Source organism: Myotis myotis, unplaced genomic scaffold (genome assembly GCF_014108235.1).
Source record: "Myotis myotis isolate mMyoMyo1 unplaced genomic scaffold, mMyoMyo1.p scaffold_m19_p_7, whole genome shotgun sequence".
Classification (NCBI taxonomy): Eukaryota; Metazoa; Chordata; class Mammalia; order Chiroptera; family Vespertilionidae; genus Myotis; species Myotis myotis.
Window position 1 is genome coordinate 55,470,286 of NW_023416379.1, and position 144,179 is coordinate 55,614,464.

Here is a 144,179-nt window from a genome sequence, read left to right on the forward strand (position 1 = left end):
GGATGCACAAGGCTCCTTCTGTTGCCTTTACTATCTCTTGGAGAGCTTGTTGGTACTCTTTTGGATAAATATTCATCCCAGCAGGGGACGCTTCAGGGAAATGTGGTGTTCTGGCATTAGTGGAACTGTGCAGTGTCTTTGGGAGATCCAGAGGAGAAAGCCAAGTCATCAGCTCCCTGAACTCTTCCCACCACAGCTTGAAGGTCACAGGAAACCTGCTCTCCATCTTAACAAACAAGATAAGGTAATGTCTGGTCATGTAAAGAACATGTAAGCAAAGATGACTTACTTTAGCAGAGCGGATACACAATTGGGTTGGTCTGACTTCACACCGTGGAATACTGAGTCAAGAACTAGACCCATATTTTTCACTAATTGCCTGGTGTTTCCCACTATAGCGCCCAGGTCATTTTGGGAGGCACAGCAAAATGTATACATCTTTCATTGTTCATTCTTTACTTACTAAGTTTTGTGTTTGTACAATGTGAAGGAAACTTTAACATGAGAGTCACTGTTTTGTGGAATAAAGCTTATAAATCTAGTGGATTGAGGCACCAAGTAGGTTAGCATTCATATTAAAATTTTTCTTTTGTGTGTGTTCAATATCTTCCAATTCAACATCTTTTGAATTTCAATTAATGAATGTAGAACTCGGGAGTTATACATTGAAGGAAAGCCAAGGTTTTACTTTATAGACAACTCAAGAGACCTCAGGTAGAGTGGAAGATGTTGTTTGTATCACTGAAACCCACAGAATCTGAAACTCATACGTAGGGTCTAGAGCAGTGTTCTGTATTATGTAGAAAGTGTGAGAAATGTAGAAAATATGAAAATGCAAATGAGCTGAAAACTTAATGTTAACCTTCTGCCCTGACAGAATTGTAGGTTTGACTATTTGTAATTTAGTCTCATGACTTCTGCTAACCCCCATCAATGTTTTCGTCTTTTCTCTCTGCTCCCTGAGCATTTTTTGCCATCTCTGTAATATCACTTACCACGCACTTTAGGGCAACTTCTCCACCTGCGTGCTGTTCTCCCTATTGCATTTTTTGCTTCCTCAAAGCAGGGCCTGGGTCTTTGCCAGCCCTTAACACAGAGCCAGGCCTCAGGAAGTGCTCGATAAATGTTTAGTGAGTGGAGCAGAGTAGTGTCTGCCCACACATAAATACATCCTCTTCCTTTCTCTCTCTCTTTGTTTTCTATTCTTCAGCCCTTCTGCTTGCCTGCTCTATAATGTCTGTTGCTTAAATTATTCCATCTGAATAACTGTTTGCAATAATCACTTTCCTTGCTGATCTTTGCCTGTTGTTTGTATTCCTTTTGAAATGTCAAGATTAGAGTTGGAGTAGACAAGTTTATAAAAATTTCTCCTTTTGCTTAATCACTGATTAAAATCTTCTCCTTTGGACTTCAATGTTTATTCTAATCACAATCTCATTGTTCTTTCTGTCCAATCAGAACCAAGACTAGCATATGACAAAACCTTATCTTCAGAATTCCATAGAGTATGTGGATTTTAATGCTTTTTATTATAGACTAGAGGCCTGGTGCATGAAATTCATGCACAGTGTTGGGGGTTGCTCAGCCCAGCCTGCACCCTCTTGCAATCTGGAACTGCTGGCTCCTAACCACTCCCCTGCCTGCCTGATCGCCCCTAACCACTCGCCTGCCTGCCTGATCACCCCTACCCCCTCTGCCTGCCTGCTTGATGCCCCTAACCACTCTGCCTGCCTGCCTGATCGCCCCTAACCACTTCTGCCTTGGCCCCCGCCATGGCAGCTTCATCCAGAAGGATGTCCAGAAGGTCATTCAGTTGTCTGGCATAATTAGCATATTATGCTTTTATTATTATAGATGTCACAGTGCACAGATGGTAAGTAGCTACTCTAGGCTGTAAAGCCAGTTCAGAGCAAAGCCTTTAAAGGCAGCAGACTTTATAATTCCCAGGTTAGTGGCTGGGGCCCTAAATTACCCGCTGATTATCCTTAGAAAGGTACAAGGAAGAGAGGGAAAGGAAGGAGGAGGAAGAAAAGGAAAGAAAAGGAAAGAAAAGAAAAGAAAAGAAAAGAAAAGAAAAGAAAACAGAAAGGAAAGAAAAGAAAAGAAGGCAGACCTGTATTCAGTATCTTGGTTTCAAAGTAATATCCGTTTTATCATCTTGTGCGATGTCTACCAAACCTGAGGCTGTGAAGAGGGAAAGATCTTATTTCTGGACTTTTTGAAACCGACAAAGGTGGATGTTTCATTTTTGGAGAGACTGGGAATTTTTGCTTCTGGAATCAGATGCTTCATACCATCAAGTTTTACAACCACATTATTTTTCTGTAAATATTAAATCATTATTTGTGAAATTATTAAATAGCACAATGCTATATTTTATATTTTTATATGATTAAAGAAAATGCTACAAGTTGACTATCAGTTTCCAATTTTTAAATTCTTAAAAGAAGTCTTAGCTGTAATTCTTGTTTTGATGTGCTAGCTGGATGAAATATTTTAATAGCCAACTTCATGTTTAAATATCTTTTCTTTTTCAAAAGCAAATTTATTCACTGGGCTCTCTATAGACAGTTAAATTACACATTATAATAAAATAGTTTTCTTTACATTTAGGGGAGAAAAGTGTCAGTGTTGACCGCATAGGTTTTTAACCATAAGATCGTTTGGGAATTTGCACTGTCACACTCATTTCAGCAAGGCATGCAAACTGTCTCTCAGGATTTTAAACACTCCTGGTTATGAAAACAAATTTTCATCTTTATTTTTCCAAGCTGTCTCCTTCCATATAGCACTTCAGAAAACTCACCATTACTGGTTTTATGGCCTGATTGCTTAAGAGTTAATTGGTTCAGCACCTGGACCGGAAGCTATTTTGGCAGAAACTCTGTTTTCTTCCAAGTTCTAGCCATAAAATTCTGGATAGTGAATTGTAACCAGGCACTCCTTTTTCACTACAGAGCACACAGAATATGAATGTGTTAGCTGAAGGAATGGCAGAGCACTCATTTGGAATACAGAAATAGTTTCTTGGTTATAACTTGGCATTAAAGGAGCACATTTCTTACTGGGTCTTGGATCTAATTTTTTGGTACTTATTTAAAACACATCAGTTAAACATATTTATACTTTCTTCACAAATTCTCCCTGAATATATTATCTAATACCATTAGGTAAGAGAAGGGCTTTAATCTATGTCTCTCTCTGATTTTGCTAAGTTGTTAAATTGGAGATGGGAGGGTGAGCAAATCGAACAGTATATTTAAAATAAAGCCTGAGAAGTTTCATACCTATGTTCTCAACATCTTAAGCCTTGTTGTCGTGTCTTTTATACAATCTTTTTATTAATTTATGATAGCAAAAAAATTTTTAAGATGATAGTGTTCACAGAACACTTCCCCCTACCTCCAGTCTACCAAGAGAAGTCTAATTGTTAGCCCAATAATTGGCATGGGAGGAGCTGCAGGGGTGCAGGAAGGGGACAGGAGAGGCATGAAGATTTAGTAAGTGTTATTGAGGACTATGAATTGGGATCCTCATTATGGTTTTCTAGAAATACAGCAAAAACGGAATTCCTTTTAAATTACTTTTGGCTATTGAACTGTATTTCTTGAATGTGTTACAGCTCCAAGACTGAACCATGTGGGGCCAAGTTTCATTAGTGTTACATGTTTGTTTTAACAAGACAACTTCCTACATGTACTTAGCTTTCCCATAATTTTTTGTCCACCCAAGGCCTTCTACTCTTGTTCTATAAGAAGAACACATCAGTGGCAGGTTGTATAGGAATTCTGCAGAGGTCCATGTGATTATCTTAGCTCCAATAGTAGCACTTGCTTTCCAAGTTTATATAAAAGAATATTTCTCTTCCTTTTGAAGTCCCCTTATACTGCTTAATTTTTAAATATTTTTAAAATTGATTTTTAGAGAGAGAAAGGGAGAGGGAAAGAGCAAACCATCAATCAGCTGCCTCTTGCATGTCCCCTATTGGGGATCAAGCCCATAATCCGGGAATGTGTCCTGACCAAGAATGGAACTGGCAACCTTTTGGTGCATGTTATGATGCCCAACGAACTGAGCCACACCAACCAGGTTCCCTTATGCTGTTTTCTAATCTCATTGCCTTCCCTTCCCTTTCATGGGGCAACATGATTGTAGGTTGTGTTTTTCAATCTTTGATTTTCTTTATAGTTTTATTACATTTTTTTGTTGCTAAACAATATACTTAATTTTACATACTTTAGAACTTTATATAAATAAATCATGTCATATATGTCCTTCTGTGACATGTTTTTTCTACTCAACATTATGTTCCTATATTTGTATGCTGCTCCTTGTAGCTGATATTTATTTACCTTCACTAATGTATAACATTCATTTATATGAATATACCATAATTTATTTATCATTCCTACTGTTTATGAGTTTCCCTGAGAAAGGGTACATGGGAGGTAAAAATTCTGACACTTTGCATGACTAAAAATGTATTTATCCTTATGTCTGATTGATATTTGACTGGGTATAGAATTTTAGGTTGGAAATAATTGTTTTCTCAGAATTTTGATGGCACTGCCATAATTGCTTCAATTTCTAGTGATGCTACAGATAATTCTGCTACCATGCAGTTTCTTCATCCTTTGTAGAAAACCTGCATTAACTGCTGAAAAGCTTTAAGATTCCCTTTGATCTCAGGGTTCACAATGGTGTTTTTGTGGGTTTATTTTCATCCATTGTGATGGGTACTTGTGCCGGGGTCCAACCCCAGCGGGTCCAGGGGTTCCCAAAAGCGTAGACGGAGTTGGCGAAGAAGGAATGACACAGAGACAGCGTTCAGTTGATCAGCAGCCTAGCCAGGATCTCTAGCCAGGATCTCCAGCCAAGTTCTGGTCTGGATCTCCAGCGAAGTTCTGCTCTGAATCTCCAGCCAGGTTCTGTGTCCATGTTCTCTTGCTAGGTTCTCCAGGTTCTCCAGCCAGGTTCTGTAGCCATGTTCCCTCGCTAGGTTCTCCAGCCAGGTTCTGTCCAGGTTCTCCAGCCAGGTTCAGTCACCAGGTTCTAGTCAGGTTCTCTTGCCAATTTCTGTAGTCAGGTTCAGTCCAGGATCTTTTGCCATGTTCTCTTGCTAGGTTCTGTCTCTAGGTTCTGAGGCCAGTTTCTGTCCAGGATCTTTTGCCATGTTCTCTCCAGCGAAGTTCTTCTGTCTCTAGAGAACGTTCTGTGTAGGTTCTGTGCCTAGGTTCTGTCTCTCTTGGTTCTGTGTTCTAAGTTCTGTGTCTTGCTGTCTTATTACATCTGTATTTATACCAGTTGATTCAATCCTATCAATCTCTATTACAAAGGTTAGGGCGTTTCTTATCTTCATTCCAGGGAGTAAAGATTATGTAGCATAAGCATGATTGTTCGTAAAGTGATTAATTACCCACCTGGCACTAGTTAAGAGGTTTTATTCCCTCCCTAACTTCAGGGGAAAATCCCTACCTGGGGAAACAACCTTTCTCAGAGACCTTGGTTAAAACACATAGTGCCAAGAAGGTGAGAAAACATATTAAGAACAGTATGCCATATATGCCAGGTCCCTTGAAACAGCAAGCATGGACCGGCTCCCGGCATACTTGGTGGGCTCTTGGAATTTGGAAACACAGCTTTCAGCTCTGGGAAACTCTGAACTGTTTGTTCACTGATTCCTTTACTTCTGTTTTCTCCTTCTGAAACCCTGTCATTTCGGTGCAGAATTTTCTAGGATAGTCTTCAGATTGTTTTCTTTCTTTTTTGCTATTTTTCACCTTTCAATATTTTATATATGTTTTGTGAAAATTTTCCTACAAGTCTTTTATTGAGGTTTGTCATTTATACTACTATGTTATTAAGTTCTAGGAGTTCTTTTCTTATTCTTTGAATGTTTCTTTTTAAATGTAGTGTCCTGTTCTTGTTTCAAAGCAGTGTTATCTTTTAATGATAATTATAATAGTACTAGGTGCAGGAATTTGTGCACCACTGGGGTCCCTTGGCCTGGACCCATTCTCTGACTTCTATTGAGGGGTCCCGAATTGCGAGAGGGCGCAGATCAGGCTGAGGGACCCCCTCCCCCCAGTGCACAATCAGGGCTGGGCAGGGACGCAGGGGGTTGGCCAGCCAGGGAGAGACCACAGGAGGGCTCCAGGGCATGTCCAGCCTGTCTGTCTCAGTCTGGATCAGTTGAACCCCAGCAGCAAGCTAACTTACCAGTTGGAGTGTCTGCCCCCTGGTGGTCAGTGCACGTCATAGCAAGCGGTTGAGTGGCCTTAGCATATCATTAGCATATTACGCTTTGATTGGTTGAACAGCCAACTGGTCAACCAGACACTGAGCATATTAGGCTTTTATTATGTAGGATTTTTCTTTCTTTTTTTGTTAATCCTCATGCTAGGATATTTTCTCCATTGATTTTTAGGGAGAGTGAAGGGAGGGAGGGGGAGAGAGAGAGAGAGAGAGAGAGAGAGAGAGAGAGAGAGAAAGAGAGAAACATTGATGTGAGAGAGACATTGATTGGGTGCCTCCTAAACATGCCCTGAGCAGGGCTAGGGATTGAACTTTCAACTCAGGTTTGTGCCCTTGACTGCGAATCGAACTGTGACCCTTTGGTGTGCAGGCCAATGCTCTAACCACTGGGAAACACCAAAATTCTCTAGGGCTATAATAGTATTTTTCTTCTCTCTCTCTAGTCTTTATTTCCTCCTAGTTGATTTTGTCCTGCTAATTTTAGGCTCTTACTTTAAAGTAAGTGGCCTTCCCCAGATGTTGGTTGATCTGTGTCTGCCTAGTCCAGGGGTGGGCAAACTTTTTGACTTGAGGGCCACAATGGGTTCTTAAAACTGGACTGGAGGGCCGGAACAAAAGCATGGATGGAGTGTTTGTGTGAACTAATATAAATTCAAAGTAAACATCATTACATAAAAGGGTATGGTCTTTTATTTTTTTAGTTTTATTCATTTCAAACAGGCCGGATCCGGCCCACGGGCCGTAGTTTGCCCATGGCTGGCTAGTCACATGTAAGAGTAGGGTCCTAAAAGGCCAATTGGAAACTTTGTGCTCATGAGTGGGTCTCATTGACAGACTTCATTTCAGGATGACTATTTGTGTTGTTTCCTTGGGGAGCCTGTTTTTTGTATCTTTAGGTCTTTTCTCTCAAGATGTTTAGATTCCCTACAGAAGAATATTTTAGTCTCTAGTCTAGAGCCTATATACCTGGTTCCCAGCATACTGGGAGGCAAGTAAATGAAGAGAGTAGGAAGTTTCAGCATTAAGTGTGTAAGATTTTGTTTAACCTTCCTGTTTTTATTCAGTATTATCTGCTCTTAATTGTGCCTAGTGTTTCTCAGTCAAGAATTTCTGTTTTACTTTCTCCATATAATAAAATTCTAGTCAACTGTTGACCTGAGAGTAGAGATGGGAACAAAGCACATTTTAAATGGACATTCAGCCAATCCTCCAGTTTTTGTCTCCCAACCCCCATGTCATTTTCCAGAAGTACCTGGTGTCTCCAATTATTGAGTCTTTTAGTTGTTCCAGTGTAAATTGGATTGAATTATATATTTCCCATCTGGCTTAGACCTTCCCAGGTCAATCACCTATCATGTCTCTGATTTCTAACTTACAGATTTTTGTTGATCTTACTTGTCATATTGCCTTTCCCCCTCTTTTTCCTCTACTTCCTCCTCCTCTCTCTCTCCTCCTTTTCTCCTCTTCCTCCTCCTTCTAGATTTAATGACAAATGAACCATTAAAAAGAAGGTTCCATAGAGGCGGGATGGGTACCTGTTTGTACCAGCCTTAAGAATATATCATCTCATACTGCTTTGGAGTTCTGGATTTAGAAGGTCAGATGGTAGTCAATATGGGTGATTTTGTTTCTTTAATTTTGATGATACTAATTAGAAAAAGAAAAAAGGAAGGGGAGGGGTAAATAAACCTATGGTTAACTTGAATCCTATAAATAAACAAAACTCAAATTTATTGTTGTGAGCAATATTTTTTAACATGAGCAGAAAAGAAAAATGAAACAAAGATTCTATCTTTGGCATTAGCATAAAGAATGGTATCCACTTTTTAGTTTTCAAATTAAAGAAGGAATTTTAAAGGAGGAAAGTGTCTCTAGAGTCAAAGGAACAGAACCTGCAGAATTTCAACGGAGGAGTGAGATGGGGTGGAAGGAGAGTAAACTCTATAGTTGAAAAGCAGTTCTGGATAAAAGAATAAGAAAATTCTCTAGGGATCAAATCAGCTCTGAGCCAAATTTTAATCTCTATTCTTTTCCAAGTTGAGAAGTTCCCTGTTGCACATGTGCCTTAGATGTTAGAATCAAAACCCTTTCTTTGCCTGCCAAATTGTTGCCTGCCTGATTTTAATGATCAAGCTCTAGAGAAGCTTCAGTTATGATGGTTTTAAAAGAAAAGATGGAAAACCAGTAAGGAGATTTGCTAAGCAATGAGTGAGTCAGGCAAGGAAAGTTATTTTAACCTAACAGTTGATAGAAAATAAACCGTACACCTATGTTTTTGGCTAGTTTACAGCTGGTGAAAGGGTCTGGAATATTGTTGAAACAATGGGAGGTGATGTGTTTGGAAGCCTATGAAGTGCATAAGGTACTCAAGGAACTTGGGGTATTTTTAATGAACATGATTTTCCCTGGTTTTTGCCAGGTGTGGAGATTTGGCCTTCACTTCCAGTTCATTCAGCGATCTGTGCCACCTTGGCAAACCAGGTAACAATACTATCTCTTGGATACTCCATGCTGTCTAGACACGATAAAAAAGGAAATACCCAGCAGTTCAGAATTTAGTACCTCAAATGGAAAATAGGGTTCAGAGAATCTTGAATTGGTGCCTTGTACTGTCACCTAACTCTGTAACTTTCTATGTGTTTTAGCCATGCTGCCCTATTGAGATTATCAGAAGCTTGAGGCACAAGTCATCCTTCATTCATGCGACTGTTGTTCATTGAGAAGCTATGACATTGTCATCACTTCGTTAGTATGGAAGAATTTGAAGATGACTAGTACAGTCAAGGAGCTTGGGCCATAATTTGTAGTGTTTTATCATTTATAAATAAACGTTCTTACCCATTAACTATTTGCTTGTTTAATCTTTAATAACAATCATGAAATACTATTGATCTTCATCATTTGTTGATTCCATATTTGCTAACTGCCTATTTGATAAATTATTTTTGGGCATCCCCCCCCCAAATCAACAATCTTGGTGCTTTCATAGACATGTTTGAGCTCAGAGCAGTACAAAATTTGAGTGTCCATCATGCTTATTTCCAGCTGAGGTCAAACAAGGCGACTTGGCCTCTCCTGCTGCCAGAGGGTCTGTTTCAAGGTCTAGTTAGTGCCATTCCGTTTGTATTTTTGTTGGTGGTTTTTATTTTTCAAATGACTCCCAAGTATAGTGCTGAAGTGCTGTCTAATGTTCCTAAATGCAAGAAGGCTGTGATATGTGATGCAACGTGCCTTATGAAGAAAACATAGATGTTAGATAAGATTTATTCAGGCATGAATTATAGCACTGTTGGCTATGAGTTCAATGTTCATGAATCAACATTATATATTAAATAAGGTATCTTTAAGCAGAAACACACATAAACCAAGGTATGTACTGATGGGTTGACAAAAATATTGTGACCAGAGATTTGCTGGAATCTAACTCTCTGCTTCCCTTAGGAACAGTAATTTAGTATTTGCTAATTCAGTGTTCATGGCGACTTTATGGAGCATAATTACCATAAATAACAAAAATTGACTGTGCATGTTACACTTATTCTCATTTTACAGATGGGGCAATGATTGAGTCTCAAACGAAGAAATAGCTTTTTAAAAAGTGTCATTTTTATAGTGGCATTGAGGCCCTAACCCTATCACTTGATCTAATGATCTAAATTTCCACCTAGCATGTGGCTAAATATCTTTGCATTCACCAAATGCATTGTCTACAGTAAACCTACAGATGCTGGTTAGATAAACCATGTGAAAACCTCTTGGGCTGGGAAAGGCCCAGCCTCAATTTCACATTTCTAAAGCTAAATATGAATATAAACCAGTTGAAACTAGACTCAGTTTCAATATTATTAAAAAGATTTAATATAATTAAATAGCATTTAAACTTTTATCATATATCATGTCATATTATCCTAACTTATTATATATATTATATATTAACTTATTATATAATCTGTACTATGTATAATATAGCTAAGTTGAAACATTATATATTATGGATTAGTTAAGTTTAAATATTATATATATTACATATCTATATATCTATACTATATCTAGCTAAGTTTCCATTTGAATCAATGAAAACCAAAAAAGGAAATAAATAGCCTCTGAAGATGTTTTTAATGAGACAGCTCTGCTTCTGAAAGTCACCATGTAGTTCTAATATGATATTTTACCTTCAAGCTTTGTATTCCTTTTGACACTTGACTAATTTCTTTAAGAACAAGCTGTACAAAGCCATAATATAATAAGGCCTGTGGTTTCCCAGGACACTAATGATTTCCAAAAGGCCAGATACTGTGATGTTTGCCATGTAGTTCAAAACAAAAGCATTGAGATCCTCAGCCTGGTGTCTGAAATGCTAAGGAACATAAGTTTATCTGGGCAGATGAAAGTAGATTCATGAGCTCCTATGAACTGTTTCCAGAATGCTTCCTTCTAAATGACTATGCACCAAAGTTGGTCAGTCTGATGCAAAATTCTCCTAGAAAAAAAGTTTGCTTGGTTTTCCTTATATACTGAGAGTGATCCAAGGGAATTTCTAGAATAAGAGACTTTTCCTTTAGAAACATGACTATCACTATTCACCCTTTCTCTATAATAGAAGTGTCAAGCAAATTCATGATTGACAATGACAGATCAAAACATACACGTGCAATTGGCGCCAGCGAGAGCTTTATATGGATCGCGCATATATGAGTCAACTTAACCTTTTATATGTATAGAACAAACTTGCTTAATTAGACCTGCTTTCTGATTTAGCTAAACTTTTCCCAGCACAGTGAAACACCCCAGCTTCTCTTTCAGAAAATTGTCAGCCACACAGCAGTAAATATCAACACGAAGCAGATTATTATTGTAGATCATACAGGGAGAACAGTGTTTGACTATATTCTGTGCAGTGGGAAAACCTGAAGTCATTTTCAAGGTCCACCATTTCTTACTTCTTTTTAGTTGGGTCAAGTTTCTAAGTTTTCTAAATCTCCATTTTCCAGGTAATGAAAAGAAAATTGGATTCCACTGAGTCTCCTATCTACCTACTTCAGGACTTCTGTGAGGATCAAATGAGATAAGGCATGGGAAAACGCTTCACAGACATCTGGTTAAAGTGTAAAATGTTTCCACCTGGCTATAAAGCAAGTCGTATTCCTGGGCTGAAGAAACAGCAAGTAGGCTAGTCACTAGTTGCTAGGGTAGAGGAAGCTAGGTATTGCTACGTGACGTCATTATCCGGCACCCACAGAGACACTTTCTGGGCTGGGCTGGGCTGTGGGCTGCATTTTGCACCTTGGGGTCTCAGCAGCATCGGCTGTGATTTGGTGGGCTATTGCTCCAGGTTGGTGGCGGGGCCTGTGTTCCACTTGGGGGAAGCCGAGTGTTGCTTTGTGGGCACCAGGTCCACGGTACCGTTTCTCTGTGTGTGTCTCGGCAGCTCCTCTGTTGAGAGTCTGCCCCCTGGTGGTCAGTAGGCATCATAGTGACTGGTCGGATGGTCAGACACTTAGCATATTAGCCTTTTATATATATAGATATCTAAGAGCAGCTGATGCCCATTAGATAATAACAGGAAAACAACCTGATTGACTTTCTTCACACTAACATATCAATTACTGGTAGTTACTTGTCTTCTACTTGTATGTTTTTAAAGGAGGATCAAACAAATATTTAATTAGCAGAATTTCAAAGAGTTTCAGAAAGTGAAATGATACTTTTAAGCAGAATTGGGGAGGAAGTAAGACTACTTTGGATAGGAGAAACACTTTGTGAGACATACCAGTCTGTCCTTCAGAGCAGACACTGAAGTCTTGCTTCTAAAACTGAGCAGGGGATGTGGTGTATCTTTCTGGCATGTCACTTTTCTTCATGGTAATTAATTTAAAATATGTAAACATTAAGACAAATGCAGTAGTATTAGTTATAGAATGCAGACTCATTTGGATAAAACATTAGACTTCAATTACCTTTCCTTGTTAGAATGGGTCACTTCAGGCTATGCTAGCAGACCCTCCTTGGGGGACCAGTTTGCAGCTTCTGCTCCCCTGGATCCTCACAGGGAATGTATGAGAAACACCATTCAGAACTTTTCCTGTGTTTCACAGTTTCTTTGTTACATGATCCCAAAGTTTCCCTAAAGGTTCCAAGTTTTCTCAAAAGATCGGGTGAGGAGGAGAGGACAGGAGGTAGATAACTTTTCCTCTAGTGTTTGTAAGTTGGTGACTAATTGTCAGTTGCATCCTATTATAGTTGAAAATTTCTGAAACAAAAGTAACAAGGTCTTCTCAACCCTCCAGCATCTCCCCCATTTCAATCAAGTCATCTCAAAGGGAATGTCATTAAAATAAGTAAAAGGTGGGGAGAATGTGATGTTATTATTGATAATACATTGGAAGTTTTTTTTCTTTGCGTGTGGGTTTGCAAAATGCTTTTTAAAAAAAAATTGTTTAAGGTATTACACATAGTAGTGAGGGAAGGTTTTTTGATGGATTAAAAATGCAAGGGAGAAAGAGAGCAAGAGATCAAGAGAGAAAGAGAGAGATTTGTTTATACCCCCCCCCCTTTTTTTTTTAACCCGGAAACATTAGATAACATAACAATTTTTCATAATATAAGAGAATTTCAAGGGCAAAACTGTTCTGGATATTAGAGTGAATTGTTAGATGAAGTTGTTTGACCTTTGACTAAAGTGTGTGGAATACAGGGCTGGTTTGTAAATGCCTTAAATATACTATGATCTTAACTCTAGTTTCAAAGAGAAGTGGGATTTGCTTCCTTTTTTCTCCCCTTCCTCTAAAAACAAAAATGATTGAATCTCTTAATCTAGGCTCAGTGTGAATTCAAACCTCACAGTGTAATCAAGAACAGGAAATTTGTTCATGTGGACATCTCTACAAGTCTTCTTTTTTCAGCATTAAAAACAGACCTGCTCTCAAAGAGCTAGAGTGGACCTTTATTAGGGCAGATATTTCCATTTTGCCTAAAGCCTATTTCTGTAGTACTGAGAAACTCAAAGAAGTGAGTGCACAGGTCATGGTTAATAAGGATAGAAAAGGTGAGAGTTAACTTACCTGTTTTGTACATTAGCAAACTCCGTTGTTTCTCATTATTTCCTTTACTCAGCCATTTGTCTCTAGTACTTCCTCTATATCAGGGCATTTGGTGGGGACAGGCTCAAGTAAGGAATGCATGAAATTCACAGCTCCCACAGGAAAACCCAGATTTAAAAATTGAGAGGAAAACCCAAGGTTTTGTGCACTAACCCATTGATTTTAGAGTCCCCTTAACAGTAGATTTTTTTCTCTTAAAATGAAATTTGCCCATTATACAATATCTACTAGTAGCTACCATACTTAGTTCACCATTAATGCCCAAACTAAAACTTGGGCATGTCTTGTGAAGACCTGAGTGCCTATTTTTAGGCAGTGTAATATTGGAAGTCTTCCTCTCTCTTCTGGAAAGATTATATAAATGAGTGAGGAGAGGAAGGGAAGGAAAAAGGGAGAAAGAGAGTAGTTTTGACTGATATATTATAAAACTCTTGCAGAAGAACAATCATAAAAAAACCTCAAAAATTATTTGTTCCACTGTTAAAATGCCTCACAATTTTCCAAATTTCATTTTCTCATTGTGTTCTTCAGGGAACTTGTGTTCTTGGAGAGGTAATTTTGCCATCTTGTCTTGCACTTCTTTGTTCGTCCAGAAACTTGAACACACAGGCTTTGAAATAAGGAAGGCAGCCTTTTAGAGACAGTATGGATGGTAGTACAAGCCCCTCAGAAATATTGCAGGTTCCATTCCAGACCACTGCAATCGAATGAGTTGTAATGTTTCTGCTGGTGAAGGGTCTTGCCTTCAATTTATAAAAAATATAACATTTGTGAAGTGTAATAAGATGAAGCACAACAAACCGTGGTATGCTTGTAATCGCAACTGGTTCATTCAGTTTGCACAATCTAAGCCCTAACAAACAACATCAGCAACAACACTCTTTTATGACTATAACTCAGTCACCATCAGCTTGTAATACCAACAAGGCTACAAGACTGGTGGTAGAAGTCATTGGCTAACTCAAAGTTATGGTGTTCTTTTTTTAAATGTATTTTTATTGATTTCAGAGAGGAAGGGAGAGGGAAAGAGAGATAAAAACATTAATGATGAGAGAGAATCATTGATCGGCTGCCTCCTGCATGTCCCACACTGGGGATCAAGCCCACAACCCAGGCATATGCCCTGACCAGGAATTGAACCATGACCTCCTGATTCATAAGTCGAGGCTCAACCACTGAGCCATGCCAGCTGGGCTGTGGTGTTCTTATAAAATTCTAGGTGCTGTCATCTCAAAAGGTCTCAAATGAATATGTGGGTTGCAATTGCCATCATATTGGGATATGTTGTTCCTGGAAAATGTTCATATTGAATCCTTAAAATAGAGAATTCACCAAAGTAATCTGAGGTACTCTGTGCCCTTTGAATCTGGCTATTGTTCCTTACCGAGGATTACTACCAAATCAGGACCACAACAAGTTACCAGAAGAAACTCCAGGTGGGACCCTGCAGATTTCCCCGTTCACCATCTTCTGACGAAGTTGCCTGATACTGTGAATGGACCCATTGTGAATGACAAGTGCCAGTCAGCATCACAAACATGCTCGCCCCTCTGTCAAGAAAAAGGAGAGGAACCAAATGAAGAGAAACTGCGTTAGGACCTGGAGGATGCTATAATCTCTCAGCAAGAGCATAAATTGCACAATTTCCTAGTTAGTGTCCCACTCTGTCTCATAGAGAAAAGAAGAATAGTTGAACTGAGATCATATTTTTTGAAACCAGCCATGGAGTTTGAGTCTCCCAACTCTGTGAAAGACTCGATGGGACTTGTATCTCTGGCTCTTTATGAGTGTCTGTTGAAGCCCCATGTCTGCAACAAAAATATGTGAAAAGTTTCTCAGAGGAGGATATAAATGTTGGCCACAAATTCCTAATGGTTCTGTTCAATAACTTGTAAAATTATGTCATGTTAATGTAATTTTGCATTTTCTGCTCAGGGCTAGACAAATTAAAATCCAAAAGTACATCCTAGAAGAACATTTCTGCAGGATTGCAAATGAGTTTTCATGGTGTCTTGTAAATGGTCGGTCCTAAAACAAAACAAATTTAGGACATTTCCATGGGTCCCAGACTCACCTCTCTCGATGTTCAGCTGAGGCCATGCGTATTAGCTATGTCTCTGAAGGTTTCCCTCACCCAGTGCAAGGCTAGGCTGCTTCCTTCTGCCTTAGTGCATTTGTGGTTCTGCTGACCCTTCTCCACACAGATAGCATTGACCACTGCCAGAAGCACCCTGCCCATTCTTTTTTTGCTGCCAGTGTAGTTCCTTTGCATTGTGCTGTTTGCAAAACGCATTTAGAATTGACCTTCCTCTGTGAGCTGACAATAAAGGAGGATTTACATGGTGTGTGTGCTCAAGTTGGGTCTCTTTCTCCACTTCCATATCCTGCCTTAAGTGTGAGTCATGTCTCCAATTCCATACAAAGCCCCCTTTTCCTGAGATTTGAATCGGACTCTTGGGTTCATTTTCTCTATTAAATTTATGTTCTGCCTGTTTCCTTGCTTCCACCCAAAGCCAGGAGATATATGACTGTTCAAGAAATGCCTTTCCAGGAGAGATTCTGGATTTCGGCTACAAGTGTGTGTGTGTGTGTGTGTGTGTGTGTGTGTGTGTGTGTGTGTGCCAGAGGGGTATTGCCTTTCCCAGTTACTTTGCCTGCCTGATGCTCAAAACCAGATTCTTTTTTAAACTTTGAGGGAGGTGGATAGTGGTGGGAAAAGGATATATAGATCTTTATTCTTTCGTGAACAGGAAAACTTCAGAAACTCGGTGCCAAGTTGCTAAGTGCTGAACCCACTGAGGAGATGAGAGGAATGGAAGGGGATGAAGTGAATGGTCTTGCCCACAAATGTCTCCCAGCCCCTCTGCTGGGTATATTCCACCTGCTCTCTTCTCCACCCTTCTCCAGCCTGCTTTCCGCCCCAAGGCTCACCTGCTTGGACTGCACTGATGGACTTCGGAAATTTCTGGCTTCCTATGGGCTCAGCCAATGGGGAGCCCCAGCAAGAGATTGGAGGGAAAGGAGAAGATGAATGGCTAGTCCTTGACCCTGTCTCAGTTAGAATGTCTTAGACTGGCTTTTCCCTTGATATAAGGTAACTTCTCTCAAAGCCGGTCTCCGTGACTCTACTTCTGGGTTCTGGGGCCCTCCTTCGCCCTTTGCCCCTGTGGGTCAGTTGTGGTGGCAGCTCTGTTGCTGGTAGCTCCAGGTTTCTGCATTATCCCTTGTGGTTCCCATTCATCCACTTAAGACTTTGTAATTAGTCTCTTCATAGAGGATTTTTCCTTGAACTGTCTTAATTTGAACACATCATCTGGTCTCTTAGGACCCTGGTTAAAATAACTCCTCTTTGAACTTACCAGCCAAATGACTTATTTGGTTAATAAGCTTTTCATTTACAAAGCAAATACAGTACATTCTGGTAAGGTGAAGCCTGTATTTGTACTAGATTATAAATAGGAAATCAGGTTTTAAGGAAATTGGGACTTTTAGCTTAGAGATTTCAAGGGGAAAAAAAAAAGGAAGGGAGGATTTTTGAAGAATGGGGGAAAAGGAGTGATGGGAAGGTAGAAAGGCAAAATGTGAACTACAGTGGTCCTGGCTCAGTTGGTTAGAACATTGTCCTACTGTCCCAAGGTTGTGGGTTCAATCTCCAGTCAGGGCACATACAAGAATCAACCAGTGAATGCATACATAAGTGGAACCTCTCTCTCTCTCTCTCCCTCTCTCTCTCTCAAAAGTCAATAAAATAAATGAACTACAGTGTTTACCCCAGCTCATCCCTGACCCCTATCTGTGGCATAATGACAGGGGATGGAGAGGGTTGTTGTTTCCCTACATAAAAGCTTTTCTCAGTAAGCATCGCTGTCTCCTGGACATATCCCATCAGAAGCATGTGTGCCGTGCCCCTTCAGCAAGCAGATCAAACAGCTTGTCCAAGCGCACAGTTAGGAACTAGCAAAGTTGGGGCTTCAACCCAGGGAGTCCATCTGCAGAGTCCAGGCTCCTCACCACCAAATGTAAGTCTTTAACAGTGAGTGGCCTTTTGTGCCCTTTATGTGTCCAGGTCACAAAATAAATGGAGAGACCATTACTTTGGTAGGAATCTTGGGGTTTCAAGCATTTCAACGTGTCTGGGCCAGAGAATTTGGAAACATATGAAAACTACAGAGACTTACAAGAAAGCAGAACAAAATCCACTTGGAATTTGTGACCAACATTCAAATGTTCCTCAGAGACGTTTTTATCATCTTGTAGTTGTGAGATTTCTTGTAAAGGGACCCAGGGAGGGAGCCAGAAACCACAGGGAATGATCAGCCCAGAGAAGACGTGTAAGAAAGTAATAATGACTTTCACACTCACCGTTAAGCGGGATTTTCACTCACTATCAACCACGTTTGTCACTGAATCAGACACCTAGAGCTGAAAAAACTCTTTATCCCACTAGTAATCCTCTAAGCCACTTAAACACTGGATTTAAATATTTTTCAGCTGGTTTCCAGCCAGCTTGTGCCAAAGCGGTTTTGAGGTGGAGGTAGTGGGTGTTAACATTCGAGCGAGCGGCACTTCTGAGCAGATTGCCTGCATCAACCTGAGGTCATGTTTTTAGATTGGGGCTTGGATTTAAGCAATGGAGCAGGGAGATCCTGCACATGGGGGGATGCCTGGGAAGTCTTTGCTCTGAAAACAAAGTGCTCATTTCCATGGTCAGTCAGTGGTTCTCAACCTTCTGGCGCTTTAAATACAGTTCCTCATGTTGTGACCCAACCATAAAATTATTCTCGTTGCTACTTCATAACTGTAATGTTGCTACTGTTATGAATTGTAATGTAAATATCTGATATGCAGGATGGTCTTAGGCAACCCCTGTGAAAGGGTCGTTCGACCGCAAAAGGGGTCGCGACCCACAGGTTGAGAACCTCTGGTCTAGGTGCTGCCTTGGCCGTTGGCATTATCTGCTGAAATCTTGCTGAAGTGAGTGAAGCACAGGTAGGTCTTTTCCAATTCCCAGGCGGCTCCCTGAATATTAATGCCGTGAAGAAGAAAACTAGGAATAAAGAGGCAGCTGGGTTCGACTGATACAGGCGATGGTTGAAAAGGTAATACGCACAGTGCATTTAGTCCCACAATTGTGAATTTGAGATTTAATTTTAACTGAAACCCGATGATACGCTAACTTGAAAATTTATTAGCTGTAACAGAAAGCAGCTCTTCCACTCCACTGAAATCTCTGACATGCTTTAAAGACAACAGCTGGTTTATTAATTTAGTCAACTTATGTGAAGTTTAATCATGCCTCAGCCCTCCAAAGGACCTTAAAACTAAAGGCACAAAAATAACGAACAAGCGCAGTGACTGTTGGTGTTTCCCTGAGTGCGTTTTTTGTGTTGAATGTCAGAATTGAGGCATACTTTGGTCTCCAAAAAAACAAAACAAAGAATCAGAAAAACCCAAACCTCACTGTATTCCAATTATGTTCACTCCCAGAAGTAAGGCATAAAAGTACTTGATCAAAGACCAACAAAATGAGGAGGCCTGTTAACTCAGTGTGTTTCTTTTTCATTTGTGAGCTTAATGGAAAAAATTTATCCTTTAACAAACTCTTCAAGTCTAGGCTGAAATGAGCAGAATCTAAAAGTGGCTAAAGAAGATGTGAGAGGAAAAGATTGTGGGTTACATCTGCTATCTTTTATTTCTTTTCTTTAAAAAATATTTTTATTGATTTCAGAGAGGAAGGGAGAGGGTGAGAGAGATAGAAACATCAATGATGAGAGAGAATCGTTGATCAGCTGCCTCCTGCATGCCCCCTACTGGGGATTGAGCCTGCAACCTGGGCATGTGCCCTTGACCGGAATCAAACCTGAGACCCTTCAGTCCGAAGGCCAACGCTCAATCCACTGAGCCAAACTGGCTAGGGCTTTTATTTATTTTCTTATCTACTTTTTTAACCATTAAAACTATATTCACTCTACTGTCTTTTTTCATATAATAAAATGTTAGTAATTTAGACTCTTTTAGATTAGACCTTGGAGCTTTCTGGACACAGTGATTCTGACAGCTTTTTTGCAGCCTTTATGAAGAAAAAGACTCATTAAAAGAATAAAGAGTGCAAACATGATTTCCAAGGGGAGTTTTAAAATGAATTAAGATTGAATCCTTTGCAGGCTTTCTCCATTAACAGTATGCATCTATGGACAACTGAATCTTGGGTAGCATTGGGCAATGAAATGACAATCTGCTGGCAGAACTTTGGCACATTAATGAATCACATGTTTTCTTCTTTAAAGCATCCTCATTGGACTTCTTGGATGACATTTTTTTATCATTGGTATAGTATTTTAGTACATGTTTCACACATTTTAAGCTTGAGCTCTGTGAATACAATGTTCTGCTTAAACTCTTAATGGCAGATGGATGACAAATGACTCATTAACATTTCTAGATAACTCAAAAGTCCATCCAAAAAAACCCAACACATAGTTATGAACTTCCTGTCAACCCCCCCCACATGTGTAGGTGCTGGCTCTGCCATGATGATGACAGGATAGTGTCCATGGGGGGAGACCCACCGCTGAAGCAGATTGACTCCACAGGGTGGGAAGTGGTCCCACTCGGAGAAAACCAAACCCACGAGAGTTTGTGATCAGGGCACCCACCACCTGGTGCGAGGATTGAGCGTGTCTGAGCTGGCTTCCTGGAGGGTGTAATGCTGGACCAGTTCTTCGAGAACTGGTCACTGTGTTCCTATCACATGCCTGCACTGCTGTGGGTTTGAGAGTGAAGTGAGTTGGCCACAAGATCACAGAGGCCTTAGATCCTCACAAATTCCCCACATTTTTAACATTGCAGCCAAGCGGCATCTTTGCTAAGATAGGTGATGCCTACGTGTGATTTCTTAAACTTGAGGTGGGAAAAGCGCTTTCTGCAACACCCTGTCCTCCTAACTGGCCAGATTGCATGCAGCTGTGAATCTGCAGGGATTATCACTCAGGGTTCCTAACCTGACACGGGAATTTGGTGATTTACTGACATGGACCAGACATCCACTCTGGGGCGGTATTTCTGATGAGCAAGCAGTTCAGGGGCTGCGTAGGCAGAGCCTCCTCACTGAGTGCTTAACTGCTCCTGAGAAAGACCCTCCAACTCCGTGGTATTACTCAATCCGAAGTCTGAAAGATTTACAAACAGGCAGACCAAAAAGTTCACCTCTAGCTGAGAACACGCTCATTCTTCTTAGCAGTAGTTGGATAAAGAGGGTCTATGAATAACTTGATAAAATATTCAGTAACAACATATTTTACAGTAGCAATTCTCGTAGGGGTGAGGATGCTTAGGAAAAGCAAGGTGAAGCATTGTTGTTATGTAAAATCACTTGATTTTGTGCTTCACATTCTTGGGTTCTTTTAGCCAGCTCTCTAGGAATGTTTTCTTTAGCCGATGCCTGGCATTTCATAACTTGTTATTTGCATTCCACTACAGTATTGTAAAGTTCCTTATTTTTGACAGTAGACCACGAGGAGACCAAATAGTATCTGCCCTTTTCATCCCAACATTCCCCTCAGTCAACTACCCACCATGCCCAACTGCCTTGGGAACGTGGTCCACTTTACTCATTTTCCCCCTCTGCCTCACTCTTCTAGGGTTGGAACCACAGTTCTACTTTTCTGTGCCTCAGTTTCCTCATCTGTAAAATGGTATAATATTAGTATCTACCTCATGAGGTTTTATATTGATTAAAAACATTAATATGAGTTAAGAGCATAGAGCTCACTGTAAGTGCTCCATTGCTATTGGTTATGTTATTATTGTAATTTGTGTGATTCTATTGATTTATTTATGCTTGCACACATTGTCTGTTTCTACAAAGCAAGGAGGTAGAACAGCTTTTGCAGATCATGACACTTTAGAGGAGTGTCATGATCTTTGGGGCACTTGTGGTTCAGCAGGAAAAAATTTGTCTACGGGCTCCACTTGGACAGCCAAGGCTCCTGGGAGGGCAGATGGAGAGAGAGGCCCACAGGCCCTTAAGACAAGGGCAGCCTAGGAAGCAATAGAACTTTGCTAGCGGGGATGTTGGTCTCTGTGAAAATCTCCCCCAGTGCGCATGGCTGACCTGGAAGGCCCTCAATAGGGTCCCTGTCGGGAAAGCTGTAACCACCAGTGAATAGCACAGCAAGATGGACCGCCAGTCTCCAGGGCCCCCTGAGGCCACTCTGGAAACCTTTAGTTGTAACAATGCAGGTTGTTTTCAGGGTTTTATTACTTCCATGAGAATTGCTCTGAATTTAGTTAGCAATTCTTGAGAAGCAACAAAAAAATGTTAAGCATAAGGAATTTTTCCCTCTCCAGATTATTTGGTCAGGCTGATTTGGAATAAAATAACATTTTGAGAGAAATCTCAAAATAGTTTCACTGACAAAAGAATGTGTATTTATGCCACATGTAAGTGCATTTATAAAATGCTGAATTCAGAGTTTTACTTGCACTCATACAACATTTAAAATGAGACATCACTTAAATTAATATACCACATGATAACTTAATATGATAAGAGATTCTGTGTGGGCATATAGTACAGTTTTATCTATGCTTCAACTATTAAGTTTCCACTACATTTTGAAATAATTATCTCTCTACCTGGGGAAAATGCCATAACTCTTAGCACTGCTTCCTGAGATCCTTTCGGCCTGTGTTTCAAAGAATTAAAGTCACTGTCAGCTGGATTAATGACATAGACATAGAAATTTATACTACCAACAGTTTTGAGATTGTTGTATTCATCCAAAAGAAAATTTCCAATCTTCAAGTCCTTCAATAAACCATTAACAGTGAAGGTTATATACTAACTAGAGGCCTGGTACATGAAATTCATGCACGGGGGGCGGGGGAGGGGAGCGGTGTCCCTCAGCCTAGCCTGCACCCTCTATAATCTGGGACCCCTCGGGGGATGTCTGACTGCCAGTTTAGGCCCGATCCCTGCGTGACTGCTGGCTCCTACCTGCTCGCCTGCCTGCCTGCCTGATTGCTCCTAACCACTTCTGCCTGCCAGTCTGATCACCCCTTAACCGCTCCCCTGCCAGCCTGATTGATGCCTAATTGCTCCCCTGCTGGCCTTGATCACCCCCAACTGCCCTCCCCTGCCAACCTGATGGCCCCCAACTGCCCTCCCCTGCCAGCCTGATCACCTCCAACTGCCCTCCCCTGCTGGCCTGATCACTCACAACTGCCCTCCCCTGCCACAACCTGCCCCCTCTGCTGGGCACCGCCTCCGCTGTGCATGTGGCCATCTTGTGGCGGCCATCTTGTGATGATGTGATGCGTGAGGGCGTGACAACCACCTAGGCTATTATTAGTATAGATATTAGTGTTTTATGTTTTAGAACATTGCAGCTGTATACTAAAGAAGACTTTTTTTTATTGACTTAAGCCTTAAAAGTGATAATAGATTAAATTTTTTAAGTTCCCAGAAAAAACACTAGTAAACAGGACAAAATTCTTTTAGCTTATTGTTCCTAGCTTTGACTTGACCCTGATAGGCTGCTCATTTGGAAATCATCTCATTTTAACATGGGGAACTTGTTGAGAAATGAATGATAAGCAGCCTTTATATGAATCATGAAGAAATTGACCAGACAAATGGAGTTTCACCTTTTCTAACCAAGCTACAGTTGGGAAAAATGCAGTTGAAGATCACTAACTGCCTTTGAGTGACCAGCCAGAGTCTTGTGTACATGCAGCACTGTTTTCTGGGTTGTCTCAGCAGCATGGGACTCGGGAGAAACCAGGCAGAGCAGGAGAAATTTGGCTGAAGTGGACGCACTCCTCGAGTATCTGAGAAGCCTCTCCTCAGGAGCCCGTGTGGAAGGAGTTAGGAGAACTGTTATCAAATATTGTAGAAGCACACTTTTTTTGGTCTTTTAAAGAATAAACTAATTGAAAAAAGAAAACAAAACTCTTCTAATATTTTCCCAGTCACCTAATTGTTTGATTGCTATAGCAGTGCAGAGTCCGCTACCCAAAGTCCCAAAGAAAGATATTGGACTTGCAGTAGCCTTGCAAGACTTCAGTGAGGGTGTGGCCAACACCAGATATCCCTGGTAATGCTTCCCAGGAGTGTCAAGGGAGTTCAATAACATAACAGAGCTGTGTGTTCACCACTGTGTACAAAGACAATGTGTGTAGTATTTTAACCAGAAACAACCGAAGAGAGGAGGTCAGGGCAGGGCTTAGAACAAATAGTTGAAATATGATAATCAGAAACAGAAGCACATTTTCTGATATAGTTTGTCTCCTTTCCTCCACCAAACATTTCCTCAGACTGTTTGCTCTCCGTCGCCTCTCCTCTCTTTGGTGTGCAGCTTTTTCAAGGGAGACGTGAGGAGGGGTGGGATGGCCACTCAGCCAACAGAGCGATGCTTGGGACCCACTCCCAGTGGGTTCTGCTGCCTTCTTACACTGTGGCCTTGCTGTGAGGAGGGCAGAGACTCCTGCTTCCTCTAGCCATGCTGTGTTCACACAGCCAAATGGTTTTGCATGATGATAAGTTTGACAGCCATTAAACAATTAAACAAGTCAGCAAATTGCTTAAAAAGTAACCAGTGATACCCTGGCTGGTGTGGCTCAGTTGGTTGGAGCATCATCCCTTGCACTGATGGGTTGTGAGTTTGATTCCCGGTCAGAGCACATACCCAGGTTGAGGGTTTGATCCTCAGTCAGGCACATACAGGAGGCAACCGATTGATGTTTCTTTCTCACACAGATGTTTTTCTCTCTCTCCCCTTCCCTTCCCTCTGGAATCAGTGAAAACATATCCTCAGGTGAGGATGAAAATAATAATAATAATGATAATAATAATCCTATCTAATAAAAGACAAAAAGGGTAATTAACTGTATCTCTGTTACTCTTCCCATTGCCTAATCAGGGTGATATGCAAATTAACTGCCAACAAAGATGGTGGCCGGCAGCCAAGGAGCTGAAGCGAGCAGGAGGCTTGCTTGCTCCAGTGATAAGGGAAGCCAAGGTTCCCCTCCTGCCGCGGCCAAGCTCTGAGCCCGAAAGCAACAATGTTTCAATTATAGAAGCTAAACAAACCCCAGATACCTGCTTTCAGCCGGCCAAGGCCTCAGAGCTGGGAGTGCCAGTGACGGGAACAATGTTTCAATTATAGAAGGTAAATAAATCCCAGAAAAAAAAAGAAAAGAAAAGAAAAAAAGGAGAGGCTGGGAGCTTTAGTCCCGGCCAGCCTGAAAATTGCCCTCAGCCCTTCACCCAGACTGGCCAGGCACCCAAGCGGGACCCCCACCCTGATCCGGGACACCCTTCAAGGCAAACCAGCCAGCTCCCACCTGTGCACCAGGCCTCTATCCTATATAGTAAAAGGGTAATATGCAAACTGACCCTAACAGCAGAAGGACTGGGAATGACTGGTCACTATGACACACACTGACCACCAGGGGGAAGACGCTCAATGCAGAAGCTGCCCTCTGGTGGTCAGTTGCTCCCACATGGGGGAGCTCTGCTCAGCCACAAGCCAGGCTGATGGCTGCCAGTACAGCGGTGGTGGTGGGAGCCTCTCCTGCCTCCTCAGCAGCACTAAGGATGTCTGACTGCAGCTTAGGTCTGCTCCCCACTGGCAAGTGGACATCCCCCGAGGGCTGCTGGGCTGCCAGAAGGATGTCTGACTGCCATCTTAGGCCCAATCCCCCAGGGAGCAGGCCTAAGCCAGCAGGTGGTCATCCCCGAGGTGTCCCAGACTGTGAGAGGGCACAGGCTGGGCTGAAGGATCCCCCCCGCCCTCGAGTGCACAAATTTTTGTACACCAGGCCTCTAGTAATAATAATAATAAATAAGTTTAAAAGAAAACAACAATTATGCAGGAGTTTGTTAGAAACCTTCACCCTGTACGATTGTTTGGGTGTGTATCTTCAGCATCTCTCCTATTTTAAGTCCCATTATTCTCATTCCTGGAGTATCTCCCATTTAAAGAGCCTGTATATCTTCCACTTTGTGTGCTATGGAAAGGGATCACTTCTCTAGGAATGCCAGGATGACCAGGAATGAAAAACTGTAGCACTAAGTTAGAGGATGACTTGAAGTCCCTTGCTAACCTCTGGAATTCCACTGAAAAAGGGAGTTTGTGGACAGTGATGTGGAATGAGCTATATATAGTTTAATGTATTAGGGATCTTGGGAATAACTAACTACAGTATGATCTTTTCCAAATCATAAGACTCCTTATAAAGCATTCAAAACATCTGGGTGGATGAGAGAGTAGGCACATTGTAAACCAGCTAACACTATAGGCTGGTCTCAGGAAGAGTTTCCCCCAAATCATTAAACCCACAGACATTCGCAGGAATCCCTCCCACATCCATCAGGGCCACATTCTCTTACTTAGATATATTTTGTTTGTAAAAAGATACAAAAATCTTCCTCCAAACTATAGTCACAATTTTCACATAAACACAGTTACTTATGAGCTCAGACTAAACACCAAGAAGGAGAAGAAGAGATGGTCAGCTGTTGCATCAACTCTATTCATATAAGGGTATGGGGGGGGGGAGGGGTGCTCATTTTCTCGTAATGGCTCACCCAGTGGCAAGCTCCTCAAGGATACTGACCTTCCTTTAGCTACACTTAGCTATGGACCCTGTGCTGAGCTCCCAATCAGTGATTGACATATCAAGGATTTTGTGACCTTGGGGTTTTTTGGTGGTCTTTTCTCTTTTGAAGGAATGAAAGGCATCGTGTATGATTTTGGTGTAAGGGACGATGCTCCAACCGACTGAATCACCGACCAGGTCTCTCTGCGTATGATTTTATACCAGCGCAGATGCCCCACAGTGGACAGGATCTACGTGCAGAATGTCCTCAGTCCCTTTTTACTAGTTTCTTTTGATCCCAGTCCTGCCCAGAGGTCGCCGCCATAGCTCCATCACCATGTAATATGAGTCATCTGTCTCTAGGGTTTTCTACAGCTGGGCAATGTTAGGGTGTTAAACTATTTGTTGGATCCAAGGTTGTGCTTTCTATGCTTTAGAACATGGGAGTCTCACTTGGCTTTCTTCTTGTTTATAACTTTGATGATTACCTAAGTCACTGGGGATATAAGTGATGTTCAGTGAAAGTTAACTAACAAAAACAGTCAAAACAGGCTCACTAAAGAAAAATGCACAAGACAAGGAGGATACAGCATATTAGAAATTTTGAAATGTAATCTTGTTGAAGTAAGATGTGAATAAAAAATTATATTCTTATATGCATCTAAAGCTGAATTTTTAGTAAGTCTGAATTCATAGTACCCTGAGATGAATTATAGTTTAGCAATTCATTAACTGTGATTTTGTAGACTTTTCTGACTCAGCTGTCAGCAAAGCTGATAATGTTTCATTTTAATTGTAAAGAACACATTAATTTAAAAAATAAGAAATGGGTCACATCTTAGAATGCATATCAGCCAAAAACAAAAGATGTAGTTGTTTCTGAAATAAAAATAATTAAATATAGAAAGAAATCCTATATGCCAATAAAATTAGCCACAATGTATTCTCGGAAAACTCATTAAAATTCCCCCTTAATTCTTCTTTTTATAGTTGTGAGTTTGACAGCATAAATTTCTCCCTTTGTTTTTAGTAGAAGCAGATAAAGAGGCATTTTATTTGAATAAGAAAACCAAATAGAAGTTTCAATGTGGTATTTTTTAATCTTGTTTCTTTGAATTCTTATCTATTGTGAAAATAAATTAATTTTAAGACACATTAATATGTTTAATTGGACCACACACACACACACACACACATTTCTGGACTAACAGATTGTCCAAGGCTGAAGATTATCACTGAATTCAAACCCTTTGAGCCTTCTCAGGGAATGTAGAGTGTAGGATAAGTAAGCTGTGCAAGAGGAAACATCCTTTTCCTGCTCCATGGCACATAATGGACAGGCATCAGTATTGGAGAAACACTTGCCTTTTCACCCCTGGGGGATGCAGTTCTTCTATCACTTTGGCAAAAGAGCCCCTGTTGGTTATTTTGCTCACTAAACATGCCCCTACTTCGTTGGTGTGAGGGGAGGTCTTCTCCAGATCATGGGAGATCTTCCTGAAGCAATGCAGGTGTGTGAAAATGTCTTCACTTCCTCTCCAGAACTGGTGGTGTCCTGTCCAGGTGCCTGGTGCTGGCGATGTAAGTATCCACTGCCGTATTCACTGTTGCAGGCATCCTCACTTGCACCATACTCTGCAGAGCAGATAGGTCCTGTAGTCCTAGAGGTGACATATGACCACTAACAGCTCCTGCTATTGATTCTGTGCAGACATTTCTAAAATCCCTGGATAATGCAAGTACCAACTCGTTCTCTCTTCCTCTGCCTTCTGTTTCTGTTCTGTGTACTCAGGCATTAACCTGATTATTAACCTAACCTGATGGCAATGAATGGCTTGAAGTTCCCTTGACATCCAGTCTCAGGCCTTGTACAGGATAAATATTTTTTTCCATACGGCAGAGGGTCACACCAAGTGTTAAGCAACTCATCAGGGGAAAAATCACCTAAATTAAAATGCAGGCCACCTGCGAATTTTTGTTGTTGTTGTTAATCGTATTTATATTTTAGAACTGAAAAATATTGAATAGACAGTACAAAGTTCCCATATGTCCACTCTCTTATACACAGTTTTTCCCATTACATCTTGCATTAATTTAGTACATTTGTTATAATTAATGAACAATGAATATTGGTACATTATCATTAAAGTACATAGTTTGCATTAAGTTTCATTCTTTATGTGGTATAGTTTTATGACTTTTCAAAAATTCATGATGTCATGAGCCCACCATACAACATCATATGGAATAATTTTACTGCCTTAAAAATATGTGTGTCATCTGTTCATCCATCCCTACCCTCTCCAAACTTTTAGCAACTATGCACTCTATAGAGTGATGCCTTTTCTCTAATGTCATATAGTTAGAAATATGAAATCTGTAGTTTTTATCAGACTGACTTTTTCTATTTAATAACATGCATTTAAGTTTCTTCCAGGTCTTTGTGTGGCTTGATAGTTAATTTCTTTTTAGTGCTGAATAATATTCTATTGTCTGATTGTACCATAATTTATTTATTCATTCACCTATTGAAGGACATCTTGGTTGCTTCCAAGTGTTGACAATTATGAATAAAGCTGTTCATGTGTAAGTTTTTGTGTGAACTTAAATTTTCAGCTCAATTGAGTAACTACCTAGGAGCAGGAATGTCGGATCTTATGGTAAGACTGTGCTTACCTTTGTCAGATTGCCAAACTGTCTTCCAAAGTGGCTGTACCATTTCTCATTCCCACCAGCAATGAATGAAAGTTCCTGATGTTCTATATCCTCACCAGCATTTGGTATTGCCCATTTTGTTGGATTGTAAGCATTATAATAAGTATGTAGTGGCATCTTATTGTTACTTTAATTTACAGTTCCTTAATAACATACAATGGAGCATATTTTCATGTTTATGTGTGTCATGTGTATATCGCTTTTGTGTGGAGGTCTTCAGATCTTTTGCCCATTGTTAATTGGGTTGTTTGTTGTCTTATTGCTGAGTTTTATGAGTACTTTGCATAGTTTGACTACAAGTCCTTTATCAGGTGTGTGCTTTGCAAATAATTTCCTCCAGAACTGCTTTTGTAGAGCTGGAAAGAGTGTTCTCTTCCTAAAAGACATTATGCTACATACATAGGTCAACGAAATGCAATTAGCTACCAACTTGTGGTAAGAGGTTTAAAAGTGCTGAGCATACATTAATGCCCGAAAACACATAACCTACCATACTGCTCTTTATTGTAGTTAAGCAATTATCTTTTAGAATCTTTTCTGAAAATATTCACTTTATGGTTAAGCTGACTTTAGCTCCAGTTAAGAATTGGTTATATTTTTACATCTTAAAAATCTTTAGTGTTAAAAGGATAAAGCTGACTATACACTTAGATTTCAAAGGGAAACTTGATATTCACTGTTTAAAGACCAAAGACTGTTTCTCATAATGATATTCTAAATAAAGAGTTGTGTGGTGCAAATCCTTGTTACCACTTTAAAGTGCTGCCTGCCTCCATCAGTGGCACCTCATGCTGGACACGACTCGTTACCTGGCTTAGGAAGATGGGGCTCCATGATGGCTCGGATCTCAGTCTGGACCAGAACTTCCAAGGCCTGTGCTTAGTTCTGCTCCTGCTGAGGCATCAGTAAGGGTTCCTCCTTTCTTACTCAAGGAAATCCTCAGAAATGTAGAAAGCTCTTGCTGAGAAACAGTGACTGACGCTTGAGTTTTTTTCTTTTAGTTAAGAGAAGCTTGCATTTTTTTGAATGAAGAAAACCAGTTTGTTTGTTTGGCTAGTCCAGTCAGTACTTGCCATTTTTCTTAGTTATCCTACCATAAACCTGCTTGGGAGATGATTAATTTTAATAAAATTTGGCTGATAATTACCCAAATAAAATTTGATGTTTGCTTTGTGGGGTGGTGGAAAAACATGACATCTTCAAAAAGTGAGTCACATTTTAGAAGGAAATAAATTTGAGGAAAGAATAGCATAAAGGCAAAGATGTACCCCTGGAAGGGTAAAAAAAGGTACTTGGTATATGCTTTGAAATCAGAGACTTTGTGAAATGAAGAAATCAGTTTTAATTATCACAACTTGATGTATATAAAAGTCTTTAAGTCATAGAGCTCAGGGTTATACTCTGTTGAAGTCTAAGCAGCTTGTCTTATTACATATTAGTGATTTTATTGTAGGAAGAAATGTAATTCAGTGATTTTCCAGCCATGAAGTATTAGTCAGAACAAGCTAGTTGCTATAATAAACAATTCTAGGTTCAATGGCTTAGCACAGTAAAAATTTACTTCTTGCTTATGTCATGGTATACTGTGGGCTGGAGGGAGGGTGTGGTGGGGTCTACTTTCTACACTCATTAATGTGATGGCTCATTCATTTAAAGGGTTTCCCCATCCCAAGGCCTTTGGAATTCTCTTCTGGAAACTCTGCATATAGCTTTCAATGAGAGACGAGAAGGTGAGAGGTTTTTTATGGGTTAGGCTTGGACGAGGTAAACATCTTTTCTGGCCCATGCTCTGTTGGCCAGTCATATAGCCCCACCTATTCTGTGAGAGAGGTTGGGAAAGGTAATCTCGCCATATGCCCAGAAGGAAAATAAAACAGGATTTAATGACTCAAAGTAGCCTCTGCCACTTATGACTACATCACAAAACAAAACAAAAACCAAAAAACTGTGTGAAGAAAAATATGAGAAGTGATGAGAACTCTCAAATAGAATGACATTTATAATTACATTGATTATTCAGCCTCTTTCTATACTTTTAGGAAGAACTGACTTTATAAACTTATTCTTGTGTTTCTGGAAGTAAAAAACCCAAATCTAACCCTTCCTCCTGAATACATGGTGTTACTAAATGAATGAATGAATAGAAAGAATTACATTGTTTCCAATATGATTTGACAGTGCTGATGAGTTGTGGGAGAAATTTATTTCATCCTCAAGGAATAAACATATAGATAATGTTTTATTTTTGTTTCATATTAACATCATTTCAAATTTTAATTACTTTGCAACAAATCTCCCCTAAATTTGGTGGCTTTAAAGAGTGACGATCATGCCATAATTCTTTCACAATTCAGAAATTTGGTAGTGGCTCAGCTGGGTGGTTCTGGTTCTGGATTGTCCCTGGTGTGATAGCAATTGGGTAGTGGCTGGACCCATAATCTCAGGATGCTGAAGCAGCTGGGATTAGAGAAAGACCATAGGGAGAGATGCTATCCATGCAAGCATAGTTATCTACTTAATGGCCTCTCTGCATCATCTAGTTTGAACTTCCTGTCAAAATGGTGGTATTAATCTGGCTGTTCACACAGATGCTGAAGTCTTCAAGAAATGTCTTTCTGCCTTGAAGTGTCCTTAGCTAGATTATTAAGTTCATTAGATACAACTTAAATTTTTTCTCTGTTTCTTCCAGTGACCATGTTACCAAACTTTCCACCAAAAGGTTCCAATTTCCTCCAGCTTCCAGTAATGTTTTCCTTACTTCCCTTTACGCTCTCACTGACCGTCTCATCAAGAACCTTTAGGCTTCTCCTAACGCTCTCGCCGAGGCCCCTTGGGCTTTTCACTCACAGCCTCCTTCTGGCTCTTCCACCTCCCACCCACCTCCCAGACCCAAAGCCAACGTCATGTGGTCCAGCTTTTTGTAACAGCGACACCTTACTCCAGGCACCAATATCTGTTTCATTTATATATCTCTGCATAATAAATAGCCACAACAGTTATTGGCTTCAAAGAACAATAATTCTGCTATTGGCTCTCACTGTTTCTGTAGACCAGGAATGTGGGAAGGTCTCAGATGGCCAGAAGGTCTGAATCAGAGTCTCCTGCAGTTGCACTCACATTACAGTGGAGCTGGAACCACAGTTGGCAACCTCAGCAGGCTATTCTGAGAATTAAGTGAGATGCTCATAAAGTGCTTAGTGCTGTGCTTGTCATGCCGTTAGTGTTCAAAATATATAGCTCTTATTTATTTGTGCATCTTTCATGAAACCTAGGTAATGTTTTGTATGTAATTCTCTTTAATGTTAACAAATAAAATAAGAAAATAATGGAGTTTTAGGAACCATATATTCCCCATTTTATTGTGAATTTCCAAGGATATTTTGGATTGAGTTTATTTGATCAGGGAAGAAAAAATTAGCTAATGAAAGATGGCACCAGACGAGGATATTACATTCCTGATACCCAGGTCTTCTTTCTTCCCTCTGTAAGCCTAACATCTACTTCTAACAAAGTGTAACTTGCTCTTGGTTTTATCAGGAACTTTATGTTGTGTCAGAACGAACTCATCCCACAGATTAGAACCTCCAATTCTCATCGTTTTCAATTCTGCCAACCAGTGGGTCCTCATCTGAAAAAAAAAGAAACTTTCTATGGATTTTTAAGATCGACCCTTCCTATGTTTGGTGGGATTGCTTTTTCATTACCTTAGAAGAATGGAATTCTATTGTGTCTACCCAGATCAAATTGTTAATTTTAAGGACAATCAAGAGGAGCTGAGAGATTTGGGAGGTTGAGGCAAGATGTCCCTTGAGTGCTGTCCCATGGTGCTGGGTGGTTCTTATTCACCCCTGCCTTCTGCTGATTGGATTTTTCCTTTTTATTGAATTTATTGGGATGACACTGGTTAACAAAATTATTCAGGCTTCAGGTGCACAGTTCTACAATACATCATCTGTACACTGTATTGTGTGCTCACCAACCCAAGTTGCAGATTGGATTTTGAGGTGGTGGTAGAGAGAGGAGAGAGACAGAGATACAGGACTTGTGATTGAAAAGCATAACAATGAACTTGACCTAGTGTTTACTTTTGGCATATGCTTGAAGGAAGAGAAGGAACAAAAACACTCTTAAAAATGCCACACACTTTAAAACCTGACATCTGACTAACCTATGGATTGCTATTATTGGGGATCAGCCCAAATTGACACCTTGAAAACATTCTGGGGTCAAGAAACTTCCAAAAACATTTCTTAAAGTCATTCTCTTGGCACCTCATAGACTCTTTTCAGAAAAGAAAATTTGCTCAGAGCAGCTTTTTTTGATTTTGAAGTCAGTTCTCGAATCTGAAAGCAGTTGCAGGCCCTGGGAGGCAGTTTTTCTTCTGGCTGGATTGCAGCATGCATTTTAACGTCCTGCTACATTGAAAAGGTGTAGGAGAAAGTCACAGATGCAACATTCACGAATGGTTTCCAGCCAGTGGAGAAGAAGTAGACTTCAGGAGAGTGGGAGGACTGAGCACGTCTCCGTGTTCACCATCTTGGTTTCTGTTCAGAAGCCCACCATGCCCACGCCATTCTTCTGGAACTCATTTTTCTTCTTTTGAGTGGGCATTCCTATAAAGAATGAAATGAGCTGAAAAAGTGTGCACTGTTTCAGAAATAAAATCAGGTTTGTATCTAGGTGTAAAAGGAGAGAATGAGGACTTGCACTTCGTTAAAAGTCGCCCCCTCCCCCCTGTTTTTCCACTTAGAGAATGCTAGCCTGAAAGGTAAGTGACAACAGCAAAACAACTGGAATAGTTGGTGATAAATCTTAGGCCCTAAAATTTACAAAATGGAAAAGAGAAAAGTTAATTTAGCAAATGTAAGAATTTGCTACTTATTACAGCTGTCAACATCTGGAACGTGCATCTCTTCGTGCTGTTTAGAAAGGCTCATAAGATACATGGAGATATTTTTCTAGCTGATAAATTTGAAATACTAGGGAATTGAGAATTTGCATTTGGTTTTAAAAATCATGTTTGCGTGCAATCTGATGTGAACTTAACTGGATTGTGAAGCTATTTCTTTCTTTCTTTTTTTTTTGCACTTGAGGACTCCTCATTCAGGCTTGCCCCCCCCCCCCCCTTCCCCGTTCTGTTGTTCAGCGGCTTTGTGCCTTTAGCAGAGAGTTCTGTGTTTTAGGGGTCAAACTTCTATTGTTTCCTCAGGCTACACATAGAAGGCATAGAGTGCTGGCAATTTCCAAGAAGGTATGGGGTACCTTCAAATAGGTCCCAAGGATCATGAAAAGTCCTAGAACTTTGAATTCTCAACCGTGAATCTGGAGAACAATGGCCTATAAATGGACGTATGTGTGAGCATTGGGCTGCCGCTCCTTGTTTCAGTCTTCCCAGAGTGGGCCACAGAGTGAAACACGAGCAGGGGGTTCTATTTGGGGGAGAACTTCTGAAAACTTATGAAAACACGTAAAGTTAATAATGCTGCTTATGGTGATCTGGGCCCTGCATGGATTGTGGGAAGGTTTGGACTTTGGTCTTAGGCTTCCCCCTTAACTGTGCCAAGGTGTTCTGCTTTTATGGCTTAAATCATGTCCTATCGTGTATAAGTTCTTACTTTTTACACACCTCTTGGCAAGAACATAGTTTATTTTAAGAGTTACTGGTTTGTAAGTGCAAGCTTAGTAGTTTTATAGGCTTTCTTTTTTTGAGGGGAGTGGGGGTATAATCCATGAATAAGGTGTAAATTTTTGGCCTTTTTGATCTACTAAACCCCTTCTCCATGAATCAAGGGCAAACAGTAACGAGAACACTCACCACAAACGAACAAGAATTTTCTTGGCCATAGGAATGTCAGAAAAGTTAGCCAAGGGAGGCTGATTTGCGGTGCAGAGCAATGTGGGCGATTCTGGCAGTTTGGGGTGATTCTGGCTTAGGTAGAACTACTTCACAATCACAGTCCACATGAGACCTGTGCGGATGCTCGTTTATTCAGCTTTCGGTTAAAATTAGAAAACCACAAAGTCATGTTATAACCATTTAGTGACATTCAAAGTTGCTCTGCGAAGTTAATGGAAAAGGTTGAAATTGAAAATTGTCAACTAGTTGACAGTTTCTACCCAGGGCCCTCAAGTTGTGCCATCAGAAAATATCTGCACAGAGAAGTCTATTCCTGTGAGACATGTCAGCATCCATTTTGGAGCCAGCTCCATAGACAGTAACCTGCCAGTCAGTGACAAAGCTAGTTTTTCTTATTACTTTGTAGGTTATAGGAAAATCAGCAATTTCTGAGTTGGAACAAAGCAGTGTGTGTGTGTGTGTGTGTGTGTGTGTGTGTGTGTGTGTTTGTGTGTGTGGCTCTAGGATGGAACAGTCTCCAATAGTATTTGATGTGAAGGACTCCTGAGTGCTCCTGTTGTATTGCACAATGAATGAGTGATGATGCTAAGGAAACAGGCTTCTAATACTTCTTATGTTCAGAGGATAAAAATTGTTGTTTCAAAACACTCCTGGGGTCTTATAGGTAAAGGACATGTTTACCTCTCTTTCTAAGGCTGCAGCAGAGTTAGGGCTGGCATGAGTGAATTCGGGGACCATTTGGCTTTAAAGTCATGGTCACTCTTGGTTTTCCAAACTGCCTGCTTCTCCACCATTTCAATCTTTGAATCACCTGCCTTAGGTGTATGCCTAGGAAAGGATGTCCTCCGACTCCAAAAATACAGAACTTTTACTGTGCATATTTTCTTATGTTTCATCAGAAATACAGTTCTTTCTCATGCAGTGTACGTAGTGCCAGAAACTAAAAACACTGTGCTTCCCACAGTGCGTGCATCCTGTCAATCAAACCCAAAGAACCACCTCAATAACCCGTAATTATCACTGACAGTATAGTTCACACCTAACGTGTAATCATCACAGACACTGGTTTAATAATTAGCCCCCTGACTAACCTGGGTGAGAAGTATAACAATGGAGAGGGGTGTGCCATCTAGGCCAGTTGCCAATGCTGTAGGCAAGTTGATCCACCCTTCGTTGGGCAGAGAGGAAGATTGCTCCTCGAGTTCCCCACTAATAAAACGTGCATCTGCAAGTGTTCAGATAGGTCATGACTAGTTCAGTGCCTAAAAAAAGTTATCTCTGGTTGTTCTTTGGGGAGAGAGCATTCCCACAATGCAGAGTTAATGCAGCAAATCACAGGATGTATGGCCAACTTGGAAGTGAGAATAAAAGCATCAGAGTTGTAAATGCTTGGTACCTTGAGAGTGACAAGTTAATTTTAAATGTGTAGACATCTTGGATGAGTGAGGCCCACAGTTTTCCCCAGAACCTTCTGTGGCTCAGAGTCCCTTCTAATGGTAGATAGACTCAGGTGGGAGTCATTTTGCCTTGGTGACCATCAGCATAGGGAGCACTGGCTGACAAAGAGGCTGTGGACAAAGGCTGTGGAGGTGAGTGGCCAGGTATACCTGACCCAGGAGTTCGAATTATTGTTACTCAGGGCTGCTTGTGACTGGGAACACATTCCTGCAGACTGGGGTCTGGTTTCCTGAGGGGCCTCCCTTTTCCATCGTTACCTCCTAGGCTGCTCCTTCCTCTAAATATAAATGGAATTCTTCACTCTCTTGCTCTGCCTCTCATTAATCTATCCTCCTATTCCATGTGTATTTGCTTAGCTACCACCTAGACCTGTGCTAGGCAGTAGGGACACAAAGATGACTGACAGGCCTCTGTCCTCAAGGAGTACATGTGGGGAACAGGATATGCAAACCAATAATGTCAACTCACAATAAAAGAAAAGCCATACAGGAGGCGTACCCTGAGGACTGTGGAGGCATAGCAGGGACATGACAACTTTTCCTGGGAGAGCTGTGGGGGTAGGTGGCTTGGTAGAAGAGTTAATGTATGAGACGGTTCATGAAGAAAAGTAGAAGTATGCCAGGCAGAGAAAGAGGAAAATTAAGGTGCTCATGTGGTAAAGTTTAGATTTTATTTATGTAGGCAACACAAATCCATTTTAAGTGGAAAAGAGACATGGTTAGACTATTAGAAAGGTAACTCTAGATAATTCTAGCAGTAGAGGGTACCTTGTAGGACTCTAAAACAAAGAGAGAATAAGGAGGAAGATGCAATAGTCTGATAGGTAAAGTGAGGGTTTGGAATAAGGTCATAGTCCTGGGTGTATATGAGAGGGTGAATAGAACATTTCTCAGAGGTGGAATTGACAGGTATTGGTGATGGGTGGGGTTGGGACTTCATGGCTTTTAATTTGTGCATTTGCATAGATGTTGTACTTATTTGTTCACTCAACAAATACTTATTAAGCACCTGACATGTATAACACATAAAGATAATTCAAATGAAATAACTCTCCTCAGGCCAGAAGTTCTTAATTTCAGCTGGGCATGAGTCATCAGGAAATTTTTAAAAATCCCAACACCCAGGCTGCACCTCAAACCAATTAAGTTCTCAGGGGAGGGGTGTGAGTAGGGGTGTAGGGGTGATATTGGAGGGGGGAATCCAACATTTGTAATTTTGAAAGTTCCCCAGGTGATTCCAAAGTGTAGTCAGGGCTTCAAGAAATCACAAGCTGGTTACTCAACATAATGCTGCAGAATGTGACAAGAGCTCCAACAGAAACCGGGACATGGTCCCTGGCAGCGGAGAGAAGGGCCATTTATCCTGCTCCCCAGCTCAGGATGGCCACCTTGGAGGAGGCCCTGCTTCAGCTGAGACTGGGAGAATGGGAGGGAGGATGTGTCCTGGAGTGAAGTTGGGTTGGGCATTCTACTCCAGGGAGCAGCTCCTGCAAAGGAGTGTGCTAATATACAGAGGAGTCGAGGAGGAGCATTGCAAGGCAAGGAGAAGGAAACAATGCATTCTGGTTTTGCAGGAATATGGGCCCATGGGACCTCCAGGTACAAATGTCAGTGCCAGTTGGAAATATGCATCAGGACTTTGGAAGAAGTGAGGTCTGGAGATACAGATTCAGGAGTCTCGGGTTGCTAGCTGAAGCCACGGGGGTGTATGAGATAACTCAGGAACATTGTGGGGAGCATGCACAGCCCTAAGAGCATGGGCACTGACTTGGGGGCCAGCCTCAGAAGAACTGTGCCCGGGAGCAGGAACAGGGAGGGGGTGCCTTTATCTTGGAAGAAGGTTTCCATTCTGCAGCCTTGTTCCTGTGAGTGGGTCCGGTCTGGCCCTTGGTAGACATGAGCAGTTACATAATTGTCATGTTCACAGAATGCTTGTTAATGGGGAAATCACCAGCAAAAGCCGTGGACTTATTACTATCATTTTCATTATGAAAAGAACACCATTTGTTCAGACAAAGTTTACCATTTTACAAGACACGAGGGGTGTTTCCCTTCCTTGCCTTTAGGGGCTCATAAATGTCAAGCCATAAGATATAAATATGTTCCTTAACCACCCGGTGAGGAAGTGGAAACCACTCAAAGATAAAGTATCTCTTTTCTTAAATCATTGTCTTCATTTTCAGTCTCTCTTTCCACAGGTAAGGAGTCTTTAGTTTACCGTTTGCAGAAATGAATTTGAAAGAGTAAGTGGAGGAGGAGACAGAATGGAGTTAAAAGGAAAGTGGTCTTTTTGAGTATAGGAGGTGCTCTTTTGATTAATTTAACATATATTTATTAAACAATGACTATTTGATCACTAGAGTATAAATTCCTTGGTGGCAGGGAAGCAATTTATGCTCCCTAGTCCAGCGTCCGGCACATAGTTTATGCTTAATAAATGTTAGTTACATAAATGAACACAGACACACACAAAATACAAGCTGGCCTGGTCTCTACTTTGACCAGAGAGGTAAAGTCAAATCTAATACAGAGCTTTCTCTCAAGCGTTTTACAGTTTAATGAGGATAAGGGAATAAGAAGTCCCCAGGTTGTTATAACACAAATTGGAGCATAATGAAATACTTGGGGTGGATATAAACTCACTTAGGGGGAGTCAGAGAATGGCAAGTGTATATTCGAGGGGTGGGCTTAGGGAGAAAAAAGTCAATAAATACACAATGTTTGAAGGAAATATTTATGATGGTCCTTAAAGATGATACTTAGACAAGTAGAAATACATCGGGAGGAAATATGCTAAATAGAGGCAAACTGCAGTATATTCAGAGACAAGTAGAACTTGAGGTGGAGAGGTAGTTAGGGGCCACTGGTTGTGGAAGACCTGCTGTCCCTGAACACAGTCTTCTACGGCTTGAGTGGGCAGCAGCCCCGAGCTCCTCTCTGTCCTACATAGGTAAAGGCATGTCCCACAGAGATGAGTCATCCAACCCCAAATGGAACAAAGAAGAAACCAGGGAACGTGCATAGTAAGCCCTTCACTTTCCCTCTAAAGTACCCTTTCTCCTTCCCCTGCCTGTCCCATGGAGCCCTAAGGAAAATGAGCCGGGCATTGGCTGGGGTCAGGAGGGAGGATGGAAGGTGAAGGCTGTGGGCTAACATGTACTTATCCCTGCCCTTTAATATTGTGATCGTCTCGCTTAGCTTTGCGTCTTCCGACAGAGTCTAACATATAAAAGAGCTTCAATAAATATTTGTTGAATGAGTGTATACTAATAAAGTTCAACACACTTTTATGTGTTACTTTTGGAGTCCCCCATGAAGCAATGAGGTTATAGAGGCCTTTGTTAGACAGAGACAGGGTTCCTTTCCGAGAAGTGAAAATGCTGAGAAGTTTGCGCCAAGTGCTTCGTGATGCTCCTGTGGCTCTGTGGGTGTGAGCCGGGCAGTATTCTGGCCTCAGTGTTCTTACTTATCCTGACAACCAAATCGGGTGATGATGAATTTACCACAGTCCACCTAAAAGCTTTAATTACATTTTCAAAAATCGCTATCATTTGCTCATCATCTCTTCAAAGCTGACTTTACCTTAAAAAATGATTTCAAATTTCCACTAGCAAACGAGGATTTCTTAATTTTTCAATGTTTTATCAGTGAATAGCTATAACTTCTCTTATATGTCATCAATTATGTTTTTTAGTAATAGTACTTAAATTATTTTGAACCTCTTGAAACTCAGGCATTTAGCTAGCTACTGAGTACCTTTTATTTATTGTTGTATACTTCATTCAACCAGAGTCTATTCATTGGAAGCCAGAAAGTGTAAAATATGAGTGTTTAAATATATATGTTGCCCAGCCGGCATGGCTCAGTGGTTGAGTGATGACCTATGAACCTGGAGGTCACTATTTGATTCCTGGTCATGGCACATGCCCAGGTTGTGGGCTCAATCCCCAGTTTGGGGCATGCAGAAGGCAGCCAATCAATGATTCTCTCTCATCATTGATATTTCTATGTCTCTCTCCCTCTGCATTCCTCTCTAAAATCAATACAAATATATATTTCAGAAAAGCACATATATGTTAAGCATATTGCTACCCTAAATACGGCCAGGCATATTCTGCTTAAATAGGATAACAAGCTGATTTGGGTACTTTGGAACTTTGAACACTGACACTAAAGGCCGTAACAAAGGAGTTCTTTCTTTGATCAGAGCAGCTCTAGGAGAGGGTTTCCACACTGGGCAACAGTGGGCCCTCGGCCGTGAGGACATGGGGACAGAGTGGGTAAGTCTGGGTAAGTCTCCTTCATGGTCCTCAGCCCTGGCCTCCCCCGGACTTCCCTGACGGATGGCACAGGCTGGAGGCCCGGGGGCATGTCTCCCACGGGAACACTGTAGTCACACGCTGCCAAACAGAAGACTCTCCAGGAATATGAAGGGAGCTGAGACCTGCCTCCTCCCTCCCACAACACCCTCCCGTCAAACGAAGCTGGGGAGGAAGCTTTGGCCTGGACTTGAGCGAGATTGTAATCCCCACTCTGATGTGGAGTTTGCTTTTCCTAGTCTGTGGAATATGATTTTATTTCTTTGAAAGCTTATAATGATTTTAAAGTCAGGTTGACCTCCCCAACTGTTGCAAATAATAACCCTTGTTAAAATTTAATAATAGATCAGATGAATTATTTATTCCTTTCATGAAAGAAAAGATGTACTCACAACTTTAGCTGAATTCTTCTTCTGTTTTTTTTGTGTTTTGTTTTTTTTTGGTATTGTCTGTAGAGAACGTTGAATGTTTCTTTCCAAAATTACCCTAGAATCAGAGTTAGAACCCATCTAAGGGAGGGGTAGCCCCACTTTTTGTGAGAAGCCAGGTGAATGGACCGGAACCCTTGGTCTCTAGGATTTGCCCCGTGAGGATCTGCTGATGCAATGTGCTTTATGGCACAGGGCACCTTTCAGACCTTGTGTTCCTGTTAATGCTATTCTGAGATAGAGATTTATTTGCAAATGTTTTTATTGGAATCTCCCGAGAGCCATCTGATAATTTAAAGAGTAACCAGCATTTCTGTGGTTATAAAACAAATGTCAGAATGTTTATTGGTTTATTTTCTTAGTGTTCTTTCTACTGTCTTTCCTAGCCCCGTTTCCCCCTTCATTCAGAAACAGAACTCAAAATCTCATAATTAAGTATTTATTACTAAATAGGAGAGGATCACCAGAAAACATACATCTTGAAAATGTCTCCCAAATCTGACCCATACCAGTTAAGTAATGTGGATGACAAATGGGCTCTTAACTCAGATTTCTTAGCAGTAAAGGACGCAGTACATCATTCCCGGAAGAAAGGTTTTGAGTCTAATTTTATATGGATGAGGCAACTGAGATTTGGGGAGATGAACTGGTTTGCCTAAGGTGACTAGAGATATAGCTGTTGAATTTTCTTTTGTGTTTTTCCTTCTGCTTCTCATTTTTCACCTAAGAATATTCTCTCTTCTGGTTCACAATGATTTCTGGTTCCCTTCCTCCCTACCACATGCCCAGAGGGATGTCCCTGCCCTTTCTTTGCAATCCCAGCCCCTTAGGAACCCCTCTTGTTCCATTTAGAGGTCATTGTGTCCCAATGTGCTGTTCTGCTGCTTTCTTAGTTAGTGACAGTCCATGTGGGTGTCACAGAAATGTCTGCTTCTCAAAATTACAGCGTCCCTTTTCTATCAAGAGGACTAAAGGCATTTTACAAAACCATTCAAATTTGGTTACATTGGTAATTATCGCAGTCACCGGCTCTCCTCATTGTTATATCGAACTACCACCCATTGATAAGTAAAATCTTCCACTCACTTCTGTTTGTCATTTATGGCAATAGCAGACTCGTTGAGGGGAAAGGTAACTTTTGAGCCTTCCTTAATCCTGCTCCTGAGTTTCTGGTGCTTTTTTCCCTCCTGGAGACTCAGCAGTGTTCTGGGTTTGGGGTTGTTGCTGTCGAGAGGACAGCCCGCGTGTTCATGTGACTGTCCCGCTCAGGCCGCGGTGCACATTTCAGTGACGAGGCCTACTGGCCTAAAACATCCATCTTCATTTGGGGGTTAGAACTTCTCTCTGGGATCGCGGCACATTTCTGAGCGTGTAATTCATGTTTACTGAGAGGGAAATGCTCCTCCCCCGGCGAGGCTCTGGACTGCATCCCTGTTAGCCGACACTTGCTGGCTTTAACCACGACGTGCCTGCCCTGAGATTCCTGGCGCGTCCTGGAGAGATGCTGAGAGCACGCCCAGGTGCCCACTGTGACTTTGCTTCTGAGAGCGTCATCCCCTCGGCCACAGGGGCTGCTTAAGGGAGGACTTGTGCTGCCTGCAGTCAAGGAGACACAGGGCGACCTTGCCTGGGCTCCTGGGAGACGCGAGGTGCTGTCCTCTTGCAGTGCGAGGAGAGGCAGGCCTGCGGCGGGTATCCTGCGACCATCTGGAGGCTGCATTTGGAGCAGTGCCCAGGAGGCAGCCCTGAAGGAGTGAGAAATTGGTCCTTGATGACATCGCCTGAACCTTGAATTGAGCTCGGCCTTCTCTGTTACACCTGCAATAAGTGATCTTTCCTTACAGTTTGAGCGGATCTTTGGTCACTTGCAGCCAGAGCCCTGTCTGATGACTCAGCATGGTAGTCAAGAAACTGTGTGTGTGTGTGTGTGTGTGTGTGTGTGTGTGTGTGTGTGTCTTTCTTTCTCTTTTTCAGAAATAGAAAAAAAAGATGAGGGACTCATCTTTTTTCCAGAAATTCCCATCAGGTTAAGATTTTATTTAAAATGACAGAATTAAGTTAGTGAATTTTTAATATTAAAATAGAAAAAACAGGAAAAAAGACTTCTAGGTACAAAGATCACTTAAGATCACAGTGAAAAGTCAGCTTTCATATATTTGTATCATTTAATTACTACAACCCACAGGCGATTTCAGGTCATTTCCTGAGTTTGACTCTATGTCAGTTATTAACTAATTTGGTACAAAATGGTGTATTAAATGGACTTTGTTTTAAATGTGGTTCATTCTTTGACCTTGGGCCAGTTTTTTCACTCAACATTTTAGGGACATTATTATGGAACAGTGCATGTGAAGTGCCTAGACAGGGGCCTGGAATAACGTAGGCGTCAAAAAGAAGTGTAGCTTCTATTTATTACCACTACTCCGCCTCTGGCCACCTGCTAGAAACCCAAGCATCCCTCCACGTGGTCCTGTTTTCACTTGTCCTACTCGGGAGCTGCCGCTGACCTCGATCTCTCTGTCTCTCTTTGGTCTCTCCTGATTATGTAGGATCTTAGTTGTCTTTCATATTGATTGTGACTACCCACAAAGTGGCCACTCCTGGAAATTCCGATTTCTCTTCACCAATGATCTCTGGGTTTCTGATTTTTATTATAAACAAGGAAGAACATAAAATATACAAGGTGTCCCCTAAAATGTATACACACTTTAACAGCTGATAACTCAATTTTGAAAATAAAATGCATTTTAATAAATACTGCCTTTAAAATTATTCAAAGTGTATGTTTACATTCTTTTGGGACACCCTATTGATATTTAAGGCAGAACTCAATGATGAAATAACAGAGACGGATGGATTGTGACTCTGCTCTGGGTCACAGGTACGCCCATAAGCCTCTAGGTCAGCGGTTCTCAACCTGTGGGTCGCGACCCCTTTGGCCGTCGAATGACCCTTTCATAGGGGTCGCCTAAGACCATCCTGCATATCAGATATTTACATTATGATTCATAACAGTAGCAACATTACAGTTATGAAGTAGCAACAAAAATAATTTTATGGTTGGGTCACAACATGAGGAACTGTATTTAAAGGGCCAGAAGGTTGAGAACCACTGCCTAGTTTTCTTTTGCTGGGCAGTACTAAAAAATCTGAAATCGTGCAATGGTTTAGTAATAGTATTGTATTGTAAGTTACCTCAAGGGTGGCAAATACAAGGTTGGGCCATCTCCCAACCTCCCATCAGCCTTGTTTCACCTGAGGCAGAGCTTGGTCTCAAAGTTCTTCTCAATCCAAAGCAGCCAGCAGGCACCGTTATGGGATGTTAGTGTCTGAGCTGAAAACTTTATTTCCCCCACCACCCTCCCACCCCACTTCATGCCTAAGTTTTTACAGTTTGAGATTTTATTATCGAAGTTGCTTGCATATTTTGAAGTATTTAAGTTTTTTTCTTTTAGTTCTCTCCATACTTTGGATTTTAATAGAAAGAGGGATTATTTGTACAGCCATAAAACTGGAAGTGTCTGGTCCCATGATTCAGGTTCCTATTTTAGTGGGAAGAAATGATCATTTGAGATTGCTTTCTATCTTAGTCCAACAGATGAGAACAGCAGAAACAAACAAACCATACAAAATAGGTTAAAAAAAGAAGAGAATCCTATATAATAAAAGCCTAATATGCTAAGTGTCTGGTTGACCAGTCGGCCGGTCAACCAATCAAAGCATAATATGCTAATGATATGCTAAGGCCGCTCAACTGCTCACTATGATGTGTACTGACCACCAGAGGACAGACAGTTGACCAGTCGCTATGACGTGCACTGACCACTAGGGGGCAAACGCTCCAACTGGTAGGTTAGCTTGCTGCTGGGGTCTGGCTGATCAGGATTGAGTGAGAGGGGCCGGACACGCCCTGGAACCCTCCAGTGGTCTCTCCCTGGCTGGCCAACCTCCCGCGTCCTTCCCTGGTCCTGATCATGCACTGGTGGGGTCTCTTGGCCTGGCCTGTGCCTTCTCACAATCCAGGACCCCTCAGGGGATGTCAAAGAGCCAGTTTTTGCCTGATCCTGCAGGCCAGGCCGAGAGACCCACTGGTGCACAAATTCTTGCACTGGGACTCTAGTATAAATATAAAGAAGCAATAGGGGCAGATAAGAAGCCAAGCAAAGACAATCAGGCAAGAGATGTCATAACCCCAAATCCTAGACTCAGTTTGGATTCATTAATAAACATGTATTGGAACACCTGTTCAGTGAAGCACTGGGATGTAGGGATGAGTAAGAATAGGTCTTGCCTTTGAGGAGCTCATAGCCTGGTTGGGAAGGCAGAACAAAGATCACAATCACCAGGCACTGTGACAAAGGCTGGAGTGTGTCTAGAGCTGAGTGAGACTGGGTGTCTGATTTGGCCTGCAGGACTGGGTGTCTGATTTGGCCTAATGATAGTAAGTCAAGGTACCCCTCCTGATGCTGTCTCACATCTCTTGTTTCATGGCCCAAAGATTGGGTATTAACGACTAAGTGAGTTGTTACTTGACTTGCTCTTGTCCTGTGTTCCTGACAAGTCTGAGGAACCAACTGTGATGAAAGTTCAAAAACATGGGCTCTGGAATCAGACAGTCCTAGCTTTGAATCCTGACCTGTTACTGACCTGTTGTGTGACCTTGGGGAGGTTAATGACCCCTCTGAGCTCTTGACTTAGTTGTTGTTGTGGCATTAAAATGGAGAATGTCTATGAAGTTCCTGGGGCACATGAGGTGACAATTAAATAAAATTTTACTATTATTGGTGAATTTTCGTGTGGTTATTATCAGGTCAATAATGTTGAACACTACTTGAACATTCGTATTTTTTTTAAAATACATTTTATTGATTTTTTACAGAGAGGAAGGGAGAGAGACAGAGAGTTAGAAACATCGATGAGAGAGAAACATCGATCAGCTGCCTCCCGCACATCTCCCACTGGGGATGTGCCCGCAACCCAGGTACATGCCCTTGACCAGAATCGAACCTGGGACCTCTCAGTCCACAGACCGACGCTCTATCCACTGAGCCAAACCGATTTCGGCTGAACATTCGTATTTTGTTTATCTACTCCAATGGGAAGTTTGTTTCACGTTGTAAAGAAAAAGAGGGACCCAACTTGGAACAGAGTCAAGGATTGAGGACTTTGGTGATGGCTGGGGGAGAATTCTGGATTTTGTGTGCAGGGTGGGGAGAGGAGGGCTGATGGAAGGAGAAGAACAGAGTTGAGAGTAGCAGAGGTCCAGAGAAGACTGACATGAGCATGGGGTTAAGGGATGAAGGAAATTGACATGGAGAAAAGTATGGCTCCTAAGTGTTCTCCAGAGGGCCAGAGAAAACTATCTTAGAGTTTGGGAACAGTTTTGTTGATGTGTTGACAGCAAAGGTTAGAGTGGCACTTCCCTTTGAAAATCCCAAGTGTGTAGAAAATGAGTTCTTGCCGAATATTTTAGTTTTAGTTTAACTTCTTTCTGCATAACCAAACTGTGTGTGTGTGTGTGTGTGTGTGTGTGTGTGTGTGTGTGTGTGTGTGATATGTTTGTTTTTTGGCTACATGGAATCAATTGTATCCTAAATTGGGGAAATCTGATAGGACAGAAGAAATGATGTAGCAGGGAGCAGATAACCAACAATAGTTTTATATTTGTTTTATGAACAAGCAGTAGACAAGGTTGGTTGATGGGGAAGGCAAGTGTGGCAGAGGTGGCTATAAGGCCATCTGTGTCCTTAGAATTTGACACCACCTCCCTCCTGGTGACAGCAATTTGGGGTTGGGTAAAAAATGTAGCAAATAATGATAGAAGCTCATAGAAAGCCACCCAGAACCTCAAAATTTACAAATAAGTGATGTGAGGAAGCATTGAGCAGGCACATTTTCACTTAAACAAACTTAAGCTATAAAAACACCAATTTACCAAACAAGTACATTAGATGGGACGATAAAAATACTTAGTTAACATCTCATCATCTGTTTTAATAAATAAATGTCTGATTTTGGTATTATTATCTTCTTTTTACAGGCTCAGAGGTTTTGAATAGCTTGCCCAAAGTCACCATCTGGTCAGTGACCAAGCTTGGACTAGAACCGGGTTTGAAACATACCAGAGAACAAACTCTCAACCACTGAGCTAGTCCACCATGAGAGATGATTCACTATAGTAATCTATATAATAAAAGCCTAAGCGGCCTTTATGGTGGAACGGCCAGAATGACCGGTCGCTATGATGTGCACTGACCACCAGGGGCAGATGCTCAAAGCAGGAGCTGCCCCCTGGTGGTCAGTGCGCTCTCACAGGGGGAGTGCCACTCAGCCAGTAGTTAGGCTCACCACTGGCAGCGCTAAGGAGCAGCGAGCCGGGCAGTAAGAAGCAAGGGGTCCCAACCTGCAAGAGGGTGCAGCTCAGGCTAAGGGACCCCAGCCCCGTGCATGAATTTTATGCACCAGGCCTCTAGTTGTTAAATAAACACACACACACACACACACACATACACCAGATTAGGAGCTGATAACTGAAATAAAATGAAAATTGTTTAAAGATCATATCTATTGTGTAGAATAAATGCTACACTTTCTAAAGTGTACTTTTTCATTGTGACATAAGGTTAAAGGGCTAATTTTAACTAGTCTTTCATATAGTCTTGTTGGTAAAACAACAATAACTCCCCAAATGAGTTTCTCTGTTGCTAAAATTCATTTGAACAACTCAGGTCATGGTGACTGTGTGACAGGGAATAAGCTAACACTTTCTCCTGGATGATGTCATTGATGGGAATGCCATTGCCAGGCACACTCACCGGGGGAAAGGTTAGATGTCCTGGGAGCAGATATGCTTGCAAAATGAAGAGTAGTTTGCTTGTGAGAGGGTGATTATGGTAACCCTCAAATGGTTTGTCATTGTGCAAAGTGTTAGAGCAGGGGTCCTCAAACTATGGCCCGCGGGCCACATGCAAATACAAATATTGTATTTGTTCCCGTTTTGTTTTTTTACTTCAAAATAAGATATGTGCAGTGTGCATAGGAATTTGTTTATAGTTTGTTTTTTTAACTATAGTCCGGCCCTCCAACGGTCTGAGGGACAGTGAACTGGCCCCTGTTTAAAAAGTTTGAGGACCCCTGTGTTAGAGGAAGCGGTGCATATTATAGGGGAGCAAGGAGAATTTTAAAAGGGGAGGACTGTGTCCTCTATAAATGATCTCTTTAAAACGCCTGTCTCAGCAGAGCAAAGTTTTCTTTAACAAGTAGATAAGTAGAGGAAAGGAGCAAATGCGCACCCTGGGTACTTCCTCAGTACTGAGTGTGCAGTACCTCTCATCCGTAAGTCTCTGAAGCGCTCGCAGCTCAGGGCAGTCAGTTCTGAGGAGCGGTGAGCTGGTGACAGCACATACCACTACCGGCTCATGGGGCACAGAAGGCAAGGGGGTGCGAGGCTGGAGTGAAAGACGGCGGCTGCTCTCTTTGCCTCTGGGCACAGCCTGGCTCTTGTGACCAGGTGGGCCAGAGCCACGGACAATGGCAGCGAGGGACCCGTTCTCAGGCTGAGATGCTAGCCCAGGGCTGATGAGGTGAAACACGGTACAAGGACCACCCTGTGTCCTCTGAGAACTCTGGCGGAAGCCTGGGGGCCTGTGCGCAGGGACTCGGGAGCAGCAACAGCAGATGCTGTCATACAGAAGCCGCCTTCCCGCCACATCTTCTCCCCAAGCTCCCCCCTCCCCAAGTGAGGGGCAAGCCACAAATATATGGAATCTTTAAGAACCTTATGTGCCCTTTGCCCCTCCGCTATGGTAATTCATAGAACATGTCAGCAGTTTAGTGTAGATATAAAAAAATCTTAAAACAACCCTTTTCATTGTTTGCTCTGCTTATATATTAATTCCTAACATATCACATGGTACGCATATGTGTGTATGCATATGTAGACACATATGAATATAAACATGTGATCTCATTTAATCCCCATAATTTTATAAAATAATAATATACATATATAATACATATTCACATAGCTACTAGCTTTATAAAGTAGTGCACCTATTTTATTAAAGAGGAAACTGGGACTCAGAGAAATGGGCTGGCAAACCTGAGGTGCTGGAGCTAATGAGATGCACAGTCCAGGGGAGAGCACAGGGCTTCCGACCGAGTCCAGGGTCCTTTTGAATCCCCCGACAGTTTTGACTCCATGTGAAGCCTACTGACTGCCCCAGGCGTGCTTGAGGCAGGACTTTCCTGGGGTCTCAGCCACCTGGTACAAGGCATCGAAATAAGAAAGGCCGAGTGCCACACAACACATGCAAAAAGCGCACTCCACACCCCTGGTGTCTGACTTCGCTGAGCTTGACTCCATTTTTATAGGACTTGGGCTCGCCTTCCACTGGCTGACCTTCCCCAGTGGGGGAGTTTAGTCAAGTGTTCAACAACATAGGGCGCCGTGTGGTGTGGTGGGAAGAGTGGGGAGTTTGCAGCTAACCTGGCCTGGGTTTGAATCCTGGCTCTAGTCTTATGTGACACTTATGAGTCTTGCAAATTACTTCTGTGTGAACTTGATTTCCTATCTGTGAAGTAAGGGTACATACATTACCTTTCAAAGTTGTGGTAAGGTGCTTGGTATGGTGGAAGGTGATTAGTTGGTGCTATTATTACTGTTACCAGAGGCACAAGGATCCAAGAAGTGGAGGGTGGAGTCCTGCAGAGCCATTGCCCAAGGCTCTCCATGACCAACTTTGGGAGGTCCAGGATGTCAAGGATCTGTGTGTTTCTCCTGTCCCTCCTCACCTGCAGCCTCTGGCTCTCTCTGCTCACCTTTCCATTTTGTTGACTGGGTTACTGGGGAGATGAAATAGCTGTGAGGCTCCAGAGAGGTTTTGCAGAGTCCCCCACTGCTGCAGGGCCTAAAACTGTGATCCAGAATGTGCCCGGCACCTGTGTGGGCATCCAGGGAACCTGGCTATCCCGGGAGGATCTGAACGGTGGCTTATGACACCACAGACCAGCGTCACTGCAGTAGAAACGGGACTTCCAGTCGCCCCTCCAGCTCTTGCGACTTCCCCTGGGGAACCAGCGTGGACACTGTCCTGGTGTACTGTGGCTGGCAGACAGCAGAGGGCACCTCTCGCATGGGCTGGGAATGCAAACAGACCGGAGAGCACAGAGATGTGAAGTAGCCCATCCCCAGCGGTGGCCACACTGACTGCTGCTCCCTCCACTTCTCTCCTAGTTTTAAACACTGCATTTGTCTCACCAGCGTTTGTTCCTGGCTCCACCACCTCCCTTGTCTGCTGGGGACAGCCCGTGGGTCTTTCACAACTTCTGAGTGAAGAGGGAGCTTTGGACTCGGAGGGGGCGGTTCGCCCAGAAAGCCTGGGGACGGCCTGCCTTCACTCCTCCAGGCCTTTGTTGAGAGAGGCCTTCCAGTCATGTGTGGATTTTTGGTTTATTAAATCTGATGAGCTCTATATTTCTGCCACATGTCACAGATCACCCACGTTGACTGAGCCTTGCCAGAGCGGGGCTGCTGTTAGCCTAAAAGAAGCCAGGTTTTTTAAGTTGGTGGGGGTAATTTTAGTTTGGTGCAATAAATTATATGGTTCTGCCTGATTTGCTTTGCTCTGCGCTGGGAGAACTCACCCTGGAACGTATCTTATAATGCGCATAGGGGCAGCAGAGCGGGAGTGAGGGGTGGGGGGAAGGAAGAGGGAATTAAGGTTTCTATAGTGAATGGGTTGTAGAGTAGATACTAGCATAGCCCCTGGCTTTTCTTTTCCATCCTCTTCCCCAACCCCGTCTTTCTTTTCGACTTTTATGCTTTCAAAACTTGGGGCTGGGTTTCTAAAACTCCAGGAAGAAATTTGGGGACTCAAGTTACCCAAGAAATAGGCTCTTTTGAAGTCCTTTTTGTTTTGTTTTGTTATGAGGCTGTTGAGCTTTGAAAGAGGATGTTGGAGGTGGGGCTTACCATTGGTTCACCCCCACCTTTAAGTGTGGTTAGTTTTCTGGGAAGATGAGCAGGGAACCATGTAGATAAGAAAATAAGGTTAAACCTTATCTTTCTCTTAATTAAATGGGGGAGTCAAATCATCTGGACTTTAGAGGCAGGGGACTAATATATAAACCATATCGTGAGAGAGTGCAGAAAGGGCTAACGTTGAAAATCTGTCAAATCCTGACTCAGCCCAGTTCCTAATCTCTTGAGGACTCACTTTGTTAATCTTTAAAAAATGGGAATAAAGTCCACCTCCTGGGACCATCGTGAGGTTAGGTGAGAAAATATGTATGAGTCCTACTGTGACATCCGGAGAAGTCAATAAGCCTTAATTTTTTTACTTTCAACACAGTTCCGAGGGCAGATTCAGGCTGCTGTCAGGGAATAAGATCCATTTGTCTTCTGTGACTTCTCTTTGAAAGGGCAGCACTGAGCAGTCAGACCAACAGTGTGACTTTCTGTTGAAAAGCCTACAGATCTAAGCAGGATTTTGCAGAGAAGCTAAGAATTACATGTGGAAGACACTACATTTATAAATGTGCCCTTCATTTATTTCCAAAACAAATACATTTAAATAAGCTCAAGATTTTATTTCTTATTCAGGATCATTGTGCATATAATTTCAGGTTTGGAGCTTTATAAATAAAATTAAAAAATTTTCAGTGAGATCTCAAAAGCATCAGGAAAATTCCTAAGTGAATAAAACACGCTTCTCCCCCCACCCCCAAGTTCAGAGAACTCTAAGATATATATTTTGTAAAAACTTGCTTCAAAAATCATACTAGTGAAAAAAATCTTAGCTGACCAGAGTAGTGAAAATGTCTTTCTCATTGTAACATTTACTTGCATTTGTACCCATGTGGGATCAAATGCAAGTTGAGTTGAAGGTGGCTGCATCAGAATGATGGAGGGAAATCTTGGGCTTTTTCCTCCACTATATATTATATGATTTGTTGAAAACTTGAACTCTGGTGAGATCATTGCTATCCAAATAAAAGTGAACTGACTTCCTTCACTGGCTTGTGTGTTGTGTTGTAGAGGGTATGCTCTCTGCTCTCTGGGTGGCACCTACACACCCATCTTAGGTTAAAACTAGTTCTTATAATTTCTGCTTCTTATAACTTTGTGGGGAAAAATATTGAGCAAGTTTTTTAAAAGTTGCTAGATAAAAAGAAGACTTATGATCCTTTGGCAACCAAAGGCTTGAGCTGGGAGGACTTGTTCATGACTGCATGAGGTTGCCCCGTTGCAGAAACCTCCCTTTTGCTTGCACCATGGTCCTCACTCTTGGCTTTCCAGCTGTTGCCACATACCCAATCCTTTACTCTTCCTGTTTCCTGCCTGGGCACAGCCTTTCTCTGTGGAACACTCAAACTTCCCAAGATGTGTTATTACAGAAAATTAGCTGATAATAGTGTGGATATCTGTTTCTCTCAGCTCTATCTTCTGATTCCCTGACTAAGCAAAATCTACTTTTCCCATCGAAACGTTTCCCAGAAATATTTTCTCCTCCCTTTGACTTGCCAAAATGCAAACTTTACTAAAGGGAATTATTCATGGAAAGGCTCTTGAATAGTAGATTTTGCTCTGTGGAATCACATGGAATTTACTAAATCTGGCTTTCTGTTGGTTTAGCCAATAGTAGGTGAGCAGAGGCTGGAGCAAGTCCTTCTCTGGCCTCCCCTGCTTGGCTGCACAGTCCTTTCCACCTTTGGCCATAGCTTTAGTCTGACAGCCCCTCTTCCACTAACATTGTTCTCTCCTCCTGCTGTGCAGGCAGAGGGATGACATCTCCCTTGCTGTGATTTCCTAATCACTGACCACGCCTCTCTAATGAGCCCCTCCATTTGCTGAGGCTTTTGAGTGCCATTATCCTGTCTCCTGCTGGGACTCTGATTGACACTGCAGGCTTTCTAGGTGCAAAACAACAACAACAACAACAACAACACTACACAACAGTATGCATGGAGGTGAGAGCAGGTGTAAGCTCTCTGACAAATTCAGTCAGACCAGAGGGAAAGGTTAAGTGAGAGGGGTTATCATACAAACCAAGTTTAAAGAAGATGGTAGAGGCTGGGTAGGAAAAGACATCAAATACAGAAATATATGGAAACCTCCTCTGAAAAGGAGAAGTCACAGGGGGTTGTTGGGTAAAGAAGTAATATGATAAAATAGTGTAGAAAAACATCCATCTGGCGGTTGGATATGGTATGGAATAGAGAGGAGAGACTATTAGTGAGAGAATCATTTGGGAAGCTCTGACAGAAATCCTGGAACTTGTTGAGGATGGGTCTTGGTCTGTCATGTAGAAAGCACCCTTGAGAACTTGAGGCCTGGCTCTCCAGACACCACCGAGTCTGAAGAGGTAACAGCACAGTACCAGCTGAGACTCCTAATAAACATACACATAGAAAATAATTATTGGCTTTTTGGGGTGACTGTGGGAGTTAGAGAACACCTTAGCAGCTGGTAATATACCTTTGCACAGTGAAAACGACTGAACAAATGACCCAAGGACTTTGTAGCAAGGAATATTTGAAAGGGGACATGCTTTCAGCTTAGTAATATGTTTTGTATTAGGGATCCAAATATTACATTTCTTACAGATGTTGGAAGAGCATCTGCATTTCCCTGATTGGTTTCTGGTGGCTGCAGCTGTGCCCCACTGTTAAGTTGACATCTGGGAGTCCCAAAACTTGGATAATGCAAGTGATGAAACTATGAGCAGAACTGGCTGGAGATTATGGGGACCTTTCAGAGGCGGTCTCGACTTTCCTGATAGAGATAGAGAGCAAGATCTCTAAGTAATAGTTGTTGCTCCTCCTCCATTTTTTGTGTGTGCATAGTGGACTTTAATATTGTATAGATTTAATTAAAAAAAACCCCATGATGCATAAGGATGCTAAGAGCAGGGTTTCTCAATAGTGGCACTATTGACATTTTTGATCAGATGATTCTTTGTAGTGGTGGCAGTGGGGGTGTCATATGTACTGTAGGAGTGTAGTAGCATCCTTGGACTCTACCCACTGGATGCCAGTAGCCCTCTACCCCTCCCTCCCAGTTGGGAAAAAACATCTCCAGACATTGTTAAATATTCCCTGGGAGAAAAATCATACTTGGTTGAGAACAACTGCTAAGAAAAAGCAATAACAAAATTTCTCTCTTTGATAAGCTAAAACAATTCTTTGCAAGTGACCAGTGAGTGATGCACATTTGCAAGCAACTGATACAGGTAAGAACTTTGGTGTGATTCAAATAAAATAGAAGAAAATTGACTGACCTTACCCACTCCAGCACGATGCTCTCACTGCTTAATCATCAGCTAAAGACAAAGGCAAGCAATACGTTTTCTAGCTATGTGGTGTAGTTTTAGAGTTGATTATCAACTGGGCCATCTATGACTATTTCACTTCAGTTTGGGACTTCCTTATTCACGTCACCATGGAGGCTACTGAATTACCTTACTGTTGTTTTATCATGTAGTCTTGGAGTGTGATTATTTATTTAGGTCAGGAAAAATGAATCCAGACTTCTCTATTCGGATAAGATTTTGGAGACTCTCCAGTAGCTAGAAATGACTACTAGGTCCTTCTAGATCAGGGGTGGGCAAACTTTTTGACTCGAGGGCCACAATGGGTTCTTAAACTGGACCGGAGGGCCGGAACAAAAGCATGGATGGAGTGTTTGTGTGAACTAATATAAATTCAAAGTAAACATCATTACATAAAAGGGTACGGTCTTTTTTTTTTTTAGTTTTATTCATTTCAAACGGGCCGGATCCGGCCCACGGGCCGTAGTTTGCCCACGGCTGCTCTAGATTAATGTTTGTCAACACTGGCTCACTAGTTGATTGTGCCTCATTTGTAGGTCATAAAATCATTAGTGGGCCATGATCAGTATTAAAAAAATTAAATGAACTAAAATTGAAAATATTAGATTGCATTACACAAAGTATGGGTAAATATTGAATTAAAAGGCTGTGATTTCTTACAATGAGTCATGGTGAAATTTTGCAAAACACTCCTGTATATGGATGATGAAAGAGAAGTACTGATGATTCATTACTGGCAAATCGTTTGGTTTGGAATCATTGGGTAGAATAACCTTTGGCTTAATTTAATCTATAATTCAACCACTTTGCTTTAGTGTATTTCAAAGCAAAGTGATAAAATATTTGACGATTATGAACAAGGCATCATATGATGGCAGTGGCTGTAAGGAGTTTAAAGAAGGACTATAACTCATGCCTTCAAAATTTAATAAATGCAAATTTCACATGCTGGCTCATGATGGCGATGAAGCTTTGCAAGTATTAGTTGACAAATGTGTAGAATATATATGGACTGTTGTATAACTTCAGAGATCTCCAAAGCCTGGATCGCTGGTGAAAACTGCATGAGGAAGAAAAGGCTAGGCTGTGCCTGAGCCCATAGCCAAAAGGAGACATGTGAACTTGTGCGGGAAGGGGAGCTGGGAGGGCAATTCAGGCTGGTGGTAGAATGCAGTGGGAGATAGTAAGTGGACTAGTTTGCCAGGGGATTTCTGTCTATGTAGTTTAGGATCAAACCTAAAGATGTGTAGGGGCCCAATCTGGAGGGAATTCCAAGGGGGTTGAATTTTATTCTTTTACAATTTTTTTTTTATTTTTTAATATATTTTATTGATTTTTTTTTTTAACAGAGAGGAAGGGAGAGGGATAGAGAGTTAGAAACATTGATGAGAGAGAAACATCGATCAGCTGCCTCTTGCACACCTCCCACTGGGGATGTGCCCACAACCAAGGTACATGCCCTTGACTGGAATCGAACCTGGGGCCCTTCAGTCTGCAGGCTGATGCTCTATCCACTGAGCCAAACCAGTTAGGGTGAATTTTATTCTTAGTCCATGCAAAATCATGGAAAGTTTTGGGACAGGAGATTCCAAAATGAGCAGGCTATTTAATTTATTCATTCACTGAACAATAGTTATCAATCACTTGTTATATAAAAAGAAGGAATGAGGCAAAAAGATGCATAATATGTGATTCTTTACACAAATTTCTTGAAGTCTAGAGAGAGAACTACACACACAAGTAGCCTCTGGGGGCAATACAGATAAAGGGCTACAAATAATCAGAGGAAGGAGAAATTGATTTTGCCTGATTCTTCGGGAATTAATTGTAAAGATGGGCAAATCAGAGGTAGTCAGAAAGAGGGATAAATAATTAATTGGGTTGGGCTGGAGCATAGGAATGTGAAAGAGAATGGTTGAGGATAAGACTGGTGAGTCTGATGGGGCCGCAAAGACGAGGACCCTGACCACCATTTGGCAGGCAGGGCCACCTGCCAAGACGTGTCAACCTGGAGAGGTGTAACCAGAGTTGCTCTTTAATGCGAGCAGTCCAGAGGTCATGTGCAGAAAGGATTAGGTCGGGAAACACTGGATTGCATAGCATTGAACTATGGACATCTCCTGCGCCTCATTCCTCCCATTCCTCATCATTCTAGGAAGCCCAGGGTGAGCCAGACTCTTGTGTACAAGCAACTGAGGACACCAGGTGAATGTCACCAAGTTAATAAGGACTAACCATGTTGGTCACTGCTAAGTGTATTGTTCATTGAATAAAAAGCAATACAAGAGGTTTGTGTGTGTGTGTGTGTGTGTGTGTGTGTGTGTGTGTGTTTGTGTGTGTAACGCTTTTGTCTTTGACCTATTTTTTTTAAATGTTGAAAAAAAAATCAATAAAAGGGCAACATTCAAACAGCTCCTAAAACATGACATCGAATCTCCACTTTATTTCTAGGGCTCACAGCTCTGGAAAGCAGCTTGTACAATACCAGATTTCTAGAGTCTTTGTATTTCCTTTCCTCTGCGGATCAATAAATTAAGTAACACGTCAATACCAAGATAGCAGATGAACATCTGTCAGGGAGAACTGGTCCTGGGGGCTTTGTGCTCTGGTATGGAAAGTGTTTGATCTTGGTGTGCCTTCATAAAAGATGGGAGAGAGTTTATTATCTTTTATGATCCTGACTTACTAACAATACTGACAGGGTGATTGTGTCTCGGCCTCTACTTGGAACTTAGGATGTTCTTATTGGCTTGTGCCTGTATGAAGCACAGAATTTGCTGGTGAAACATCAAAACAAGCTATAATCTGCCTCTGGCAACGGGATTCAGAACAGCTGCAGGGCTTTCTCCTATAGGGGGCTGGCAGGAAGAAGAAAAATGAAAGTACAGCAATCAATCTCGATAGCATTCTATATATTAATAATGTTTGCCAGCTCCAGACGTTGCCTAATCAATACCGGATGCAGGGCTTTGCAATGGTTTGTAATACATACTTGGTACGCCTTATCGAAACAGCCTGCACCCACAGCCTGGGGAAGGGGGTGTCCATAAATGCTCATACTGTGTGTCCTCTGGCAGGAAAGGATTGTAGGACCTGGAACATGATTAAAAAGAGATTAGATCTCTCACACTCAGCAAGATAATTCTTGATGTTTCCTAACAAGGACCGATTCCCAAAGAGGCTGGACAGCCACTGTTTTTCGTCCTCTTGTCTGTCTCACACTCCTTGTTGGTGATGATGTCCTCTGTGAATTTGAAGGGGGATTCTCCCGTGAGACCAGCAGAGAGGCCTGGTGCAGCCACCAGGGGGAGCCCCTGGGGAACAGCCCACAGGTTGCTGTGGGCCTCTGAGGCCCAGAAGAAAAACATTGATTTCATAGAGTTCTGGGATTAAAGATGATTGTAAACACTTGGGAGGCTCACCGAGTGCAGACATTTGTAAAAACAACAAAAGTATGAACAAAAGTCATCGAATGCCACTGATGGATGTTATTTAGCTTAAGTCTGAATGGCATGGGCGAAGAGCAGGGGTTTCCTCTTTGGAAGGTTTACTTGATGGAAGACAGGGGTGAGCCTGCCTCTCAGCTATTCTTGCAGCAGGAAGTAGAATGGAGCATAGATAGGAGTGCTATGAGAGAGGCATTTCAGTATTCATTTAAAAGCTCAGTATAGCCCTGGCCGGTTTGGCTCAGTGGATAGAGCATTGGCTTGTGGACTGAAGGGTCCTGGGTTCGATTCTGGTCAGAAGCACATGCCGGGGTTGCAGGCTCAATCCCCAGTGTGGGGCGTGCAAGAGGCGGCAGCCAATCGATGATTCTCTGTCATCGTTGATGTTTCTCTCTCTTTCCCTCTCCCTTCCTTTCTGAAATCAATAAAAAATATATTTTTAAAAAAGCTCAGTATAATAAGTGGATTGACTTAGCCGCAGTCAGCTGTCATCTTTTTCAGGCCCCTAAATCTATGAGTGTGTCCAAGTGTGCACTGATTTAAAAAAAACAAAACACATCAAATTAAGTCTACTCTGCAAGCAAAAACAAACAAAGCACAACTCTACCCCCAAACTTCAGCCCTTTTACTCACAAGTCCCCCTTCGCCTCGCCCCCACACAACATACTTTGGCAACATCATTTAAAGACCAAATCTGCTGAGAGGTTGCCAAGAAGTGTGTGTGCACACATGCATCTAACAAGCTGAAAACCAAAGCTGAGGTGGCAATTTGCTCATAAACCAGATAATTAAGGATGTGCCAAACTACCTGTGGGGGACCTGGATTTATCAGTGGTTTTTATTTACTGTTTAATAGTATAGCATGTTACATAAACCTTTAAGTAAAACAATTTGATTATTAAAAAAATAGCCTTTTCAAAGTCACAGCACCTCCCCTACAGAGTTCTAAAATCAGTGGAAAATGGGCAGCATCAATAAACACGGTGACTTATGTCAATAAATGTTCTGCCCACCCGGGTACCTTGTTATGCAAGAGGTACATGAGGGCCAAGTTTTATGCATGAAGATATTCGCTTGTTCTTCTTCGTCTAGGACTAGGGTTTTAGAAATGTGGAAGTCTTTACACATAAACTTGAGAACTTCTTTTTTTTCAATGTACCTACTTCAAGGGTTGTCCTTTCTACCCTATGTTTCTTGTTTAAATATTTTCCTATTTTTTAAGGTTTATTTTTGTTAATGGGACTTGAGCAGTGGTTCTGAAACTTGGCTGCACATTAGAATCATCTGGAGAAATTTAAAAAGTATTGATGCCTGGGTTTCAACCCTAGAGATTTTGATATAATTGGCCTAGGACTTGGTCCCACTATTAGTCTTTTTAATAAATATCCCAGCTTTCATGTGCACCGTGATGACCCGGGGCTCCTTGCAGCTCTGACTCCGTAGGTGGGTGTAGAGGGCCGGGTGTCTGCATTTTTAACAAGCTCCTAGGTGATGTTGCTGCTGCTGTCTGGACACACACATTGAGTAGTGAGCGGCGAGAGGAAGTGATTTTGGTATGGATTTTTTTTTTCTTTTTTCTGAAACAAGTAATCTTTGCATTATGAAGGTTGGTATGGGAGATAGAAGGTGGTGTGGCAGGTTCTTTCCACTGTTCTCATAAGTCTTGCACAGGGGGATTTCTGGGCCCACTGACCTTGATCTTGTCATGACTTTTAGTGTAGATACAACTTATTAAAAGGTAAGGTTTTCCTAAGGCAACAAGAAACTAATCTCAAATGCACCATGCTGAGGGTTCTTGTAGGCCCGCGGTCGGCAAACGGTTGCTCGCGAGCTGCATGCGGCTCTTTGGCCCCTTCAGTGTGGCCACGAAGTTTCAATTGCACTGTACGTGCGCGCCCGCACGTGGTATTTTGAGGAAGAGCCACACGCAAGGGGCCATGGTTTGCCAACCACTAGTGTAGGCTAAGGTGTGTTTCTAGGGATGGCTGGGGGCAGGAAAGAGAAGAGAACGCATGTGCTCTAACCTTGGTTGAACACTTACTATGTGCCAGGAGCTATGCCAAGTGCTTTGCACACACTGTGTTATTCAATCCGGGAAGGTGAGATTAGTGTTCCCTTTCCACAAGTGCGGAAACCAAGGCTAACGGGGAGAAGTTACATGATCAGGAAGAGAATTATATTTGGGGGATATGATGTCTCTGTGCTGCCCATCCATGTTTTCAGGGTTTCAACTGCACCCCTGCCCCCACCAGAGTACCCAGCTTGGGGAGCCCAGCTTGTCTTGTTTGGATGACCTAGTCGTCTCATTCTTTATCAAGACTATAAAGTCTTCTCTTTTGCTGGGTCACAGCTACTCTGATAAACAAAGTTATGTTCACATATTAATGGGTTTTGTTGGCTACTCTCATTGTCCCGTGACATAATTATTAAGTGTTTTCTCTTTTATCTTCATTTTAAAATGATAAAAGTTCTTCTGATTGAGTTTCCCTGTTTTCCTCGTGGCTCTTAAGTGATGCCAAAGTAACCAGTCCATTCATTAAGAAAACAAACCTGGCAAGTGGTGTGCTTGAGGTCCTGTGGAACAAGTAACTGCTTGACTGACAATGTTGTTTTCTTTCCTCCAGTTTAGCTGGCATCGGATGGACCCAACCACGGAATCTTAAGTACTTATTTTTAAAAACCTACCACTGACTTGAGTCCAATCAGGGTGGCTTTCACAGGGCACACAGTAACACCATTCATCACTGCTGGCTGGAAGGAGGACATGGAGCTGCAGGGGTTGGAGAGCCCGCAGTCTCCCGTGGGCCCTCCCCTCTCAGCCTGACTCTACACTTACCCCTGCTTCCTCCCTCCCATTCCCAGGGCTTCCCTTTGGGAGCAAGATGGGGATTTTCCTCTTCTTTTTCCCTATTGAAGCTTTGCAAAGCTTGGGGCACCCACCGTAGAGAGTGTTTGTGTTAGGGAGAGAGCCGTGGTTCTTACAGGACACATGAAACAGGTAGCAAGGACTTCAGCTGCCACTCCCCACGCTCCCCACCCGAAGCCGCTTCTCCCAACAGCTGCAACTGCTAAAACCATCTTGTTCTTTTGTTTTCCACACTTACAGAAAGGCCATCAGCCAAACTGTCGCCCCTGACCTTGTTTTATATTTCCAACGTGCATTTTATTAACTCCTTTCTCATATGGTACGTATGGCGCCTGCCACCAGATGACAAGGAGGCACATTTTGCCATTCTGATGGGAAGAGCAGCAGTGAGCAATGTTTGTAGCAAATATATCTCTTGTACGGGTCTGAGTTCCATTTGGGTAAGTGAGCTCCATGCATAGGTGATGAAAATAAATTCAAGCCCAGCAAGTCACTTCATTGAAAAACAAACACAAATAAATATAGCATTAGCCATTCTTAGAAGAAGAAGAAGTCATTTTTGACTGGAAGATAATCGGAGAGAAACTACAGGAGTATGCTCTCTTGTGGTGGAGAAGTTTTATTTTATTCTTCCACTTGGCAATCCACCTCGGCTAAATTAGGAAGAAGTTAAAGTACTGCACAGCCTTAAACAACGAATCCAAATAAAAATCCATCTTGCATCCACTTCCACTGATTTCCAACCATCCCGTTCTTCACAGAACAACAGCCGGGAAAATAATTTCTGTCTATGGAGGAATGATATACTGCCTCCTCCTTTTTTTTTTTTTCAAAACCAAAGTTAAACTTTTCCCCCCAGAGTGTGTGCCTGTGTGCAGGGGTGTCTATCTAATTGGCCACAAGAGGGAATTAAACTAAATAGAATCACTATCCACGGGGGCCTCTAAATATGCCTTTTTAATTTGAAAATTTTTGTGGGTTATAGTGTAATTCAAGCTTTTCAAGGTTTATTAGTGCATGGTTGTTGGCGGGGCTCGCAGAGCCCAAGCCTCCGCGGCCGATCGGCCTGCCGCTGCTCAGAGCAAGCAAAAGCCTTTCATCTGCCCGACGCAGGCAGTGACATAACCTTCACAAAGGGCCTCCCCCAATAAAACACATATTAATAAAAGTGACTGAAGGGAGTTGAAGTTGGTAATTTGTGCTGCTGACTTGACACTGTGTTCGTCATTCCCCGGCCGAGGAATTCTGACAATTCGCTGCTTAGCGGGAGGAGCAGCGCTGGCGATAGAGCCGTGGCTCCCATAGAAGTCCAGGCCCCGGGCTGCAGGCGTTCGCTGCAGTCGGAGTCAAAACACGCCACGCGGTGCAATTAATTGCTGCAAGAGGAAACGGACCAATGGCGCCTTCTGCTGTGAAACTGTTAATGGAGAACTTATGGAGAGAGAGCCAAGTCCTCCCATCCAAATTGGAATGTGAAAGAAATCTGTTGGAAGGTGATGACAGAAATGAAGTAAAACAGTTGTTTCCTGATCCGCGTGCCAGGTGTGTCTCATACTGTGATAAATAAGATCTGCGTCTTACACTCCAGAAATTGGGGAATATTACAAGCGTTTATTATGGTGAGGCACAAAGAAATGCACTTGAAATGCTTTGTTTCTCCTGGCACCAAACAGGGAGCAGTTATTGCACAATGCCTGGAGCTGCTAATTCCTTTGTTTAGGTTCAAGCCAACGTGGCCTATTAAAAGCTTAAATTCGATTTTATTGTTAAGGTATTTATTAACTGATTATGAAAAGACATTAAAGGACTCATAATGAAGCTGCTAAGTTGCTCCTTACCTTGATGAATTCTCTCCTTTTCTCACACAATGGAAACTGTCGCAGTGTAACTGTTCTCTCCCCGAGGGTTGTTTCAGCGCTCCCTCTGCTCCGGCCGGAGCCGAGGCGGCAGGGCTGCGGGTATGGTCGCCAGCGTGTCCTCCTGGCTTCAGCTGTGTGCCGCGCTTATTGGCACTTTGAAAGCATTGCCATGCTCCACCCGCGGTGTGTGAATGACTCCTGACGGGTTCCTGAAGTACCTTGCTGACTTCCTACCGGAGAGGAGGCTGTTGCTAACATGTTCGTGTGCACACGTGTGAGTGTGCACCTGGGAAAGGGCACCCGCGGACCTCTTACTTGTGCTTTGACTTTGGGTATGCGTGTTAAAATGACCACTGAACCGAAGTGACGTTTTCTTAAAGTTTTCAAGTATTGTGATGCATTTCATTGACCAGCTGTTGCTTTCTCTAGGAACGTCGAGAACACATATACAATATTTTCTTCTGAAAGTCAAAAGAAACATCTTATGAAATGTTATTGGAAATCCTGACCATAATTTTTTTTTTTGCTATATAAAATATAAATGTATAAAAATACATCTTTGTGGCAATGATACTTTCTTATTTAAACTGTTTTTAAAAAGTTTTTCAATAGCAATAATTAATCACTGAGTAAACCTCATTGGCTGAAATACTACCAATAATCAAAGCAGGGAATCATAATAACTTTGAAAACACAAAATATCTAGCTATTGTTAAATCATAATTTTATTAAAATCTTTGATTTCAGTACTACAACCCCTGCTACTGTTCTGTCATTTAAACCTGGTTTAAAAGACGAGGAAGCCTAATTCTTAAAGAGTCCCCTTAAGCATATTAAGAAAATTAAACATACTTAAGTTGAATTGCCTGAAAAATGATTATGACTTAAAAATTATAAAATATCAGCTACAGCTATGCTTCTCTCAAGGATCAGCTATACTTTTTGTACTCATGTGTGTCATCAGGAATTTATAGAATTAGTACTACAATTTTGAAAAAAGAGCTCACTCATTTTAAAAAGTAATATAAGTAGGAGCCAATTTGAAGAAATTTAAACTTTGTGTTGTTTGACTTTGTAAAATGTTGAGTTACTTTAGTGAGCATTTATCATAATTTCAAAATATTTTAAAAAGAAATGCTCACTAAAAATAATGCCCTTTCCCCGCACAGTAGTCTCAGTGAGTCTCAGCAGTCTCAAAATAAGGGTTGTTGTTTACCGATTAAAGTTGTTTTGGTTATTTCATAAATATGTTACTTGAGAGACAAATCACTATTTTTGACATATAGAGAGTTTCTTTTACTAGTTTCTCATAACAAAATTTTAAATGGTATTCTTCATGCAATGCATGTTTAGGTAAAATGAGAATTCTTTTATATGAATTATTGTCATTGGAATTAATTTACCAATTATTTTTCTTCATTAATAAAAACATAAATATAGGATTTTATAGTTACCATGCATCTTGAAAATGTAAGAGTAGCCTATCTATTTCAAAGTCTCTCAATACAGTATTTCACTCATTCATTCATTCATTCATTCTTCACTCACTCATTTGACAAAAATTAAGTATCTTTTAGATCCTAAGAACTAACAGCAGTAAAAGCACAGTCCTTGTTCTTGAAAATCTCAGCTGAATTGAGAACTGGATGAAAAAAGAGGCCTGGGAAAAACATGATCCAACTATCCCTTTTATTTTAGTATTTTAAATTCACTTTCAATTATTCATTGACATGCAATATTATATTACTTTCAGGTATAAAACAGAGTGATTAGACATTTATATATCTTACAAAGTGATCACCCCCAACTACCCATTTTAATTCTTCATACTTTGAGTGGGGAATCAGGAAAATACTCTACAAATAATTCAGATTTGACTGTGGATAAAACCATCAGATAAAACTAGGCTATTCAATAGTCTCCTCTCCCATCCCACGGATGAGTCTCTAGGCCTTTCTTTCCTGTCTTTGTCGATGGACCCTTTTCCAGCTCTCACCCCACAAGTGCCATGTACAATACATCCACAGCCCGCAGCCTTGTCCGATTGTTCCTGATGTCCAAGCAAGGTCAAATCACAGCCTCTCTGTCTCTAGACGGTTTGCTTTGGACAGAAGAGAACACAGTTCCCACTGAGGGGTGTATATATTTCTCTAACCTTCCCTACTAGATCAGTGTTGTGTTCCGGGCTTAAGGAGGCTTTTAAGCAAAGTAGGCAGCTGAAGAACAACTCCTACTTCCCTTCAGAAAATACCCCCAGTCCTGGGGGTCTGAATGGGAAGAATGACCTGGCCATGAAGAAGCTGTCTCTTTATGAGAGCACCACCCCCCTCACTGCCCAAAGCCAACAGAATTTGCCAGGCAAATATCATCTGGTGCCGGCTGCAGCCAGCACACCTCCCACTGCCTGAGTCAAGGCCTGTTGGCAGCTACAGAAGTGAGGTGTCGCTGACTGACGCGTAATTATGGCGGACAGAAAAATGTAGACGTGTTAGCAAAGTCAATATTATGGAGACCTCTGCCTTTCTCAAATATTGTAACTAAAAGATATTTCTAGGGTATAGCCAATTACATTCTCTATTTTTATGACCAGTCACAAATGTATTTTTTATTAGCTGGTGTGTTCAATGTTTTGAATGCATAGCCCTTATTTCAATCTCATTTTCATTTGTGGTAAGTGCAAAAGGATTTTTGCTGGCTTGAAACAGCGAAGCTGCTCTCTTTTAACTGAGCGGCAGGGCCTGTGGCACTGAGAGTTTATTCCACAGCCTTCTGTGACTCTTGCCTGTAAATTAGTCTGTGAAGTGGTGTTTATTGCTGTACCGGGAGGTTAAGACAGCCTAATTATATGTTTGTGCAGGAGAAAACACCATGCCCCACCGTGAGCAATTATCCTGTCCCCTCTCAGGGTTTAATCTAGCTCCAGCTAAGAAGAATGAGGAGATGGCCTGTCTTCACCACAAACCTAGCTACCACGCATTTTCAGTGTTAATTAGAAATTTTGTTCACTGGAAGAGCGACTTCTTAGCAGAACTCAGCCTTCAGCCAAGTGGAGGGCATCTGGTAAGGCGACTTGAGGTGTCTGTGGATTAGGTGTCTAATTCCACTCACGGGACAGCACGCAGGTGGGACTGTTGCCATACTCTCAACTTCACTGCATGATGACATTTTCCCTCTTTTATACGTTTAAAGCTCTATATAGCAGTAGAGACTGTTAGGGTACTGGGGTCTGTGTATTTTTTTTTTTTTCTTCTAAGAAATGAAAATCTCACTTATCCTTCGGGACTTTTTCTTATGTTAAGAAGGATGCAGCGAATGAAAACCAGAACAAGATCAACAGGTCAATGTCTTTAAAGTTGGTCATAAAAATGTATCACAACAAAAAATCCGTAGCGTAGGAATGGCTGCCGAAATACCTGTCTTTGTTCTTGGACACTTCTCTGTCACAGGGCAGCATACTTCTGTTTCTTTTCAAAAGCATTTGGCTCATATTTTTCATATACAGGCACATGCTGAAGTCTTACAATGCATAGCTTCAATTTCCTCTTTGGAAAATAAAAGATGCCCTTCATGTCTTCTCGCACTCAACTAGAAATGCTCATTGTCATTGAAACGAGCTGAGGGAAGAACCAGTTTTCTAAGAAACAGCATCTCCAGCGTGGTCCGATCGGCTCTGAAATGATGGGCTGCCTCTAGGGAAATAGATTTCTCATTACTAGCAAATTTCCAAGCTATCACTCAGTTTTTCCCCTCCTTATTCCATTTCTACGAGCTTTGTTTCTAAGATGAAATAACATCTCTTTTCTGTCTTTCCATTACTCACCCCCCTCCCCCTTTTAGTTCTCAACTTTCTTTGATTCTTAAACAAGACTTAAGTAAGACCCTTTCCGTATTCGCTAACCCTTCTGGGCTCTTCGTTAGCGTAACTTAGTTCCTCTCTTCTGTGCCAGAGCTTGTTTACTCACCGTGCTGGAGGCAGAGGCACGGGAAGCTGGGAAGCAGTAAGGAGAGGAGGTTGAATGCTTTCCCACTCCATTTACTTTAAGAACCTGAAACCTCTGGCCACGCTGTAGAGCAGCCAAGCACTCCAGGGTGATTTTTTGATGGTCTAGTCTCTCTTTCCCTCCTTCCTGCTCTCTTCCCTGCCTGACAAGGGAGAACGAAGGGGGTGGGTGGAAGCTGGCAGAACTGTTTCTAGTGTCTTCCTTATATTTAACTTATTTTGAAAAACTGATCAAAAGACCATGCATGTATAAGCATAACCAACGGACATAAGACACTGGGGGGTAGGGGAGGCCAGGGGATTGTCAAGGGCGGGGGGAAAAAAGGAGACAAGGAGACATATGTAATACCCTTTGTAATACTTTAAGCAATAAAACTAAAAAAAAAAAAAAAAAAAAAAAAAAAAAAAGACCATGCATGTAGCTAGTGGAATCATATCAGGACCCCCTAACCAGTCTCCTCCTCCTCTGTGATGTAGCAGTGATCTCTTTCCACCTGAAAACCATTGATATTTTGGCTGGCCTATCCTATTGCAAGCTCATGCATTTAATAACAATTTGTTGAGCATCTACTATGTGCCAGGCCTTATTCACATACATGCTGCTGACTTCTCAGGCTTTTTAGTGCTCTGCTAGAGCATATCTTTGCTTTTTTGACATACTAAAATCCCGGCCCCATATGAATAAAATGTGTTTGAAACAAACAGTTTTAATCTCATAAAGCAGCATGCTGTTTTGTTTTTTTTTTAAATATATATTTTATTGATTTTTTACAGAGAGGAAGGGAGAGGGATAGAGAATTAGAAACATCGATGAGAGAGAAACACGAGAAACATCGGTCAGCTGCCTCCTGCACACTTCCCACTGGGGATGTGCCCGCAACTAAGGTACATGCCCTTGACCGGAATCGAACCTGGGACCCTTGAGTCCGCAGGCCGACGCTCTATCCATTGAGCCAAACCGGTTAGGGTGAGCATGCTGTTTTAACCCTTCACTTGCCAGAGTGAGATAGAGGCTGACTTCCCTAGAAGTGTGTTGCTGTGATAAGGAATCTGATGCATGGCAATCTGGTGGGGTGCTGGGTGCAGGGGGCAGTGCTGTGGCAGGAGCCCACAGAGCGTTCTGTGTCTCTTTAAACCATGACTTTCTTTGATGTACATTCTGCTTTCACCTCCTCCTTATATCAGGGAGCCACATGAAAATGACAGGAGAATTTTTTTTTTCCAGTGGGAATATCTTTATTTTCTGATTAATATATTCGAAAGGAGCTGCTTTGAGTTTGGGAACTCAGAATTTAGTCTGACTGCAGAAAGTACAGGTTTAGCCTCTGTGCTGTATCTCCTCTCTGAAGACTAGAGAGTTTAAAACCTGAAGTCCAAGGCCACACACATGGTTAGTGGCAGATTGGGGCTAGGACACAGGGTTCCTGAGTTCCACTTTAGCACTGAAGCCACACAGCCCACGGGGTGACCGGACATCTAGCCCCGGGCCCCCTCTATCAAATCAGTCACCATCTCCTAGCCTTGACTTTGTTCAATGGTCAATATCTTTAGAAAGTTTTCAAAAGAATTCCAAGAAAATTTTTCTCCAAGTCTGCTTGAAAACAAAGAAACCTTGAGATAAAATTCTATAGGCACTGTATTCAATTCTTACTCAGTGCAAATTCTTAGCTTCATTCCTGCTTAACGTTAAATTTTAGTTTTTCCAGGTTTCTTGGTGTTAAGACTGAATTAAAAACCAGCTGACTCTGTCTTACATCGTGCAGGTACTATGCTGATGCTGGAGTCAAGGAGAGAGAGTTAGCATGGCAGTCTTCTGCTGAGAGGTGGGTGGAACACGAGCATGGCAGCTTCAGACCTCAAGAATTTCCAGGAAATCAGCCCTGGGAAAGGAGAGTGCTTCCCTATAGGGTGACCCATTGGACTGGAGTAAAGACTTGAGGCCTGGCTTTGGGAGGCAGGTAAGGAGGGTATGAGAGATGCCACCACAGGTATTGTGGAGAGGACATTGTGGGCAGAGAAACCCGGACTCTGAATACTAGGTGTGTGGTTCGGGGGCAGCTTTTTTCTTTTTTCCTTTCTGAGCTCGTTTTCACATCTTTAAAATGGGCACGGTAGTGCTCACACAGTGAGCAACGACTAGAGAAGGAAGGGATAGACTATGTATAATGCACAACACTGTGCCTGGGATGCTTGCTTCATGCCCTTTCCCCTTTGTTCTCCCAAGCAGGTGGCAAGCTTACTGATCCCCTCCAGCCATGATGCCTAAGACATGTGCTTGACCGGTGATTTTCACACTGCAGTGTGCAACTCATTAGTGAGCTGAAAAATTAACTTAGTGTTCGTGACCGCGGTAGGCTGAATAATGCCCCTCCCCCAAAGATGCCCACATACTAATCCCCAGAGCTTGTGAATATGTTACTTTACTTGGCAAAAGGGATTTTGCAGATGTGATTTAGGATCTTCAGATAGAGTGATTATCCTGGATTATCCAGTATAATCACAAGTGTCCTTGGAAGAGGGAGGCAAGAGGATCAAAGGAGAAGTAGGAGACATGACAGCAGAAGCAAGAAGCTATGTGAGGAAAGGGCCACGAATCAAGGAATGAAGGAGGACCTCTGCAAGCTGGAAAAGGCCAGGGAATGGATTCTCCCCTCAGAGCCTCCAGAGACAACCAGCCCTGCTGAGGCCTGACCTTAGCCCAGTGACACTTGATTTTGGAATTCTAATCTTCAGACCTGTAAGATGCTAAAGTTATATGATTTGGAGCCACTAAAATTTTGACCATTTGTTACGGCAGCCACAAGAAACTAGTATAATGGCCAATATATTTTAACAAATGAAGTGGAATAGTAAATGCAAGTACAGTTCAGTTTGTGTGTGTATACATACCCACAGACATGTGTACATAGCCGTGTATGCACTGGATTACCATGGTGGTACATATTATTTCTTACTGTGGCTTGTAGTCAAAAGAGAGTGAAGGCCACTGGCCAGGCAACCGCTGCCTCTCTGGGTGTTGCTGGATCGACACCTCTTGCTCCTCTGGGCTGTGCTAATAGCTCGGGGAATCCTTGCTCTCAAGAGAGGCTGAATTGGCAAGACCATCTTGCCTTTCCGAAACCTTAATTATTCTTCACAGCCAAAGCCAAATCAAAGTCTGGCTTACAGGAGACGTATGGAGAAAGTGCTGATTTGGGCTGGAGAGCAACATATGAGCTCATCTACAAATCAGGTTGTGTCTGACAGCGTTCCACATTAAAGTGGGGAATGGTGTTCCTGCCGCTGACGTGAGCCAAATGTGAGGTAAACTGAGGTACGGTGGGAATCAGCTGCAGCTGCAGGAGCTATATACATAAGCATTTGGCACATGTTAGGTATGTTGCTGATAGAGTCTTGCAGGAACTAGACTAAAAAAAATATTAGGACCAATAGTAACTGGATTTTGTATTTGCAGGTGCGGTCTGTGAACTCAGAATGAGTTCTCTTCAAAATGCAGACAGGCCTTTCCTTGAAACAAAAATGTAACTCCTGAGTGTGGAGTAAATCTAAACCCAATGACGGCAATGGCCAGCTAGCCGAGTCCTTAATGACAGACTTTCAACATCAAACTCAATTTTAGGGCAAGTTTTGTCAATGACACCTCCTATGTCTTAGCATCCAGAGGTGGGCAAGACTTTCCAATAACAACGTCTCCTGCTGGGATGTGGAGAGTGGGCCCCCGTCCCACCAGAACTTGTAAAGTATCAAGGGAACCTCTGTCATTCTGCCTTAATGAAGACGCGTAATGGCTTCTGCTCGACGCCCTCTCATACACATTATTTCCCTTCACTCTACTAAACCAGATTTATTTTCATGTTCCTGGTCATCTCTTTTAAAAAATTTTTAAATGGGTTTTTAATGTTTAATTTTATGTTTTTATTGATTCTGGAGAGAGAGGAAGAGAAAGGGAGAGAGAGAGAGAGAAACATCCATGTGAGAGAGGAACATCGATCAGCTGCCTCCTGCCTGCCCTCCATGGGGACAACCTGGGCATATGCCCCAGCTGGGAATCAAACTGGTGACCCTCTGGTGCATGGGACAATGCTCAACCAACCAAACCACACTGCCCTGAGGTTGAAGCCACTGAAGTCTGCTTGTCTGTCCTGTGGCAAGCACAGGGCTGGAATGTCGCACCAGTGCCACGGGGGAACAAATATTCCAGTGCTGGGCTAGAAAAGGGACCAATACCATGTGCTGAAATTTAATAACAAACAGTTTTTAATTTGTGTTATAAAATGAATAACATAATTACTGAATGATGGCACTTTGCTTGAGAGCAGTTAATAATGAAAATAATAGGCCACAATAACACATAAAAGATTAAAAAATGATACCAATAACAACCTATGCTTGCTGAGTGCTGTCAATTTTCAAGCACTCTTACATGCTTGCAAGTATTCCCCCAATGCCTGTGGGAAAGACCAGGCATGATCAAAAAGTAAATACAGTCTGAGATTCTAGAGTTAGAGGTGTCCAGATGAGAAATGAGACCCACTGCACTCTGCACTGACCACCCAACAAGTACCTCATCATGTCTAATTCTGGGTGTCAGATGTGAAGAAGGGCATCGTTAAGAAGAAAGTCTGAGGCGAGTTATTTGAAGAGTGGCTTTGGTTGAAGAAACAGGACTGCCCTAGCCTGGAGGCAGGTGGCTCAGTAGCTGGCTTCCCTTACTTGAACCAGAAGAAAGTGGAGGAAGGAGGCCACAGGATAGAAGACAAGGTGAGGAGGACTCTTGGCTTTCTAAGGAACAGAGCTGTGTGGCTGTAGCAGGTGCCACCACATGAAACACTGAGTATTCTGGTGTGACAGAGATTCAAATTGAGGTTGAACGTCCATTATATAAAAGATATGCTATCCTATATAATAAAAGGGTAATGTGCAAATTGACCCTAATGGCAGAACCACCGTGAATGACCGGTTGCTATGATGCACACTGACCACCAGGGGGCAGACACTCAATGCAGGAGCTGCCCCCCCTAGTGGTCAGTGCGCTCCCACAAGGGGAGCTCAGCTCAGCCACAAGCTGGGCTGATGGCTGTGAGCGCAGTGGTGGTGGCGGGAGCCTCTCCTGCCTCCTCAGCAGTGCTAAGGATATCCGACTGTGGCTTAGGCTCCTGGGCTGCCAGAGAGATGTCTGACGGCCAGCTTAGGCCTGATCCCCTGGGGAGCGGGCCTAAGCCAGCAGGTGGACATCCCCCTAAGGGTCCCAGACTGTGAGAGAGTGCAGGCCGGGCTGAGGGACCCCCCAGAGTGCACAAATTTTCGTGCACCAGGCCTCTAGTATACTATAAGATCACAAAATTAAATGGGAGGATATGATCGATCGATCGATCTATCTATCATCATCATCATCTATCTATCTATCATCCATCTATCATCATCATCATCGGTGTTACTTCTATGATGCTTCATGGATTTCACAACACTCATCAACATAATTTTAATTTATGTAGGTTTTTTCAACCCTACAAATCCTTAATGCTAAGTTTTCTGTGGATGATGACGCTGAAATTCCCTGCCCTCCTCTTGCCCCTCTTTCTTTTCCCCTGAGGAGGAAAGCATGTGGACCAGTCTTTCTAGTGTTCAGAGAAGAGCATAATCATGAAGTCAGGCTGAGGGGGATTCCTTCCTGATGATCTCAGCATAATCAAAGGAGCCATTATGACAGCAATTATGCTTCTAAGTCATTTACTCTTTGTCTTTGTTCCACAATTCAATCCTGCAACTGCTTAGAATGGGACTTCCTAGAGCTTTTGCCTGAAAATATTGAGAAAAACGCATGCTTCTCCTCTTAGGAAATTTCCCACCCCTGGCATCTTGTGTAATGAGCATTCTACGATCACTGTAAATTTATTGGAAAATGTGTGGGGGCCAAACAAGTCATTGAGGTACTATTATGCACTCCTCACGGTTAGCGGCAACCAGAGTTGGTGCTAGTCATTAGCGGTTTGCTTTCACATTCATTTTCTGCCTTTCCTGCTCTGCCCTGTGCTGTGAGGGGCAGGCTGCTGAACACTGCCTTTCTAGGGCTCTCTGGACAACTGACGGCTCTCTGTTTCAGCTGATGAGAGTCATTGGAGGGTGACCCGGAGGCAGGAAGAAGGACAAGTCAGGGCATTTACTCCCTCTCGCTGTGGTTCAGGTGACCTCTGAAGCGCCGATTCTGTTCTCTATGCTTCCAGCTCCTTGACAGACCTCCTCCGTGGTGTCAGATCCCCCTGAGCGGCCTCCCTGTGCTGCTGCTTTTTGCTGGAAGCCCTCACTGCCTTTCCTGGGCCCCTGCAGCCTCAGGCTGTTGTGGCTCCTTGTTTTGGTACCGACCAGGCTCTCTCACCATATGCTGTTAGGCTTTTCAGTTCTCCCAATGCCTCAATCCTGATATTAAATCCTCCCTACAAACTGTCTAACCTGGGCTCTAACATCCTGCCTGGACCCTGACCAATGCAATGTCTAACCAAGGTTGGTCACACACACTTTTGGTGTTTAATGCCAAGAAACAGAAAATTTTGGCTTACAAGTTATAAGATTATTTTCATGGAGGGGCATTCCTTTTTTTTCTGTGAATTTATATACATATATAAATTTAAAAGCCATTTTTATTAAGTAAACTTTTCCATTTCAATTGGAGATCAATATACATCAATTTCTGTTCTGATACTATAACCTGTACCTTCAGCATATAGGATTCTGTTTACAAATTTAAATTGTTGGCAACAATAAAAATATTTTGTTTCTTTTAAAATGTAGAGTTTATGAAAGTGAGTTTTAAAAATATTTCTCTTTTTAGTTTTGTTTTTCAATTACAGTTTTCATTCAGTACTTCTGTGTTAGTTCCAGGAGTACAGCCCAGCACATAGACATTCATATAGGTTGCAAAGTATTCCCTCCAATAATTCAAGTGCCCACCTGGCATTATATATAGTGATTACAATGTTGTTAACTATACTCCCTATGCTTTATCTTACATCCCCCTGACTATTTTGTAACTACTAATTGGTACTTCTTTATATATATAGAATTTTTTACAGAGAGGAAGGGAGAGGGATAAAGAGTCAGAAACATCGATGAGAGAGAAACATCGATTCAGCTGCCTCCTGCACACTCCCTACTGGGGATGTGCCTGTAACCAAGGTACATGCCCTTGACTGGAATCGAACCTGGGACCCTTCAGTCTGCAGGCCGACGCTCTATTTGCCAGGAGCCGGTCCATCCTTGCTGTTTCAAAGGACCTGGCATATATGGCATACTGTTCTTAAAATGTTTGCTCACCTTCTTGGCACTATGTGTTTTAACCAAGGTCTCCTCTCTGAGAAAGGTTGTTTCCCCAGGTAGGAATTTTCCCCTGAAGTTAGGGAGGGAATAAAACCCCTCAACTAAGTGCCAGGCGGGTAATTAATCACTTTAACTACGAACAATCATGCTTAAGCTACATAATCCTTACTCCCTGGAATGGAGATAAGAAACGCCCTAACCTTTGTAATAGAGATTGATAGGATTGAATCAACTGGTATAAATACAGATGTAACAAGACAGCAACACACAGAACTTAGAAGACAGAACCTACACAGAACCTAGAGACAGAAGAACTTCGCTGGAGAGAACATGGCAAAAGATCTTGGACTGAACCTGACTACAGAAATTGGCAAGAGAACCTGACTAGAACCTGGTGACTGAACCTGGCTGGAGAACCTGGACAGAACCTGGCTGGAGAACCTAGCGAGGGAACATGACTACAGAACCTGGCTGGAGAACCTGGAGAACCTAGCAAGAGAACATGGACACAGAACCTGGCTGGAGATCCTAACCAGAACTTCGCTGGAGTGCCTGACCAGAACTTGGCTAGAGATCCTGGCTAGGCTCCTGATCAACTGAACGCTGTCTCCATGTCATTCCTTCTTCGCCGACTCCGTCTACACCTTTGGGGACCCCTGGACCCGCTGGGGTTGGACCCCGGCACTATTTACTGAACCAAACCGGTTAGGGCTAATTGGTACTCTTAATTCATCACCTTTTTTTTAGCCCCATGGAGGAGCATCCTATGGAGATGTCAGGCTGGATCCTGAGAAGGAGGGGCCCTGGATCTTCCCGGGATCCATGGATGATAAAGGATTTTATCTATTATGGAACCAAGAAATGTCAGATATGAAAACCTAACTCAAGTGGCTCAAATCAAATAGGACTGTACTTTTTTACATCACAAGTGTGGAAGATGGCAATGGCTGCTCCTTGTTCAACAGCTTCACAATGTGAGGGCTTTGGGTTGGCATCTGTGTGGTCCTCCAAGGAAGAGAGTTCGCTCCCTAGTGCACAGAAGGCTGTGCAGCTGCATCCATCTTGAGGTTCAAAGCACCAAGCAGGAAGGCAGGACAGGGGAGGTGCTGACGCTAGCTGCATCGTTTACTTTTTATGAGGGAAGTAAAACACCAAAGCAGATTCTTTCTTCTGTCCCTTTGGCCACAACTGTGTCACAAAGTCACCCCTCACTACAAGGGACGTGAGGAAAGTGCAGAACAGGGTCTGTTAGTGGCCTTGAGGATGGGAAGCTGCTGCTCAAAGTGGTATAGATGCTTCCTCTCTTGTTTTCATTGTGTCCCACGATTTAGCTCTCAATTCTAGGGCTCTTGTATGTAAACTCTAATTATATATTTGAATGAGTGAACAAGTCAACATTTATTTTCAGTATTATTTCTTTTCTTAGGCAAATGTCAACAGTAAAGAATCTCTTCAGAACCTTTTACTAATAGCACAGCTATTTAAGAAACAACAGCTATTATTTTTCCCTCTAAAACAATAGGAAGCAATTTGTCCCAGGGAAGTCTGCTTTCCTGTGGTAGTGAGAGCTCATGGGACCTGGGCGGAGGGGTTTGAAAGTCTTCCTCCAAGATAACCAACTATCCACATGGAAGAAAGGTCTAGCTGAGGCAGGAAGCCAAGTTCTGCTTGGCATGGAAGCCTACCATTTGGGTGGAAGCATCAATAAGAAGTTGTACCTACCTAGTAATGCAAGATGTTTATGAAAAGTAAGCATATATTAAGCCAAAGAAACCAATAATTAAAATGAATCGAAAATTGATTTCCATGTCCTCCTCACAGTCCTTTTAAATTGATTTCCATGTCCTCCTCACAGTCCTCCCCTGTCCTGCCTTCCTGCTTGGTGCTTTGAACCTCAAGATGGATGCAGCTGCACAGCCTTCTGTGCACTAGGGAGCGAACTCTCTTCCTTGGAGGACCACACAGATGCCAACCCAAAGCCCTCACATTGTGAAGCTGTTGGACAAGGAGCAGCCATTGCCATCTTCCACACTTTTAACTCCTCTATGAGCAGCTTCGAACCAAGTGCAACAATGGGTGCCAGATGCAGTTTCTTGGTGAACGTGGCCCATCTGCTGTGGAAAGAGGAGAACAGTGAACTTTATAAAATGTAGTTCTTGTTTGAAGTTCTTACTACAGGGAAACTTTGAAAAAACAAAAACCAAAACCAAATAGCTTAACAATCACAATGGGGGGAAAAAATCAATACCTTCTACATTTTGTATCCAATGTGAGCAATTAGAGATATTTGTGCTTAAAACATCAAATGTAGAGGTCTTTTGGTTTTAAATCCTTAGAGCTGTTACACTAGTACCACTGTGGGGTCCTCGCCACAGAACTCTAACGAGATGGCAGAGTGTGGGGACAGAGAATGAGAGTCCCTGGGGTCTTTCTGGAGAATTGATGTTGTTGATGGAAAAGAAGACCCTGCTAAGGACTGGGCCTGAGATGATCACGTTATGCCAAGACCTGTTTTCTGAGCTCTGTTTGGTAATTACATTGCCCCAAATAAAAATTTGTAGAGATGTATGGGTACAAGGCAGGCAACCCGAATGAGGGAAGTGGGCCAGTCAGGTCCAGGAGATGAGTAGGCTGTTAGGGATGGTGGGAATGGGAAACATATTCTCTGTTCAGGGCAGACACCTTCAGCCATTGTGGCCAAGCAGGGGAGGGGCCGGGCTCACTATTGCCAGACCTTCTGACTTTTTTTTTTCAAGGTGTAGACAATCTGCAAAGTATCTCCATTGTAAAAGATTAACTAAATAATAAATTAAAAAAGTATCCTGTGACCCGCATGAAATACTGATGTCTGCTTTAGGAGAACTCCATATTGTTCACCATAAGTTTTTCCTAGCAAAACAAAAACTGTAGGCTCACGTCAAAACTGAAACTCTAGATTTCATGTAATTAGTAAGATGGGGTTTGCCGGATTTTCTCCATTCTCTTTTAGTTCTAAGAACATTCTCTTTCTGTTTCCTCAAGTCACAAACATCTGTTTATGGCCATTCCGCTAATTGGGCCCCATTGAGTGTTCTAATGAGGGCAGAGAGAGCAAGCAAGTGGATTTAATGCCCACTGAAATGCATGTTTCTAATTGTGCATTCAGTGAAGGTGGAAAGGTTAAAGTAATGATCTGCTCTGGAGAGTTCTGGCCAAGAGAGAGAGGGCTTTGTTGTTTCACATTCCATCTTTGTTATTGTCACTGAGATGTGTACTTATTTCCACCATGGCATTGATTGCCAAGAGGCTCTGCTATTACATTTCATTATCATGCCATTTCTGAAGGAGGGGAGTCTGTTCTTAGTAAGCAATGACAGTGTGCAGGCAACCATAATCACCCCTCTCTCTGCTGCACTCCCCAACATCTTGTATACAGCTGTGAACGGCTGTATTAGTGCCAATTAATCTGGGGTAGGTTTACTGAAGGAGGGGGTGCTGTACTGTACAAAAGGATCGTCCCTGAGTTTTCCAAGTGAGGTTTCTAGAGAAGGAATGGTAACTGAAAGCACACAGATGAGGAGGCTGTTGTTTTTATGTTTCGACAGGGGATTGACATCTCTAGCCTGTTCCCGGCATCCTGCATTCCCAAGTAAGCATGGCGGCAGGTTCCAAATCAAAGGGCTGGATCTAGCAGGGGTGGGCAAACTTTTTGACTCGAGGGCCACAATGGGTTCTTAAACTGGACCAGAGGGCCGGAACAAAAGCATGGATGGAGTGTTTGTGTGAACTAATATAAATTCAAAGTAAACATCATTACATAAAAGGGTACGGTCTTTTTTTTCAATAGTTTTATTCATTTCCCCGCAGGCCGTAGTTTGCCCACGGCTGAGAGTCTCCAATCCAAGGGATTAGGGCTCCTGCCCTGTGGTTGTTTGAAGACGCTGCGAAGGCCTGCTTTGGTTGAGCCCCGCTCAGTTAATTTAGTGCCATTGGCAATGAAGGTGGGCTGACATTTTGGAAATGAGTTGTTTCCTTTGCGAGACTAAAATGTTTGATCCCTGGGGGCACACAGGGTGTGGTAGGAAAAAACTTTTATTTTCAATGTTGATGAACATTTTACATTTTCAAATTGTCACAAAATAAACAAAATCATGATTTCTGTTCCAGAATTCAAAGTTCTGACTTACTAGTTAAAGAAGAATTTTCCCCATTATGCCCGTTTTCTGCCACCCTCACCTATCACATTGTGTCTCTTTAAAGTTAACACTTTGAAGATTAAGTATCTCATTTAGATGGCTTGGGTTAAAATATAATTTAAAGCTTGACAGTTGACTATATTTTAAAATATTAGAAAAATGAGATGGAATTCCAAACTCCTAACCTTGGCTGCCACAGGGCCCAGTCTAACGCCACAGCACTGTCACTATCTTTGTCCCTCCTCTTCGCTTTCAGCCACATGGTCTTCTTTTAGTTTCTTAACCTTTTAATCTTGTTTCTGCCTCTGAGGTTTGGTGCATTCTCTCCCAAAGTGCTCTCATTCCAAATCTGTGCTTACAGGTTTCCTCTTACTGCTCAGTATCAGCTTAAATGTAACTTCTCCAGAGAAGCTTCCTCTGACCATTTTACTGATGAACATTCCACCTCCATACCTTCTAATATCTACATCTAAGCACATTAATTTTTTCACACTTATAACAAAAACTAACTTTGTTAGTTTTTCTGTCTTCCCCAGTAGACTGTGAGATTTCATAAGAATTAAAATTCTCTTATTCCCTGAATCTCTAGTACTTGGATCCTAGTAGGTCCTGCATAAAATCATTCCGTTTTAATTGTTTCATTTTGAATTCCTGAATATCTATCTTCTACGCCATATTAGCTAGAGGACTCCTGTACCAAGTCAATAGTTAACAGGTGGATTTGACTATTGATTAGTGCCTTCACCCTGGTATCCTAGAAATAGAGATGAGGCAAAGCTTAGCTAATGCTTTATTGCAGGTGAAGAGTAAACGGAAATGAGACAGGAAAGGAGAGAAAGCAAATACAAAGTACGTTAGCAAAACAGGCCACAAGAGCACACATCCTGTACATTTCTAGATAGACTCCTTGGAAATACTCTACCCTGGAAGAGTCCTTCAAGTGCAGGAAAAGGACTAGTCTGCTGGTTCTTTCTGTCTTTTGTGTCTCATTGGTAAACACTGCTCCACAGGGTTATGCTCCCCAACCCTTCTGGGTTGCATTACTCAGCCCTTCTGGGCATCTGCTGGGAGGTCAAACTCATTGCCCAATAGAACAGTACTTGGTCTGGGCCTAGATGTGGTGGGAGGAGCCAGAATCTCCATAGGTCTGGATGGGATTGGGTTTGGACATGAGGCTCCACATTTCTAGGTGGGTGCAATGGAGCTATGCCCAAGCTGGTCCTCATCTTAAGAGAGTTTGAAATAACCAGTAGAATTTAGAGATGAGGTGGACAGCTGGGATTCTGCATTGAGTAACTGGTCAAGGACTTGGAAAGCAGGTAAAAATGAACAAATCTGTAAAAGCACCTGAAGTGGATCCAGTGCAACCTCCTTCTCAGTTCCTGAGCTCTTGTGATTTTACTTTATTTATTTTTTAAAAATTACAAAATGGACTTTTATTATATACTAGAGGCCTGGTGCACAAAAATTTGTGCACTGGGGGGGGGGGGGGTTATCCCTCAGCCCGGCCTGTGCCATCTCACAGCCTGGGACCCTTCAGGGGATGACCACCTGCTGGCTTAGGCCTGCTCCCTGGGGGATTGGGCCTAAGCTGGCAACTAGACATCCCTCTGGCAGCCCGGCAGCCCTCAGGGGATGTCCACTTGCCAGCGGGGAGCAGAACTAAGCTGCAGTTGGACATCCTTAGCGCTGCTGAGGAGGCAGGAGAGGCTCCCACCACCACCACTGTACTGGCAGCCATCAGCCTGGCTAGTGGCTGAGCAGAGCTCCCCCATGTGGAAGCGCACTGACCACCAGAGAGCAGCTCCTGCATTGAGCGTCTGCCCCCTGGTGGTCTGTGTGTGTCATAGTGACCAGTCATTCCCAGTCTTTCTGCTGTTAGGGTCAGTTTGCATATTACCCTTTTACTATATAGAATTGAGGCCTGGTGCACAGTTGGGGGCCGGCTGGTTTACCCTAAAGGGTGTCCCGGATCATGGTGGGGGTCCCGCTTGGGTGCCTGGCCAGCCTGGATGAGGGGATGATGGCTGTTTGCAGCTGGTCATACCCCCTTCAGGGTGGGGGTCCCCATTGGGGTGCCCAGGCAGCCTGGATGAGGGGCTCATGGCTGTTTTCAGGCTGGCCGGTGACTGAAGTTCCCAGCCTCTCCTTTTTATCTTTTTTTTTATTCTGGGATTTATTTACCTTCTATAATTGAAACTTTGTTGCCATCACTGGAGCTGAGAGCCGGCTCTAGCTCTAGGCCACGGCCTGCTGAAAGCAGGTATCTGGGGTTTGTTTAGCTTCTATAATTGAAACTTTGTTGCTTTTGGAGCTCAGAGCTGGGCTATGGCAGGCGGGGAACCTTGGCTTTCTCCATCACTGGAGCAAGCAAGCCTCCTGCTCGCTTCAGCTGCGTGGCTGCCGGCCGCCATCTTGGTTGGGTTAATTTGCATATCGTGCTGATTAGCCAATGGGAGGTATAGTAAAGGTATGGTCAATTACCATGTTTGTCTATTATTAGATAGGACTAGAGGCCTGGTGCACAAAATTCGTGCATGGGGTGGGGGTGTCCCTCAGCCCAGCCTGCACCCTCTCCAATCTGGGACCCCCTCGGGGGATGTCCGACTGCACAATCAGAACTGCTGGCTCCTAACTGCTTGCCTGCCTGCCAGCCTGATCGCCCCTAACCACTCCCCTGCCAGCCTGATTGATGCCTAACTGCTCCTCTGTTGGCCTGATCGCCTCCAACTGCCCTCCCCTGCAGGCCTGGTCACCCCCAACTGCCTTCCCCTGCTGGTCATCTGTGGCGGCCATCTTGTTTTGGCCATCTTGTGACGACATGAGAGTGGCCATCTTGTGGCAGCCATTTTGTGATGATGTGAGGGCATCGCGTGAGGACACAAGAACCACCTAGGCTTTTATTAGTATAGATTAGTTATCCAAAGCAATTCCTCCAGATAGTCCTAGAGAAAAGTGAGGTTTCAATTAAGTAAGTCCTAGATATCTAGCTCTCCAAGATCTTGTGGTATTGACTATTTATAAAACACTCTCTATGAGCTCTTACTCTCCACATATCTCTGATTAAAAAGAGGACTCTTCATATTATATAAGGAATAATATGGATCATCAGATCTCAATATAAGAGTCAAACAAACAAAAACCCAACAAAGAACAAAAACCAACACTGAATTAAAAATTGTTGATTAACTTTTCTAGTGGCAAATCAAAGTGTATCATTTGTAAACAATTCAGAGAATAATGGAGCACTTGTGATTTCAGACAATTCCATGGCACTGGGGCCTGAGTTATTTTATTGGAATTCCACACTTTTTGAGTTAAGCTCCCACTGATGAAGTCTTGGAAACATTTCTGCATTCAGCTTATACTGACACCTATTTTTGAATATCTGGGTATATTTATATGAAAGACAGTTATGCAAAAAGTAAAGGCAAATGAAATATATTTTCTACAAAGCAAAGCTTAGTAAGCTGAAGTCCACAGCCTCTCAGATCTCTCTTACGTACACACCCATTGCTATCTGCTTCCTGGCTTGAGCAGCTGTGCACTCAGTGTACCTACATATTAATTGGCCTGGTGTCTTTCAGCTCAGAGACCTTCTGTTTTATGTTCTCTGGAGGATAAACTTTTGTTTTTTTTCTACGGTAAGAAGTAGCAGTCACCTTGCTGGCTCTTGGTATTATAGTAGTATTTGGAAATCTCAGGCAGACTGTCAATCAATACTCCTGTTGTTAGCTCTACCTTCACCTCTATTTCCAAAAGTCCTGGGTGCTGCCAACTTCTGAGCCAGTTGGTGATTTTATGACATAAATCTTGTTTCTTCTTGCTTTTCTCTACTGCTGATTAGTAGTTAGTTTTATTGGGTCTCCTAAGTCTGTTGCACTCAATCATTTGCTTTCTGGTATCCAGATTTTGGTTGCTTCTATTTTCTCTATTCCCCTGGTATTGTGGGCTATGACTAAAAATTCTCTTTGCTGTCATTCTAGTAGAGCTTTTGGAGGGAACCAAGATAATACAATAAGCTGCCATCCTTAACCAGAAGTAAATACACAAAACCCTTGATCTTCACATTTCTCTGAAATTCCCTTGAAGTATTTTAAGTGAAACCAGATTGATTCCAGTATCCATTAAATTCTTCAAATGATAAGTTTCTTCTATTTAACTTCATAATTAAAATTTTAATGTTCTACAATTTATAAATTTCCTCTGTAAATGTGGGGATTACTGTGGGAAATACAATACATTGACCAAATTATAGATTGAAGTTAGTGAGAACACAGCAAGAAAAGCCATATATCTTGTGCCTGGTAGCATTTTTGCGGTAGAAACAGTAAAGGTTTGGATCTCTATCTTGCCTATTCTACTTAGTAGCAGAATAAAACTTAATATATTTGAGGCCACTGTAAAATAGGTATAATAAACTAATACTACATTTAACTGAAGGCAAGACTGAGTAGGGGATGGTTGTAGAGTAGCCACCAATATTTGGCACATGTCTAGTCACAGCAGAAATTAGTTCTCTTGCCTGGTACCAGAGGGAAGTGGTAAGAAGAGGGGCGGTGAAATATTATGGGGCTAGGACAGTGATGGCGAACCTTTTGAGCTCGGCGTGTCAGCATTTTGAAAAACCCTAATTTAACTCTGGTGCCGTGTCACATATAGAAATTTTTTGCTATTTGCAACCATAGTAAAACAAAGATTTATATTTTTGATATTTATTTTATATATTTAAATGCCATTTAACAAAGAAAAATCAACCAAAAAAGTGAGTTCGCATGTCACCTCTGACATGCGTGTCATAGGTTCTCCATCACTGGGCTAGGAGGTGCTTCCCATTCCTAAGGCCCTCAACTAATTTTTGGGACCCATATTTCTGTAGCACTGACGCGTTTTCTGTTATAGTAAAGAACTCAGGAGAAGGATTAACAGGAGTGGCAATGGTGGGACATCCAAAGTAAAAACCTGCAGTTTCTAAAGCAGTGGTTCTCATCCTTGGCTGCACATTAGAATCACCTGGGAATCTTTTTAAAATCCTGATTTCCGGGCCTCATCCTCCGGAAATTCTGTTTCTTTGTTACTAATGTTGTGGCCCCACCCCATCACAAAGAAACAGAATTTCCGGAGGATGGGGCCCAGAAATCAGGATTTTAAAAAGATTCCCAGGTGATTCTAATGTGCAGCCAAGGTTGAGAACCACTGTAAATTAACCTTACTATCAAGGAGAAAACCTGTTCACCTTTATTGATCCAGGGGTGATTATCCAGGTAAGGGCGTGTATGGTTTTCTTCTCCTTTGATCTCCTCCTGTTGCCTGACTCAGTCCTCTCATAGAGGAATGGCAAGATGAGTAAAAGAAGATGAAACTTGAACCAGTCTTCTCAGATACTGGTTAGCAGCATTGGTGAAAGTTTGATAAAGGAGAAGGCAAATGAATTTTCTTGACCATCAATAGAATTAAATTATTCCTGCTGTTCCTAATCTCTGTTAATAGGAATAATTTTGAGTTGGCTGCATGTCAGTTTAGAGCAGTGGTTCTCAACCTTCTGACCCTTTAAATACAGTTCCTCATGTTGTGACCCAACCATAAAATTATTTTTGTTTCTACTTCATAACTGTAATGTTGCTACTGTTATGAATCATAATGTAAATATCTGATATGCAGGATGGTCTTAGGCGACCCCTGTGAAAGGGTCGTTCGACCGCCAAAGGGGTTGTGACCCACAGGTTGAGAACTGCTGATTTAGAGGAATGATATATAATTTAAATAAATTATCTACATCTGGAAGTTTCTGTTTCTTTTTAAAAAAACTTGCCCTAACTGGTTCGGCTCAGTGGATAGAGCATCAGCTTTCAGACTCAAGGGTCCCAGGTTCGATTCCGGTCAAGGGCATGTACCTTGGTTGCGGGCACATCCCCAGTAGGGAGTGTGCAGGAGGCAGCTGATCGATGTTTCTAACTCTCTATCCCTCTCCCTTCCTCTCTGTAAAAAAATCAATAAAATATATTTTAAAAAAAAACAAAAAACTTGAGGGCTGAGTTAAATAGTTGGATGACTTTCAAAATGTTGAATTTGTCACATTTTAGTGGCCATTAATTGAGAAGCAGAAAGAGCAGCAAAGGGAAGGTAGTTACCCAGGGAGAGAAACTATTTTAAAAAGTTGTCAAAGTAAGAGTATAACTCTGCCCAGGTAAGAAGGAGTTTGGGTTACGCTCTGTGGTGTAAGGAAGGCTACAGCTTGTCCTCTGTCATCATCTAGAATTCTAATTACAGTCCTCAGTTGGATCCACCCTGTGTAAGTATTTCTATAGAAATCACTGGAGGGGTTTCTTTACTTGGAGATTTAAGAATGTAGCACAGAGGTTTGAAAATGATTGAAACTTTACTGCTGAGCAAGCTCTGCATCTTACAAAACAAACGTTCACTTATGAGAAAATATACTGAACAAACCAATACTGATATGCAGTGGTGTGTCAGATATTATTTCCAATTTCTCATCCCTAAGCTATCACCATAACCTTTAGTCAGGTGTGGTTAGGGGAATGGTCCATGCTTGGGTTTGTCCAAACCATCCTTTTATTTCATCATCTTATTCTGATCATTTCTGATCTTCAGTGTCCCATGATGCTCTGCCTTTTTTTGAACAGTCACATCCTTGTAATAAGATGGATGTCTGAATTGTGGCAAGTCTTATTGTCACTGCTGCTGTTGTTCAGAACTCATGCTTTTAAAATGTTATCACTAGCTGTATTTCTATAATGACTACAATTGCTGTTTCTAATTTGCTCACACAGGACACAAACCTACAGGGCTGGGACTTAAAGAGTGACCTTACACCTTCACCACAGTGCTCTCAGCCCTCCTCAGACTATTGACTGTCTCTAGGCTCTGTTCCTATACTCTGCACATGCCTAGAGATGGTAGGAGTTTCATAGAGAGCCACAACTTTTTCAACACACACACATACACACATTTTGCTGAACTTTCTACTGTCTGGAAATTTCTTTCCCACTTTGGTGTAGTCATTGACTGAAGTATATCTTTTGAGCTATACCTTAAAACATTTTTTAATTATGGAACCACAGGGTTCACTATTTAACTGTTTGGGATCTATTCTGTGTGGCCACAAGACCAGATAATAGCTTTATATACTATAGTATACAACAATTTACAAATTTTATTGTGAAATACCTATAATAATAAAAGGGTAATATGCTAATTACACCAGACGTCTTCTGGACGTCATTCCAGACATCCTTCCTGATGAAGCCGGGGCCAGAGGGAAGCCAGCATGAGTCCCAGGTGCCTGCCGGTGGCCAGAGAAGTGAAGCCTGGGTCCCGGGTGCTGGAGGGAAGCCAGTGCTGTAGGGAAGCCAGTGCCAGCAGCAGGGGGAAGGAAGGCCTACTCTTACATACATTTTCGTGCATAGGGCCTCTAGTGTAATAAATAAAAGAGTATACATAAGCTATGTGTACAATCTGAAGAAGACTAATACTAGTAACATGAACACTCATTTATCTACCACCTAGCTCAAGAAATACAATATTGTTAGTCGTTTTAAAACCTTCTGTCTCTCTCTGATCCCATTTTCCTCTCTGCAATATTTGCTCATAATATCAGTTTGAATTATGAGCAAATAATTCCCATGATTTTATTTATATTTTTAACACATATCTCCAAACAATGTATTGTTTAACTTTTAAATAAATGGAATTCTAATGTATGAATTCTCCTGTGAGTTGTTTTTCCACTCAGTCTTATATTGTTATCATTCATATTGCACATAGCTACAGTTTGTTCATTTTCATTGCTGTATACGATTCCACTTTAGGAATATACAATAATTTACTCACTTTACTACTGATTGATAGACATTTGTGGATTGCTTTTTTTTTTTTTTATTCTGACAATCAGTGATGCTCTTCACATATGTCTTATGATAAAACTTTGAGAAGAATTCCTGGCTCATTAGGTACATATGCATGTTCAGATTTCCTATGTAACCCTTTTTTTTCAAAGAGCTTGTAACAATTTACCCTCCACCAATAGTGTATTAGGTCTTCATTGCTTCATATTTCTGCCAATACTTAGTATGGTCAGAGTACTTAATTTTTCATGACCTAGTAAGTGTGAAATAATATACCATTGTTTTATGTTGTATTTCTGGATTACTCAGTGAGGTAAAAGCCATTTCACACATTTGGATTTCCTCTTTTAAAGTCCTTTGCTCATTTTTCTATTGATTGGACTGTCTTTTATTAATGATTTATAGAAGTTCTTTATGTATTCTGGGTAAAGTTCTTTGCTGTTCATAAAAGTTAGAAATATCTTTTTCTACGCTGTTACTTGCTTTATAAGCTCCCTTAGAGTGTCTTATAATGAACTACTTTCTTGATTTTAATGTAATCAAAAGATAAATTCTTTACGATTGGTGCTTTTTTAATCTTAAAAATTCTATCATATGTAAAGTCATAAAGAATCTCCTTCTAAAAACTTTTATTTTTTTTACCTAAAATTATCTAGCATATTATCTTCTAAAATCTTTATAGTCAGCTCAGGGTCCAGGAGTGTGAGTGAACAAATCCTCAGATGGTTCCAGGTCTGTACTGCAAGGTCGCTCCCAGCTTCAAGTCTTCCCAGCTAAGGCTCGACACATCATGAAGCAGAGACAGGCCTTTTTTCCTCTTCTGAATTCTGACCCATGGAATATGGGCCAAAATAAAATGATTGCTATTTTAGACCCTTAAATTTGGTGTTTTGTTATATAACAACTAGAGGCTGGGTGCACAAAAATTTGTGCACTCAGTGGGGTCCTTCAACCCAGCCTGTGCCCTCTTGCAGTCTAGGACCCGAGGGGGGATGAACACCTGCTGGCTTAGGCCTGCTCCCCGGGGGATTGGGCCTAAGCTGGCAGTCAGACATCCCTCTGGCAGCCCAGGAGCCCTCAGGGGATGTCCACTTGCCAGTGGGGAGCAGGCCTAAGCTGCAGTCAAACATCCTTAGTGCTGCTGAGGAGGCGGGAGAGGCTCCCACCACCACCACTGTGCTGGCAACTGTCAGCCTGGCTTGTGACTGAGAAGAGCTCCCCCTGTGGGAGCCCACTCACCACCAGGGGGGCAGCTCCTGTATTGAGCGTCTGCCCCCTGGTGGTCAGTGTGTGTTATAGTGACCAGTCATTACCAGTCTTTCTGCTATTAGGGTCAATTTGCAATTACCTTTTTATTATATAGGATAAAGGCCTGGTGCATGGGTGGGGGCCAGCTGGTTTTCCCTGAAGGGTGTCCTGGATCAGGGTGGAGGTCCTGCTGGGGTGCCTGGCAAGCCTGGGTGAGGGGCTGATGGCCGTTTTCAGACTGGCCACACCCCCTTCAGGGTGGGGGGTCCCCACTGGAGTGCCTGGCCAGTCTGGGTGAGGGGCTGATGGATGTTTTCAGGCTGGCCATGACCCCCAGCCACCCAAGTTCCCAGTGGAGGCTGGCTGGAAGCAGGTATCTGGGATTTATTTATCTTCTATAATTGAAACTTTGTTGCCTTGAGTGGAGCACACAGAAGGCCAGGGCAGGTGGGAAGCTTGGCTTCCTCCATCGCTGGGGCAACCAAGCCTCCTGCTTGCTCCAGCTCCGTGGCTGCTGGCCGCCATCTTGGTTGGGTTAATTTGCATATAGTCGCTCTGACTGGCTGGTGGGCGTGGCTTGGGGCATAATAAAGGTATGGTCAATTAGCATCATTGTCTTTTATTAGTGTAGATAATAAAAAGTAATAGAGATTTCTTTAATTTCTGAAATTGTATAATTTTTCAGTAAAGGTCTTATAAATGTTCATTAGATTGAACATGAAGTATTTAATACTATTAGATGTTATTGTAAACAACATTTATTTGCTTATTTACTGATGTATTTTTATTGATTATGAAATACATTATTATATTTCATTTTCTAACAACTTGTAATTGAATTGATTTTTAGAGTTTAATAAGTGCAACCTTATTAAACTCTCTTATTAATTTAAAAGAATATTTGTACACATTTTTGAATTTCTTACATTTACTATTCTCATAAAATGTAAAAAATATATAATATATGTTTCTTGCAATATTGTTCTGGCTAGGACCTCCAATATAATGGCAATTAGAAGCAGTGATCACCAGCAGCCTTGCAAGAGGCCAGTGTTTCGTGATAGGTTTGTTGTGGGTTTAGGAAATTTTTATTTTTAGTTTAATAGGATTTTTATTAAATATTTAAAAAATTAATGCATATTCTGCATGTACTGAAATAAGTGTGTGTTTTCTATACATTTCTGGGTTTGGTTTTCAGATGTTTTATTTTCAACTATTTGGCTTTCTTGTTCTGTCTTTGGTTTTGGAATCAATGCTGTACTAGTTTTATAAAATAAATAGGAAAATATTTTCTCTTTTCCTGTTCCCTGAAAGAGTTTGTAAAAATGGAAATGACTTGTTCTTTCAGCACTTGGTAAAAATCATGTTTAAAATAATCTGGTCCTGGTGTTTTCTTTTGCATGGAAGGTTTATAACTATAGACTCAATTTCGTTAATCACTAGAGGACAAGTCAGGATTTCTAAATTTTTTAAAATTACTGTGTTAATCTATTATAATAAAAGCATAATATGCTAATTAGAGCAGCCAACCTTCTGGATGACCTTCTGGAAAAAGCTGGGGCTGTGAGGGAAGCCTGGGTCCCGGGTGCCAGAGGGAAGCTGGTGCCAGCAGCCGGGGGAAGGAAGACCTACTCTTGCACAAATTTCATGCACTAGGCTTCTAATACATATATATTTAAAGGAAAGTTTCCTTTTTACCACATTTTAAGTAGTCTGTTTACTACAGATTCTTTGAAATTTGTTTTTAATTTTTGCTTTATGACCTAACACTTGTTTAATTTTTATATATTGGCAACATTTATTCATAATATTTTTTTATTGTCTGTTTAATATATGCTATGAACATGGAATTGCAATCTTCTTAGTTCTTAATGCTTTTTATTTGTACCTTCTCAATATTGTTCTTGATAAATCTTGTACAAGCTGTATTCATTTTACTAGACTTAACAAAAAAGCCAACTTTTAATTCTGTTGATTTTCTCTAATGTGTCTTTTTTATTTTTCATTAATTTCTGTTCTTATATTTATTTTATTTTGAGGGGTTTGTTTGGTTTTGTTTTTCTCTTCTCTGGCCTTTTAAGTTGGATGTGTGGGTCAGTTATCTTCCATCTTCTTTCTTTTTTAATACAAATGTAGAAGGCTTAAGTCTCTTTTCAAATATTATTTGTAGATGCCCCCAAAAAGTTTGATAAGAAGTGTTTTTTATGATCATTCGCTTTTAAGTATTTTAAAATTTTGTTGATCTATATATTATTTAGAAGCATGTTTTCTAATTTCTTAATGCATGTGTGTTTTAAGTTACTTTTTCTTTTTCATTTCTAACCTAATTGTGTTGTCATAAAATGTGGTTATCAGGCTATAGAATCTCTGAAATTCATTGAGCATTTAGGCCTACTACTTGATTCATTTTTGTGTTTTCTGTGTGCTTGAAAAGAATGTGTATTTCTCAGTTGTGATTGCCATTTCCTACATGTGTCTATTGGTTCCAGGATAGTATTTGTGTGGCTTACTCATTGCATTGTCTTACCAGATGTTCAGTATGTTTCTAATGCCCTTCAATCGAGCGCTCTGGTTTGACCTCTATGCCTGCTTGAAGGTACATTCCTCCTGGGCAGACCTTCCTTTGCCTCTGTTTGTCACCTGAGGCCATTTTAAATGACATCTTAGATTTAGAGGTTTTTTGTTTGCTTGCCTTTTGACCACATAGGTGGAATAATTTTAGGTCCTTATATCCAGTATTTAGTGAATGTGGCTTAAGGTTAGGCGTTCCCAGTGGAAAGGTAGAGAAAGGTATATATACGTATTGGCTCGCTCCCTGGGTGGGTTTCATACTACTTCACCCCTGGGAAAACGGCTCCCAAGAGATTCTGGCTTTTGAGTTGGTGTCTGTGACCTGAATCCTGCCCTGCTCAGAGCACTAACCGTTGGCATTTATTTCCCAGGGAAACGCTGGCTCCAGCGTTCACTTACCCCTGAGGATGTGCTTGCTTATCGTTTCTGACATCTAAGGAATTCCCTTACTCTGTGGCCAACTCATCCAGGCATTAAATTCATGATTTTATATTTTAACTGGCATTTTTACTTGTGCAATACTTGGAGGGATTTCCACATTGCTAGAAAGATGTGTATAATGTAATTTGGGAACCAAAAAAAAAGTTAGAAAGTTAGAGCAATCCAGCACCAAACTACGATTTCAGGTGAAAGTGGCTCTGGGTTTAATTTTTCAGCGGGCTCTTCTGGAGCACAGAAGGAAATAGTGCAGTTAAAAGGATGAACGTAAAAAGAAGTACAGAGCATGGAAGAGTTCTTGTTATAATCCTTTTACTATCTGCCAAGCCAGTGCAAAAGTTTCTACTTCCTCTCTTTGAGTTTGTGTAGCTATAATGATATGCATATTGCTACTTCCCAGATTTGCAAAGCTTTAGTAAGGAAACATACATAAATACTTTACATGGGATTGTCTATAGAGGAAACACTCAAGTTGACTCTGAGCGTCTTAATAGGACCTTGACAGATGCTTCCCAATATTTGCCTAACTTGCCGTAGTCGGCAAACTGCGGCTCGTGAGCCACATGGCTCTTTGGCCCCTTGAGTGTGGCTCTTCCTAAGCCTTAGGAGTACCCTAATTTAGTTAATAACAATGTACCTACCTATATATTTAAGTTTAAAAAATTTGGCTCTCAAAAGAAATTTCAATCGTTGTACTGTTGATATTTGGCTCTGTTGACTAATGAGTTTGCAGACCACTGGTAGAGACACAGGCAATGCCCCATGCATGTGACAGTCTCAAAGTGAGGACTTTAATTAAATCTAACAGAATGATGAAAGGCAATTCTAAGGGAAACATTGCAACGGGTGCCCTTTAAACAGGGGTCTCAAAGAATTCCCACAAAGTTCCAAGGGCCATGAACTCACAATATCTCAAAACTCTTCAGGTCAGATAGAGTTGAGGCATCAGCCTGTTTCTTTCTCAACTGGGCCGCTCCTTTGTAACTGTGGTAAATGTGGGACACTTCCTTGGATTACAGAATCAAGGATAAAATGTCCCAACTCACTGCCCGCATTCTTATTTGATTTTTCTCATGTGTAATTTTTCTTACAGAGTGGGGCTGGGGCTTCATTGCCGAAAGGCAGAAAATGACTTAGGGTCATTTGGGTACACAGGCTGGGAATCCCCGAGCGCCTTAGTATCAGGCGAAATGTAGAAGCTTCAACTTGGCTCACTCTGGGTGAGTGCAGATTGTCTTTGACATTTACTGAACGAGGACATTCTTGCCACAGGAATGAAGTGTTTTCCAGTTTATTTTAAACTGAGAACTCTCAATTCACTGTGATAGTTGGTTTGGCAGAGTTAGTTGCCATTAAAACCTTCCCCCTCTTGAATGAAACTGAAAATGACTCTGAGCCCAGGGAAGAAGGAAAAGTTGACGAAGTAACTAACCCCTGGGCACTGCCGCCCTATGAGTCACAGCCGAGGAAAGACATCAAGGGCTTCTGTCTCTGCACGTCTCAGAGGCTATGGATGATGCAGGGAACGGACTCCAACTGGTCACCTGGTCACACCCACGTTGTACTCTCTGGCTCTTGGACTGCTGCTCATGTTCCTTAACTGAGGCTACAGAAAAAACTGTCTTCAGCATATACCACTCTCAGATCCTTTACAATATGTACACACAAGTATAGTGAAAAGGGCAATGAAACAAAAAGATAAAGTGAGGCATTTTCACCAATGGTTAGAAAAATTTGAAGCAAAGAATGAAAGAATAGTGTAGGTCAAATGAATTTCACGGGGAAAGGCAAAGTTCATTAAAGGAACCTATTATGGTTTTGGCTGCATTTCTTTTTGCTTCTGGGCATGTTAGAGGGAATTAATAAGCTTATAATGTACACCATACAATATTAGGCTCTTACCAAGGCTTGTCATTTAAATAGCTTACATTAAAATGAGATCTAGAGAATACTTGCAGTTACATCTATTGTTTCACTATAAACATCATAATTACTCCTATGATATATTTGACTAGAACTCTGGCCATAAAAGACCTAATTCTTAGATTATTAAGGGTCCATGTTACCCTTCCCCATCAAGGACACCTAGCAGGCCCTATATCAAGCATTTTGGTCCTCTGAAATGAGATAAATTTTTTCTAGAGCATAATAAATACTTAACAAAGTTTAGCTCTCCATGGAATTGAATTTGATTCTAAACTTCAAGTTAAACATTAACTATATTTGTTTAAATCCTTATTGTTGAAAGTATTACATAAATCCCCCCCCCCTCCCCACCCAACCCTCCTATTGATTGATCAAAATTAGCTGTAATCTATGTAAAAACTAGAGAAAGATTTGTTTCCGTTTTAGGCATAGTTTACCCCATTAGGCAAGGATTACTATCCTGAGGCCATGAATCCCCTGAAATGTGCAAACTTTTGTCTACGAGAAGTGTGTGTGTGAGGGAGAGGGGAGAAAGGTGGGATTTGTTGATGTCTTTTTTTTTTTTTTTTTCTGGGGCAAAGGTCTGCCGCTCTCATCAGATTCTCAAAAAGGTCCACGTTTGAGGGCCTCTGCACAAAGCTAAGGGTACTTTCTCAGATGACCTATAAGATCCTTCATTTTACAGATGGAAGCAGATTTTGTTATATTTCTGACAGCCTTTTCTAATAACCTTTATCACTAAAAATCATAGTGTTTGAGAAATTAAAATGCGGCATTCTGTTTGTGTTTAAGAAAGAAGTGTTCAAAACAGCTTTTGGGAGTTCCCCAGGATCTAACAATATTCTGTAACTATGGCCTGTGTTCCTGAGACATTAATAATCAAAATATATGGCTCTATCTGACTTGACATATTAGGGCTTATAATTTGGTTGTTCGATTTTACTTTGTCATTTGCCAAGAGTTCACATTCATAGCTCTTCAACAGTTTCTAAAATTATGCAATTCAATTATGAGGGGATTGGAACTTTAGGATAGCGTTCAAGTAATCACACTCCCTCTTTTTCTCTCCCTCCTTCCCTCCTTCCTTCTTTGTTTCCTCCCCTTTCTTCTTTTTTGTTTTATTCTTTTTACCTGTTTTAGTATTCTAAAAGTGAATATGTTTTGCAAAGAACCTTGTGCAATATTATAAATAACAGTAACAGCAATAACAATAAAGCTTGACTACCGAAGAGGTTTCTCTTACTTATTGTTCATGATTTATTTCTTTAAGAAAAAATTTTAAAAACCTCCTACCTCATTAAGTAGGGCAAAAGAGCTATCCTCATTAAACCAACATCTGATCTACTGTAGTTCTGACTTTCATTACAAAGCATTAATAACTTGTCATTTGTACAAATACTTTGACTAGTATAGGGTTCCTGATTGACTGCAGGGCCGTAATTCAATCACCAGCCTCTACTGACATCGCGATCCCCAGGGGTGCAGCTTGAGGCTTTAGGAACGGCAGCTAAGTCCCCAGCCTGAATTACAGCTCCGTTATTCAACCTGGAGCCATGGTTTGTTATTTATAGTACATAGAAAAAGAGTGTGGACTTTTAGAAAGAGGAAAACAATAAATCAAACTAACAAGATGACCAGCTCTAATATTAAAATGTAAAACTCTATGATGTAGAGGTAGAAAGATTAATGAGCACATGACGTAGGGTTATTAAAGGTGTGATGGGCAGAAGAGGGAATGGATTATGAGGAAATTAAATGAAGTATTTCACTGGAAGGCAATCAAGTTCCATGGAAGTTTTTAAATGACCAGCTAATAGAGTTGGTCTTATTACCATAGTGACCTAACCCAAACCCACAAAACTTTCTCTAACACCTTTTTTCTTAAAATGCCAAGTCTTACTGTGACATTCAATCACAATGGCGTGCAAACACTATTAATAGTTACAGTGTTGCTACTGATGTTTTCTTGCAGTTATTGCTCTCCTGGGATGGGTAGTCATGACATTTGGGAAGGCCTGAAACAACAGAATAATAAAGTGATGGTTTTTAAGAATGACCACCAAGTAATAAATTTACCATTCAGAGATATTAATATGGGTTTGAGGAATGAGAAAAAAAACCATGTTTTTCTGATGGTTTTGCTTGAGATAGTATACCAATTAGGATATTTATGAGTTAACATCAGAGGATCCCAGATTATTGGCTCCTGTTTCTGTGTAACAGAATCAGTTGCTAAAACCAATTCCTCAGCACACACCCTTTAACCTTGGCTGTGGTGTTTTTGCAATCCATTTACCTGATCCCTCTTTCCCCTCTCCTTCATCATCCCCTCAATACTTTAAGCCTCATTTCCTGTCTAGCAGTTAATAAAAGAAAAATGTCACCCTATAACCTTACCCAGGCCACCCTCCCTTTCCTTCACATTTATAGGTCTTTGTCTTACAGCTGGTTATTTCCCCTTTGTTTAATGTTTGTCAGCCTGTCAAACCCAGCAAGTCCAAATGTTCAGAAATCTGCAAGCTGACACTCGAGATACCAGTTGAGGTGTCATTTGTTTAAGTTCGGATTCTTGAGGCATTATCAGTGGAACCATTGTGAAAAATGGAAAGGTAGGCGAATTTGGTAAACACAAAACAAATCAAAACCCAAACAACCAAAACACCCAGCCAGATATGGTTTATAAGTTTGTTTCAGAGCATAAGAACCTCCCTAGTGCTCCAGCAGGTCCCGCAGGTCCACCCCCTCTTCTGCATTCACTGTGGCTCCACCCCCTGGGTGCCTTCTGTTTCTTCAGTCACTTGCATGGGGCCTAAGAGGACCCTGATGCTCTGTTAAATTTCCCTCCAGAAATGCATGGGAGTAAAATTTCAGGAACCATTTAATATAGTTATTTATAGAGAAACAAACATTTTCAAAGTTGTTCCCTTAAAGGTTGGTCTCACTCCTGAGCAACTGGAGCCTTACAGTATTAAAAAAAAAAACTCTTTACAGGACTTAGTTGCTAGTATTAGTTGTTTGAGAAGTGACATGCAACAACACATTTTAAAACACTACATTGTTACTTAGAATATATAATATTTTTACCTCTCTTGAGGGAAGAGATGATCCCAAAATTGTAGGACTGAAGGAGACCTAACTTCGGTGTCTGCACTAGTTTGCTAGGGCAGCCATAACAAAGTATCACAGACTATTTCCTCATAGCTGTGGAGGCTAGACGTCCAAGAGAAGGAGCTGGCAGGTTTGGTTTTTCCTGAGCCCCCTTTCCTTGGATTGTAGATGGCTGCCTTTTTGTGTGTCCTCACATGGTCTTTTCTCTGTCTAGGTCCTACTCTCCTTTTATAAGGATACCAGGCAACTTGGATTAGGGCCATCCTAAGGACCTCATCCTATATAATAAAGAGGTAATATGCAAATTGACCCTCACTCCATCATGCCATCTCAAGGTGGCGGCGCCCACAGTGGGGGCAGGGCCGGCTGCTCCGTGTGCCTGCCGCCGCAGTTCCCACAGCCCCATGGGGGAGGTGGGAGGCCTGGCGGTTCCCTTGCTGGGCCTGCCGCTGGAGTTCCCTCAGCCCCACTGGGGGGCAGCAGGTTCCAGAGTTCTCTCATGTTTTTGTTGTTTTTATATCATGTTTTTGTTATTTTCATATCATGTCTTTGTTGTTGTATCATTTTGTTATTGTTTATTTATTAATAAATTCATATATTATTTTCATATACATTTTACTCATTTCCTTTCATCTCTGACACTTCTATTATAGAGAAAGGGCAAATAGCAATATTAAAATATTTCCTCTAATTAATTCCCTTTTAATGTGCATGGATTTCATGTACCAGGCCACTAGTTTTAATATAATTACCTCTTTAAAAGCCCTATCTCCAAATATAGTCATATTCTGAGGTACCAGGGTTTAGGACTTCAACACATGAGTTTGAGGAAGGAACACAACTCAGTCCATTAACAGTATTATGGTTTCTTTGCTTTGAACAAGGAGAAACTGAGACCCAGAAAGATAAATTGTCCAAAGTCACACAGCTAATTATTGGCATATCTGATATCAGGATTGAAGCCCAGATGTTGTAATTATTAGTGTCTACTTGGCCAATGTTTAAACAGATAAACAAAAAAAGAAGTTAATAGAGAAGACTATGAAGTCCCAGCATTTGGCAAATAGTAGGCACTTAATAAATATTTATTGAAAGATTTACAGCCTCTCCTTAATTAGAAATAAGAACTTTGAAATAAGGACTTAAATTAGAAATAAGGATTTTGGTGGCTTTTTAAATGTGTGTGGAGATGACAAATACATAAAGAAATACACATAGAACAGACTGGCCTAGAACTATGCATAAGGAATCATACTTTGTGTCCCAACTCTACAGCTCTACTACTTTCCCTTTATCTTCATTTTATTTGCCTCCAAACCCACACACTGATGGGGGCAGAGAGTTGAGTTGGTTGAGGGGCTACAAAAATAGGGAGCTGCCGGGAAAGCTCAATATTCCCAGTAGCAGGTGAACAGGCAAAGATGCTCTTGCAGACGAACCCCTTTTCCAACACTAGGCTCCAATGACTCTCCCAGTAACAGATGCAGACTTTTTAGGTCTGCCTCTCTAGTAGGAGTGGGAGCTCAACAATAGCAGCTGCTAAGATCTTGGCACTTGACACAGATATAGAATATGAATGAACAAAAGGAAAGAATGAGCAAAAGAATAGTCATCAAGCACTGAGTTACGGCATCCATCTAAAACTAAAGGTTAAAACAATTCCTCATAGAAACCCCTGGTTTCTATCAAGGCTTTGACCACAGACACAGAAACTACTCAGAAGACAAGATACAAATGCTGCTTACCACTGAACTGGGAAAAGGACCTCATGGATTATTTTGCTAACCACTTTGTGCTTCACCTGTATTTTGCACCATAGAAATGTCTTTTCTATGGCCTACTCATTAGTTATGTCATACAACAGTTTAAGCATTTATTGGATCACCTGTGTATGTGTGGATCTACTTATTTTATTTTTCTTAAATATATTATCCTCTAAGTGGGATTGCATGATATTCTGTGTGAGTTCTAGCACATTATTACTAGGCACATCACAAACGTATTTGGGAAAATTTATATAAACTCCTATAGAGGATGTAAGTTGGACACCAGTCTACTTCCTTTTTTGGCTCTGCTGTCTTCTCTGATCTCCCTCTCTGTATCTTTTATTTAATTTTACTCACTAGAAATAATAACTATATTTTTTTGCTAGTGTTCAGAAATGATTAAAAACTGGAGATTTCCTGGGAGGGAGTCTGGAAAAAATGGGTGTGAATTATGAAAACCAAAGTGGTAATTTTGATAATAGTTATGATACTCTGTTAAAAGTTAAGTCTTCTTTATGGTGATAACTTTAGTATCTATTCTCAGTTCTCATCACAAAGAAAAAAATTGTAACCGTATATGATGATGGATGTTAACTAACTTTATTGTGGTGATCATTTAACAATAAATACTAATATTGAATCATCTTGTTATATACCTGAAACTAATATGATATTGCTAGAAGCCCGGTGCACAAAATTCGTTTGGAGGGGGGGCATCCCTCAGCCCAGCCTGCACCCTCTCCCAGTCTGGGAGCCCTCGGGGGATGTCTGACTGACAGCTAAGGCCTGCTCCCCCCAGCCATCAGTGGGACATCCTTTGTGCTGCCGTGGAGGCAGGGGAGGCTCCTGCCAGTGCCGCTGTGCTCATGCTTGCCAGCCATGAGCCCAGCTCAGGGCTTTGGGCTGAGTGGTGCTCCCCTGTGGGAGCACACTGACCATCAGGGGGCAGCTCCTATGTTGAGCATCTGCCTCCTGGTGGTCAGTGACCGTCAGAGCAACTGGTTGTTCTGCCGTTCAGTTGATTTGCATATTAGCCTTTTATTATATTGGATATGCCAATTATATGTAAACTAAACAATGGAAAATAATGTGTTGGTGAGGATGTGGAGAAATTGTAACCTTTGTATATTATTGGTGGGAACATAAAATGGCGAAGTCACTGTGAAAAAAACAAAAAGCAAAACAAAATAATTAAGTCTTCTAAACATATTCTGATATACCTCCTTTCCTATTTATTTAGGAAAATCATTCTTTTCCTTTCTTTCCATGCCATTGAATAACTCTTGTGGTTAGCGACTTTCAGATTTTATAAATAAAATGGAACTTTAAGCTATTAAAAAGAGGTGTCAATGGACAACTGAAGGGCAAGAAGCTTCTGCCGAGAGACACATCAACACATTATTAACAAGCCCACACTGAGCTCTTTCTCCTGTGTGGACTGTGCAGGATAATGCCACCACCTACCTCCTCCTCCACTCCTTCCCTCTTGTCCTCTTCCCCCGCACTCCTCCTCTTCTGAGGCACCTTCTGTTGTAAACGTGTAAGCTCTGGAGACACTGAGAGAGCAGTAAAGGGCTTGCCTAGATTTCCAAATGGTGCTCCAAGGAGGTGGACTTAAGGTAACCATAATGCTATGCACAGAGATATTTTGGAAAACAACGCAAGAGAAAAGTAAAACCATAAGATTTATATCTTTTAAATACAGAAAAATGGAGTTCTGACTCAAGTCATTCAAATCCTCGTGGGCTACTTTCAAGCTAAGCTACCACGATTTATTTAATGCTTCGCTTTGGGACACAGCAGATCCCCTTTCTTCTCCTCTGAGTCTGGGTGAGTCTGAAGTTGGTAGTGAAAGGGAATGCTGAATATTGTACACAAGGAGTTGGGTAGGAATGCCGAGAGGTGCACACATGAGTTTTGTTGAGAGCTAAGGAGTAACCTCTCCTACCCTCCCTATTCTCTTAAAATTGTCTGGAGTGTGTATGCTCATACTCCCTAAATTTAAATATCCCAGGACCCAAGTGAAACAAATCACTCTCCCACCTAGTGGATTTGTTGACTCTCAGAAAGGTAGAGACAGCCAGTCTGGAGAGCAGGTGATAGCAATAATTTGTATATATCCCACCAACAGTTATTTCTCTCCTAGGAACAACTTAGTATCGTTCAGTTTCATGTTAAATAATCCACTGTCTTGAACTGTACTCTTATTGTTTCTCTGATATTGCTCTTGCTTCTCCCATAAATTCCAAACTCTAATGTCAGGATCAAGACATATGAATCTCTTCTCCTAAAGCATCAAACCTCTCCCTCAGTAACTATGATTTGATTGATTGATGAAAGAGAAGGAACAAATGATTTGACAGACTAGTTAAGAAACAGAGAGCCCTAACCGGTTTGGCTTAGTGGATAGAGCATCGGCCTGTGAACTCAAGGGTACCAGGTTCGATTCCGGTCAAGGACATGTACCTTGGTTGCACACTCCCAGTGGGGAGTGTGCAGGAGGCAGCTGATCGATGTTTCTCTCTGATCGATGTTTCTAACTCTCTATTCCTCTCCCTTCCTCTCTGTAAAAAATCAATAGAATATATTTTTTAAAAAAAGAAACAGAAAAAACTTAGGGAGATTCCTAACATTTGGAAATGTCAGAGTCTGAGTATGCTTTCACATTATACAGATGTGGATCTGTTTACAGAATCTCAAGGCATTCACAGGAACCCCAAGGACTGCCTCAAAAGCTGTTTCTATAGGAGAGACATGAGCAATCATGGTACCTCAAAGTAGACAATGACATGAAAATGCTTGTAGGGCCATGTCTCCAGTCTTCAGGTGAATGGGCTTTACCTATCTGCAATTAAGAGCCAATGATGCCCAACATGAATTGACTGAAAGTATCAGAAATATTTGACATGCCTCATGTAATCATCATGATGGTTCTATATGGAAGGTACTAGGATCCCGTCTCAGGGATGAGGAAATTGAGCTTTAGAAAGCTGAAGGAATTTGTGGAGGCCATATGGCTCAGCGGTGATGAACTTTTACCTGTTTAACCCAGAGGCCTGAATCCTTCATCAACCATAAGTACTGCTCCTGAAGTGCAGTTTGTTGCTTTTGTTATTTTTGTTAAGGCAAGAAATGCATTTTAAAAACTAAGGAAAATGACGCATCCCTGGAAAAATATTTTGAAGAATTTAATAAGAAGTAACCCCCCCTTAAAAGCCTTTTATTGCTAGAGAAATGTTTGTGTGGTAGAGTAAAAATAATTTGAGGAATAAATTGAAGGAAGAAACTGTTCTATGGAATAGTAAAGTCCTTTATTTCTTTAAAAATAAATTTCTTAAAAACAAAATAAAATGCCAGAAAGGAATTTCTGAAGGAGTGGTTTTGTTTTGCTTCTTCAGACATGAATTATGTCAAAAGATTACATGCTGTATATGTTTTATATTCAACAATGTCTGTGTGCACATTCTAAATACAAAACTAAGACAAGGGCAGTTATTCCCAACAATACGAATAGTAAATTCCTACTGACAGTGGAAAAACCGTCTTTGTCGGGAAATTTACTTTGAATATATTTTTTAAATTTTTAGTCACTTAGTGTGCTATTAGGTATGTTTTTTTCCCTCCACATTTCTATTTTCAGACTCAGTCTGGGAAGTTATTAGAACTTATAATCTAGAAGACATGGCCATACAAACATTTTCATGTCATTGTTTACTTTGGGGTACCATGATTGCTCATAACTATTACAGAAACAGCTTTCCCCCAATACCTTATTATGCATATTCTTTTTACCTGCAGTTAGGGAAAAGACACATTTCCTGACTATTACTACCTTTGTGGACAAAATTCACACATATCCGATGTGTTAGTATATCCACTAATACACATAGTATGTGTGAATTTGATAGGAAAAATATATCACATCATAAGCAGAAATTTTTTAGAATAGACTTTTGAAGCTGTTTACTCTAATTTTACAATTATTAGTAGGAATCAACAGAATGGAATGGTAGAAAGACCAAGATCTTAAGAATCAGACATCTCTGGAATCTAATTTTCAGCTGTGTCCTTAGGTAAATTATGAGACTCTGAGCCTTAATTTTCTCACTGTATGATAAATATTTTTCTGAATTTAAATGAGATAATACATGCCAAGTGCCTGGCTCTTGGTGGGCACATAATATTTTTAGTTTCTTTTGTTTCCATCAAGCTTACTTCCTATTCAAAAATAGAATTCTGGTGAACTATAAAGGCACCTGGGAACAAGGTTCAGAACTCATTGCTAAGAGGAGACAAGATGGCGGCAGAATAGGCAGACACATCCCAAGGCTTGTCCTGGAGCAAATAGAATGAGCAGTTGCAACAAATAACATCCACCCCGAATTGGCGAAGTATACTCAGCTGGTGAGACAGTTTGCAGCCGGGAAGGGCAGAGTTCCCCTGGAAAGGTAAAAACCAGGGATCTGGGCAGGAAAGTTTGCCAGATCTCTGAGCCCAGAGGGTCAGAGGGAAACCATGCGGAACCTAGCCGCATCCCTTGGGACAGGCAAAGCCTCTGACTGGGGAAAGGACATCCTCAGGACTGTTGGCGCCGGGGGATTTGAGATCTGGGTTCCATAATTAAGGAAGTCTGAGCCCAGAGAAGGCAGCCTGAAGCACTGACCAGACCATGCAGTGCGGTAAGAGAGGAGCTTACAGAGACTCAGTCTCCCCCGTTTCTGCAGCCGTAGTTTGTTTGTTTGTTTTCACTGAACCCTGTTCATAGGATATTTTGGATACAGACACTCACCTGTGCTGAGGAGTGGGAGAAGGTGCAGATGAGTGGAATCTGGGGAGAGGCTGGGGAGAGAAGGGGGTCCAAAAGTGGTGGCAGCAAGTTGAGTGCTGAGTCACGCCTGAGCACAGGACCCGGGCAGCCATTTTCTCCTGAGGATATAACTCCTCCCTCCCTCCAGTCCCCAGGCAAGGAATACAGCCACACCCAGATTCCACCCTGAATGATACGAAGGATTAAACAAATCTGATTAGTCCCTGGGAGTTAACAGGGCCTGGCCTATAGAGGGGCCTTCAGTCCCATCAACAACAACAACAACAACAACAACAACAACAAAAATCACAGACATTCCAGAAAACTGGGATCTTAAACCAGCCAAAGGAATGACATTTCAATTTTTCATTTTTATTTTGTTATTATTTTGTTCACTCTTTTTTTTGTTTGTTGCTCTTTTTTTTCTTTTTTCTTTATTCTCCTTTTTTGTTTGTTGCTTTATTTTCTACTTCTTTTCACATTATTTTCTCATCATTCAATTTTATTTTATTTTTACTTGTTATTTTCTATTTTTATACCATTTATTAAATTAAATTTTTTTGTAAATATATTATTTTGTCCCCCTTCTGTCTCTTCTAATCCACTCATCCCTTTTCTATTTCCTCTATACTGAAGTGAGGTCCTCCCCATATTTATCCAATTCTTACCATTATTTCCTATATATCAGCTCAGCCTCTACAGATTCTGCCCCCACCCTCTTTACTGGGTGTTTGGTGTTTGTATTTGTTTGGTTTATCTATTGGTTCTGTGGTGTCCTCTCTCTCTCTCTCTCTCTCTTTCTCTCTCTCTATTTATATATATATATATATATATATATATATATATATATATATATATTCTCCTTTTTCTTTTCTCTCCTATCTTTTTTTTTCTTTCTCTCTCTTAGATATTATTTGTGCTCTCTTTTCTCTCCCCTAATTCTCTTCTCAGGTGGTCACTTTATTGGGGTTATTGGTGTCATGAGTACATTCATGCTTTGTTCCCTTTGGGTCATGTCTTGTTAAGGTGAATTTTATCCTGCTTGGCTAAAGTGCTAGAGAGCAAGCCACATAACCAGACACCTGGAGAGGAAATTTCATTAAGGAATGGGTCAATTACACCCTAGACCCAGCTACAGAGGCAGGAAGAAGGTGGCAGCGAGGGTGCAAAAGAGGAGTGTGTGGTTGTGTGTGGTGAGTGTGTGTGTGTGTGTGTGTGTGTGTGTGTGTGTGTGTGTGTGAATGAGGCACAGTTAGACCCCGCAGGACCTTCGGGGGCAGGCTAACCGGGCTAGCCTAACTAGGCAGCCTCTGTTACCATTGCAAACAGTACAGGAGGTCAGCTCTTCTTCAGAGGCCTCGCCTTTTCAAAGAGGAGAGTTGATGTAACTGAGAGCCCAGCTTCACCTCCACCCAGGGTGCCCTCAGGTAACACCTGGGACTCTACAGCCACCCCTGCCAGGGACCTGAAACCTCGGCTGTTGTCCCACGGTCACTGAGTCTCCAGCCACTCCAGGCGCAGGTTCCTGTGAGTTCTGAAGCATGCTCCCCTCTGACCAGCCCAATGCTTTAGTCCAGGGCACTGCAACCATATGAGCAGCAGACACGTGAGCAGCACGCTCCTGTCCAAGGAGCATCAGCCCTGTGAGCAGCCTGCCCCAGGCCTAAGAGCAGCAGCCTCATGTGGCCTGCCCCTGTCCAAGGAGCAGCAGCTGTGTGAGTGGCTGCTTCCTCGTCCGAGGAGCAGCAACCACGTGAGCTGTCCGACCCCTCCGAGGAGCAGCAGCCGCATGAGGAGTCTGCCTACATCTGAAGAGCGGCAGAATTGTGCAGCACGCCCCCATCTAAGGAGCAGCAGCTGTGCACAGCCCACATCCTGCACCAGTCCAAGGAGCAGCAGCCACACGAGCAGACTGCCCACGTCCGAGGAGAGGCAGCCCTGCGCAGCACACACCGTTCCGAGGAGCAGAGCCACACACAGCTTGCACCTGTCCGAGGAGCAGCAGCCGGGTGAGTGGCCTGTCCCCATCTGAGGAGGAGCAGCCATGCGTGCAGCTCACTCCCGTCTGAAGAGCAGCAGCCGCACAAGCAACCCACCCCCGTCCGAGGAGCAGCAGACTTGCAACCAAACTGTCCAAGTCCAAGGAATAGTAGCCCCACAAGAAGCCCACCACATTAGAGGAACAACAGCAGTGTGCATCCAGCCCCCATCAAGGATCAGCAGCCATGTGAGCTGTCCACCCTAGTTCAAGGAGTAGCAGCTGTATGTGTAGCCCGCCCCCATCAAAGAAACACCAGCCTCGTGATCAGCATACCCTCTGTCTGAGGAACAGCAGCTGTGTGAAAAGCCTCCCCCCACCAGCCAGAGGAGCCACCACAGTTGTGAACAGCACTCACCAGAGGAGTTTTTGCCAACTGAGAAGCAGCTGTTACTACAACTGCCCGAGGAGCAACTGCAGCCCAAGGAGCCACTGCCACCCAAGGAGCAGCCCCTGAATGACTCAACATCTAGATCTGTCAGTGAGATCAAACATGGGTAGACAAAGAAACCCCCAAAGGAAAGAAAAGGAGGACTCACCAGAAAAGCAGCTAAGTGAAACAGAGGCATGCAACATGTCAGAAAAAGAATTCAGATTAAGGGTCCTAGAGTGCATAAACTGGATGGATGAAAAAATCAAAAACTTATGCAAAAATCAAGAAGAAATGGATGAAAAAAATCAATAACTTATGTAAGAATCAAGAAGAAATGAAGAGTTATAGAGCTGCAATAAAAAACACCATTGAAAGTTTCAACAGTAGACTAGGAGAAGCAGAGGAACAAATTAGAGAATTAGAACACAGGGAAGCAAAACACAACCAAACTGAACTGCAATTGGAGGAAAAAATTAAAAGACAGGAGGAGAGCCTAAGGGAGTTATGGGACAACATGAAAACAAAACAACATACGAATAATAAGGGTGCCAGAACAACAGGAAGAGGAACAAGGGTTACAAAACCTACTTGAAGAAATAATATCAGAAAACTTTCCTGAGGTGGGGAAGAAAAAAGTCACACAAGCACAGACAGTCCCATACAAGGTGAACCCGAAAAGACCCACAACAAGACACATCATAATTACCATGGAAACTGTTCAGGACAAAGAGAGAATCTTACAGGCTGCAAGAGAGAGACAGAAAGCTACATACAAGGGATCTCCCATTAGATTATCAAATGATTTCTCAACAGAAACACATCAGGCCAGAAAATAATGGATGGAAATTTACAAAGTGATGCAAAGCAAGGGACTGAATCTAAGAATACTCTATCCAGCAAGGCTATCATTCAAAATTGAAGGGGAAATAAGAAGCTTCACAGACAAAAAAAGGGAGTTTATCACAACCAAGCCAGCAATGCAAGAACTGTTAAAGGAACTGGTGTAAAAAGAAGACATAAAAAGCTAAGAAAGAAGACAGGTACAAAAATATAAATGGATACAAACAAGTACCTTTCAATAATAACTTTAAACGTAAATGGACTAAATGCTCCAATGAAAAGACATTGAGTGGTTGAATGGATAAATAAACATGACCCATATATTTGCTGTCTACAAGAGACCCACCTCAGAATAAGGGACTCACACAGACTGAAAGTGAAGGGATGGGAAATTATCTTTCAGGCAAATGGAAATGAAAAAAAAAGCTGGGGTAGCAATACTTATATCTGACAAAATAGACCTCAAAGTGAAGGCCATAACAAGAGATAAGGAAGGCCACTTCATAATACTAAAGGGATCAATACAACAAGAGGATATAACCCTGATAAACATATATGCACCCAATGCAGGAGCACCCAAATACATAAGAAAACTCCTGGAAGATATCAAGGGAGAGATCAACAACAATACAATCATAGTAGGGGACTTTAATACACCACTGACATCACTGGATAAATCCTCTAAACAAAAAATCAGCAAAGAAACAGTAATTCTAAATGACTCACTAGATCAGATGGACTTAATTGACATCTTCAGAACATTTCACCCCAAAGCCGCAGAATATACATTCTTCTCAAGTGCCCATGGGACATTTTCAAAAATAGACCACATACTGGGTCACAAGCAAAGTCTCCCCAAATTCAAGAAGATTGAAATCATACCAAGCATCTTCTCAGACCACAATGGCATAATATTAGAAATAAACTACAATAAAAACAACGCCAAATACTCAAACACTTGGAAGCTGAATAGCATGTTATTAAATATTGATTGGGTTACAAATGAGATCAAAGAAGAAATTTAAAACATCCTGGAAACTAATGACAATGAAAACACAACAATCCAAAACCTATGCTACACAATGAAAGCAGTCCTGAGAGGGAAGTTTATAACCCTACAGGCCTACCTCAAAAAACAAGAAAAAATGGTAGTAAATCATCTAACTCTACATCTCAAAGAATTAGAAAGAGAGCAACAAGAAAAGCCCAGAGTGAGCAGAAGGAAGGAGATAATAAAGATTAGAGCAGAAATAAATGACATAGAGACCAAAAAAACAATACAGAAAATCAATGAAACCAAGAGCTGGTCCTTTGAAAGGATAAACAAAATTGATAAACCTCTAGCCAGGCTCACCAAGAAGCAAAGAGAGAAGACCCAAATAAACAAAATCAGAAATGATAGAGGTGAAATAACAACAGACCCCACAGAAATACAAATGAGTGTTAAAAAATACTTTGGACAACTCTACTCCAACAAACTAGACAACCTGGAGGAAATGGACATATTCCTAGAAAAATACAACATTCCAAAACTCAATCAGGAAGAATCTAAAAATCTCAATAAACCAATAACTATGGAAGAAATTGAAGCAGTCATCAAAAAGCTTCCAGCAAACAAAAGCCCTGGGCCAGATGGCTTCACAGGGGAGTTTTACCTTTCAAAGAAGAACTAAAACCTATCCTCCTCAGACTATTCAAAAAAATTCAAGAGGAAGGAACACTTCCAAGCTCATTCTATGAAGCCAGCATCACCCTAATACGAAAACTAGGTAAAGACAACACAATGACAGAGAATTACAGGCCAATATCCCTCATGAACATAGATGCCAAATTCCTCAACAAAATCTTAGCAAATAGGATCCAGCAGTACATCAGAAAGATCATACACCATGATCAAGTAGGATTTACCCAGGGATACAAGGATGGTACAATATCTGAAAATCAATAAACATGATACATCGCATAAACAAATTGAAAGAAAAAACCACATAGTCGTATAAATTGATGCAGAAAAAGCATTTGACAAAATCCAACACCCATTTCTGATAAAAACTCTCAGCAAGGTGGGAATAGTAGGATCATACCTCAACATAATAAAAGCCATATATGACAAACCCACAGCCAACATCATACTCAATGGACAAACACTAAAACCATTTCCCCTAAGAACAGGAACAATACAGGGATGCCCACTCTCACAACTCCTGTTTGACATAGTGCTGGAAGTATTAGCCATTGCAATTAGACAAGAAGAATAAGTAAAGGCATCCAAATTGGAAAAGAATAAGTAAAACTGTCCTTATTTGCAGATGACATGATATTATACATAAAAAACCCTAAACACTCCATCAAAAAACTATTAGACTTAATAAATGAATTTGGCAATGTAGTAGGATACAAAATTAATGCCAAGAAATCTATGGTATTTCTATACACCAATAGTGAACTTACAGAAAGAGAGACTAAAAAAGCAATCCCATTTACCATCGCACCAAAAAATTAAAATACCTAGGAATAAACTTAACTAAAGAGGTAAAAGACCTCTATTCAGAAAACTACAGGACGTTGAAAAAAAGTGATAGAAGAAGACATAAACAGATGGAAGAACATACATGTTCTTGGATTGGCAGAATCAACATCATTAAAATGTCCATACTACCCAAAGCAATCTATAAATTCAATGCACTTCCCATTAAAATACCAATGGCATATTTCACAGACATAGAACAAACTCTCCAAAAATTCATCTGGAATAAAAAAAGACCCCGAATAGCTGCAGCGATCCTGAGAAAGAAGAACAAAGTAGGCGGGATCTCAATACGAGATATCAAGCTGTATTATAAAGCCACTGTTCTCAAAACTGCCTGGTATTGGCACAAGAACTGACATGTAGATAAATGGAATAGAATAGAGAGCCCAGAAACCAACCTGAACCAGTATGCTCAATTAATATTTGACAAAGGAGGCAAGAACATACAATGGAGTCAAGAAAGTCTCTTCAAGATTCTCTTCAAGAAAGTCTCTTCAAGAAAATTGGACAGATACATGCAAAAAAATGAAACTAGACCACCAACTTACACCATGCACAAAAATAAACTCAAAATGGATAAAAGACTTAAATGTAAGACAGGAAACCATAAAAATACTAGAGGAATCCAAAGGCAACAAAATCTCAGACATATACCGAAGCAATTTCTTCACCGACTCATCTCCTAGGGCATTGGAAACTAAAGAGAAAATAAACCAATGAGACTAAATCAAAATAAAAAGCTTCTGCACAGCAAAAGAAACCATCAACAAAACTACAAGAAAGCCCACTACATGGGAGAACATATTTGCCAATGCTATCACTGATAAGGGTTTAACCTCCAACATTTATAGGGAACTCATACAACTTAACAAAAGGAAGATAAACAATCCAATCAAAAAATGAGCAAAGGACCTAAATAGACACTTTTCAAAAGAGGACATTCAGAAAGCCAAGAGACATATGAAAACATGCTCAAAGTCACTAATCATCTGAGAAATGCAAATCAAAGCAACAATGAGGTACCATCTCACACCTGTCAGAATGGCTATCATCAACAAATCAACAAACGACAAGTGCTGGAGAGGATGTGGAGAAAAAGGAACACTCATACACTGCTGGTGGGAAAGCAGACTGGTGTAGCCACTATGGAAGACAGTATGGAGTTTCCTCAAAAAGTTAAAAATGGAACTCCCATTTGACCCAGTGATCCCACTGCTAGGAATATATACCAAGAAAACAGAAACACTAATCAGAAAGGATATATGCACCCCTATGTTCATAGCAGCACAATTCACCATAGCTAAGATCTGGAAACAGCCTAAGTGCCCATCAGCAGATGAATCGATTAGAAAACAGTGGTACATCTACACGATGGAATACTATGCTGCTATAAAAAAGAAGGAACTCTTACCATTTGCAACAGCGTGGATGGAACTGGAGGGCATTATGCTAAGTGAAATAAGCCAGTTAATGAAAGAAAAATACAACATGATCTCACTCTTTTATGGATAATAAAGACCATTATAAGCTGTCTCTATCTAGTTCTGTTGATTTTAATCTTGTCTAGGTTAATCTCTGTGTTCCATTATAAGGGTGTCGCCCCGGACAACTGGCCCACGCTGCGTGCCCAGCCCCCGAGTCAGCGCAGCCAGCACCGGGAGCTGGGTGAAATGCTGCTGCAGAACCTGAAGGTGCAGGAGGAGTCGCCCTTCGGAGTGGGGGCCCTCACTCACCTGCTGCTCTCCGGGAGTCCTGAGGACCGTGTGGCCTGTGCGCTGACCTTGCCCTTCATTTGCCAGAAGCCCTCTCTGTGGCGCCGGCTACTTCTGGAACAGGGCGGCCTCCGACTCCTCCTCTCCGCGCTGATGCGGCCCGCCCTGCTCCCGCTCTTCCTCTTCTTTGCTGCAGACTCCCTTTCCTGCCTCCACGGCCTGGTGTCTCCCACTGTGAGCCCCGCCCAGCCACCTGCAAGCCCCTGGGACATAGACCCGTCCTCCCCTTGCCACTATGAACCTCTGCTGGGCCCAGCTCCCAGCCCAGCCCCGGACCTGCACTTCCTCCTGGACTCTGGCCTGCGGCTCCCCGCCCAGCGAGCTGCCTCATCTACTGCCTCCGCTTTCTTCCAGGCCCTGCTGGCTGACAGCTTTGCTGAAGCCCAGATGGACCTGGTACCTCTTCGAGACCTATTACCCAGCGCAGCCTGGCCTGTCATGCATCACCTGCATGGCTGCCGGGGCTGTGGAGCAGCCCTGGGGCCCATTCCCCCGCCAGGCCAGCCCCTGCTGGGCTCAGAGGCAGAGGAGGCACTGGAGGCTGCTGACCGTTTCCTGCTGCCTGGGCTGGAGGAGGAACTGGAAGAGGCTGTGGGCCTATCCACCCGGGATCCCAAGGTGGCCCAGAGTCAGTGGGTGAGGTATTCGGCCTGGGCCGGCCTAGGCTGGCTGCCCACTGTGCACGCTGGATCCTGGGGCCGGAGCAGTGCCCACGGAAGCGGGCTCTGGCCTTAGTGGGGCTGTCGGAGGCAGCAGGCGAGGGAGCAGGTCCCCTGACTGAGGCTTTACTGGCTGTGGTGATGGGAGTTGAAGTGGGGAGCAGGGGTCCCAACCTAGACTCTTGATATCCCCTCGAGGGGACCCAAGAATGAATTGGCTAGAAGAAGGCCTCCCTTGGAGTGGCACAGGGAGGAGGCTAAGCAGGAGTCACCACTGAGGACCGACGAGAGGATGGAACTGGGCCCCAGGACGATGGACTGCAGACTCAGGAGTGAGAAGCCAAGACCGAGGTCTGGGCATGGGGACTACGAGATGGAGAAGAGCCCAGCTTTCTGGGGTTGGGATTAAAACATTGGAGTTGGATATTTAACTACACTATCGAGAACTATCTATGGCACCATGATTCTTATTATATTTTTTCTGAACTAGTTTAAAACAAGGATTGTACCCTACTCTACCCTTGTTAGTCTCGTTTTAAGCATTTACTCCATCTACAACAGCATTGTATACCTCCATTCCACATCCAAAAAGGTGTGCACTGTAAGAAGTTAACATTTTAAATAAAAATGACAGCCCTGTCAAAAAAAAGGAGAAAGTTCAAGAACCTTCTGTACTAAACACAATTTGCAAAGTTTTGTTATTTTTTTCTGTGTTTAGAATGCTGAAATATTTTTGAAGTTAAATAAAAAGTGTTACATTTAAAAAAAATAAAAAAACTTATTGCTATTACTTAATAGATTCATTGGTTATTCATACTAATCTGAACCCACCCATATCCCTGTGAAATGCTGTTGGGTCCTTTGGAGGATGGCCTTAGTATGGCAGTGACAACTCAGGGAACTGGAAATAAGCCAACAGTCATAAATCACAAAGCCTTTTACAATTTAAACATGATGGAAACTATATGCCATTTTGGGGGTGATCTGAAAAGCACATGCTTTGGAGTCATTTTGATGGATTAAGTATTTTCCCTGAATCATCTAGTTTAGAAGATTAAAACTTGATTATAAAATACCCAAATGTTTTTAGATGTAGAAATAGTTGAGCATAAATCAAATACTACAGGTTCATGAGAAAATAATCAAGAGACCAAGTGATGTGGTATTCTTTTAGGTCTGATATTGGAACTAAGAAACATTACAATAGTTTATTGTTCATAGAATAATATATTCTTTCAGAATTGTTTTGGAATGCAGGCACTACCCAGAGTTGATTGGTGCTTGGCAACACACCAAAATAATCCCAATGATGAAGGAAAGTTATGAGAATGTAAACTTTCCCCCCAATACCTTATGTCTCATTGACTTCAAATCCAGATAGAAGTGGTTTTGTAACTTTTCTATGGTTGGAAGGCATTCCAGGATAGAAGCTCTCTGTCAGAAAAAGTTACCAGATTGTCCAGATCAGTGAGGCTTAACTTTTAGGATCACAGATTCCTTTAAACAAATTTTGTGGAAACACTTAAGATCTCCATCTATATATATAAAATCCTAAGCGACTCTTTGGCCATTTGACCAGTAGCTATGACGTGCACTGACCACCAGGGGGCATATACTCAATACACAGGCATGGAAACATGGAACACTGATGAATCTCAGAGGGAAGGGGGGAAAGGGGATGGTAGGAAGAGATTAACCAAAGATCTTATATGCATACTAGAGGCCTGGTGCACAGATTCATGCACCAATGGGGTCCCTTGGCCTGGCCTGTGGGCATCGGGCTGAAACCAGCTCTCTGACATCCCCTGATAGGTCCCGGATTGTGAGAGGGTGCAGGCCAGGCTGAGGGATCCCACCGGTGCACGAATCCATGCACCAGGCCTCTCATAATAATATGAAACATCCCAAACTGGCTAGAAGGTGCCATTATAGGTTCTTGGTAGTTATAACCAATCCCAGTGGGACTTGTGATGTGATGGGAGAAATCCTAACTCTTGTACCCTAGCAGTTCTTTCTCTTATTCTCTTCAACAGCTGCTCCTTAATTTTTGCATTGAAGTAAGAGATGTCTCCTTATGATTATGTTTTTATTAATTATCATGCCACTTAGATGGGTTAGTAAGATGACTCTTTGTTCTCCAGTTGTGGATGAGAAAATTATTGGCTAGAGCAATTAAGTGGTTTAGTCAAGGAGGGGAAGAACAGAATTAAATCCCATGTACCTAGACTATTCTTTAGATCCCAACCTCCTTGCTGAGGCCAAATTAGGACACGATTTGACATGGTTTCTGGAGACCACAGAGACTCCAGGGGATCTAGTCTTCTCCCTTCCCATGTGGACCAGCCAGTGAGAAAGTAGCAGCATCATATGACCCTGCTAGCTATCAAAGACCAACCTCTTTTCCGTTGCCTTTTAAGGAGTACTTGGTGTTTTCTCTCTTTATAAGCTTCACTTAGGTTTTGGTTATGGGGGGCTTATTAGAATAATTTTATTGATGCTTTAACACATTTTCTTAGCTGGAAGCTAGTTTAGGAGCTAGTTTGAGAAGCTTGTAAATCAGAACTGCAAGGATTGGTCTTTCCCTAACAAATTCTGACTGATTGGCTTCCTAATGTTACATTAATTTTTGTCATTTTCCTGGTAGACTTTCCTTCCCTGACAAATCCAAGCCCTGTTATCTTGAAGAAGAATAATAAATTGGAAAATAGAACATATGGAAAATAATTGTTTGCAGCACAGCCTTTTAAAGTCTTCAAGCCCTGAGGCATAGTCTACGTGCATGAGGGTGCCCTGATCCACTGTCAGACATCTAGTACCTTGAGGGCAGGGAATGTGCCAGGATGTGCAAGAGCTCCCATGGCCAGGACAGCATGGCTTGCAGGAGTGGGGTGCTTCACCCTCCCTTCCCAAGTCTGGAGACCCATAATGTAATTTTTCTTAAGTAACTTATTTATTTTAGAATAGTTTTAGATTTACAGAATAATTACCAAGGTAGTGCAAAGAGTTCTCATATATTTCACACCCAGCTATTCCTTTTCTTCATATATTACACTTGTGATCATTAATGGTCCAAGACTGATACTGTATTATTATTTTTTTAAAACATATTTTATTGATTTTTTACAGAAAGGGAGAGGGATAGAGAGTTAGAAACATCGATGAGCGAGAAACGTCAATCAGCTGCCTCCTGCACACCCCCTACTGGGGATGTGCCCACAACCAAGGTACATGCCCTTGACTGGAATCGAACCTGGGACCCTTCAGTCCGCAGGCTGATGCTCTATCCACTGAGCCAAACTGATCAGGGCTGATACAGTATTATTAATATTAACTAAAATCCACAGTTATTTAAATTTCCTTAGTTTTCCCCTAATGTCCCTTTTCTGTTCCAAGATCCCACCCAGGATACCACATTACATTGGCTCATCATGTATATCTCCTTAGGCTCCTCTTGGCTATGGCAACTTTTCAGATTTTCCTTGTTTTCTATGACCTGGATAGTTTTGATGAGTACTAATGAGATATTCTGTAGAATGTTCCTCAGCTGGGATGTGTTCCTCATGATTAGATTGGGGTTGTGGGTTTTGGAGAGGGAGACCACAGAAGTAAAATGCCATCCTTATCATGTCATATCGAGGGTACTTATAACCAGCATCACTGTTGATGTGACCTTGATCACCTACCTGGCTGAGGTCATGTTTGTCAGGTTTCTCCACTAGAAAGTCACTTTTATTCCCTTTTCTGTGCTATACTCTCTGGAAGGAAGTCATTCTGTGCAGCCCACACTTAAGTGGGAAATTGATTGTATATCTCCTTGAGAGTAGAATATCTACACAAATTATTTGGAATTCCTCTGCATGGGATATTGGATTTGTCTTTTCTTTCTCAATTATTTATATATTCAGTCATTATACTAGTAAGAACTTATGGATATTTACTTTTGACTTGGAGTAATCCTATCTAATAAAAGACAAAAAGGGTAATTAACCGTACCTCCACTACACTTCCCATGGGCTAATCAGAGAGATATGCAAATTAACTGCCAACCAAGATGGCAGCTGGCAGCCACGCAGCTGAAGTAAGCAGGAGGCTTGCTTGCTCCAGTGATGGAGGAAGCCAAGCTTTCCCACCTGCCGCGGACGGCTCTAAGCTCCACTCTAAGTAACAATGTTGCAATTATAGAAGCTAAACAAACCCCAGATACCTGCTTTCAGCCAGCCCCGGCCTCAGAGCTGGGAGCACCAGTGACAGCAACAGAGTTTCAATTATAGAAGGTAAATAAATCCCAGAATAAAAAAGAAAAAAAAGGAGAGGCTGGGAGCTTCAGTTGCAGGCCAGCCTGAAAACGGCCCTCAGGCCCTCACCCAGACTGGCCAGGCACCCCAGTGGGGAGTCCCACCCTGATCCGGGACACCCTTCAGGGCAAACTAGCCGCCCCCACCTGTGCACCAGACCTCTATCCTATATAGTAAAAGGGTAATATGCAAACTGACCCTAACAGCAGAAGGACTGGGAATGACTGGTCACTATGACACACACTGACCACCAGGGGGCAGACGCTCAATGCAGGAGCTGCCCTCTGGTGGTCAGTCACTCCCACATGGGGGAGCTCTGTTCAGCCACAAGCCAGGCTGATGGCTGCCAGTATAGCGGTGGTGGTGGGAGCCTCTCCTGCCTCCTCAGCAGCGCTAAGGATGTCCAACTGCAGCTTAGGTCTGCTCCCCGCTGGCAAGTGGACATCCCCTGAGGGCTGCCGGGCTGCCAGAGGGATGTCTGGTTGCCAGCTTAGGCCCAATCCCTTGGGTAGCAAGCCTAAGCCATCAGGTGGTCATCCTCTGAAGGGTCCCAGACTGCGAGAGAGCACAGGCCGGGCTGAGGGACCCTCCCCCCCCTCGAGTGCACAAATTTTTTTTAAAATATATTTTATTGATTTTTTACAGAGAGGAAGGGAGAGAGATAGAGAGTTAGAAACATCGATGACAGAGAAACATCGATCAGCTGCCTCTTGCACACCCCCTCCTGAGGATGTGCCCGCAATCAAGGTACATGCCCTTGACTGGAATTGAACCTGGGACCCTTCAGTCCACAGGCTGACGCTTTATCCACTGAGCCAAACCGGTTAGGGCCTGAGTGCACAAATTTTTGTGCACCAGGTCTCTAGTAATGTAATAATACTTTATCTTTTTTTTTGCTCAATTTTTTTCCAGCTTTGGTCATTGGGGGCTCTTTCAGTTGGTTCCTATATTCCTTCAACACAGCCTCATTATTATGGATTAATTTTTTTTAGCCTTTCCTTACTTTCTAGCACTACAAGATGTTCCAGGCTCATACTGCACATTTCCTGCCCCAGTCTTGGATTCAGCCATTTCTCCAAAGGTCCTGGGTTCCTTTTACTAGAGAATGATATTAGAAACCAGGATCTGGGTGCTAGGTATGCTGGTTGCTTCTACCATGTCATTGTTTCTAGGCTTTGTCAGCTGGAGGAGCAGGGATATATATGTCTGTGTAAACCAACTCATGTATATAGACATACCTATAGATATTACTATAGGTAACCATCTATAGCTATAATAAGCTAAACATGAGTTTACACCGATGTCTCTAACTCTAGAGACTGGAGACTTAATTTTTACATATGCTAGTGGGTTGTCTGGTTTACTCTGAAAAGTTTTCACCTTCTCCTAGTTTTAACTCAGAGACTGCTGGGGAAGCAGACAGCCAAGAAAGAATCAGAACTGTGGATGCTTAAGGCCAACATGGGAAACAATAGTGGAAGGAAGATAGAGGTCACCACAGCTGGTAGAGATAGAAGAAATATCAACTTGAACAGCATCACTTTCTGTGTGTCTCTGGTGTGTATGCAACAGTTTTATCATTCTCAGTGTAGCCACATAGACAGAAATGCCAAAAAAAAAAAAAAAGGGTAAGGACTACCACAGATTAGGACAGTTTAGAAGTCTGGGGTCCCTTAGAGAAACAAAATCTGCTATACCTGAAACTTGGCAGGCACCACTGATCAGGACAGTGGCCCTGGTCACCAAGAAAAGATGTGACATGTTCACTCTGTTTATCATGGCTAGAGGCATGTAATACATTTTAGCAGGATTCCCACTAAAATAGTTAAAAACAGTTTTGGTGCTTAAAGCACTGTTAGGTTTAAGTTTGCTTCTTTAGAATTTATGTTTGTTATGGACCCAGATTGCTAAATCCAAGCCTTCCTACTGAGATTTCTTAGAAGCCCCAATTTTGTAAAACATAATAATAATAATAATAATAATAAGCTGCTTAAAAGGGGATTTGAATTTAATGAATTTCTGGACAAGGTCTTCTGAAGTCCCCTTAAGCTGCTGTGTTACCCTGAGAGGCTTTGCCTTGGCCCTTGGCCCATGGCAGCCAGAACTCCCCTGTTCCCAGGCCTGGGGAAGTCTGTTGCTCATTGAAGCCCAAGGAAGCTGCTTCCAGCCAGGCAGTGGGTCTGAATACCTTGCACCCCAAAGGTTTCTTCAGGGATCAGAGCAGTGTGCCGTCCACCTCAGCCGCTTAGGCCCTTGCCCTCCTTTCTTTCTAAACAGTCAGGTTTGGGGGCAACAATACTGAGAGGCTGAGGGAGAACACAGGACAGGTGCTCTCTTTACTTCTTTCTCCTTCTCCTCCCCCTCCTCCCTGACCCTTCTTCCTTCCACCCCTCTCTCACTTGTTCAACAATATGCTGGCAGCCTTACCAGGTGCAGGCACAGTGCTGGCCCTGAGCACAAGCAGCTGCCAAAGGAGGCGTGGCTTCTGATATCTCTGAAAACAGACATTACACAACATGCCCACTTACTCAGTGATTCAATTGCAGTGTGTTAGGTGCTGGCAGAGTGGGATTGCGCCTCTTTGGTGGAGGTGGGATGAGCCTTCCTAGCTGGTGGAGGTCTGAGGGATTTGGGCGCTCACTTCTCATTGCTACAGCTGACATCACTCATCGGTCAGGGCCTGTGCCGAGCACTTTGCTTGTGCTGTCCCATCTCGTCCATATCTCACCTACTATTCCTATCCTCATTTTACAGATGAGGATCCTGAGATTCAAAAAGGCTAAGTCACTTGCCCAAGGATACAGACCAGTTGAGTGAATGTGTTAGGAGTTGCCCCGGAGGTCAATCTGGATCCAGAACCTGTGCTAATTACCACATAGTAAGTGCCCTGCCTGCCTCCTTGTTTGGCTGTTTTCACAAAGTGAAAGTGGGGCAAGTGATCAAATAATGAGTAAAGGTGTTCTCATGATCAACAGTAAAATCATTGCTCCACTCATTTCACCAGCACAGTATTTAAAAGGATGACCGAAGATTTCTCTTTATGAACCCCACAGGTAAACGATGGTCCTTGTCTGGGTCTTTCAGGGATGGATTTGAATGAAGCAGTCTTGCCTGTCCTAGCCACTCACAGTTACTGTGCCACAGAGAATGTTCATTGACTATATGTGGCAATGCTTGTATTTTGATTAATTCCGTTTCCTTAAGACCTTTGAAACCTCCTCTCCATCCCTGCTGTCATTGCCTTTTCTTTTTTTCCTGACTCATTATCTCTTCTTTAGACCATTGCAATGGAATCTTAGTTGGTTTTTCTGCTCACCTCTTTTCAATCTATTTTTGTATCTATTGCTTCTTCTGCTTAAAACCCGTTAGTGAATCCCCATTGTTGATGGAATAGAAACCAGCATAGCTACTCATGGCCTGCTAAGACCTGCTCTTCCTCCCTCCTCAGTTTCATGTCCACCATACTTTGTTCTTCAACCCCCACCCCTATTACCTAGCCATTCTCCGAAGGGCTCCATTGAATACTCACCTCCAACATTTCACCTGCTGACCCTCTGCCTTTGCTGTTAACCTGATTGATCTTTTACTCACTCATCAGTTCATGGCTCTGGTGCTCCCTGCTTTCTCCTTCGTTGCTCATCCCTTCCTCTGTGGACTGTTGAATGTAGAACATACCTCTATTGTTGTATTCATCACAATGCTTTGCAGCAGTCAGCAAACTTTTTCTGTAAAGCGCCAGAGAGTCAATATGTTTGGCTTTGTGTCAAAGACCCTGTGGTCAGATCTGAGGTTGTAATTGGACAACTGCCATAGACACCATATAAACAAATGGGTGTGTCTATGCTCCTATAAATGTTACAGATAGTACAGGCAATGGCTGGATTTACCCCATGGGCTGTAGTTTGCTGACCCCTGATGTATTCAAATCAAGTAGTTTACTTGTCCCCTTTCTCACTAGCCTGTGAGTTCCCTAAAGGAGAGAGTTGGTCTTATCCATCTTTCTATTTCTCAGCATTTAATCTGGGCCTGACACATAATAGCTGCTTAATAATGAGTGCTGAACAAATAAATATGCTAATGAATTAATATCAAGTTGGGAACAAAGCATTTAATGGCATCAAAAAGAACTTTGACTGAGTGAATCATGATGAAAATAGAAACAAATCAAATCTGCACAGTGGAGAATACATCTCTTTTGTACATGTCAGAGGACTCAGAATAGCACCTGTGATATGATCTGGATCAGTATGATTAGAAAGCTTTGCTCCTTCCACTTATTGTCAGGCTGCCAAGAATGAAAGAAGCCTGAGTCCTTGGGCAAGTGGGAACAGTTATCCACAATCCAAATCTCTAAATAAATAGTGTTAAAGCCCAGGCAGACTGTTATTAAATGTAGATTCTGCTTCATATCTACCACTTTCTATAGAGGAATTCTTAGTCACTGAAGGGGTTTGCTCAAGGAGACCTTAGGGTTAGGTGTACAGCCATCAGCCTTTTTGCAATTTAGGATTGAAGCTTGTATAGCCCAGGATTTACTGACACTACAAGGGTCTTTAGTAATTCAGACTAAGGTTCTTTATGGATGATCAATGTCTTGTGGTGAGAAAATTTATAGGCTTTCTAAGTCAGATCTTCCTTCTAAGTCAATTACTGAAAAATCCATTTACTGTGGGCATCCCATTCCTTCACAAAGCCAGATAATGGAGAAATTGGTAAACTACCTAAGCAAAGCCAGTCACCACATATTGGGTGTCTAAGATAATGTTTTTTAAAAGAACTTTTCAATGTTACAGACATCTTATTGAGCCAAGGCAAAGGCACAAATAGTTATTTAAAAGAAAGTTATTTTCAATTGAATTTATTGGGTTGATATTAAAATTAACCCCCAAGAGTTATCTTGAGGGTAGTATTTTGGTATTAAATTTTGATTTGGTGGGAGAGAGAAAAACCAAGGGCACACAGTACATTTATAAATTTTTTCCTTATGTAAAATGGAACAGAAGAACACAGAACGAACACTTTGATTGGAAATGGGAACAAATGGCCTGTACCTAACTGAATTGGATTGATTTTCCTTCTTACTGAATACTTTCCTCTATTTTGTTCCATTTCAGTTTGCTTTGCAATAGCAAGTCTGACTTCTCCCATAAAATTTCACATGATGAAGAAAATAAAAGCAGAGAGCCATTTTTGTAAGAATCCAAAAACAGTGTGATAATCCTAGCCCGCTGTTAGGTATCCTATAATATTTTCAGTCCAAACGTGCAGATTTCCAAAATTCCATAAACCCATAAAAACAGGTAGCAGATATTTACCCTTTCAATTGCACTCAACAGAGATTTGCTGCGTATCTCCTTCATGGCTCCAGGTAACATGCCATAAACTAGGAATACAATGAAGACTGAACTTTTCTAGGAGCCCACAATCTGGTTGGGAAGTTTTCTGGTTATCTATTATTGAGTAACAAACTACCCCAGACTTAGTGACATAAAACAATTATCATTTTGTTTGCAGATTCTGTGTCTCAGAAACTCAAACAGGACAGTGGAGTTGGTTTATTTCTGCTCCACAGAATTTGGGAACTCAGCTGGGAAGCCTCCGGTGGCCGGGAGGGACATGAATGGCTGGGCTGGAATCACCTGACAGTTTCCTTCCTCCTGTGACCGGTACCTGAATTGAGATAACTTGAAGTTTGGGTTCGCTGGGACATTGATGGGAACATCTACATGTGACGTTTCCATGTGGCTTCAGTTTCTTCCATCATGGCTCCGGGGCTGGAAAGGAGCAGCCGAGAGGGTATATTCAAAGAGAGCTTTTCAAGAGACCAAGATAGAAGCTGAAAGAGCTCTTTCGAACTAACCTGGAAGTCATGCAGTGTTACTTCTTCATTCTGTGGCTGAAAGTAAGTAGCTATGGTCGCTCCAAATTCAAGGGGTGAGGAATTAGACCCTACCTTTTGAAGGTAGAATAACAGAGCACATAAGAAAAGCACGGGGGATGTGTTGCAATAGTCTTTGAAAAATCTAATCTGCTGCAGGGAATTATACATGTACACAATATTAAATGTTTCAGTTACCTATTACTGGGAACAATCCATTCCATAACTGATGGCCTTGGAACAGCAATTATCTGTTATCCACTGAGTGGTTCTGTGTCACATGTGTTGAATGGGGTCACTCATGTGACTGTATTTAACTAGAAACTCAGAAGGCCCAAGATGGCTTCACTCCTGAGTGGTGCCTCAGATGGGGTGGCCATGCATGGTTGGGGCCCCTTGGTTATCCCCCACATTGTCTTTTGTCATACAGTGGCCTAGTCCAAGCTTCTTATATGAGGTCTGTGTTCTTCTAAGGCCTAGAACTGACACAGGTTGATTACTTCCACTGGATTCTGTTTAAGTCACAAGGCCAGCCAGAATTCAAGGAATGGGAGATACACTGGAGGAGTGGCATGTGCATACAGGGATGGGGGACATTATTGTTGATCATTTTGGATATAATTTACCACATTAGAGGTATCACAAAAGTGCTCTAAAATTTCAGATGAAGGATCAGACAGTTTTGCCAGGTTGTTTCTGAAGGTTTCTGTGTCAGGCCATGGGGAGGCGTGGTTTCAGGACCAGGCATGGTTGGTAATGGCTTTTCTAGTGAAGATGTGACATTTGAAATGTGAGTATTCAAGGTAGACAATTTGTGGAAGCATTATAGGCAAAGGACATTGCCTGCGCAAGGACAAGGAGCCTGCAATGTGCATGGGGAATAGAGGCAGGTGCAGTGCAGCTACAGCATCGTGTATATTGGGGGTGGGCGTGTGGTGCAGTTGGGGTAGAAGGATCAGTGTACACTCAGGCATGTTTATGAAGGACTTTCTGGGTCCTGCCGAGGTTTGGTACTCATTATATTAGAAGATAAACAGAGTTTTTAAAAGGTAGAATTGTAAAAGATAAACTCAAGGGAGGGATATTAGATGTAGGGAGAACATTTGTGATGATATCATGCAGCTCAAATGAGCTCCAATGAAGATTTGCACCATATACAAAATGGAGAGAAACCTCTGTGGGGCAAGATACAGAAAAGGCAGAGAAATTAGACAAATAGGGCCAGTGTATATATAAGCTGAGGGCTATTGGGAAAGTAATCTGCCATTATCCTCTTTTATATATTACTATTCTGGAATTCTGCCATTACACTAGTATATTGTATTAAGACTTTAGTCCCCAAAGCAGACCCTAGTGTCCATGACTGTATCAGAACAATTTTTTGAAACAAAAAACCAAAGGAGTGTACAACTGGTATGGAGCTTTTGGAACTGATGCCTTGAGTGTACTGACATTAAGAAAGGTATAGTGGATCTAACAATACTAGAGGAGTTTTACTCCTATACTAGAGGCCCAATACATGAAAATTTGTAGGCCTTCCCCTGGCTGTTGACACCGGCTTCCTTCAGGCACCTGGGACCTGGGCAGCTTCCCTCCTCCACCTGCCTGCAGGCACCCAGGACCTGGACTGGATTCATCAGGAAGGACTTCTGGAATTACTTCCGGAAGACGTCCAGTCTAATTAGCATATTACCCTTTTATTATTATAGATAGGCGCAAACTTCTTACCACTGTAGAGGTGTTTACAGTAGAATGGACTACCTTGACATAAGTGTTGTCTACTCCTATGCAAAAAATATCTGCATTTTGTGGCATCTCAGACCATAGACTTGTCTGCACTTACCACTTATTAACTTGGGCAATCACTTATCACTAACAAGAAAGTTGTTCCAAAAGATTGAGCCCAGAAGAGATAGTAGGTGACCTTCTAGAGAAGGAGAGTGTCATGCTCAATAGTTGGAACCCAAAGTTTTGTGGGGGGTTTTTGCTTATTCAAATTTTGACATTTGAAGAGTGTGCTTATTCTCATTGTGCATTTGTTCCCGTTCCATGTGGTTTATTTTTTTTATTTTTATTTTTTTAAATATATGTTATTGATTTTTTACAGAGAGGAAGGGAGAGAGATAGAGAGTTAGAAACATTGATGAGAGAGAAACATCGATCAGCTGCCTCCTGCACATCTCCTACTGGGGATGTGCCTGCAACCCAGGTACATGCCCTTGACCGAAATCGAACCTGGGACTTTTCAGTCCGCAGGTCAACGCTCTATCCACTGAGCCAAACTGGTTTCGGCAATGTGGTTTATTTTTAACATCCATAAACTGTCAGGCCCTTTGCCACTGAAATTAATCTCCAACAACTACTCTATGGGAGGTATTTTGGTCATGAGGGAATGTGTTTCCAATTGCTGCCTTTCCTGATAGCATCATCAGGCGTAAGGAAGAGACCTAGGATCTGAGTGCCACAGTGAATTAGATCAAGGCACTCTGGGGTAGTATTTAGACAGACACTTTGGATTCCAAGTCTTGTCTTAATAAGGTAAATATCTCTCTAGGTATGCCTGAATTTCATCTATAGTAAACTTTCTGTTGTTTGTCAGAATTCTATTAGCTGGTCCTGGCATACGATTGCAGCACAATGACATTTCCTGCTAACTATGTTGAGTATAAGGTCCAGAAATATCTTGAAGAAACTTTAGCTGACTCATCAAAGAAAGGTTATTTTCTTTTTAGAGTACTCAGTAGTAAGTGTATTTTATTATAGTCTAAATTGCTAATTCATATATGGAACGTATGATAACTCTCTATTCACCAGAGCACCTCCCTCTGCAACCAGGCGGGATAACTAATAATTTATGATAAATTCTTTGAAACTCAAATTCTTTAACGTTTTCTCTTAGCCTACTTGCCTTTTTTTTTTTTTTGGACCATGTTTTTGTTCAATTCTATGCATAACACTCTCAGTGACGTAAATGGTAAAAAATTATCCACAGTTTATCTAAAACTCAAACAGTTGTTGTCTTTACATTTTTATTAATATATATTATTAATGTTTTCAACACAATTTTGCTGCTGGGGTGAGTGTTTGCTTGTGTGTGTGTGTGGATTGTATGTACACATGCACACACACATAATTCTTCTCAGAGGCAGTTGTTGGCAGATAGAAAAATGATCTGAGAAGCAGATATATGATCTCATTTTTTTTCCCTGGGTAGTTTGCAATTTGGATTTAGGCTCAAAGGATTAAGTGTTTTAGCCTGTGATGATTTTACAGATGCCAATTGCCTAGAACTTCTAATCTATACCGTTAAGCTATTTAGTAATTTCTAATTATAGAAATTATAGAGGCTATTGTGATCTCATTCTACTACGATGGAAAGCAGTGTGCTGCTTATATTTTTGAAACACCACCAGAGCCTATAAAACACTTAATACTTGCTTTAAACAGTTTGTTCCTCAACAGGAATATTTGGAAAGCAATAGTGGCTGGATTTCCCTTTTTTGGCATTGGCTCTAATTTCATTTTTGCTGGCAGTTTTTGGTGACAATGACACCCAGGGTAATATTATATGCATAACTATCTAAAAACAAGAGGGTGAGGATTATTATCTTTTAGCTGGGATTATTAAGCCATTGTCTGACCACTGAAAACTTAATCATCCAAATAAAAGTGGGGCAAGAATAGTAGAGACCAGAGGTTGGCAAACACTCACATCTGCTATGTCATGTTGCCTCCCTGTTCATTCACCCTACAAATATTGTTTTAGCACTTTGATGTGCCAGGCACTGGTTTTAGATATATCAGTTACAATCGTTAACAATCCCTGTTCTCATGAATTTTGCTTTCTAGGAGGAACAGATGGGAAGTACAAATAAACATAATGAGTAAGTAAAATGTGTGGTACATTGGAAGGTGATAATTGCTTTTAGGAGGTAGAAAGAGGGGAGCAGGATAAAGGAGATTCTGGAGCTTTGGAGCTGGTGGGAGAGAGTTGCAATTTTAAGTGGCTATGTTAGGTCCTACTGAGATATTACTATTTAATTTAACTAGTGAGACAACTAGTCTTGCATAAATATAGGTGTGTGTGTGGGGGGGGGGGGGGCAGGGGGCGGAGAGGATGTTCTAGCTCAGGGGACAGCACAAATGCCCTAAAGTACAAATGTGCTTAGAGTGTTGGAGGAACAGCAAGGAGGGCAGTGGGGTTGGAGATAGTAGGCCATGAGGCCTCAGCAGTAAGTGGAGAGTCAATCCCATAGGATCTTCAAGGCTTTTGTAAGGCTTTTAGATTTTTCTCTGGGAGGAGAGGGAAACTATTAGAGATTTTGAAGTGAGTGAATAGTCTGTGGTATTAAAGGTAGCACCTTTGGTAGAGCCCTCATGAATGAGATTAGTGTCTTATAAAAGAGGATCCAGGAGATCCCCAGCCCCATCCACAAGGTGAGAGAACACAGAGAGAAGGTGCGGGCTATGAACCAGAAAAGAACCTTCACCCAACTGTGCTGGTGCCATGATCTCAGACTTCCAGCCTCCAGAACGGGGAGCAATACATTCCTATTGTCTATAAGTTACCGTGTCAGTGTATTTTGTTGTAGCAGCCCAAACTGACTAAGACACATGACTCTAAGACTTCTGACCTGAGCAACTGTAAGGAAATTGCAACCAACTGAGATGGAAAAACTGGGTATGACTTGGTTTTAGTGAAAAGACCAGCAGTTCAGTTTTGAATATGTTTGATATTCTTGTACAGTGTTTGAATATGTTTCTTGGATGTTCTTGTACAGTGGGGACTATGATGAATTCATATCAGCTCTCGTGTCATTTAGTCATCCCTAAACCACTGAAAATTCACAGTTTGGAGATAAACTCCACAAGCAAACCAAAATATGCATCATAGATAGGTCAAAGCCCAAACTTCATTTTACCTACTAGTTAAGTTTTCCTTCAGTATAATCTTCTAACTTTGTTCCTTTTCAAGAGTCCAAATGATGGGGTCTCCTCTCCCTGCCCAGTGTCCTGTAGAGTAGCATTTAAACAATAAGGAGCTCCCAAAGCAGTTCTGGCTGGAGTCACCAAGAACTGACAGTAAATGCGAAATGTATTTCTGTTCTCTCAACTGCTCACTGTGGAGACTCCAGTTCAACACTCCTCTCCTACACTTCCCTATGTTCAGCTGTTCTGTTTTCTCCCAGTTTTCCATGTATAAACAAAAGCCTCACCAGGGAGTGCTGGGTTAGTAAGGAGGGAGGCATGGTAGTCGTGTCCCCCTCCTCCACCAGGTGGTGGGGTGGCTGAGTTCTGGTAGGAAACCCCTTCTGATCCATGGAGTCTCCCTTTAGTAACCTAAATTCACTGAACAAGTTGTAAAGTAATGGGCTTAACTATGTAAGTGTTAAATTTGGGTTGAAAAGTTGTACTTACACTTTTCATTATTTTCTTCAGGAAATATTTTTCTGGAACCATTTCTTTTGCCAATTTCTCTTACCTTTAGTCCAGGGTAAAGCTGTAACATAATTTTCTGGATCCAAGCATTCTTAATATAAGTTTTTGACACCAGTGGTCTTTGGCTCAATATATTATCTTGTAAGGGCCACTATTACCGATGTCCACCTTCAGACCAGATCACAGGCATGAAAAAATCTCAGGGCTGTACATTGTTCCTCACTTTCATCTAAATATTTTAATTTTATAAGTTCTTTAGCGAAAGACACTGATATAAAAACTATGGGATATTAACAGACTCAGAGAATATTTATGAAGCAACTGTTACTCATTGTAGGGAAACACAAAATAATATGGACTCCCCCCCAAAAAAAATTTTCATTCTTTCATAGCCATCATTCTAGTGGGATGAGACATAAATTAACAAAATATGTAAGTAAAAATACATACTCTCTCAGATGGTGGTGAGAATTATGGAAAAAATAAAGTGCCCAGGCTAGTGTGGCTCAGTTGGTTGGGTATCATTCTGTGCACCAAAAGGTTGCTGGTTCAATTCCCAGTCAGAGCACATGCCCAGGTTGCAGGCTCGATCCCAGGAGGGGTCATAGCAGTCAGTTGATGTTTCACTCTTACATCAATGTTTCTCTCTCTCCCTCTCCATTTTTCTCTCTCTAAAAATCAATTAAAATTTTTTTAAAAGAAAAATGAAGGTAGTAAAAGTGTATAGAGAATGTTGGGGGCAGAAGGAATGTTGCAATTTAAAAAGGAGATTGAGGAAAATGTTAAAAAGATATTTGAACAAAGACCTTAAGGAGGTTTAAGAGAACCATGTAAATATGAGGCCCATTGCTTAAAGCACCAGCACGGTAAGTGCAAAGGCCCTGAGGCAGGAGAAGGCCTGGCATGTTCAAAGAGGAGAAAAGAGGCCCAGTGGCTAAAAGTGAAGAAAGCAAAGAAAAGAATAGTGGAGGGTGAGTTCAGAGACAATGGGGAACTTTTTGTCTGTCATGCTAACTTGGGTTTTTGTTTATAGTGAGATGGAAGGCATTAAAGGGCTTTGAACCCCAAAATGACACAATATAACATATGTCAGACAACATCACTGACTTCAGTGTTTGAATAACCTTGAGAGGGCAAGCAATGAAGGAGGCAACTGATAAAGAAGCCTTTGCACTAATCTAGATGAAAGATTATCAGGGTGGTAACAGAGGGTGGGGACCACTGGGCAGATTCTGGATAGGTTTTGAAAGCAGAGTTCATAGAATTATTAATGGGTTAGATGCAGTGTTTGAGAAAAGGGAGTTAAGGGTGACCCTAAGGTTTGGGAGAAAAGATCAGGATTTTAATTTGGGACATGAAAGATTTCACATACCTATTAGGTATCCCGGTGGAAAAGCTGAGTAGGTAGTTTGGAGTTCAGAGGAGAGGTTGGAGATGATAACATAAATTTGGGAGTTGTCTGTGCAGATGTCTATGCAGAAACCATGAAACTGGATGAAACAATGGGGCGTGGGTATGCCCAGAGAAGAGAAGGGGCTGAGGGGCCAAGATCTGGGGTTTCCATTAGTAGGTAGTGAACTGGTTTTGCCCACAACACTTCTGACACCAAATATACGGAGCTTTCAAACACCAACAACCAAGTTCTTCCACTCTTCAGACACCAGAATTGAATTCAATTCAATTCTGACACTAACCACTCAGAATTAGCACAGACTCAGCAAGTTTAAAGGCTCAGTCCCACAAGACTGCCCCTCACTTCAGAGTCAGTCACAAGTATTGGGTCTGCAGGTTACCCACATTTCTGTCTGACTTGACTAAAAACCAGGGGTTCCCACAAGTCCTCCCTCTCAGGTTCAGTAATTTGCTAAAAAGGCTCACAGAACTCAGAAAAACATTCTACTTATGTTTACTAGATTATTACAACGGACACAACTCATGAACAGTCAAATGAAAGAGATGCATAGGACAATGTATGAAGGGGGAGTATAGAGCTTCCACGCTCCTTCTAAGCACACCCTCCCAGATATGTTCACCAAGGAAGCTCTCCAAACCCCATCGTGCAGGAGTTTCTATGGAGGTGTCCTCACACAGACATGATGAAAGAAACCATCGGTGATCAAGTCCGTCCCAGCCCTTCTTCCCTCCCTGGAGGTCTGGTGTGGGGCTGAAAGTTCCAAGCCTCTAACCATGCCTTGATCTTTCTGGGGATCAGCCCTATCTTAAATCTACCCAGTGGCTCCCAGGCACCAGTCATCATTCATTATCATACAAAAGACTCCCTTATCACTTTGGAGATTCAGGTTTTTTAGGACCTGTGTTCCAGGAACCAGAAATAAAGACCGAATATCTGTTACCATCTGTACCACAGGAGGTGATGAAGACAGAGAGGGCAGGAGGAGGAGACTGGACTGGAGCAGCCAGCAATAGGAGCACAGTGTTCTAGTGTCCATACATTGCTGTTTATAGTGATCTGGTTTTATATTTTAAATGATTGGGCTATTAGCTCAATTAGAGTCCACAGAAAGATTCTCTTTTATTTGTATTCTATGAAGCTTTCTCAGTTTTATGAGAAGTTTTCACTTCATTGACAGTACATTGAAGAGCTGAGAGAACATTATAAAATTCACTGACCCCAAACTGACAGCATACAGCCTGCCTGGAGCCAAGAAAATAGCCTATCATTGGGAAAACTGTTGATCTTGAACAAAAAGTCAGAGTGAGTGTGAGCTGTGGGAGAGAGGATCTGGGGGCTGCCGAGAGGCAGGTAACAGAAGGGCATGGTTTTCTATCTTCGTATAGCAATAGTGTTCACATGTTTAAATGTAGTTTCCAGATCATTGATCACAGTGTGGAGATCTGCGTGGAACATGATGGATTAAAAGGGAATATTTGAACTCCCCTTGTTTTCCCTGGAGCTAGATCAACACCTGGTCACTCCCACCCACACCTCCCTGAGTCAGGCAGCAGACACTGATGTCTGGACAGGCATGTTTCCAAAGGTCTGTCTTGTTCCCGGCTGGGTCCCCAGTGCTTAGTGCAATGCCAGGTACATCATAGCCACTCAGTACGCACTTGGTGAATGAATGAATGTTGAATGAACTCCTCAGTCTCACAGACTTGCAGGAAAAGGTTCATCAACTCTACATGACAGGTGAAGAATCCTCTCACGTTTCTGCACCTGTTGGGCTGGGAATCGTGCCCTTAATAAATTTGTTTAGCAGCTCTTGGGAAAGCCACGTCAAGCGATGGAAGGAGCTGGGAGCCTGGATCCCTGGATTCTAGTGCTAGCCCAGCCATCCCAGGATGTGTGACTTGGAGGTTAGATGAGGTACGTAGCCTCTAGAAACCTCAGTTTCCTCCAAGGAAAAATTAGAGAACAGTACCAATTAATATTTCATAGATTGTCTATTTCTTTTCTATTTTTTGTGGAGGAAGTGGGCCTCACTGGAATTCAAATACAAGTTTCCTTCTGATAATAAATATTCTATTTGGTCCAGTTCCTATCATCTTAGTAAAACGAAAATAAATCATTTTAGATTTGAAATATTTTAAAGATGTGTAATAAGTAAGAATTCTCTATATAATTTATCTTTATAATGTGTTGACTTTCTTCTGTGTTACGTATGAAATCTAACACCTTTCAAATGATTACTGCTCCATGAAGCATCCTCTCATCCTCCCAACCAGCAGTGACCTCCCCCTGGGGGTTCCAATAGCCATCTGTGCCTTCCTGATGGGACAAATGGTCTACCTCACAGCTCTTTGTATCCTCATCTTACTTCCATTACAGATTCTTAGGTATCAAGGACCTGGATCATTGGGTAATCTCCTGAAGGTGTCCCCAGCACGGTCCTAATATTTGTTGAATTAAAATTTAAGAGAAAATTACTCATACGGTGCATTTACATTGTAAATTATACAACACAATATGGGAAGTGTATATGTCAAAAATTTAAGTTTTTATTGAGGGTAAACTGTAATTTAAAAAATAAATAAATGAGCCAAAACCGGTTTGGCTCAGTGGATAGAGCGTCGGCCTGCGGACTGAAGGGTCCCGGGTTCGATTCCGGTCAAGGGCATGTACCTGGGTTGCGGGCACATCCCCAGTGGGAAATGTGCAGGAGGCAGCTGATCGATGTTTCTCTCTCATCGATGTTTCTAACTCTCTATCTCTCTCCCTTCCTCTCTGTAAAAAATCAATAAAATATATTTTTTTTAAAAAAATAAATAAATGAAAAAATTTTAAGTTCTTAATAGGAAAGCAAATTATAACTTGTTAACAATTTTTTAATTGAGATTAAGTAAAGCAATCAATTAAATATGCCTAGTTTTTTTATGCATTTCAATGAAGAGAAATAACTAAAGTGAATGGATATTTAATTCCAAGTATAAGTAGGTGAGCAAAATTATTTATAATGAAAAAAACTGGAAGCAACTTAGCTGTCCAATAAGTTAAGTAAATTAAGGTACTTCCATAAAATGTGATACTACATAACCATTAACAATGTTGAAAAAGTATTTTTATTCCTATAGAAAGGTGATTGATATTTAAAATATAACAAAAAATACATGTAGTATTTTACAGATCTGTAAAAACTATGTGTCTAAACACATTTACGTACACACATATTTCAAATGTTACCATTGGGGATTATCGTAATTTTCTTTCTCTTTTTTAAAAAAAATCTGTATTCTTTAATTTTTCTATAATTGACCATGTGTTTTGCACGTAAAATATGTGCACCAAAACTATGATAAAGAGAATTATGTCCTATTAAAAATGTACAAATGAAACTGATAAATACAGTACATACGATCTGGGTTTTTCCCAAAAAATTTCTTATTTTTTTCTTAGGTTCTACAACCTAACACTTTAGTGTACAGTTCTGGGAAGACACAGAAATGAAGTTCAGTGATGCAGATCACAGATTTGAAAGTTGATTCATTCAGACAGTATCTGCCTCAATGATCATTGGCAAATTATCTGGTTTCTTGTGCCTGTAACCAACAACATCTATAAAATGTCAAAAATATTATCCTGTCCTGAGTAGGTGAACTTTGAGAAACAGCCTTTGGAAAACTTGAGGAAAATGATTTAAAAGTGCAGCTTCCTACCAGTGACCCAACCTAAGCATAGTGTGTGGAGTAATGAAAACTATAAGCCTTTAAAAAATTATCTTTATTGTTGAAAGTATTACAGATGTCCCCTTTGTGGTTCTTCCCCAACCCCCCATTGACCCCCTCTATACTGCACCCTCCCCTCCCAGGCCTTCACCACTCTATTGTCTGTGTCCATGGGCTATGCATATATGCATATAAATTCCCCAGTTAACCATTCCCCACTCACCCCACCCAGTCCCACCTCCCCTCTGAAATTTATCAGTCTGTTCTATTTTATAAGCCTTTCTTATTGAATCAGCCACACTGAGGTGCTGTGAGTGACACAACTATATCTGTTGCCCAAGCTGGATGTGGGAAAACCATCTGCTAGGCTGGAAATGAGTGAATTCACCTTTTCTCTATTGCTCCCTCATGATGGGCTACAACATGAATGAACTTCCCTAGAAGAAAAGGAGGACCAGGGCATCTGCTGGAGATGGCCACATTCTCATTAACAAGTAGAAACTTTCGCAAAGGAGATTTGAGGGGCAGGCCTTGTGCCTGGGGCACACTTTCCTAACACCTTTTAGTAGAACTCCCTCTGTTCTTACCTCCTTAGCCACACTTTTTTCTCCCAACACCTGAGAAGGTGGTAGAGCCCTAATTCCAGAAAGCTGACTATGGACCTAGAAAAGTCTTTCTTCCTTAGCCTCACACATAACAGGCCTGCCAGCTCTTTAATGAGACTTCCATGGTTTCCCCGCCCCCCTCCATTTCTGCTATCTTACTATTTCTTCTCATAACTCACCTCTAAGTCCTATCTTTGGTGATCCAGGATTTCTCTTCAGAACCAGTTCTCTGAGCCGACTGGTAGCTCCCCAAATGCATGATCTGTGTTCTTGTTCTCTTGTCAGAGCCTCCTGGGTTTATTGCACATCACACTCTATGATTAGTTTAGTGCTGACTTGTTTGTCTTTCCACCACTGGCCTTAGAGCTCCTAGAGGCAAGAACAGGTAGATTCCTTCACCTCTCAATCCTCCTCCAAGTTGTATAGCCTGTGGGCAGTCTTGGTCCAGCCATGAATGCCATCTCAAATTTTGCTAGGTAAGACATGGATGGATGAGCATAAATCTCATTATCCCCACCTGGAAAATGAAAGACTGATCACAATAATCTTTACAGTTTATCTTTTTATGGAAAGTCCTACTCTATAAAATTGAAAGGGTTGAGAAAATGTGAAGAAATTTGATCTTAGAGAACAAACGGAGTTGCAAAGAGAATCAACAGTTCACAACAACTAGATAATACCATCATTACCTGGGGATTTTAGGAGCAAAGAGTTTCTAGTGAGTGTATGTGATTACAAGTGGATAGGTATGCTTTTGTCTTTATACATGTGTGCTGTCACGCATCTTTTCTTAAGAAAAAAAAAGGTAAATCAAATATTCCTCATTTTGGCCATCTTTTAAATCATACCTCTGAATCTTATATAATCTACCAGCTCTGGGCCAACTTTCTTTTGGTTCAAGTTCTTCACACCTGGGAGGGTTTTCATGACAAGGTCTTGCTGTAAGTCTTGGAGAGAGAAGCTGGAAGAAGTTTAATGGAACATGTGGCTTTAGTCACATTAACATCAGCACCTTTGGGTTCCCTAGTCTGGCTTTCACCTTCAAAGCCAGCTGTTTTTGAGCTCTGTTGATTGAACTCTGGGTAACAAGCTCCAGCAGCTGTATTAAAACTTGATAATGTCCCTGCCTCGGCTTTTATCTTTATTTACAGGAATCTCTAGGGGTATGATATGAACTTTTCTTTACTCAAAAACATAAAACCAGACTAGTTGTCCCTCACCAATCTCCTCCCCTATCCTACCCAACCATTAGACTCCAGACCTTTCCATTGCTATCTCTTCTGGGAGGAGGGCTATGTGGCATCCACTAGGGCACTGCTGCTCCCAGACATGTGGCAATTTGGTCATTGGCCTTTTCTTTCTCCCGCCTTAAAAATTGGTTGCTTGCTAGACCGTGAATTGCAGGTGGCTATCAAACTGCAGTTGCATAAGAATCACCCAGAGAGCTTACTAAATCAGAGACTACAGATTTAGTAGGTCTGAACAAGAACCCAGAACTGCTTGCTTATATGTACCATAGGGATAGAGGAGGGAAGAACCAGCACAGTCTCTAGTAGTGAAAAGTTGAGGTTAAGTGTGTAATTCTTCAAGTTTCTTGGCCTGAGTGTTGTCCTAACTTCTTTATGTGGGGCCTAGTGGGTCTTTCGGTAGATGGGGGAGATGATGCTCCAACTTGTTGTGACAGAGGGTTGGGATATTTGAATAGATCATGATCAGGAAGGGAGTATCATAGACCAGAGAAAACCTGTGAACAAAATCACTGCCTCTGAGATGACCAGCTCATATGTTGGGAAGCATTGAGCAGACACTGAATGGGGTAGAGAGTATGTCCTCTTATTGCAATGGCTGTAATTACTGGGATGCATAAGAATTCTTGACATCGGCCTTACTGGCTGGTACAAAATAGGAACCAGGTTCTTAGCTCATAGCCTCTCCAATGTTCATCTTTTTGGGCTATTACATAGTGAGACAGGTACAATTTCAAATGTTCTCTGAATGTTTTGTTCACTCTGGTGGAGAAACTGAGCTCCATTCAGCCACATGTGTAAGCCTCGTCTCCCTTCCTCTTTCCAACCATATGACCACTGTATTGACAAATGTCAATAGGAAAGTCAGATTGATAGATGGGTCTGACACAGATACCATCCAAACAAATCAAATGAAGTTTACCTCTAGCTCTTAAATATCTCCCAAAAGATATAGAAGAAATGTATAGGCGGCGGTATAGGCAGACGCATCCCAGGTCGTGTCCCTGAGCAAATGGAGTGAGCAGCTGAAACTAGTAACATCCACCCCGAATTGGCGAAATTCCTCAGCTGGCGAGACGGTTTACAGCCGGGAAGAGCAGAACTCCCCTGGAAAGGTAAAAAAACCAGGGATTTGGGCAGGAAAGTTTGCCAGACCTCTGAGCCCAGAGAGTCGGAGGGAGACCGCGTGGCAGACAGCCGCGTCCCTTGGGACAGGCACAGCCCCTGACGGGGGAAAGGAGAACCGCGGGATTCCTGGCGCTGCCGGGGGAATTGAGAGCTGGGTCTGTGATCACAGAGGACTGAGCCTAAAGGGGGCAGCCTGAAGAGCTGACCAGACCATGCAGTCCCGGTAAGAGAAGAAGCTTACAGAAACCAAGCCTTCCCCGTTTCCGCGGCCGGCGTTTGTTTGTTTGTTTTCACTGAACCCTGTTCATGGGACATTTCGGATACAGACACTCACCTGTGCTGAAGAGAGGGAGAGTGTGCGGAGGAGTGGAATCTGGGGAGAGACTGAGGAGAGAAGGGGGGCCGGGAGAGGTGACAGCGAATTGAGTGCTGAGTCACCCCTGAGCCCAGGTCTGAGGCAGCCATTCTCTCCGGAGAGTGAGACTCCTCCCCCCAGCCCCCAGGCAAGGCGCACAGCCACACCCAGATTCCACCCTCTAGGAGATCAAGGATTAAAATAACCTGATCAGTCCCTGGGAGTTAACAGGGTCTGGCCTATAGAGGGATTTTCAATCCCAGCAACAACACAGCACTGGTAACTCTTACGCAGCCAGCTCTGGGCAGTGAACTTCCACTGGACAGAGAGGCCCTGTAGCCTCAGAGGCCAACCCCAGAACACTGCCACCCAGAGGCTGACCCACAAACTGACTCTTTGCTAAACACAAAATAAGGCAGTCTGGGAAACAAATGCGGCTTGCTTTAAAATAAGGACTGTGGTTTACAACACAGAGGAACAGTGTATCGCAGGGAAACTCAACACTCTCCTGAATACCTGGCAGGTCTAAGGCGAGCCACACTGAAGAATAGAAGAACCGAAGGACCTTCACTACTGCAATATTTTTTTTTTTCTTTTTTCACCTTTTAACTAAGAAACAAATTTTTTTCTTTTTTTTTCTTTTTTTTTTTTTCTTTTCCTCTTCTTCTTTTTTTTTTTCTTTTCTTCTTTTTTCCATCACCTGATTTTACCCTTTTAATTACTACCTTCTTATTTTTAACCAGTATTATTACTGCTACCATTTTACCATTTTTTTTAAAGTGCCATTTTATTTTCTCTTTATTTTATTTTGGGATTAGTGTTCTCCATTCTATTTTCATCGTTATATTATTGGTTGTTTCTAGTTTGCATTCATCTCCAGGGAGCTGTTGCTGGAATTTGTTGGGATTAATGGCTGTTCTATAGGAGTATTCTCCTCATATAAAAAGTCTCTTCCCCTCTTCCACTTCATTCTCTCTTTTTGCTCTTTTTTTTTCTTTTCCTTTCTTTTCTCGCTTTTACTTTCCCCCCTCCTTTTTCCCAATTTCATTTTTGCACTCCTTTTTTTGGTCCCTAATTTTCTTTTCTTTTTTCTCTTTTCTCTTTTTCTCTTCCTTCTTCCTTATCCCCTAATTCTCTTAATTCAGGTGGTCACCTTTATTTGGGGTTATTAATATCGTGAATATATTTGTGTATAGTGCCTGGTACGTGGTGCCTTGTTGTGTTGTATTTTGTGCCTTTAAATCAACACAGCAGATCCAAGCAACAGCAACCTCCTGAGCACCACACCCTCTGCTGAGGAACAGCAGCTGTACATGAAACCTCGCCCCACCAGCCAGAAGAGCCACCACAGCTGTGAACAGCACCCACCAGAGGAGTTGCTGCCAACTGAAGAGCAGCTGCTACCGCAACCGCCCGAAGAGGAACCGCAGACCAAGGAGTCACTGCCACCAAGGGAGCAGCCACTGAACGACTCAACGTCTAGATATGTCAGTGAGATCAAACATGGGTAGACAAAGAAACCCCCAAAGGAAAGAGAAGGAGGACTCTCCAGAAAAGCAGCTAAGTAATACAGAGGCATGCAACATGACAGAAAAAGAATTCAGAATAAGGGTCCTAGAGTGCATAAACCGGATGGAGGAAAAAATCGACAACCTCAGCAAGAAGCAAGAAGAAACAGATGAAAAAATCGATAACATATGGAAGAAGCTAGAAGAAACAGATGAAAAAATCGATAACATATGGAAGAAGCTAGAAGAAACAGATGAAAAAATCAACAACTTAAGTAAGACCCAAGAAGATATGAAGAGTGATATAGCTGCAATGAAAAACTCCATTGAAAGTATCAACAGTAGACTAGGAGAAGCGGAGGACCGAATTAGTGATTTAGAAGACAAGGAAGCAAAACACACCCAAAACGTACTGCAATTGGAGAAAAAAATGAAAAGACAGGAGGAGAGCCTAAGGGAGCTTTGGGACAACATGAAACGAAACAACATACGAATAATAGGGGTACCAGAACAACAGAAGGATGAACAAGGATTAGAAAACCTATTAGAAGAAATAATATCAGAAAACTTCCCTGAGGTGGGGAAGAAAAAAGTCACACAAGCCCAGAGAGTCCCAAACAAGGTGAACCCAAAAAGACCCACACCAAGACACATCATAATTACCATGGCAAATGTTCAGGACAAAGAGAGAATCTTACAGGCTGCAAGAGAGAGACGGAAAGTTACATACAAGGGATCTCCCATTAGATTGTCAAATGATTTCTCAACAGAAACACATCAGGCCAGAAAAGAATGGACGGAAATTTACAAAGTGATGCAAAGCAAAGGACTGAATCCAAGAATACTCTATCCAGCAAGGCTATCATTCAAACTTGAAGGGGAAATAAGAAGCTTCACAGACAAAAAAAGGCTAAGGGAGTTTATCACCACCAAGCCAGCAATGCAAGGAATGCTAAAGGGACTGGTATAAAAATAAGAAATAAAAAGCTCAGAAAGAAAACAGCCACACAAAAACAGAAATGCCTACAAACAAGTACCTTTCAATAATAACTTTAAACGTAAACGGACTAAATGCTCCAAACAAAAGACATCGAGTGGCTGAATGGATAAAAAAACATGACCCATACATCTGCTGTCTACAAGAAACCCACCTCATTAGAAGGGACTCACACAGACTGAAAGTGAAAGGATGGAAAAATATCTTTCAGGCAAATGGAAAGGAAAAGAAAGCTGGGGTAGCAATACTTATATCGGACAAAATAGACCTCAAAGTGAAGGCCATAACAAGAGATAAGGAAGGCCACTTCATAATACTAAAGGGATCAATACAACAAGAAGATATAATCCTGGTAAACATATATGCACCCAATGCAGGAGCACCCAAATTCATAAAAAAACTCCTGGAAGATATCAAAGGAGACATCGACAACAATACAATCATAGTTGGGGACTTTAATACACCACTGACAGCACTGGATAAGTCCTCTAGACAAATAATCAGCAAAGATACAGCAATCCTAAATGACTCACTAGATCAGATGGACTTAATAGACATCTTCAGAACACTTCACCCGAAGGCCAGGGAATATACATTCTACTCAAATGCTCATAGGACATATTCAAAAATAGACCATATATTGGGTCACAAGCAAAGTATCCCCAAATTCAAGAAAATTGAAATCATAAAAAGCGTCTTCGCAGACCACGATGGCATAATATTAGAAATAAACTACAATAAAAACAACCCAAAATACTCAAACACCTGGAAGCTGAATAGCATGCTATTAAATATTGATTGGGTTACCAATGAAATCAAAGAAGAAATTCGAAACATCCTGGAAACTAATGACAATGAAAACACAACAATCCAAAACCTATGGGACACAATGAAAGCAGTCCTGAGAGGGAAGTTTATAGCTCTACAGGCCTATCTCAAAAAACAAGAAAAAATGGTAGTAAATCATCTAACTCTACAACTCAAAGAATTAGAAAGAGAGCAACAAGAAAACCCCAGAGTGAGCAGAAGGAAGGAGATAATAAAGATTAGAGCAGAAATAAATGACATAGAGACCAAAAAAACAATACAGAAAATCAATGAAACCAAGAGCTGGTTCTTTGAAAGGATAAACAAGATTGACAAACCTCTAGCCAGACTCACCAAGAAGCAAAGAGAGAGGACCCAAATAAACAAAATCAGAAACGATAGAGGCGAAATAACAACAGACCCCACAGAAATACAAATGATTGTTAAAAAATACTATGGACAGCTCTACTCCAACAAACTAGACAACCTGGAGGAAATGGACAAATTCCTAGAAAAATACAACATTCCAAAACTCAATCAGGAAGAATCTAAAAATCTCAACAGGCCAATAACTATGGAAGAAATTGAAGCAGTCATCAAAAAGCTTCCAGCAAACAAAAGCCCAGGACCAGACGGCTTCACAGGGGAGTTTTACCAAACATTCAAGGAAGAACTAAAACCTATCCTCCTCAGACTACTACAAAAAATTCAAGAGGAAGGAACACTTCCAAGCTCATTCTATGAAGCCAGCATCACCCTAATACCAAAACCAGGTAAAGACAACACAATGAAAGAGAATTACAGGCCAATATCCCTCATGAACATAGATGCCAAAATCCTCAACAAAATCTTAGCAAATCGGATCCAGCAGTACATCAGAAAGATCATACACCATGACCAAGTAGGATTTATCCCAGGGATGCAAGGATGGTACAATATCCGCAAATCAATAAACGTGATACATCACATAAACAAATTGAAAGAAAAAAACCACATGGTCATATCAATTGATGCAGAAAAAGCATTTGACAAAATTCAACACCCATTTTTGATAAAAGCTCTCAGCAAGGTGGGAGTAGAAGGATCATACCTCAACATAATAAAAGCCATATATGACAGGCCCACAGCCAACATCATACTCAATGGACAAAAACTAACACCATTTCCCCTAAGAACAGGAACAAGACAGGGATGCCCCCTCTCACCACTCCTGTTCAACATAGTACTGGAAGTGTTAGCCATTGCAATTCGGCAAGAAGAAGAAATAAAAGGCATCCAAATTGGAAAAGAGGAAGTAAAACTGTCCTTATTTGCAGACGACATGATATTATACATACAAAACCCTAGAGACTCCATCAAAAAGCTACTGGACTTAATACATGAATTTGGCAATGTAGCAGGATACAAAATTAACCCCAAGAAATCCGAGGCATTTCTATACACCAATAGTGAACTTTCAGAAAGAGAGATTATAAAAACAATCCCGTTTACCATCGCACCAAAAAAATTAAGCTACCTAGGAATAAACTTAACTAAAGAGGTAAAAGACCTCTACTCAGAAAACTACAGGACGTTGAAAAAAGATATAGAGGAAGACATAAACAGATGGAAGAACATACCGTGTTCATGGATTGGTAGAATCAACATCATTAAAATGTCCATACTACCCAAAGCAATCTATAAATTCAACGCACTTCCCATTAAAATACCAATGGCATACTTCAGAGATCTAGAACGAACTCTCCAAAAATTCATCTGGAATAAAAAAAGACCTCGAATAGCTGCAGCAATCCTGAAAAAGACCAAAGTAGGTGGGATCTCAATACCAGATATCAAGATGTATTACAAAGCCACTGTTCTCAAAACTGCCTGGTACTGGCACAAGAATAGGCATATAGATCAATGGAATAGAATAGAGAGCCCAGAAATCGGCCCAAACCAATATGCTCAATTAATATTTGACAAAGGAGGCAAGAACATACAATGGAGCCAAGATAGTCTCTTCAATAAATGGTGCTGGGAAAATTGGACAGATATATGGAAGAAAATGAAACTAGACCACCAACTTACACCATACACAAAAATAAACTCAAAATGGATAAAGGACTTAAATGTACGACAGGAAACTATAAAAATTCTAGAAGAATCCAAAGGCAACAAAATCTCAGACATATGCCGAAGCAATTTCTTCACTGATACAGCTCCTAGGGCACTTGAAACTAAAGAGAAAATGAACAAATGGGACTACATCAAAATAAAAAGCTTCTGCACAGCAAAAGAAACCATCAACAAAACAACGAGAAAACCCACTGTGTGGGAAAACATATTTGCCAATGTCATATCCGATAAGGGCCTAATCTCCAAAATTTATAGGGAACTCATACAACTTAACAAAAGGAAGATAAACAATCCAATCAAAAAATGGGCAAAGGACCTAAATAGACACCTTTCAAAAGAGGACATTCAGAAAGCCAAGAGACATATGAAAACATGCTCAAAGTCACTAATCATCCGAGAGATGCAAATCAAAACAACAATGAGGTACCATCTCACACCTGTCAGACTGGCTATCATCAACAAATCAACAAACGACAAGTGCTGGAGAGGATGTGGAGAAAAAGGAACACTTGTGCACTGCTGGTGGGAATGCAGACTGGTGCAGCCACTATGGAAGACAGTATGGAGTTTCCTCAAAAAACTACAAATGGAACTCCCATTTGACCCTGTGATCCCACTTCTAGGAATTTATCCCAAGAAACCAGAAACACCAATCAGAAAGGATATATGCACCCCTATGTTCATAGCAGCACAATTCACCATAGCTAAGATCTGGAAACAGCCTAAGTGCCCATCAGTAGATGAATGGATTAGAAAACTGTGGTACATCTACACGATGGAATACTATGCTGCTCTAAAAAGGAAGGAACTCTTACCATTTGCAACGTCATGGATAGAACTGGAGAGCATTATGCTAAGTGAAATAAGCCAGTCAATGAAGGAAAAATACCACATGATCTCACTCATTCATGGATAATAGAGATCATTATAAACTTTTGAGCAATAACAGATACAGAGGCAGAGCTGCCTCAAACAGATTGTCAAACTGCAGCAGGAAGGCCGGGGAGGGTTGCGGGGCAGGAGGTAGGGGGGTAAGAGATCAACTAAAGGACTTGTATGCATGCATAGAAGCATAACCAGTGGACATAAGACATTGGGGGATAGGGGAGGCTAGGGGACTGTCTAGGGCGGCGGGATAAAATGGACACATATGTAATACCCTTTGTAATACTTTAAGCAATAAAAAAAAAAAAAAAAAAAAAAAAAAAAAAAAAGAAATGTATATAAGGTATAAGCCTACAGACCCCAAAACCTTACCTCAGAGGTGCTTCACAGTTGTGGATGACAAAGTCTATGCAAATACGGATTACATTAGACTTATAGAAACTAAATTTACCCCCAATCCCAGCCTTCTCTACAAAGAGAGGTTCTGCATTAAGTCTAGTGCAGGTGTGCGTCAGGACCACCTCACCTGAGCCAGGTAGGTGCATCCCACCAATCCTGCAGTTGTACTGGCTATAACATGACCACAGAGAGTGGTGCAGTACAGCACATGGGCCTGATCACCATCCTCATCTACCACCCCAACCTCTCAGACCATCCCAGCCTTGTTCACAACCTTGCCTGAATCAGAGCTGCAAACCTAAAGCCATTATTGATATCATGCCCAAAGGCCCTCAGACGAACTCTAGGGCCTTACCTGCACCTTCTTCTTTCTTTTCCTAATCCAACAAAAATCTAGTAAACTCTGAAGCATCAGGCACACAGTTTTGTGATGTGGAGAGCAAGATAAATAAAAGTCAGCTTTTCAGTCTAGTAGGAAGAAAATGTGCAGACAAGTAAGAGCAATAAACAGAGCATAGGCGAGGTTCAGTGGAGGCCCAGAGAAGGTCAAAATTAATCCTATTTGGGGTTTCTCCAGAAGGTGGCAGTATCCCAGAGGAGGCAATGCTAAGTTGTGTATTTCGCAAAATACACAAGAGATTTTGTGGGTCAGGCCCACAGGTTGGACACAGTTATTCCAGGCCCAGGGATGCTATGTGGAAGAGCACCTGGCACAGGACAGTGCATTTAAGGAACAACAAGGTGTGTTAAATCATGAAGTGTGAGTGTAAGGTGAGGAGGGGGCAGTGGGTGATGGGATATTGGGCTGGGAGTGGGCCAATGACACCTTCACTCTCCTATAGTTTATTCTCAACGAGGAAGCTGGAGTCATCCTGGTCCAGCCCCCGGTAGATTGGATAGTTTGAGCTGCTTTCGGCAGAGCCGTATCTTCTTTCACTGAAAGGTCAAACCTGCATTTGTTTATTTCTTTTACTAAGTTTTTTTTACCAATATGTTCTTGCATAATTCATACTGAAAGCTGGACAATTTCATGCCAATATGAACCTGTGTCTCCTTGCTGAACATGGAGAGGTGCAGGAAAGGAAACTGCCGGGAGATGAGGTCAATGTCAAATGCAGGGGATGACTTTCTCACTTCAATTTCTTTTAAGTCTCATGATCTGGGTAATAGGAGCGGGAGAGCCATTGGCTTTCCAATCTTCCCCCACTGACTCTTACGCACCCACACATGTATTTACTATTTAAGGGCCAGCATGAGCTTAGGCCTAGGGGTGCAGTGATGAGAAAGATTGAGGTAGTGCCCTAACCGGTTTGGCTCAGTGGATAGAGCGTTGGCCTTTGGACTGAAGGGTCCCAGGTTCAATTCCGGTCAAGGGCATGGACCTTGGTTGCGGGCACATCCCCAGTGGGAGGTGTGCAGGAGGCAGCTGATCGATGTTTCTCTCTCATCAATGTTTCTAACTCTCTGTTCCTCTCCCTTTCTCTCTGTAAAAAATCAATAAAAAAAAATATATTTTTTTAAAAAAAGATTGAGGTAGTTCTTCCCTCAAGGAGCTTGCAGAGAAGATGAGTGATGGCTGAAGGCCATGAGGGAGCAGTGTAGGGTTGCAGGGGTTCAGCACAGCCCAGGGCTCCAGGATGCCTTCCTGAAGGAGGCATTTCTAAACCGACTTGCTAGGCAAAGGGATGTGGGGATGCAGAGACAGTGGAGGGGGTTGTTGCTTTAGTGCACGAAGACCTGAAGGAGGAAAGAGAGATGGGGCATGAGAAGAACTAGAAACAGCTCCTCATGTCTGAAGCAGAGAGGGGTGCAAGGTAAGGCTGCAGAGGTAGGCATGGACCCTGTGGGTCTTCATAATTTGTACTAAGGATTTTATTTTTATCCAAAGAGTCATACATGGTGGTGAGTGGTCTGAAAGGAAGTAATATGAGCTGATCTCTTGTGGGCTGTGATCATGGATTGTGTCCTCTCAGGTATGTGACATCTCACAGTGGGTGCCAGGTACAATACTCCTTCCTTATTAGAGTCAGTGTCATCACAAATATGAGGGGAAAACATCAGCTGGAAAGGTTATAGGCTCTTCTCTAATCTTTTTTAGGTTATGTACAGAATCATTTTACTACATCCTGTGCATCTCAGAGTAAATCTAATTATAGCTCCAAGTTATTGTCAATGATCACATTAATAGATTTGGGAGCATCCCTCCAAGAAAGTATGAACAGGAATCGCATTGGACCGGTTTTATGAGCTTGTGCTAGAGTGTCCAGGTGCAGTACACACTCCTATCATATGGGAAGTTCCAGATTCCACAAATCTGGATGCCTTTCCTCCCTTGGCGACCCTCAGCAGCCACATGCTTGTAGTTCAGCGGTGTAGTGTGTTACTCATACATCAAAGGGGAGAGGTGGGGACGTGGGAGGATGGGTTTAAAAAGTGCTAATATTTAATGAAACCAAATAATAGAAACTTGATATACTATGTGGGGACAAATACAGGTTTTCTGGTAATATCATGTCTCAGAACAACAGACCATTGTTTTTTCAGATTTTTGACATTGAGGTTAACCATGACTATTATATATTCTTTTTTTTATATTGTATAAACTTTATGAGTCAAAGTCAAATTAAATTTGGAATATCTTGAAAGGAACTTGGTATATTTATTCAGTGATCTACAATTCTTTGGGATAGCAATATCTTCATTTTGGTGTATTTTTCCATTTTATCTTTTCTTTTACTTTATAAACAGTGCTTATTATAATATATTTTAATTCCATAATTAGGTGTTTTATGTTGTCACTGCTAGCTCTACACATTATAAAAGGATGCCCCCTCCAGGTGAATAAAGTAAAAAGTGATGCCCCTTCCGTTGATAAAATTGCAAAAAGGACTCTTTCCTCCAGTACCAAGGCATGGACCGGGTTTCAACCCCTACGTGTCCCGCTTGTCCCCGCAGCATGTGTTTTTCTGCAGCACACAAACCGCACAGCCTGACTGGTAACCCTGCCATGTTTTCATTGTCTTCATCTTCAGGTTCCTCATAGTTTCCTTAACTCAGGAGATATTCATTAAACAAGGCACTGTGTTAGCAAGTTTGAGGGACATATAGATAGGTGGATTTCAGTCCCTGCTCTCAAGAAGCTAACAGTCTAATACTGAGGTTAAGACAGGCACATACATAAACAAATGTATTCCCCCTCCCTCTCTCCCTTCCTTCCTCCCTTCCTTCCTCCCTCCCTCCCTCCCTCCCTCCCTGGCTCATCTTAAAGAATGTATATGAAGCTGCTCAGAAGAATAGCCTCCACATTAAAATGATGCTAAATTAGAAAATTTTAAATTAAAAAAAATCATGATCACATATAAGCAGTGGAAAACAAGGACAGTGACCATAGAGGTCAACCTAGAGCTTCAAATTCTGAGTTTTCTGATATTGCAAGTGAAGAGTGAAACATGGTCTAGAACATAATTCCCAATATCAAAAATTAAGTCTACACTGAATTGATCAAAACAGGTCAGGCCACTCTGGTTACAAATCTCAGAGGCTTTCATCACCACAGATTTTTGTATCTTGTCTCATAAATAGGCTGTGGGTGGAGCAGGTCCCCAGGAAAAACACACCAGAGTGACTCAAGGGTCCAGGCCATCTCCCTCTTGGGGATTACCATGTCAACCCAAGGCCCCTGTGCTGGCTGTGGGAGGGAAGGGGAAGAGGGAGTAGAAAGCATGTCC

At 41.8% G+C, this 144,179-nt stretch overlaps 1 protein-coding gene and 1 long non-coding RNA gene across 2 annotated transcripts; both read left to right on the forward strand.

Annotated features, from left to right (window-relative positions):
- The first annotated feature begins 8,671 nt into the window (after nt 1–8,671).
- Nucleotides 8,672–9,100, forward strand: LOC118659850. The gene is made up of 2 exons (XR_004968724.1): nt 8,672–8,736; nt 8,901–9,100. It is a non-coding gene; the product is annotated as an uncharacterized LOC118659850 (long non-coding RNA).
- Nucleotides 9,101–27,442: 18,342 nt separating this feature from the next.
- Nucleotides 27,443–109,852, forward strand: LOC118660720 (armadillo repeat-containing protein 5-like). Its single transcript, XM_036318410.1, is given in 4 exon segments — nt 27,443–27,539; nt 28,575–28,618; nt 108,828–109,602; nt 109,605–109,852. Coding segments are annotated over 4 exon segments (1,164 nt in total).
- Nucleotides 109,853–144,179: the final 34,327 nt, after the last annotated feature.